General features: G+C 42.5%; 3 protein-coding genes and 1 long non-coding RNA gene across 4 annotated transcripts; 3 read left to right on the top strand and 1 right to left on the bottom strand.

Moving 5' to 3' along the window:
- Window positions 1–19,649: 19,649 nt before the first annotated feature.
- Window positions 19,650–51,981, bottom strand: LOC106583689 (serine/threonine-protein phosphatase 4 regulatory subunit 1). Its single transcript, XM_014168186.3, has 20 exons — window positions 51,746–51,981; window positions 45,632–45,676; window positions 43,245–43,374; window positions 42,501–42,607; window positions 42,100–42,242; window positions 41,666–41,812; window positions 39,422–39,526; window positions 38,893–38,958; window positions 37,985–38,143; window positions 36,016–36,140; window positions 33,737–34,179; window positions 32,797–33,104; window positions 30,653–30,733; window positions 29,616–29,801; window positions 28,919–29,080; window positions 27,798–27,898; window positions 26,975–27,095; window positions 24,897–25,031; window positions 24,469–24,610; window positions 19,650–21,544 (listed from the first exon to the last, which is right to left on the bottom strand). The coding sequence occupies exons 1-20, from the start codon at window positions 51,750–51,752 to the stop codon at window positions 21,399–21,401; spliced, it is 2,859 nt and encodes a 952-aa protein (XP_014023661.3). The 5' UTR covers window positions 51,753–51,981; the 3' UTR covers window positions 19,650–21,398.
- LOC145862646 (uncharacterized) lies at window positions 21,328–23,979 on the top strand. The gene is made up of 2 exons (XR_014382218.1): window positions 21,328–21,562; window positions 22,143–23,979. It is a non-coding gene; the product is annotated as an uncharacterized LOC145862646 (long non-coding RNA).
- Window positions 51,982–53,797: 1,816 nt separating the features above from the next.
- Window positions 53,798–65,397, top strand: rab22a (RAB22A, member RAS oncogene family). Its single transcript, NM_001140722.1, is given in 7 exon segments — window positions 53,798–54,088; window positions 54,595–54,674; window positions 56,999–57,080; window positions 61,596–61,667; window positions 62,264–62,370; window positions 64,579–64,688; window positions 64,926–65,397. Coding segments are annotated over 7 exon segments (588 nt in total). The 5' UTR covers window positions 53,798–54,052; the 3' UTR covers window positions 65,027–65,397.
- An 8,054-nt stretch (window positions 65,398–73,451) lies between these two features.
- LOC106583688 (vesicle-associated membrane protein-associated protein B) lies at window positions 73,452–125,891 on the top strand. The gene is made up of 6 exons (XM_014168183.3): window positions 73,452–73,745; window positions 86,168–86,320; window positions 102,018–102,121; window positions 112,153–112,233; window positions 117,976–118,161; window positions 122,664–125,891. The coding sequence occupies exons 1-6, from the start codon at window positions 73,688–73,690 to the stop codon at window positions 122,820–122,822; spliced, it is 741 nt and encodes a 246-aa protein (XP_014023658.1). The 5' UTR covers window positions 73,452–73,687; the 3' UTR covers window positions 122,823–125,891.
- Window positions 125,892–127,325: the final 1,434 nt, after the last annotated feature.

Genomic DNA, 127,325 nt, shown 5'->3' with positions numbered 1-127,325 from the left:
ATCAGTTGGCAAACAATGTAAAAAAAGTATAATATTGAGTTGATAAAGCCACATACAAACATGGCCTCTTTTTTGCTTTCTTGAGTAAGGCAGCTCCAAAATGCAGGTGTGTCAGCCTAGCTCAGTGCTTTCTGTGGTGGTGGGGCAGGCAGCGGAAAATACAGAATGTAGAGGTTGGTAATGTTCTCTAGTTGCTCTGTGATTGGCTCAGTGTTCTGTCACTCATGTGGACAATAGGTCACCACAAAATCTACAGGAAGAGGTAAAATGTTCAAGCCCCTTTGGGTGCTGCCATAGATTTACAGTAGAAGTGCCCGTACAAGAAGGCTGAAGGTCATTGGCCACAGATAAAATTACGTCAAATCATGTTTTTTCTACCGTAGCTTTGATTGGACGGATCATGTCAACATCGTACTTTCAAAATCTTAGCAAGCAAGCTAGACAAGCAGTCGTCATCATGAATCACGTTGACAATCTACTGGCAATAATTTTCCATCCTTATCATATGAAGAGAAATTAGAGATGAAACGTCTCGGTGCTCATTTGCCATAAACATTACACAACAAGTCGGAACTCACAAATTCAACTATGAGTGGTTTGGAAGGAAGCAGTGGCTAACTGCAAGCATCTCAAAGCAATCACTATTTGCTTCCCCTGCCTGCTATTCAGTGGAGAGGGTGTGTGGTCCACGTCTGGGTTTAAGGACTTAAAACATCTGTCTGAAAGGGTCTCAAAACATGTGAATTGTGCATCACATATAGATAACGCTGTTGAACTCAGACTACTGGGGAAATCAAACGTTTTCACTCAGCTAGACACCTTATATATACGAGCCATCGACCTTTACAACCAACAAACGAAAGAAAATAGGTACGTGTTTACCAGAATTATAGCTTGCATTAAATAGTGTGGCAATTGTGAGATACACTGCAGGGCCTGTTTGTACAACTGTTCTGCTTTGGTGGTCCACATATAGCCGATAGCCTGTTTTAGTGAAATGCCATCATCTAATATTGGAACAGCTGCTTACGTACCTCCATTGTAAGAGCTTTCATTGTCTGCTTACGTACCCCCATTGTAAGAGCTTTCATTGTCTGCTTATGTGCCACCGTTATTTATCCTACGGTTCTGACTTGGTGTACAGGGAAAATACTATAAGAATGGCCCATGCTCTGAATTATGTCGCTGTCCATTTCAAAAGAGCTGAACGAATAAGCGGCATATAGGCTACATCCGCCTCAGCTCACTCATGTCTTAATCGAAATGACGGCTTGCCTCTTAACCGCTTATCCATACATATGACATAGTTTGTACATTGGCATTGTTATTTTCCTTGTATAGGTGTATCTCATTAGTATGTTATTCATAATTTTAGGCAATGTTAGAATGATGCATTTAATTAGATTGCTTTCTTTGTGTGTTATAATTAGCTCAGGTGTTTTTCTCTACGAGAAGGGTGGTAAGTTACAGACCAAACAACATTATATTATAGTATCCCCTCCTCATAACCATGGTTGCCAGTGACAGTCTCTTCCCATTCAGATATTTGTGTTCAACAGAGAGTTCAGTAATAGAGCCATGTAATTCCAGTTCTTATTGCAAGAGTTATTTTGTTTGCTTAATGCGCTGTCAGTGGGAGTCCTCCCCCATTAACTCGAAAGCCAGCTGTACCAATGTGTCAGAGGAAACACCGTACAACTGGCGACTGTGTCAGCACGCATGCGCCCAGACTGCCACAGGAGTTACTAGAGCGCGATGGGACATGGACATCCCTGCCGGCCAAACCCTCCCCTAACCCGAATGACGCTGGGCCAAACCCTCCCCTAAGCCGAACAATGCTGGTCCAAATTCTCCCCTAACCCGAACGATGCTGGGCCAAACCCTCCCCCAACCCGAACGATGCTGGGCCAAACCCTCCCTCAGCCTGGACGACGCTGGGACAATTGTGCACCGCCTCATGGGTCTCCTGGTCACAGCCGGCTGCGACACAGCCTAGGATCGAACCTGGGTCTATAGTGATGCCTCAAGCACTGAGATGCAGTGCCTTAGTCCGCTGCACCACTCGGGAGGCCCATTTCCTGCATTTCTACCGAATCTAATATGACACCTTTAGGGTAAGTTTTGGGGTTACTTTGATTGTAAATAAGAATATAATCTGTTTCTAAACACTTCTACGTGAATGTGGATGCCACCATGATTATGGATAATCCTGAATGAATTGTGAATAATGATGAGTGAGAAAGTTATAGACGCACATGTTTTCAATACAGTGTACTTTTGTCGCACAGTATACTTTTAAATCTTGTAATACATCAAATCTAGTAATACATAACTTGAAATTTCTACAAAAATGTCATGTTCCCCCCATCCCCAGTGAAAGTTGCACCCCTGTATACATCAGTCACTGTCTCTACTACAACGGCCTCAATTCTTCAACACTAACAAACTTCTTCCACTATGCACCATCATATTTATCTCCCCAAATAATAGTCTAAAATGTTTGTTATTCCTTATGAGTAAAAGTGTAGTATTCTAAGTGTAGTTACTTGTGATGAAATATGTGATCTAAGTGCCCCACACACCAAAGTAATAATGGTGATATATATACTGAACACAAATATAAAACGCAACATGCAACAATTTAAAAGATTTTACTGAGTTACAGTTCATATAAGGGAATCAGTCAATTGAAATAAATTCATTAGGCCCTTTAAAATATATATATATATATATATCACCTTTATTTAACCAGGTAAGCCAGTTGAGAACAAGTTCTCATTTACAACTGCGACCTGGCCAAGATAAAGTTAAGCAGTGCGACACAAACAACAACACAGAGTTACACATGGAATAAACAAGCGTACAGTCAATAACACAATAGAAAAAAAAGAAAGTCTATATACAGTGTGTGCAAATGGCGTGAGGTGGTAAGGCAATAAATAGGCCATAGTAGCGAAGTAATTACAATTTAGCAGATTAACACTGGAGTGATTGGTTAGCAGATGATGATGTGCAAGTAGAGATACTGGTGTGCAAAAAGCATAAAAGTAAATAAAAACAATATGGGGATGAGGTAGGTAGATTGGGTGGGCTATTTACAGATGGACTATGTACAGCTGCAGCGATCGGTTAGCTGCTCAGATAGCTGATGTTTAAAGTTAGTGAGGGAAATATGTCTCCAGTTTCAGCGATTTTTTTTGCAATTCGTTTCTGTCACTGGCAGCAGAGATCTGGAAGGAAAGGCGGCCAAAGGAGGTGTTGGCTTTGGGGATGACCAGTGAGATATACCTGCTGGAGCACGTGCTACGGGTGGGTGTTGTTATCGTGACCAGTGAGCTGAGATAAGGCGGAGCTTTACCTAGCATAGACTTATTGATGACCTGGAGCCAGTGGGTCTGGCGACGAATATGTAGCAAGGGCCAGCCGACTAGAGCATACAGGTCGCAGTGGTGGGTGGTATAAGGGGCTTTGGTAACAAAACGGATGGCACTGTGATACTCTGCATCCAGTTTGTTGAGTAGAGTATTGGAAGCTATTTTGTAGATAACGTCACCGAAGTCGAGGATCGGTAGGATAGTCAGTTTTACTAGGGTAAGTTTGGTGGCGTGAGTGACGGAGGCTTTGTTGCGAAATAGAAAGCCGATTCTAGATTTGATTTTGGATTGGAGATGCTTTTTTAAATTTATTTTATTTAACCTTTATTTGTCCAGGAAGGGCTCATTGAGATTTAAAATCTCTTTTTCAAGAGCGTCCTGGCCAAGATAGGCAGTGCCAAGTCATTACAAAAATTACAGACAAACAACATGAAAAACTACAAGTAATCTAGTAAAAACCATAGAATTCACAAGAGTATAACAAAATCAAAAACAGCAAATTAAAAACATTGACATGTCAGGGAATCAGTCTCAAGATCATTCATCAGTGATTTAAAAATACCAATCGGGACAAGTTCTTCCAGTTTAAAAGTATTTTGTAAGGCGTTCCAAGACGATGGCGCAGAGTACATAAAAGCCCTTTTACCAAATTCAGTTCGGACATTTGGAACAGTTAGCAGGATAAAGTCCCGCGAACGAAGAGAGTACCCACCATATTTCTGAACAATAAAAATGCCCAAATAAAAAGGTAGTAAACCCAAAATGGCTTTGTAAATAAAAGTATACCAGTGACTTAAAATGAGTCTGGAAGGAGAGTTTACAGTCTAGCCAGAAATCTAGGTATTTGTAGTCCATATATTCTAGGTCAGAACCGTCCAGAGTAGTGATGCTAGTCGGGCGGGCGGGTGCAGGCAGCGAACGGTTGAAAAGCATGCATTTGGTTTTACTAGCGTTTAAGAGCAGTTGGAGGCCACGGAAGGAGTGTTGTATGGCATTGAAATCTATGGATTTCACATGACTGGGCAGGGGTGCAGCCATGGATGGGCCTGGGAGGCCACCCACTGGGGAGCCAAGCCCAGCCAATCAAAATGAGTTTTTCCACACAAAAAGGCTTTATTACAAAGATAAATACTCTTCACCCCCTCTGACGATCCTGCAGGTAAAGAAGCCGGATGTGGAGGACCTGGGTTGGCATGGTTACACGTGGTCTGCGGATGTGAGGCTGGTTGGACATACTGCCAAATTCTCAAAAATGACGGGTTATGGAGGCGGCTTTTGGTAGAGAAATTAACATTAAATGATCAGCTCTGGTGGACATTCCTGCATGCCAATTGCACGCTCCATCAAACCTTGAGACATCTGTGGCATTCTGTTGTGTGACAAAACTGAATTAATTATCTTGACAAAGGATAAAATGCTCACTAACAGGGATGTAAACAAATGTGCACAAAATATGAGAGAAATAAGCTTTTTGTGCGTATGAAACATTTCTGTAATCTTTTATTTCAGCTCATGAAACACGAGGTGAGCACTTTACATGTTGCGTTTATTTTTTTGTTCAGTGTAGTAGTCTGTCGATAGTAATCAGAACATAGATTTTACTGACTATATTTCACCGCTTCACTTTACATTTTAAACTTCAAGTATCACACAAATACTTTTAAAGAAGCAAGTAACAATTCTTCTTCATGGAAAATTACCTAGCTGAGTTTTATATTAATCAAAAATTTGTGTTGCAGGTGTTTTGAACCTTTGTGACAATGATATGACACTCATTTGCACAATTCATTTGTTGGTTATACAAGGTAGTTTTGATAGTCACTACCTTAAAACCTGTTGGGGCTCGGGGGCAGTATTGAGACATTTTGAAAAAAATATGTGCCCATTTTTAACTGCCTCCTACACCAACTCAGAAGCTAGGATATGCATATTATTAACACATTCGGATAGAAAACACTCTGAATTTTCTAAAACAGTTTGAATGGTGTCTGTAAGTATAACAAAACTCATATTGCAGGCAAAAACCTGTGAAAAATAGATCCAAAAAAATGTGAATTTTGTGACTGTACTATTTAGTGTCATTGTTTTATAGATACCATAGTGAGAAAGGATTCATTTCGCAACACCTACGGCTTCCACTAGATGTCAACGATCTTTATAAAGTTGTTTGAAGCGTCTATGATAAACAGAGAGCAAATTAGAATCCAAGGAAGTTGACATGTCATCACTTCATTTTTTTGCGCCTGCGCATAAATCTGAGAAACGTGAGTTTTGTCTTCATTGTTTATCTCGACATAGGATAGGTTGTGTGAAAATATTACTGATGTTTAACGTTAAAAATGGACCAAAAGATTAATGCTAAACAACATTTGACATGTTTGAATGAACATAAATAGATTATTTACTAGGTTTTTTTAGCTTTTCGGCGTGATTTAAAGTCCCCCCACCACGTTTTGTGGGAGCATAATGAACGCTAAGTACTTGGTGTTATTTGGACATAAATTATGAACTTTGTCAAAAGAAACCACATTTGTTCCGGACCTGGGATGCCTTCCGGACCTGGGATGCCTGTCTTCTGATGGAGATAATCAAAGGTAAGGGGATATTTACAATGTTATTATCGATTTTAGATGATGCTAACTGTATAGCATAGCCTGTTGTTGTTAGCATAGCACCCCGTTTATTGCAAAATGTGATTTCCCAGTAAAGTTATTTTGAGATCTGGCCATTCGGTAGCAATTACGAGATGATAATATATTATTCTTTGAATGACAATATTATAATTTACCAATGTTTTCGAATAGTAATTTTGTTATGTTCACCGGAAGCATTTCAGAGAAGAAAAAAATCTGAATTTCACGCTACTGTAAAATGCTGTTTTTGGATATAAATATGAACTTGATGGAACAAAAAATGCATGTATTGTATAACATAATGTCCTAGGAGTGTCATCTGATGGAGATTGACAAAAGTTAGTGCATAATTCAAGCTGGTTTCTGCTTTTGGTGACGCCTGACCTTGAATTGAAAATGGATGTTTGTACTTTTGTGGCTATGTACTGTCCTAACATAATCTAACTTTATGCTTTTGCCGTAAAGCCTCTTTGAAAATCGAACAATGTGGTTAGATTAAGGAGATGTTTATCATTTAAATTGTGTAAAATAGTTGATTGTTTGAGAAATTGAAATTATTAGATTTTTGATGTTTTGAATTTCCAGCCTTGTTAGCAATCCCGGCTCGGGGTTCATTGCTAACCTGTAGCCCCAACAGGTTAAACATATAAATTCTTCTAAGATATTCCAACTTGAAACTGTATGACATATGAAATGTACTATGTGAAATGTATTAGAATCATAAGACTATAAACTGATGATGTGTGTAGTTTAGTCAGAATTATAACCAGGACATTGGGTTCCTTTCCCGCTATGTAAGCAGGGTGTAGTTGCGACAACAAAGGATAAGAGGAGCTATCGACAGATAACTTGTGCAACTGTGAAACTAATAACAGAAGATTCTGTCCTCACCCAGGGTAGTGGAAAAGTACAGCCTGTCCGACTAGGGAGTAGCCCATGATAAGAACTTGTGTGTGTATAAAAAGACTAGCTCTGCACTAGAAGGGCAGAGCGCTCTCTGAATAAAGAACTGATCATTTGTATACTGGGACTCTATCTGTTTCTTAAAACTAGAGCCTTACAACCTCTAGGATACAGATGGAGTTATAAAATAGTTCAGTTAGAGCATTGAGATAGAAATTCTCGTGACAACTTGGTCTTTCGAGCCGGATCTCAATACCTGTTTCTGTCATTCCAGGGGGCACTGAAACCATCGACGGGCGGATTATGAATCTGTAAAACAAAGACCTGCCCTTCAGCAGTAGGAGTTCAATACAGGCCAGTGACGAACTGCGAATGACAGGAACAATGATGAGATCCAACCAACATTTAGTCCCAGCTGCAAGGATTAAGGTCAGTAATCTTTTTTCACTAGTCTGGTGTTAATTGTACTTGCAAAATGATTTGACTTAGTGGAGAAAGTTTAAACAGATGCATAGAATCTGTGGGGATAATGTAAAGAAACAACAGGCAGAAGGGTTAGATACAGCCAGGGTGTGGCTGTCTGAAGCCCGGAAAACAGTAGAAGGTAAAGATAATAAAAAAGGAAGTCTAAAAAAGGAAGAGGAAAGTGACGAAGGGAAAGAGACAGTTCCCATAGCCCCAATCGACAGTACACCTCGGGGTGGGAAAGGTTATACCCAGTCATAGCTGATCAGGCTATGAAGTGGTAGTAGTCAGACAGAGAAGGGCTCCCCCCCTATGCTGAGCCCGAAGGTGACCTTGATGGCTTAGTAGTAGTAGTAGTAGTAGTAGTAGTAGTAGTAGTAGTAGTAGTAGTAGTAGTAGTAGTAGAAGTAGAAGAAGAAGAAGAAGAAGAGACAGACAGACAGACACACACAAACAGAGACACACACACAGAGACAGAAAATGTTAGACTCCCCCATTCCTCTGAACCCAGAAAGTCTAGCAGTGGAAGGAATAGTCCATCCAAAAACGGGAGTAGAAGGGTTCAGGAGGGATATGGAAGGACTGACCGAAAGTTTCAAGCTAGACACAGGGATACTGGAGATGTTATGGTTAAAAGGAGTGGTAGATGTAGGATTTATTAAAGGAGTTTTACCTGTAACTGTTACTCCTAAATTATTTTATTGGCCTTATTGAAGGCAGTATTTATTGAAAGCAGAAATAATAGCAGGGATTATACCTATGTTTAATTAAATAATGGATAATGATGTTATTATTGGAGGAGAAGATGTTTTTTGTAACTTGTCCATGTTTTTAGTCCGAAAGCCTCTACCCTTAATGGGATGGAGAATGGTGCTGGACTTATAAGGAGTAAATAGAAGTATTATTTTAAGAGTTTCTTGCGTCCCTGATTCTAGTACTCTCCTAAATTTGGTAAAATTAGATAGTAGATATTTCTCTGTGATTGATTTGGTAAATTCGTTTTTCTTAATTTTAATTCACCCAGATAGTTAGGGGTGGTCTGGATGTATATTTTTTGGGGCGAAGGTGGGTTTATAAGAGAATGTTATAAGGTTATTTTGAAAGTCCCACTATTTTTGCTTAAATAATGTTTAGTAACCTAGTCAAGTTTTATTCTCCCTTAGGTAGTTAGCTATTGTTGTATGTAGATGATATTTTTGTGTGAAATTTAACACAACAACGCTGTAAAATTGATATTATAGTATTATTATATTTTTTGTAGTTGAGTAAGGTTATAAAGTTAGCAAGAATATGTTTTAATTATGGTAGACTTCTGTTAAGTATTTAGGACATATTTTAAGCCAACAGGGCAGGGAAATAGATAGAGATAGAAAAACAGTGATTTTATAAGCGTTAAAATGTATTATGAAAAGAAATATGTTGCCGTTCTTAGTGATGGAAAATTACTGTAGATAATGGATCCCACACTATGCAACATTTATTAAATTATTGATGGGACTGATTTATGATTAACCCATGTTATTGTTAAATAAAATACAGTGGACTCCCGAAGGAGAGATTTCATTAGTACAGATAAAACATACGCTATGTTTAGCATTCGATTTAGTTTTATTTAATTATTAGAATATTTTAATTTAAATAGTAGAACGTTGACAGGGACATATGGCATCTGTGGTGATCCAGGATCACGGGGGAAAAGCGAGACCGGTGGCCTATTACAGTGAGGGAAAAAAGTATTTGATCCCCTGCTGATTTTGTACGTTTGCCCACTGACAAAGAAATGATCAGTCTATAATTGTAATGGTAGGTTTATTTGAACAGCGAGAGACAGAATAACAACAACAAAAAAATCCAGAAAAACGCATGTCAAAAATGTTATAAATTGATTTGCATTTTAATGAGGGAAATAAGTAGTTGACCCCCTCTCAATCGGAAAGATTTCTGGCTCCCAGGTGTCTTTTATACAGGTAACACGCTGAGATTAGGAGCACACTCTTAAAGGGAGAGCTCCTAATCTCAGCTTGTTACCTGTATAAAAGACACCTGTCCGCAGAAGCAATCAATCAATAAGATTCCAAGCTCTCCACCATGGCCAAGACCAAAGAGCTCTCCAAGAATGTCAGGGACAAGATTGTAGACCTACACAAGGCTGGAATGGGCTACAAGACCATTGCCAAGCAGCTTGGTGAGAAGGTGACAACAGTTGGTGCGATTATTCTCAAATGGAAGAAACACAAAAGAACTGTCAATCTCCCTCGGCCTGGGGCTCCATGCAAGATCTCACCTCGTGGAGTTGCAATGATCATGAGAATGGTGAGGAATCAGCTCAGAACTACACGGGAGGATCTTGTCAATGATCTCAAGGCAGCTGGGACCATTGTCACCAAGAAAACAGTTGGTTACACACTACACCGTGAAGGACTGAAATCCTGCAGCGCCCGCAAGGTCCCTCTGCTCAAGAAAGCACATATACATGCCCGTCTGAAGTTTGCCAATGAACATCTGAATGATTCAGAGGACAACTGGGTGAAAGTGTTGTGGTCAGATGAGACCAAAATGGAGCTCTTTGGCATCAACTCAACTCGCCGTGTTTGGAGGAGGAGGAACGCTGCCTATGACCCCAAGAACACCATCCCAACCGTCAAACATGGAGGTGGAAACATTATGCTTTGGGGGTGTTTTTCTGCTAAGGGGACAGGACAACTTTACCGCATCAAAGGGACGATGGACGGGGCCATGTATCGTCAAATCTTGGGTGAGAACCTCCTTCCCTCAGCCAGGGCATTGAAAATGGGTCGTGGATGGGTATTCCAGCATGACAATGACCCAAAACACAGGGCCAAGATAACAAAGGAGTGGCTCAAGAAGAAGCACATTAAGGTCCTGGAGTGGCCTAGCCAGTCTCCAGACCTTAATCCCATAGAAAATCTGTGGAGGGAGCTGAAGGTTCGAGTTGCCAAACGTCAGCCTCGAAACCTTAACCTGTTAGGGCTAGGGGGCAGTATTGACACGGCTGGATAAAAAACGTACCCGATTTAATCTGGTTACTACTCCTGCCCAGTAACTAGAATATGCATATAATTATTGGCTTTGGATAGAAAACACTCCAAAGTTTCTAAAACTGTTTGAATGGTGTCTGTGAGTATAACAGAACTCAAATGGCAGTTCAAAACCTGAGAAGATTCTGTACAGGAAGTACCCTGTCTGACCATTTCTTGGCCTTCTTTGCCATCTCTATCCATTACAAGGGATCTCTGCTGTTACGTGACACTTCCTACGGCTGCCATGGGCTCTCAGAAGGCGGCAAAAAGCTGAATCGTGGCTTTGCAGGCTCTGGCTGAAAAAAAGTAGCGCGTTTGGGTAGTGGCTGGTTACAGTACTGTGAGACTCAGGCGCATGCCCGCGTCGACCGAATGCTTTGTTTTCTTTCCTCTGTTTACCTAAACGGAGATTCCCGGTCGGAATATTATCGCTTTTTTTACGAGAAAAATGGCATAAAAATGGATTTTAAACAGCGGTTGACTTGCTTCGAAGTACGGTAATGGAATATTTAGAATTTTTTGGTCACGAATTGCGCCATGCTCGTAACCCTGATTTACCATTTCGGAGAGTGTCTGGAACGCACGAACAAAACGCCGCTATTTGGATATAACGATGGATTATTTTGGACCAAACCAACATTTGTTATTGAAGTAGCAGTCCTGGGAGTGCATTCTGACGAAGACAACAAAGGTAATCAAACTTTTGTAATAGTAAATCGGAGTTTGGTCAGGGCTAAACTTGGTGGGTGTCTAAATGGCTAGCCGTGATGGCTGGGCTATCTACTGAGAATATTGCAAAATGTGCTTTCACCGAAAAGCTATTTTAAAATCGGACACCTCGATTGCACAAAGGAGTTCTGTATCTATAATTCTTAAAATAATTGTTATGCTTTTTGTGAACGTTTATCGTGAGTAATTTAGTAAATTGTTAGTAAATTCCCCGGGGGGTATGCTAGTTCTGAACGTCACATGCTAATGTAAAAAGCTGGTTTTTGATATAAATATGAACTTGATTGAACAAAACATGCATGTATTGTATAACATAATGTCCTAGGATTGTCATCTGATGAAGATCATCAAAGGTTAGTGCTGCATTTAGCTGTCTTCTGGGTTTTTGTGACATTATATGCTAGCTTGAAAAATGGGTGTCTTATTATTTCTGGCTGGGTACTTTGCTGACATAATCTAATGTTTTGCTTTCGTTGTAAAGCCTTTTTGAAATCGGACAGTGTGGTTAGATTAACCTGTTAGGGCTAGGGGGCAGCATTTGCACGTCTGGATAAAAAAAATGTACCCGATTTAATCTGGTTACTAATCCTACCCAGTAACTAGAATATGCATATACTTATTATATATGGATAGAAAACACTCTAAAGTTTCTAAAACTGTTTGAATGGTGTCTGTGAGTATAACAGAACTCATTTGGCAGGCAAAACCCTGAGACATTTTCTGACAGGAAGTGGATACCTGATGTGTTGTATTGACTTTAAACCTATCCCATTGAAAAACACAGGGGCTGAGGAATATTTTGGCACTTCCTATTGCTTCCACTAGATGTCACCAGCCTTTACAAAGTGTTTTGAGTCTTCTGGAGGGAGATCTGACCGAACAAGAGCCATGGAACGATGATGTCCCATTAGACACCTGGCGCGCGAGTTCATGTTGGGTACCCTCGTTCCAATACGTTATAAAAGAGTATGCATTCGTCCACCTTGAATATTATTCATGTTCTGGTTAAAAAAGGCCCTAATGATTTATGCTATACAACGTTTGACATGTTTGAACGAACGTAAATATATTTTTTCCCCTCGTTCATGACGAGAAGTCCGGCTGGCTTAGATCATGTGCTAACAAGACGGAGATTTTTGGACATAAATGATGAGCTTTTTTGAACAAAACTACATTCGTTATGGACCTGTGATACCTGGAAGTGACATCTGATGAAGAGAATCAAAGGTAATGGATTATTTACATAGTATTTTCGATTTTAGATCTCCCCAACATGACGTCTAGTCTGTATCGCAACGCGTATTTTTCTGGGCGCAGTGCTCAGATTATTGCAAAGTGTGATTTCCCAGTAAGGTTCTTTTTAAATCTGGCAAGTTGATTGCGTTCAAGAGATGTAAATCTATAATTCTTTAAATGACAATATAATATTTTACCAATGTTTTCTAATTTTAATTATTTAATTTGTGACGCTGACTTGACTGCCGGTTATTGGAGGGAAACGATTTCCTCAACATCAATGCCATAGTAAAACGCTGTTTTTGGATATAAATATGAACTTGATAGAACTAGAAATGCATGCATTGTCTAACATAATGTCCTAGGAGTGTCATCTGATGGAGATTGTAAAAGGTTAGTGCATCATTTTAGCTGGTTTTATGGTTTTGGTGACCCTGTCTTTGACTTGACAAAACATTACACACAACTCTTGTAAATGTACTGTCCTAACATACTCTAAATTTATGCTTTCGCCGTAAAACCTTTTTGAAATCGTAAAACGTGGTTAGATTAAGGAGATGTTTATCTTTCAAAGGGTGTAAAATAGTTGTATGTTTGAAAAATTTGAATTTTGACATTTATTTGGATTCAAATTTGCCGCTCTTGAAATGCACCTGCTGTTGATGGAGTGCACCACGGGTGGCACGCTAGCGTCCCACCTAGCCCATAGAGGTTAACAAGAGTCTTGTCTTTAAAATGCTGTAAAATAGTAATATGTTTGAGAAATTGAAGTAATAGCATTTCTAAGGTATTTGAAAATCGCGCCACGGGATTCAACTGGCTGTTGCGTAGGTGGGACGAATTCGTCCCGCCTAGCCCAGAGAGGTTAATGACTTGGATAAGATCTGCAAAGACGAGTGGGACAAAATCCCTCCTGAGATGTGTGCAAACCTGGTGGCCAACTACAAGAAACGTTTGACCTCTGTTAAAGAAAGGGGCAATCCTACGAGATAATGTCTGGCATAAGGATAATTTACCACTCTTACCAAGGTCACTGTTTTGATATATGGCAATATTGACACATGGGCAAAGCCATGTGTCAACAGGGGGGATGGTAAGGTAAAGTAGGTTAGGAATGGTATAATACTGAGTAGGTTAGGAAACACTTTGTGGCTATGATAAGGTTAGGAAACACTTTGTGGTTATGATAAGTAGGTTAGGTTAGGAAACACTTTGTGGCTATGGTATAATACGTTATGGTATAATACTTTAAAATAAATTGTTCACGTTGGTTTAACTTGTTGGGGCTACAGGTTAGCAATGAACCCCGAGTCGGGATTGCTAACAAGGCTGGAAATTCAAAACATCAAAAATCTAATAATTTCAATTTCTCAAACAATCAACTATTTTACACAATTTAAAAGATAAACATCTCCTTAATCTAACCACATTGTTCGATTTTCAAAGAGGCTTTACGGCAAAAGCAGAAACCAGCTAGAATTATGCACTAACCTTTGTCAATCTCCATCAGATGACACTCCTAGGACATTATGTTATACAATACATGCATTTTTTGTTCCATCAAGTTCATATTTATATCCAAAAACAGCATTTTACAGTAGCGTGAAATTCAGATTTTTTTCTTCTCTGAAATGCTTCCGGTGAACATAACAAAATTACTATTCGAAAACATTGGTAAATTCTAATATTGTCATTCAAAGAATAATATATTATCATCTCGTAATTGCTACCGAATGGCCAGATCTCAAAATAACTTCACTGGGAAATCACATTTTGCAATAAACGGGGTGCTATGCTAAGAACAATAAGCTATGCTATACAGTTAGCATCATCTAATATCGATAATAACATTGTAAATATCCCCTTACCTTTGATTATCTCCATCAGAAGGCACTGCCAGGATTTCCCAGGTCCGGAACAAATGTGGTTTCTTTTGACAAAGTTCATAATTTATGTCCAAATAACACCAAGTACTTAGCGTTCATTATGCTCCCACAAAACGTGGTGGGGGGGGTGTAAAATCACGCCGAAAAGCTAAAAAAACCTAGTAAATAATCTATTTACGTTCGTTCAAACATGTCAAATGTTGTTTAGCATTAATCTTTTGGTCCATTTTTAACGTTAAACATCAGTAATATTTTCACACAACCTATCCTATGTCTAGATAAACAATGATGACAAACTCGCGCTTCTCAGATTTATGCGCAGGCGCAAAAAATGAAGTGATGACATGTCAACTTCCCTGCATTCTAATTTGCTCTCTGTTTATCATAGACGCTTCAAACAACTTTATAAAGATCATTGACATCTAGTGGAAGCCGTAGGTGTTGCGAAATGAATCCTTTCTCACTATGGTATCTATAAAACAATGACACTAAATAGTACAGTCACAAAATTCACATTTTTTTGGATCTATTTTTCACAGGTTTTTGCCTGCAATATGAGTTTTGTTATACTTACAGACACCATTCAAACTGTTTTAGAAAATTCAGAGTGTTTTCTATCCGAATGTGTTAATAATATGCATATCCTAGCTTCTGAGTTGGTGTAGGAGGCAGTTAAAAATGGGCACATATTTTTTTCAAAATGTCTCAATACTGCCCCCGAGCCCCAACAGGTTAATTGAACGCATGAACGGCACCATTAAAGTAAGGCTGAGGAAAACACATACGAGCACAGGTAGAAATTGTGTACAATGTTTACCAATAGTACTAATGACTATTAGAATAACCCCGGATAGAAATGGATTGTCTCCATTCGAGAAAATGGACGGTAGGCCATATAGAATGCCCAAATTAGGAGGACCGGAGCAGGCCGACATCGAAGTAGAACATACCCTAGCAGAGCACATGAGAAGACTGTTTGTTAACCACACTCATATGTCAAAGCTTTTGTGTCCCACAGGTGAATTGCAGAAGAAGGTGATTCACTCTATCCAACCAGGAGACTGGGAGTGGATCCAATCCTTGAGGAGAAAAGACTGGAAGCAGCCCCGTTGGGAAGGCCCATACCAGGTTTTGTTGGTAACTGCCTTTGCTGTTAGAATAGCTGAGAGAGCCACTTGGGTCCACGTTACCCACTGCAAGAAGGTAGGAACACATAAACATCGGTGAACCTACGCAGAGTTAGGGAGCAGAACCGAGTGCTAATAGAGCCCGGGGGTTACCTCCCTAACGATGACTCCCTACCCCGACCTATCATCACTGTGTAAGCTCATAGAGGTGGGAGTATGAGGTGGTACCTAGCAGAACGTCTAAGGGCAGGAGAGGGTTGGCGGTTCCTAGGAATATTGGGAACTCTGAGCTGCATCATTGTCTTGATACATCCAGATCCACCATCTCACGGTAGTAATTATACTACGTCCCCGTCATTGCGAAGAACTAAAAGAGAAATGACCTAAAATACAGACCATCAAGGAAAAGTGTCCTATACCATAGGAATTTGAGAAGGGCAAAATGTAGGATTTAAAATAACGATTGAAAAATGATTGGGTAATTGGGGCAACACATGTCATAGATAAACTGCTGCCCATAGTGCCGCGTTGTATCTCTGTTCAGGACCCACGGCTGGTTGTTCCTGGGCTCAGGTGTTTAACCTGTTAGGGCTAGGGGGCAGTATTGACACGGCTGGATAAAAAACATACCCGATTTAATCTGGTTACCACTCCTACCCAGTAACTAGAATATGCATATACTTATTACATATGGATAGAAAACACCCTCAATTTTCTAAAACTGTTTGAATGGTGTCTGTGAGTATAACAGAACTCAAATGGCAGGTCAAAACCTGAGAGATTCCTTTACAGGAAGTGGCCTGTCTGACCATTTCTTTAACTTCTTTTCCATCTCTATCATTTACTAAGGATCTCTGCTCTAACGTGACACTTCCCACGTCGTCCATAGGCGCTCAGAGCCCGGGAAAAAACAGAATGTCGTCATTCCAGCCCCAGGCTGAAACACATTATCGCCTTTCTCAAGTGGCCGATCAAGGGACACTGGGCTTAGGCGCGTGACCCGACCGCCCCCGCCTTTGGGATTTTTTCCTCTGTTTGCCGAAAAGGAGATTCCCTGTCGGAATATTATCGCTTTTCTACGAGAAAAATGTCGTAAAAATTGATTTTAAACAGCGGTTGACATGCTTCGAAGTACGGTAATGGAATATTTAGAATTTTATTGTCACGAATTGCGCCATGCGCGCGACACTTCTTTACCATTTCGGATAGTGTCTGGAACGCACGAACAAAACGCCGCTATTCGGATATAACGATGGATTATTTTGGACCAAACCAACATTTGTTATTGAAGTAGCAGTCCTGGGTGTGCATTCTGACGAAGACAACAAAAGGTAATCAAACTTTTATAATAGTAAATATGATTATGGTGAGTGCTAAACTTGCCGGGTGTCTAAATAGCGAGCCCGTGATGCCTGGGCTATGTACTTAGAATATTGCAAAATGTGCTTTCACCGAAAAGCTATTTTAAAATCGGACATATCGAGTGCATAGAGGAGGTCTGTATCTATAATTCTTAAAATAATTGTTATGCTTTTTGTGAACGTTTATCGTGAGTAATTTAGTAAAATGTTAGCGAATTCCCCGGAAGTTTGCGGGGGGTATGCTAGTTCTGAACGTCACATGCTAATGTAAAAAGCTGGTTTTTGATATAAATATGAACTTGATTGAACAAAACATGCATGTATTGTATAACATAATGTCCTAGGGTTGTCATCTGATGAAGATCATCAAAGGTGAGTGCTGCATTTAGCTGTCTTCTGGGTTTTGGTGACATTATATGCTGGCTTGAAAAATGGGTGTCTGATTATTTCTGGCTTGGTACTCTGCTGACATAATCTAATGTTTTGCTTTCGTTGTAAAGCCTTTTTGAAATCGGACAGTGTGGTTAGATTAACGAGAGTCTTGTCTTTAAATGGCTGTAAAATAGTCATATGTTTGAGAAATTGAAGTAATAGGATTTTTAAGGTTTTGAAAATCGCGCCACAGGCTGCCAGTGGCTGTTACGCTTGCGTCCCACCTAGCCCATAGAGGTTAAACATACTTGGGGGATGGGATATGAGAACGGGCAGGAGGGATCATCTTGATGGGGATTAAAACGGAATCAGGATATTCAGAACTGTAAGGTAGACATGGTAGTAATGGTAGAAACAGTAACTAAAGAGGATATCAAACAAACTTATTGGGCTTGCGCCGATAACTACGGTTGGGATACCTGTCTACAATTCCAATTCACGGTAATCAATAATACAAAGTCCACAGGCCCTGCAGTTGACCCATTAATAGCCCTGGCCCAAAGGAACCAGGTAGGGGAAGAAAGAGTCAATTCGACCGCATATCCTGATATGAAGGACTTCCTCCTTAGAGAAATAAACCAAGGGGAAGTAGAGGGAATCCCTAATGAGAATCTCTGGTTGAAATGGATGAATTACACAGCCAGGGCATTGGGACAAACCAATTGTTATGCATGCTCAACTGGGCGACAAACTATGTTGACTGCTCCAATGCCACAGACCATGCTCTATTGTGTGTTAGACTTGGGATCTAATCAAAAACTGTTACCTGGATAGGGTTGGCCAGATTGAAAAACGCAGCCAATCCACCTAGACACAAGAATGGCACCAAGAACTTAGGTGATTTTAATGGCTGTAAGACGGTAGTTAATGTGACTGATTTAGGTTCAGAAGCCCAAGAAAAAATTCTCAACCTTACAGCTCCTATAACTGATGTGTGGTGTGCGTGTACTAGTAAAGGGCGCATACGGCAAACACTACCAAAAGGGTGGGGTAGGTACTTGCGCCCCGGTGTTATTGGTCAAACCAGTTAGAATTAGTCATCAGAGGCCAGTTATAGGAGGCCTGATTAAGAACAGGAGGGGTTTTGACCAGAATGAGAATAGCCCCATCTGGATGGATGCTATTGGCATCCCAAGGGGAGTCCCAGATGAATACAAAGCTATGAATCAAGTAGGGGAAGGCTTTACCACTACATTCTTTTGGTGGGTGACAATAAAAAAAATGTGGATTGCATCAATTATATATATTATAATCAACAGAGATTTGTGAATCAGACTAGGGATGCGGTGAAGGGGATCTCAGCTCAGTTATCTGCCACCTCCCTCATGACCTGGCAAAATAGGTTGGCTCGATATGTTATTGGCAGAAAAGGGCGGGGTCTGTAGAATGGTGGGCGGCCATTGCTGTACTTTTATCCCAAATAATACAGCACCGGATGGGACTGTTACTAAAGCTCTGGCAGGGTTGACCGCTCTAAGTGAAGACTGAGAACTCAGGGGTTAATACATCTGTGACAGGGTGGTTTGATGAAATGTTTGGTAAATGGAAAACCATAGTAGCCACCATCTTGGGGGCTGCTATCGCTTGTATGGGTATGCTCTTATTATGTGGTTGTTGACTTATTCCTTGTGTCCGAGGGCTGGTGAGTAAGGCGTTGAATGCTGTGACCCAGCAGATGGTGAGGTATGGACCAATTCCTAACTCAGACCAATGGAATGAAGAATACATGCCTCCAGGCCTGGTAGATACTGATGATCCCTTTGACACCGATAATCTGCAATTGGATAAAACTTCCCTTAGTTCTTAGTTCTGACGTGTGAAGGTTATAGTGAAAATCTTGAAAATGAAGCGCTATAACTGGAAGTAGTGATAGAACTAACCCCTGACATTGAGAAATCAGTATTGTAAATACATTTATCCTGCTTGTGTGTAATATTTAGTCAAAGGGTGGATTGATAGAAGAATTTATGTTTAAGGTAGTGACTAAGATATTCCAACCCGAAACTGTATGACATATGAAATGTACTAGAATCATAAGACTATAAACTGATGGTGTGTAGTTTAGTCAGAATTAGAACCAAGACATTGGGTTCCTTTCTCGCCATGTAAGCAGGGTGTAGTTGCGACAACAAAGGATAAGAGGCGCTATTGACAGATAACTTGTGCAACTGTGAAACCAATAACAGAAGATTCTGTCCTCACCCAGGGTAGTGGAAAAGTACAGCCTGTCCAACTAGGGAGTAGCCCATGATAAGAACTTGTGTGTGTATAAAAAGACTAGCTCTGCACTAGAAGGGCAGAGCGCTCTCTGAATAAAGAACTGATCATTTGTATGCTGGGACTCTGTCTATTTCTTAAAACAAGAGCCTTACAACCGCTAGGATACAGATGGAGTTATAAAAAGTTCAGTTAGAGCATTGAGATTCTCGTGACAGGTTTGGAGACTACACATTACAAATGTCTTGATTTTTCTGATTTATATTATAAATTTAATTACAGAATACTAAAAATAACATTACATAAAACATATTTTAAAGAAACCATTGTAATATTCAATGGTTGTGAATTGCAAAGTTCAGATATAAAATCTTTGAACAATGGTACATAATTGAAAAGAAAATTACATTTCATAAAATGCATATATATTAACAGTCAACCATAAAAAACAAGATGGGGAAAATTGCTGATAGATGAGATGCGTTAGGTAGTATACAGACTTGAGATGCACGCCACACCGCAATCAGTTTAGGATCTCAAGTCGTGTCTATGGTCAAAAATGGGTTGCCATGTGAACAGGTGAGAAAAAAATAGATTAAAAAAAGACTACAAAAGTGACTTGGTGACAGCTCCCATTATATCCACACTCATGTCTCTACAGAAAACCCTAAAACTGGCCTTGGATCTCCTCACTATACAGGTTAAGCTATACAATGCTTGCCAATGTTCGTACGTTTTTTATTCTCCAACATACTCATTTCACAACTAATGAGATATAATAGTCAGTGCATCTTGGAACATAAACCCAGGGCACACAACCATATTGTACAATTGATTGTGGTCAGTGCAGTGGTACAACTGACCGAAAAGACAAAATGGGATTGGAATCCACAATGTTGAAGTGGATTTACATTTTTATTAATTTAACCTTTATTTTACTAGGCAAGTCAGTTAAGAACAAATTCTTATTTACAATGACGGACTACACCGTGGATAAGGGGGAGTGCTTCACCACACTATCAATCTCTTTTTCTGCTTCTTCTTTCTACAGGTTTACAACAAACTGTCACTTTATCATAAGCCCTTGAGTCGTGAACACCCAAAATAACCCAAAAACACAATTGAAGGCCTGCATCCATATTCCCTATACAGTGCAATTTTTTGACCAAAGCCCTATGGCCCTGGTCAAAAGTAGTGCACTATAAAGGGAATAGGGTGCCATTTGGATGCAAAATTGACTGTCAGAGGTCCCACTGACACCAGAGGTCCTGCTGACACCCAAGGTTTATTCAGGGGAGAGCAGCGTTACAGAATGTACAGATGCATTGTATATAGAAGAATCACAATTCTAGTGTGTCTATCTATACATTACATTTCTATCAGTGACGTTCTTAAGCGCTGCACCTCATTCTATAAGCTTAACGCCCCTATGGCAAAACTGGCCTGAGTAATGTCCAAGCAGAGGTATTTCATTGGTCTCTGGTAGACTTGGATCACATTATTGACATGGTAAACACACAGAGGGAAGAAGCCATGAGTTCATTAACATATTTTGTTTCGTGCCGAGTGGTGCGGTTGTTCATTCTCCTAAGCAGTAGTGGTTGTCGTTGAAGACAAGATGAAAAGAGAGAGAGAGAGAGAAACCGTGATGAGACCAGAGGACCTGAGAGAACCAGCTGGATACGGATGGGTTGAGGTGACTCGACGACGGGACGCGAGCCGAACCGCAAGGTACGTTGTTTTCTACCTGGGATCGGACGCCAATTTGCGGTGGCTGGTTTAGCTTAGCTAGGTGCTGTTTTCAGATCAAGTGTGCGTGTATGAGTGTCTGTGTATGAGAGTGTGTGTGTGTATGAGTGTTTGAGAGAGAGAGAGAGCACATGACTGATTGTATGTTTATGTATCAGTGCCTTTATTTCTTGCAGGCGAGTGGTCTGGTCAGGTCTGATGCTGGTGGTAGTTATTGGCTGTGGGTCGGAGCAGGCTGGCTGGTTCTAGATTAAGGCAGAAGTGTCCATAAGCATCATGTTGGGGTCCAGGCTGGCAAAGAAGCGTACGTCTCTGTCCTTGTCCGCCTGCAGGGTCATCACCGTCTCCTCCAGCTCTTCTAAGTAGGCACTGCCCGGCTCTTTGAAGTACGCTGCAAGTACAAAGTCAAGTCAGTATTTATTTAAAGTGCATTTTACATGGGTCACAACTATAGAAATATAATTACTAGAATGGGTGTCCCAATTCAAGTCAATGAGGCCCTAATGGGTGGACCAGTGGGCAGTACTTAACAATTAAATATAAGAATGTAGGAAACTGGGGAAATATGGAGAACTATAGGAAACAATGAGGACTAGAGGGAAAAACCTTAACAAAATGAAGGGAGAAAATAGTCCACAGAAGAGAGAGGGAAAACAATATTCTAAGTGGTATGCTCGTTTGGATATTGGAACATACTGCGTAACACATTTTGGGAGGAGAAAAAAAACAACAACACGCAACGAGAGAGAAAATCTGTTGAAACTGGGAAAGACTCACTAACTGGATGTCGCTCTGGATAAATGACTAAAATGTAAATGTACCTGCAAGACCAGTCACCATTTATTATCATGTAGTGTGCTTGACTTGCCTATTGGTATTGCTCTATTCAATATAATTAGTAGTTATGCTCTTAGTAGTTATGCTCTTCTCTTGCTATTTATTAATTTCATGTGTATTGCATCATACGTGCATTTCTGTTTCTATTTAAGCAATAAGGCGGAGTGGGTTGAGTCACTGACGTGGTCTTCCTGTCTGGGTTGGCGCCCCCCCCCTTGGGTTGTGCCATGGCGGAGATCGTTGTGGGCTATACTCGGCCTTGTCTTAGGACGGTAAGTTGGTGGTTGGAGACATCCCTCTAGTGGTGTGGGGGCTGTGCTTTGGAAAGTGGGTGGGGTTATATCCTGCCTGTTTGGCCCTGTCCGGGGGTATCATCGGATGGGGCCACAGTGTCTTCTGATCCCTCCTGTCTCAGCCTCCAGTATTTATGCTGCAGTAGTTTATGTGTCGGGGGGCTAGGGTCAGTCTGTTACATCTGGAGTATTTCTCTTGTCTTATCCGGTGTCCTGTGTGAATTTAAATATGCTCTCTCTAATTCTCTCTTTCTGTCTTTCTCTCGGAGGACCTGAGCCCTAGGACCATGCCTCAGGACTACCTGGCATGATGACTCCTTGCTGTCCCCAGTCCACCTGGCCGTGCTGCTGCTCCAGTTTCAACTGTTCTGCCTGCGGCTATGGAACCCTGACCTGTTCACCGGACGTGCTTGTTGCACCCTCGACAACTACTATGATTATTATTATTTGACCATTCTGGTCATTTATGAACATTTTAACATCTTGACCATGTTCTGTTATAATATCCACCCTGCACAGCCAGAAGAGGACAGGCCACCCCTCATAGCCTGGTTCCTCTCTAGGTTTCTTCCTAGGTTTTTGGCCTTTCTAGGGAGTTTTTCCTAGGGAGTTTTTCCTAGCCAACGTGCTTCTTTCACATGCATTGCTTGCTGTTTGGGGTTTTAGGCTGGGTTTCTGTACAGCACTTTGAGATATCAGCTGATGTACGAAGGGCTATATAAATAGATTTGATTTGGTATATGGCCAATATACCACGGCTAAGGACTGTTCTTAAGCATGACGCAACACGGAGTGACTGGATATAGCCCTTAGCCGTGGTATATTGGCCATAACCCACAAACCCCAGAGGTGCCTTATTGCTATTATAAACTGGTTACCATTGTAATAAGAGCAGTAAAAATACATGTTTTGTCATACCTGTGGTATATGGTCTGATTACAGTACCACGGCTGTCAGCCAATCAGTATTCAGGGCTCGAACCATCCAGGTTAGAATCTGTTTAAGAATATTCCCATACACATTATGTCAATCAAGTCCTCTGTTTGAAACACTGGAGGTTGCCTTGCATCACTAAAAGGAGAGATATCTATCTATCTATCTATCTATCTATCTATCTGGTGTGAGCTATCTCACTTGTCACCCCCAAAGCCAATTCCTCCTTTGGCCGCCTCTCCTTCCAGTTCTCTGCTGCCAATGACTGGAACGAACTACAAAAATCTCTGAAACTGGAAACACTTATCTCCCTCACTAGCTTTAAGCACCAGCTGTCAGAGCAGCTCACAGATCACTGCACCTGTACATAGCCCATCTATAAATAGCCCAAACAACTACCTCTTCCCCTACTGTATTTATTTAGCTCCTTTGCACCCCAGTATTTCTACTTTGCACACTCATCTACTGTCAAATCTATCATTCCAGTGATTTAATTGCTATATTGTATTTACTTCGCCACCATGGCCTATTTATTGCCTTTACCTCCCTTATCTCACCTCATTTGCTCACGTTGTATATACACTTATTTTTCTACTGTATTATTGACTGTATGTTTGTTTTACTCCATGTGTAACTCTGTGTTGTTATATGTGTCGAACTGCTTTGCTTCATCTTGGCCAGGTCGCAGTTGTAAATGAGAACTTGTTCTCAACTTGCCTACCTGGTTAAATAAAGGTGAAATAAAATAAAAATGTTAACATGCTCCATGGCTCAGGACGAAAGGCTGTTTTGGCTCAGCTCATTTGCTAAGAGGAAGAACTTTGCAGCTGTTTCTGATTAATAATCAATGCCATGCTGGTGGGTGGTAACATTTAAATTAAACCCAGCCCTGAAAAGAAATGTAGTGTGAAAAGAATTTGCACGTTCTCTCATAGGAAAAGACATGGCATTGACACAGATTTCACAAATGTCCCACCTTGGATTTCCCACTTCAAGTCCAAATATATCACACTTTCACTAAAATGATGACCTACTGAAGTAAATCATTTATAACATCATGGGTAAGCTCTGGCTGGCCATCATCTTTCAACTCAAAAAAGTGGATTTTCTGGTGTGAGCTTTTAAAATGTGAGAGACATATTCCCTCTCAAAGACAAATTATGTTCTATTTCATTCTTGACTTTCTCAATAGCATAAAGCATCTACATGCATGAAACATATTATTGGGTAGATAAGAGGGCCCAGTCTTTACCTTTCTCCATGACACTCTGCCGCATTGCTTTAGCCACCAGCACGCGGACGTTGGCCACGGGGTCCAACGACAGGCTGAGGAGACTGGGGAGGAGGTGCTGGGCAAACTGGTCCATTGGCATACAGTCCTCCTCCACGATGGCCTGGGGAACACAGCGGAGAGTGAGTTAATAGAAAAACAGCAGGGTTGTGTTCATTAGGGAATGCAACAGAAAATGTTTTAAAAATCAGTTTGGTGCCTTCTGTTTGGTGCCTAATGAACATGACCAAGCAGTCAGGCATACAATTCTCACATCCACCTTCTTTCAGAATAGTGCTATGGCAAGCATGGCTGATGCAATTTCACACTAAAACATTTTTTGAAGGCAGCAGCTATTGGGATTAGTGTTTGTATGGATTTATTTTCATAAATACTATGTGTGTCCTGACCTGGCAAATGAAGGCAAAGGCCTGGCGGCCCACCCATTTTGGACAGTGGCAGAAGCGGACGATGAGCTCGTTGATGAAGTTCAGGCCAAGCTCGCGGGCTCCACACGCATACATCTTCTGTAAGATCTCCACCACCTGGGACAGACAAGATGATATTTGATGACATTTCCACAATAGGAGGTCAAAATAACAGTATGAAATTGTGTATGAACCATTTGAAGAAAATGCCTGGAATTTCAGCCTGTTCAGGAAGGATGGATCTTTTGGCCCACATCATGACGTGATCTGATTATAATAAACCAATGACTGTTCATCTGGGTAATGGGGTGGGCTGTAGACCATCCTATCAGGGCTGTGTATGTAAATACAAGATATGACCAAAAGTATGTGGACACCTTGTCGAACATCTCATTTCTTAATCATCAGCATTAATATGGAGTTGGTCCCCCCTTTGCTGTTATAACAGCCTCCACTCTTCTGGGAAGGCTTTCCACTAGATGTTGAAATATTGTTGCGGGTACTTCATTGTCATGCTGAAACAGGAGAAGGCCTTACCCAAACTTTTGTTACAAAATCTAGAAATTCATTGTATGCTGTAGCATTAAGATTTCCCTCAACTGGAACGAAAGGGCCAAGCCCAAACAATGAAAAACAGCCTCAGACCATTTTTTACAGTTGGTACTATGCATTCGGACAGGAAGCGTTCTCCTGGCATCCGTGAAACCCAGATGCATCCGTCAGACTGCCAGATGGTGAAGCGTGATTCATCACTCCACAGAACGCGTTTACACTGTTCCAGAGTCCAATGGCGGCCAGCTTTACACCATTTCATCCAACGCTTGGCATTACGCATGGTGATCTTAGGCTTGTGTGCAGCTGCTCGGCCATGGAAACCCATTTCACGATGCTCCCGAAGAACAGTTCTTGTGAGGACGTTGCTTCCAGAGGCAGTTTGGAACTCATTAGTGAATGTTGCGACCGAGGACAGATTTTTACACGCTACAACACTCGGCGGTCCCGTTCTGTGAGCTTGTGTGGCCTACCACTTCGTGGCTGAGCAGTTGTTGCAATTACAGTTGATCGGGACAAACTGACTTGTAGGAAATCCTATGACGATGCCACATTGAAAGTCACTGAGCCTTTCAGTAAGGCCATTCTACTTCCAGTGTTTGTCTATGGATATTGCATGGCGGTGTGCTCTATTTTACACCTGTCAGCAACAGGTGTCGCTGAAATAGCCGAATCCACTCATTTGAAGGGGTGTCCACATACTTTTGTATATATAGTGTATGTGGGATGCTGGGCTGAAGGGCGTTGTAGTTTTCATGAAGCAAATATTCAACCTAGTTCAGCGCATAAACGTGGTAATTAAATACAATGACCACAATCCATTGCGCCTGTTCTTCCTGGCTCGAACAGAGCCCGCACAACAGACTGCATGATAGGAATGTCCACAACACGACGAGAGGGATAGAGACAGTTCGTGAGGTAGCTCTACCCGATTGATAGTTGTAGGAGCTGGTAATAAGCAGTCTTGAAAGTATGCCACATCTTCTTTAAAGAACTAGTCAAATGATTTTGTCAGACAGCTCTGCAGCATACTTAGGCAGCTACCAGCTAGCCACTAGCCTAGCTAAATAGGATGACTAAAAGACAGTACAGTATGGGGAAGCACAGAAATACCGTTAGATGATTGGCTGGCTGCTACTGCCTGAGCAGAGATGAGATGATCAAATAAAAACGAAGTAATATACACAACTGAAATATTTTGTTATTTCAGTCATTTCCTATTGATGTCTACCTAATGTGGACCTGACACAGACAATGGAATATTTTCAGCCATTTGGGATGCAAACAATGTTTGGGTGCTTCCCATTCTTAAGAAAGGGAGGTCACTGCATGAAGATGAGATGACTGTCCACTTCCACAGACGTTGGTCACAATACAGACATGCGTACACAAGCACACCTCATCATTGAGGACAATATGAGTACTTCAGGCTGTTAAACAATCATTTCAAAAATCGTTGTTACATCATTCCACCCCCCAAAAGATTCAAGTCCAAATGTCATGCCTACCAGCTGGTAAGAGATCCACCGGACCTCTGACACTTTGTCTGAGCAGAGGGTCAGTGCTATTTGTCTGAGGTAGTTATACACATCATCGTGGCTGTACAACTCCATGATCAAGATCAGCTGCCTGTGGACACACACATGAAGACGTTCTGTTCAACACACACTGGCTCTTTAGGGGGGTCATCCTAAAAAAAATATATATTCTTTCTCTGATATCTTCACTCCATAAAGGAGTCCAACAATACTTCTATATGTATTGGGAGCTCAGACTAAATAAAACCAAGACTGCTTTTGTGACAACATGGAGCGCCACGTTAACCTAAGTGACAGTCTGTTTGTGCTATCATGCCAAGTCCTTGTCAGTCATTGTCATGTTTGGCTTGATGGAGTAGACAAGAGAACAAACAGATATGGGGCCAGGACCTGTGTCCACAAACTGTCTCAGAGTAGGAGTGCTGATCTAGGATCTGTCCATATAATCTTATTATGATCTAAAAGGCAAAACTGATTCTAGATCAGCACGCCTACTCCGAGACACTGAGGATACGGGCCCAATGTTAGTGATTTACTGTCATATGCCGTCCTGCTCAGGAGCATAATTCATTGGCTGATCCATCCTGCTGACCTGGATGAAACTCTGATCATTGGAAGGCCCATCCAAGTGGAACACTAAAATTGTGCATGACATCAGTCTGGTGGCAAGTGCGCCACCTATAGGGAGAAATCTGGAGGCCATGATCATAGATGAATGAGAAATATTGGCCCTGGTCTAAATGAATGGGAGACTCACCCGGCCAGCTGGTATCTAAATGAATGGGAGACTCACCCGGCCAGCTGGTATCTGAACCTCCAGTTGCGGCTGTTGTCTGTCACCATGAACTCCTGAAGCTGGTACAGGTACTCTCTCCTGTTCTCCGCATGGAGCAGCTGCCACAAGACAAGACAGAAGACAGAAAGCTTTAACACCACAGAAACAGATCCAAGTTATGGGCCGTTCCACGAAACAAGTGCCTTTTGTATAGCTTTGATATTTTCAGTAGAAATTGTGCACCGATATTGAATTTTAAAAGCCTGTTCAATTAAATGAAGTGCCCCTTAATATAGACCAAATAGAGAACTCAAGAAATCAAAATGTTTACATGAATAAAGACTGGCTAAAGTGCTAAAATTATGCATTTTTACATGTCGCTCTGTGCACCCTCTGTGACTTCTAGGAAGATTTGAATCCACATAAGCCCAAGTTTAAACCACCATTGTAAAGCCCTAGTTATTTTGTTGCTTTGACAAAGTCATTTGTGAAGGTTACTAAGATGAAATCGTCAACCCTGTTATGTACAACCCAGTTACTTTATTTGACACTTGAGATGGGAAAATGAGTTTATGACAGAATGCTTAAATTGGGTGAAACCAAAACTTTTATTATCAAGTTACGAATCTCAAAAGGCACCGAACTGGTGGAAACACCCTTATCATGTCTCCCCAAAGTTACCATTATTCATCATTACAAAACCCCTGCACAACAAATGATCATTTATTAGTGACGCAAGGCACAAGTATCAAAAGAACTGGAGACAAATGAAATAAGAGTAAAAGAGTCTACCTGTAAACTAAACATGTTGTTATTGTGAAAGAGAAATTGCTTCTATGAGAACCATATGAACCCAGTACACAGGTCAAGTCAGGCAGACATCCACATTTAAAATCCACTCTAGATTTACACGTAATATGGTAGCCTGAGTTCCAGTCTGTTTGTGCTCTCATCCCTTGTCAATGTTTGGCTCGACAATGAGCAATGGAGTTGGTAAGAAGAGCACAAACACATCTGGGACCAGGCTAGTAAAACAGCACAGCAGGTGGACCAAACGTTTTCATTTTAATATGTAGCGTATGTAGATAGCCGATTTACAATCGCTACACAGTTGCTCGTTACACGTATGGTGGTCTCACCTTGAGGAAATCATAGAGGTGTTTGAGCACGCCGATGCGCACCTCGTCCAGGTCCTTAAGGAAGCCGTTGAAGATGGGCACCAGGTCGGCCGCCGTCAGCTGGTCCCCCAGGATCAGGGCCAGATCGTGGATGGAGAACGCCAGCGTCCGGCGCACTTTCCACTGTAGGGGTAATGAGTACAACCAGGGGGTTAGCATGGCTCGTCACAAAACAAGACGTTTCCATGTTAGGGAGAATGAGGAGTATAGCCAAAATTACCTTTGTCAGGTCAGAGGTGGTAATTGGGAGTATAGCCACTGCTATTTCAGCACACTCTCTCCTCTCGACCGCTGTCCCATTTAATTTGCCCAGAAATAAGCAAACATTTGAGGTAACTGAAGTTCCTTACAGCCTTTAAGTCAAAATGACAAGCTGTACTGCTTTTGGTTGCAAACTAACAGGTCAATATTACGTCATGAGACCTGTGACCAAGCAGTCACTGGACTGGTCATTAGCATAGCAACGTGCATAGGATTTCTAACACAAATGTAACGGTTGTTTTCTGACGTTTCAATCTCCAGTGATGAGATCATGTCAATACATATTGTGTTGTTCACTTTTCGTTCCAAACCAAGCTCTTATCATTGAAGACCCTGAGTTTCCTCTGTCGTGTTCTTGGGCACGCAACGGAAAACTTTTGAATCCAAAAGCACCCACCTGTACGTCGGTGGCGAGGGTCTCGTACGTGTCCTTTAGGCAGTGCCAGTTCTGTCGGCCCAGGGTGAGGGCCACGCCAGGTAGGCTGAACGCACAATGCTTGGCGATCTCAGTGTCCACCGTCTGGGCCTGCGCCGGGTCCGTCATGGAAAGATACTGGTCCAGAAGCTGCTGGGGAATCACATTCTGGAGGAGGGAGTGGGGGGCAAAAGTGGTTTAAACTTGTTACTATCATAACCATGGCAGCAGCCCTCAGTAGAAGCGACAAAAGGGGCTGGGTTCCCAGACACGGACGAAAGCCCGATTCACATTCAACAGCTGAGACGTGAACGGACTGCTTTAAGTGTTGGTGATCTGAATGGTGTAGTTTTAGAACGTCTCATGTCGGATGCTGGGGTTTCTAAAATTCCACATGTCAAATCTTAGCTAAAGACAAGATGTGTCCGTTTAGCCAATAAGATGACATTCCGCCAGCCAAGCTTACAGCCAGCTTTCCATTTCTGTGGGGATAGCTGCAGTTAGCTAGCCTGGCTTGATAATATTTCATTGTCAAGTCACAATGTGAGCTGTTGAGCCAGCCAGTGACTGCATGTATTTCATGAAACTTGTTTGCTAAATACCTTGCTACAAGGAGCTATCAACTTTGTTACAAAGTTTCATCACTGTGCTCAACCTTTTGTATTTCAATACCCCAGTCAGCTGTTTTACAACATAGAATTCTAATTCTATTGTGTCTCGTTTTGTCTCGTCTTTCCTTTTGTTGGCTGCTGGATCTGTACCAGGCTTAAGCCCCGTCCTGGGCTCAAATGCACCATCAATGAAGATTTGCATTTTAGACCAGGACTAGGCTGAATCTGGTTCTGGAACACTGGCCCTACATCTTGTCAATCGCAATTCCTTGGACATTGGATCGTTTTACTATTCTCAGACAAAACAACTTAAAGGTAGGTGTACCCCAGACTTGACTGGATCATAAATGTCCCTCTATGTGTACAGTAACAAGGATTATTAGAAATTCAGTGTTTGACAGAACTGACCTGGGCCTTGGACTTCTCCTCACACACCTGGTTGAAAGCAGAGTCTTCTTTCCCCTCCACGCTCTCCATCAGCTCCGATTCCTGACCAACAACAGGAGTAGATACACAGACAAACATACCAGTCAGCTAGCACAGACACATTTACCAGTCAGCTAGCACAGACACATTTACCAGTCAGCTAGCACAGACACATTTACCAGTCAGCTAGCACAGACACATTTACCAGTCAGCTAGCACAGACACATTTACCAGTCAGCTAGCACAGACACATTTACCAGTCAGCTAGCACAGACACATTTACCAGTCAGCTAGCACAGATACACATTTACCAGTCAGCTAGCACAGACACATTTACCAGTCAGCTAGCACAGATACATTTACCAGTCAGCTAGCACAGACACATTTACCAGTCAGCTAGCACAGATACACATGAGGGAACTTCTGGACTGTATTTCTATCCATCAAGAGCAGCCCCAGTGTCAAAGTTCCATATAGTCTTTCTATTTAATTTATTTCACCTTTATTTAACCAGGTAGGCCAGTTGAGAACAAGTTCTCATTTACAACTGCGACCTGGCCAAGATAAAGCAAAGCAGTGCTACAAAAACAACAGAGTTACACATGGTAAAAACAGTCAATAACACAATAGAAAAATATGTATACAGTGTGTGCAAATGAAGTAAGGAGGTAAGGCAATAAATAGGCCAATAGTGGAGAAGTAATTACAATTCAGCAATTAACACATGTGCAGATGAGGATGTGCAAGAAGAAATACTAGTGTGCAAAAGAGAAGAAAAAAACAAATATGGGGATGAGGTAGGTAGTTGGTTGGATGGGCTATTTATAGACAGGCTGTGTACAGATAGCCTGTCTACAGTTGCAGTGATCGGTAAGCTGCTCTGACAGCCGATGCTTGAAGTTAGTGAGGGAGATAAGTCTCCAACTTCAGTGAGTTTTGCAATTCGTTCCAGAGAACTGGAAGGAAAGGCGGCCAAAGTAGGTGTTGGCTTTGGGGATGACAAGTGAAATATACCTGCTGGAGCGCGTGCTACAGGTGGGTGTTGCTATGGTGACCAGTGAGCTGAGTTAAGGCGGAGCTTTACCTAGCAAAGACTTATAGATGACGTAGAGCCAGTGGGTTTGGCAACGGATTTGTAGTGAGGACCAGCTAACGAGAGCATACAGGTCGCAATGGTGGGTAGTATATGGGGCTTTGGTGACAAAATGGATGGCACTGTGATAGCAAATTGGATGCAGTCTAAGTAGAGTGTTGGAGGCTATTTTGTAAATGACATCGCCGAAGTCAAGGATCGGCAGGATAGTCAGTTTTACGAGGGTATGTTTGTCATCATGAGTGAAGAAGGCTTTGTTGCGAAATAGGAAGCTGATTCTAGATTTAGTTTTGGATTGGAGATGCTTAATGTGAGTCTAGAAGGAGAGTTTACAGTCTAGCCAGACACCCAGGTATTTATAGTTGTCCACATAATCTAAGTCAGAACCGTCCAGAGTAGTGATGCTAGACCGGCGGGCGCGGGCAGCTATCGGTTGACGAGCATGCATTTACTTTTACTAGCATTTAAGAGCAGTTGGAGGCCACGGAAGGAGTGTTGTATGACATTGAAGCTCGTCTGGAGGTTTGTTAACACAGTGTCCAAAGAAGGGGCAGATGTATAGAGAATGACCCGCAGCAAGAGCGACATCATTGATATATACAGAGAAAAGAGTCGGCCCGAGAGTGGAACCCTGTGGCACCCCCATAGAGACTGCCAGAGGTCCGGACAACAGGCCCTCCGATTTGACACACTGAACTCTGAGAAGTAGTTGGTGAACCAGGCGAGGCAGTCATTTGAGAAACCAAGGCTGTTGAGTCTGCCGATAAGAATACGGTGATTGACAGAGTCAAAAGCCTTGGCCAGGTCGATGAAGACGGCTGCACAGTACTGTTTTTTTAATCGATGGTAGTTATGATATCGTTTAGCACCTTGAGTGTGGCTATGGTGCACTCGTGACCAGCTCGGAAACCGGATTGCATAGCGGAGAAGGTACGGTGGGATTCGAGATGGTCGATGATCTGTTTGTTCACTTGTCAAAGTTCAATATAGTCTCAGTGTCAAAAAGCAATTCATCAAAGTCATTTTGACTTACCACACTGCTGTGGTCCGAGTCATCCCGTACTAGGACAGGTGAGTTGGGGGGTGACTCATGAAGCTCTGGCTCCTTCTCAGTCTCAGCTTTTGCCTCTTTCTCTTTCTGTTCCTCTGTGGGTGCTGGGTCCCTGGCCTGCTGGGTTGGTGGCTCAGGTGTCTGTCTCCCCTCTGTGATCACTCTGTTCTGGGAGGACTCGTCATCTGGTTTTCCATCCTCAGGTGTCTGGCTCTCTGACTCGCCCTCCTCCTCAGACTGGCTCTCCAGCTGGGCAGCCTTTAGGGCGGCCGAGAGCACCTGTACTTGGGCTGGGAGACGCATGCGGAAAGACACACACAGTTGTGAATGTGACATTAAAAAAAAGGTACCGGAGCTCCAAGTCTAGGACCAAAAGGCTCCTCAACAGCTTCTACCCCAAAGCCATAAGACTGCTGAACAATTAATAAAAATGTTGTACACTGCTGATACTCTCTGTTTATTATCTCTGCATAGTCACTTCACCCCCACCTACATGTACAAATTACCTCAACTAACCTGTACCACTGCACACTAAATTGGTACCCGTGACCCCTGTATATAGCCTCATTGTTGTTATTCTTATTGTGTTGCTTTTTATTATTACTTTTTATTTTAGTCCACTTGGTAAATATTTTCTTAACTCTTCTTGAACTGCACTGTTGGTTAAGGGCTTTCGCGGTAAAGTCTACACTTGTTGTATACGGCGCATGTGACAAATAAAGTTTGATTAGAATACACAGGTCAAGCTCAAACTCCCAAATGTCCAGATTATTAAGTTCAGTGAGTGTTAAATAATGTTGTGAAGGTTGGATGATATCCAGCGCATTGTGTCACCATAAAACACAAGTTGTCCAAAATTATTGAACCAATTTCTTAACTTAATTAACAACCTTTGACGAGACATGTTTTCCTCAATCCTCACCTTGTACATCAGGGTCGTCCATGTGGGGCTGGAGGCAGTCCAATACCTTCTGGATCTGAGAGCAGGTGGCTGGCTCCAGACTGGACATCTTCCTGTCCTCTACCACCACCTCTTTCTTTTCTCCCTCTGTCCGAGTCCGAGGACCCTGGCCCTTCAACATCTCCAGCTCCTGGCTGATATCCGCTAACGGAGGCCTCCAGTAGAGGAAAGAGTTAAAATTCTGGTCTGTTTGTTCCGTCTCCTTGTTTTTATTATTTGTGGGAGGAAGGTTGTTGTTGCGCGCCTGGCCTTCTGGTTGGTTTTGGAGAGGAGTGTGTCTGGAGTCGCTGTCCCCCCTGGACATGGATTCTAGGGATGGGGTGGAGCGGCCATCTTGGTTAATGGGTGTGTGTGAGGGTCTCACTGTGGGGCCGTTGGAGGACTCTATGCAGAGGGGGGAATTGCTGCAACAGAGAGCCAACAAATATCAGAGAGCCCCTTTATCTCCCTCCAACTATATCAACATAATTTATTCCAAACGCATTTAAAAATAATTAAAAAAAATAATAAAATCACAACTTTAATTCAAACCCATTTAACACTAGAACTGCTAAATCAGTAATTTTGACTGCTCATGAATTGTATTAATTCATTATTACATTTTTTTTTCTCTCATGCCGTCCTCTGTCCTCGACTTTTCCAAAATAAGTCTATATAACACACTGTCGTTGTTAAAATCTTAAGTATCTCTGATAAGTATCTTATCGGGTACTGGAGTTACAACCAGTTGAATGAGGTAATGTCATTCATTGAATAGTTTCCCCCCCATTGCTCCTCCTTCTCCCAACAGTAGGGCCCGCTCCGCTCCTCCCAACAGTAGGGCCCGCTCCGCTCCTCCCAACAGTAGGGCCTGCTCTTTTCCTCCTTCTCCCAACAGTAGGGCCTGCTCTTTTCCTCCTTCTCCCAACAGTAGGGCCCGCTCTTTTCCTCCTTCTCCCAACAGTAGGGCCTGCTCTTTTCCTGCTTCTCCCAACAGTAGGGCCTGCTCTTTTCCTCCTTCTCCCAACAGTAGGGCCTGCTCTTTTCCTCCTTCTCCCAACAGTAGGGCCTGCTCTTTTCCTCCTTCTCCCAACAGTAGGGCCTGCTCTTTTCCTCCTTCTCCCAACAGTAGGGCCTGCTCTTTTCCTCCTTCTCCCAACAGTAGGGCCTGCTCCTTTCCTCCTTCTCCCAACAGTAGGGCCTGCTCCACTCCTCCTTCTCCCAACAGTAGGGCCTGCTCCACTCCTCCTTCTCCCAACAGTAGGGCCTGCTCCACTCCTCCTTCTCCAACAGTAGGGCCTGCTCCACTCCTCCTTCTCCCAACAGTAGGGCCTGCTCCACTCCTCCTTCTCCCAACAGTAGGGCCTGCTCTTTTCCTCCTTCTCCCAACAGTAGGGCCTGCTCCACTCCTTCTTCCAACAGTTGAAAGTGCAGTGCCCAGCTGATAATCACCCCGATAATGAAACTGAAACTAAACTAATTTCACAAATATATCAACAGATGAAATAAATGAAGTAAAGTATGTTGGGGAGAAAGGTGGAGAATGGGTGAGTTGATGAGCGGTCTTAGCAGTCTACTCTGGCCTACATGGAATAGACTAGACAGCGAGAGCGTGCGCAAATGTACATGCTGAACTGCTTTCAATATCTGGGAAGACATCCACATGAGGCAGCAGGTGGGAGAGTGAGGGAGAATGTGGTCATGAGGCTTATGGAACCTCATGCTGGCAAGGGGACAAATGTCACCATGGACAATTTCTTCACTTCACGGTCATTGGCAAATAAGTTGGCTTGTAAAGAAAACAAGTCTGGCCGCACCATGAACAAAGTGAAACAGGAGCTCTCTCCCTCTGCGCATAATGCAGCACCTACACAGCCATGGTGGAGTACAACAGTGCTGAAGAATGTCAAGAAGATGGGAACATAAACAGAACCGTAGACTATTACACACTACAACCAAACAAAGGTGTGCCAAAGTGTGTCAACTGTTAGGACCAGGAATAACAGCTAAATTAAATCCAACTGATGCCATCGCTTGAAGATGCACACAAGATGATATTAATTAACTGATGTCAAATCGACACTTACATTCATTATAATGAACAAAAATCACAACACACAAAACTCTAAATTCAAAGGTGAAAACAAGAAAAGACTATTGGTTAATTTTACTAGTATGGTACATTTCAAATAGTGTATTTGGACCCAGAGTGGTGCGGTGAGAACGTGTGTGTGTGTTTTGCTGTTGGTTTGTGTCCTAACCTGTCAAAGGGACACCTGGGGACCTCTAGTAGTGTGCCGTCCTCTTTGAAGTAGAGGCCCGTGGTGGAGGGGTTGGCAAAGGTGGAGATGAAGCGTCCCAAAGACTGGAAGGCAGCCTGGCGCACCTGGAGGGTGAAGAGAGCATGTCGACCACATCATTAAATACAACAACGTAGTAAAACACATAATAATATACAGTGAGGGAAAAAAGTATTTGATCCCCTGCTGATTTTGTACGTTTGCCCACTGACAAATGAATTATCAATCTATAATTTTAATGGTAGGTTTATTTGAACAGTGAGAGACAGAATAACAACAAAAGAATCCAGAAAAGCACATGTCAAAAATGTTATAAAATGATTTGCATTTTAATGAGGGAAATAAGTATTTGACCCCTCTGCAGAACATGACCAAGTACTTGGTGGCAAAACCCTTGTTGGCAATCACAGAGGTCAGACGTTTCTTGTAGTTGGCCACCAGGTTTGCACACATCTCAGGAGGGATTTTGTCCCACTCCTCTTTGCAGATCTTCTCCAAGTCATCAAGGTTTCGAGGCTGACGTTTGGCAACTCGAACCTTCAGCTCCCTCCACAGATTTTCTATGAGATCAAGGTCTGGAGACTGGCTAGGCCACTCCAGGACCTTAATGTGCTTCTTCTTGAGCCACTCCTTTGTTGCCTTGGCCGTGTGTTTTGGGTCATTGTCATGCTGGAATACCCATCCACGACCCATTTTCAATGCCCTGGCTGAGGGAAGGAGGTCCTCACCCAAGATTTGACGGTACATGGCACCGTCCATCGTCCCTTTGATGCGATGAAGTTGTCCTATCCCCTTAGCAGAAAAACACCCCCAAAGCATAATGTTTCCACCTCCATGTTTGACGGTGGGGATGGTATTCTTGGGGTCATAGGCGGCATTCCTCCTCCTCCAAACACGGCGAGTTGAGTTGATGCCAAAGAGCTCCATTTTGGTCTCATCTGACCACAACACTTTCACCCAGTTGTCCTCTGAATAAGATGTTCATTGGCAAACTTCAGACGGGCATGTATATGTGCTTTCTTGAGCAGGGGGACCTTGCGGGCGCTGCAGGATTTCAGTCCTTCAGGGCGTAGTGTGTTACCAATTGATTTCTTGGTGACTATGGTCCCAGCTGCCTTGAGATCATTGACAAGATCCTCTCATGTAGTTCTGGGCTTATTCCTCACCGTTCTCATGATCATTGCAACTCCACGAGGTGAGATCTTGCATGGAGCCCCAGGCCAAGGGAGATTGACAGTTCTTTGTGTTTCTTCCATTTGCGAATAATCGCACCAACTGTTGTCACCTTCTCACCAAGCTGCTTGGCGATGGTCTTGGAGCCCATTCCAGCCTTGTGTAGGTCTACAATCTTGTCCCTGACATCCTTGGAGAGCTCTTTGGTCTTGGCCATGGTGGAGAGTTTGGAATCTGATTGATTGATTGCTTCTGTGGACAGGTGTCTTTTATAAAGGTAACAAGCTGAGATTAGGAGCTCTCCCTTTAAGAGTGTGCTCCTAATCTCAGTTTGTTACCTGTATAAAAAGACACCTGGGAGCTAGAAATCTTTCTGATTGAGAAGGGGTCAAATACTTATTTCCCTCATTAAAATGCAAATAATTTCATAACATTTTTGACATGTGTTTTTCTGGATTCCTTTGTTGTTATTCTGTCTCTCACTGTTCAAATGAACCTACCATTAAAATTATAGACTGATCATTTCTTTGTCAGTGGGCAAACGTACAAAATCAGCAGGGGATCAAATACTTATTTCCCCTCACTGTATGTATCTCTATGATGTTCCAAATCTATCATCACTGTTAGTATTGTAAATCGTGGTCATTCATGCGAAAAACATCTCATACAAACACCACCAGAATAGAATGGTGTTTATACTGTGTGTGTGTGTGTGTGTGTGTGTGTGTGCACACGCGCATCTGGCGCAGTCTCTTACCCAGCGAGACTGGTCACTGATGAGGCTACTGAAAAGGGGGGACAGTTTAGTGCGTCGCACCTCGGGGGAGGTGGAGTTGGAGACGATCATGAAGCAGTCGGCGCACGCCTTCCGGATGCCCCACAGGCTATCAGAGCACAGGTCAAAGAACTTGGACATCTGGGCAGTGACAGAAAACAATCATTACAAGGGATGTATTCATTAGTGGAGATCGTTGCAAACTGTAGCAAAACATTTTCCAATGAAAAACGAGAATTTCTTATCAGACAAAGGTTGGTTGCGCTTAAGGAAATCACAAATATCATGGATATATGGAGGCTTAAATATCCTGACCTAGTGAGATATACATGGTGGAGGCTCTATTAGGCTAGTTACCTTGACTACTTTCTTATGTCATTCTCGCTGGCACCAAAAGTTTGAAAAGTGTTGATAGGGGACAGAATGCAGTAGGACCATAAAATAATTGCCATATACATTACTCTTACATAATGCCCACGTGGGCGAGGATATTGGAAACTTGTGACAGAGTGCGCAAAGGTGTCAAGGCAAAGGGTGGTTACTTAGAAGAATCTCAAATATATTTTGATTTGTTTAACACTTTTTTGGTTACTACATGATTCCATGTGTGTTATTTCATAGTTTTGATGTCTTCACTATTATTCTACAATGTAGAAAATAGTAAAAATTAAGAAAAACCCTTGAATGAGTAGGTGTGTCCAAACTTTTGACTGGTACTGTGCTTCTACACCTGCATTGCTTGCTGTTTGGGGTTTTAAGCTGGGTTTCTGTACAGCACTTTGTGACATCAGCTGATGTGAGAAGGGTTTTATAAATACATTTGATTGATACTGTATACCACCGTATCTTTGAGTGTGAGGACGAAATAAAGCAACATCCTGGTGACTCACCAGTAGTTTCTCTGTGGCATCCCGGCCCACAATGGAACAGAACTCTCCGAAATTGGCTGCACACACCTGAAGGAAAAGATTGTCAAAAACCTGTTAAAAATGGTTTGTTCAAGCAGCTTTTGCTCACTAGTATGACTGGAGAAAAAATAAAAAAATATTCTAAAAAGTATTTACCCATGTCGGCCTTATAGACTTAATACTGTTGGTGCTGAATAATAAAGGGCAACATTGGGATACACCGAGGCACATTACAGTCATTACAAGCTCAGGAAAATCTCCAAAATAAATACCCCTTCCCCAACTGGCACTAAGTTCCCAAGGTCATTACAATTCCAAACAGATAGTTTAGGCCTTCATACTGAATCACAAAACACACTCCTTCAGCAACTGCATTCATTCAGTTTGTGAACATTTCGGAAGATTCAAGATGGGAAACACAATCCTTGAGCGACTACCATAAACAGTGTGTAATGTTTATTGTCAAAACTGTGCTCCAGCTGGATCCGGAGAACTGTGTGTTTGAGTTTACCTTGCGGACTTGGAAGAGCCTGGCGTCGCTGCACAGCTCACAGAAACGCTGCAACAGCTGCTCCACTGTCTCTTTGCTCAGCATGGTTACCAGCTTACACATGATCTACGGAGCAGGGAGAGAGGATCACAATCAATGTAATTGTAATGGAATCCACAGGGGCTCCAGAGTACAGATATGGGATCAGCTTCCCCTCCCCCAATCTTAAAAAATGTTTGCGGGGGAAAATGCTAAACTGACCCAGGATCTGCGTCTAGGGGCACCCTTACACCTCCATGTGGATCTGAGCACAAAGGAAGCACAGTGCTTGATTCTCAAACAGCACTATTGGACTTGGTGGAGGATTCAGCTGGGCATTCCACACAGCCTTACCATTCCACAGCTAACCGTATTAGAGAAAGCATCGTCAAGGTTACAAAAATAAACCCCCTTTATAAACACAGTACTGGTAGTGACCATGGATTTATGCTGACTTGCAAATTCCTCTGAAGCTGCATCTCATATTGACTTCAATATTGTGGCTAGGGTCCACTAGCAACTATCCTCATTATTCCCATCCAGGGATCAGTCTGAGCCGATATCCTCATTATTCCCATCCAGGGATCAGTCTGAGCCGATATCCTCATTATTCCCATCCAGGGATCAGTCTGAGCCGATACGTGTTTTTGGTATAATGCCTCAGAACCACTACTCTTGCATTTATGTCCTGTATGTCTTTATGTCCTATACAGTGCTTTTGGAAAGTATTCAGACCCCCTGACTTTTTTCCCACATATTGTTACGTTACAGCCTTATTCAAAAAAAATGTTTTCCCCCTTTATAAATGAACACGCAATAGACCATGATGACAAAGCATTTTTTCCAGTTTTTTTGCATATTTATTCAAAATAAAACCCATAAATATCACATTTACATAAGTATTCAGATCATTTACTCAGTACTTTGTTGAAGCACCTTTCGGAGTGATTTCAGCCTCGAGTCTTCTGGGGTATGACGCTACAAGCTTGGCATACCTGTATGTGAGTTTCTCCCATTCTTCTCTGCAGATCCTCTCAAGCTGTCAGGTTGGATGGGGAGCGTCGCTGCACAACTATTTTCAGGTCTCTCCAGAGATGTTCGATCGGGTTCAAATCAGAGATCTGGCTGGGCCACTCAAGGACATTCAGAGACTTGTCCCAAAGCCACTCCTGCATTGTCTTGGCTGTGTGCTTAGGGTCGTTGTCCTGTTGGAAGGTGAACCTTCACCCCAGTCTGAGGTCCTGAGTGCTCTGGAGCAGGTTTTCATCAAGGATCTCTGTACTTTGTTCCGTTCATCTTTCCTTCGATCCTGACTCGTCTCCCAGTCCCTACCACTGAAAAACATCCCCACAGCATGATGCTCCCACCACAGTGCTTCACCGTAGAGATGGTGCCAGGTTTCCTACAGACATGCCGCTTGGAATTCAGGCCAAAGAGTTCAATCTTGGTTTCATTAGACCAGAGAATCTTGTTTCTCATGGTCTGAGGGTCCTTTAGGCAAATTCCAAGCGGGCTGTCATGTGCCTTTTACTGAGGAGTGGCTTCGGTCTGGCCACTCTACCATAAAGGCCTGATTGGTGGTGCTTCTGGAAGTTTCTCCCATCGTCACAGAGAAACTCTGGAGCTCTGTCAGAGTGACCATCGGGTTCTTGGTCACCTCCCTGACCAAGGCCCTTCTCCCCCAATTGCTCAGTTTGGCCGGGTGGCCAGCACTAGGAAGAGTCTTGGTGGTTCCAAACTTTTTCCATTTAAGAATGATGGAGGCTATTTTGTTCTCGGGGACCTTCAATGCTGCAGGTATTTTTTGGTACCCTTCCTCAGATCTGTGCCTCGACACAATCCTGTCTTGGAGCTCTACGGACAATTCCTTTGACCTCACGGCTTGGTTTTTGATCTGACATGCACTGTCACCTGTGGGACCTTATATAGTCAGGTGTGTGCCTTTCCAAATCATGTTCAATCAATTGAATTTACCACAGGTGGACTCTAATCAAGTTGTAGAAACACCTCAGGGATGGTTAATGGAAACAGGATGCACCTGAGCTCAATTAGTTTTTTATCTTTAATACATTTGCAAAAATGTATAAAAATCTGTTTTCGCTTTGTCATTATAGGGTATTGTGTGTAGATTGATGAGGAATATTTTTTTTTAAATGCATTTTAGAATAAGGCTGAAACGTAACTTAATGTGAGCTTGAATCATCAATAAACCCAAAGCCATATTACCGCGACGGCCTCTATCTTGTAGTCATCGTCGCTGCTGGACTCGGTGAGGTCCAGTAGAACAGGACACACTTTGGTCTCCATGTCGCCTTTGCAGATGAGGCCCTGCTCTAACAGCACCAGCAGGGCTGCCTGACTGGTCTTCCTCACCTGGGGAAAAATACCATCTGTCAGTACTGACCGCTTTACTTCAAAATATACTATACAATATATAGTGTTTACTTAGCCTGGAAATGCACGTGTTCTGTTCAGTTCACTATGGTAGCCTTTCTTCCTAGAATTTGTTTAATGTATTACGAGCTTGTTGAATTTCCAATAACAATTAACATTTACAATTCATAGGCACAAATGACAGGCAAGGGGTGTCAGTAATCACAATTGCTTAAGATAATGTCACGGTTTTGTTGTGGTCCATTGGGAGTCCTATGTGTTCCTACCTGGTTATTGGGGTCTGTGAGATAATGAACCACGATTGGCACCAGATATCTGGAGAAGGCTGCTGGGAAGTTGGGCTGGCTCTCGTGTAGGAACATGGCAATGTTGGGCACCTGCTCCATCAGCTCAGCGCGCACTGTGGGCTCTGAGGACACACACACACACACACGGAGATGTTCACAAACATGCGTACAAAACAAAAGTTCTAACAAAACAATACATTTTTATTTGGGGTTAATTGCATGTAAAAGTTAGTCAATTCATTTATTAAATTTTACTCCAGTGGATCGCTAACCTTCCATGTCCAATTCAAGTGACAGCAATTAAAATGGAATTGACCCCAACCTCACAAACAATTGACAGAATTGTCAAATAATATGAGACAGATAAAAACAACATCTACCTCCATCTTCAGACATTCGGGCAACTGTCTCCATGACACTGATGAAGTCATTCTCATTGTCACTGAACTCTCGAAGCACATCAAGCAACCCGCGTGCCACGATCTGCCTAGAAAGCAACACAAGCACCAAGTGAGTGCCTGTGCCAACATCTAGCCCAAGTAGCACAACACAGCGCTACCGGCCCGTAGCTGACGAGAAAATTACACACATGCACTTGGAAATCACCCCAAAGAGGACTTGAACTCAACAAGCAGAGAATGAAAAATTCATTCCCATGAGTGGAGTTCAACTGGGGGTAATGGAGGTGTTTGGAGAGGTGATGTGCATGCTAACGTCTTGAAAACCACTGAGGGCATCAGGCAGGCTTTTATCTTTGATTGGGCAGAAAGCAAGAAGTGACCAAATCAGAAACACCTAGGTCAAACCATGCCCGTCATAACAAGCGTGGCGCCTCGTGAGTTCATGTCTTGAAGCACAGGGTGAAAAGACCTGGTAGTATGGAATGCCCAGCCTACACTCAGCCCATTCACTGATGCCTGACATCATTTGTTATATTCCAGCCATGCCATGGCATAAGCCCAGGTTTGGTGAATTCAAACCAGAACTTTTAAATCAACAATGTGTATTGTGGTCCTACATTACAAAAACAAATGGCAGTCATCATGAGCATCACATTATCTCTAAACTTTTGCCATTGCTTCCCTGTGCCGTGTTTGCAAATGCATCATCATTTTCGTTCCTACCTGTTGAAGACATTTTCGCTGAAGGCGTATTTCTCTAGTCTCCCCAGGGGGGTGAGATTGTCTTGCCCTGCATCCAGAAAAGCTGTGATCCGAATCCCGTCGCACTCTGATCCGTAGTCATCAAACCCAACTATCCAGAGAGAAAAAAAATAATAAAAAAATCACAACTTAACAAACATGTTTGTTCACGCTGAAGTGAGTGAGTGTGGAGACTAGGTACGGTGCAGTCGGAAAGTGAGTTTTCCCACATTTTGTTACGTTACAGCCTTATTATAAAATTGATTAAATAAAAAGTTCTCAGCAATCTACACACAATACCCCATAATGACAAAGCAAAAGCAGGTTTCAGAATTATTTGCAAATGTATTAAATCTTATTTGCATAAGTATTCCGACCCTTTGCTATGAGACTCGAAATTAAGCTCAGGTGCATCCTGTTTCCATTGATCATCATTGAGATGATTCTACAACTTGATTGGAGTCCACCTGTGGTAAATTCAATTGATTGGACATGATTTGGAAAGGCACACACCTATCTATATAAAAAGGTCCCACAGTTGACAGCGCATGTAAGAGCAAAAAACAAGCCATGAGGTCGAATTGTCCGTAGAGCTCTGAGACAGGATTGTGTCGAGGCACAGAGCTGGGGAAGGATACCAAAAAGGATCCCCAAGAACACAGTGGCCTCCATCATTCTTAAATGGAAGAGGTTTGGAACCACCAAGACTCTTCCTAGAGCTGGCCACCCGGCCAAACTGAGCAATCGGGGGAGAAGGGCCTTGGTCAGGAAGGTGACCAAGAACCCGATGGTCACTCTGACAGAGCTCCAGAGTTTCTCTGTGACGATGGGAGAACCTTCCAGAAGCACCACCAATCAGGCCTTTATGGTAGAGTGGCCAGACCGAAGCCACTCCTCAGTAAAAGGCACATGATACGCCTGGAGTTTGCCAAAAGGCACCTAAAGGACTCTCAGCCCATGAGATACAAGATTCTTTGGTCTGATGAAACCAAGATTGAACTCGTTAGACTGAATGCCAAGCGTCACATCTGGAGAAAACCTGGCACCATCCCTACGGGGAAGCACTGTGGTGGCAGCATTATGCTGTGGGGATGTTTTTCAGCGGCAGGTACTGGGAGACTAGTTAGGATCGAGGGAAATATGAACAGAACTAAGTACAGAGGGACCCTTGATGAAAACCTGCTTCAGAGCGCTCGGGACCTCAGACTGTGGCGAAGGTTCAACTTCCAACAGGACAACGACCCTAAGCACACAGCCAAGACAATGCAGGAGTGGCTTCGGGACAAGTCTTTGAATGTCTTTTGAGTGGCCCAGACAGAGCCCGGACTTGAACCCCATCAAACATCTCTAGAGAGACCTGAAAATAGTTGTGCAGCGACACTCCCCATCCAACCTGACAGAGCATGAGAGGATCTGCAGAGAAAAATGGGAGAAACTACCCAAATACAGGTGTGCCAAGCTGTAGTGTCATACCCAAGAAGAATCAAGGCTGTAATCGCTGTCAAAGGTGCTTTAACAAAGAACTGAGTAAAGGGTCTGAATACTTATGTAAATGTGATATTAACAGGTTATTTTTTTATACATTTGTAAAAATGTATAAAAACCTGTTTTTGCTTCATCATTATGGGGTATTGTGTGTAGATTGATGACATAAAAAAAACCATTTAATTCCTTTTAGAATAAGGCTTTAATGTAACATGTGGAAAAAGTCAAGGGGTGTGAATACTTTCCAAATGCACTGCAAGTAAGCACTTTCATCTGGAAAAGGAACCACTCCCTGTCAGATTAGAATTATAATGTTGATATAAGTGCGCTTTGGGTTGACCCTTGCGCAAGTAATACGACACCACATTTAACCTCAATATACATAGTAAGCAAAGTGAAAAAGTGACAGCTATTGCACTGCCTGTTTCAGTTACAAAATGAGTAGCCTATGACAAGACGGAAAGATGGATATTGGTAATAATAGCTTGCCTGAACCCAGAGGGAGGAATCTGACACAAAGTTAGGTGTTAGCCTAGCGGTAAAGAGCATTGGGCCAGAAACCGAAAGGTCGCTGGTTCAAATCCCCGAGCCGACTAAGTGAAGAAAACAATATTGATGTGCCCTTGAGCAAGGCACTTAACAGTAATTGCTCCTGTGTCTGTGGATAATAGCATCTGCTAAATGAAATGTCAATCTAAAATGTAACAGCCTTACATTTCATTGGGACAAAGACGGTCAATCAGAAACTACAGGCTTCCCTCACCACACTTTGGAAGGTGTCAGTAAAATCCTGCATTGAATGTGCCTCAGTAAATCTTTCTACATGAACTTCACAAGAATTCAACATGGCATTTGAAACATATTGGTGAGGGGGAAATACTCACAGTCATCCAAATCATCATGGCCATCTTCAAAATATAAAGACAGACCTGCAAAATGATGAGGACAGATTTTACAAACATGAAATCATTAATACCTTCAGTCAAATGGTACCTGGTGATCAGCAAATACATCAACTGTTACTATGAGAAAGAGAGAAAAGGGGCAAGCTAGCAAAACAAATTGCAGTCATTCAATCTTGTCTGTAACAGTTGACATAATGGGACAATTCGGAGTACAACGCATTTCTCATCCCTGGATTGAGGTATGTTTTCCTAGCCATATCGTGCACCAGCTCTGCAGTGTCTTAATCCTTAAGAGTCTAAGCCGGAATAAATACAAACCCCACCCCCCCCCCCCCAAAAAAACATTAAAACAACAACCGTTGGTAAGTCATTTGTGACGTCACACGGAATATGTTTTGAGATGATGGCCATACCAAGGATAATTTTGCTATTTGATTTAGAATTTTAGGATCCCTTAAGGCATAAAAAAACATACAGTACCAGTCAAAAGTTTGGACACACCTATTCATTCAAGGGTTTTCCTTTATTTAAAAAAAATAAAATTCTACATTGTAGAATAATAGTGAAGACGTCACAATTCTGAAATATGTTTTTCAACAGGACAAAGACCCAACACACCCCCAGGCTGTGTAAGGGCTACATGACCAAGAAGGAGAGTGATGGAGTGCTGCATCAGATGACCTGGCCTCCACAATCACCCACCCTCAAACCAACAGATGGTTTGGGATGAGTTAGACCACAGAGTGAAGGAAAAACAGCCAACAAGTACTCAGCATGTGTGAGAACTCCTTCAAGACCGTTGGAAAAGCATTCCAGGTGAAGCTGGTTGAGGGATTGCCTTGATGACAGCTTTACACACTCTTGGCAAAGGGTGGTTACTTGGAAAAATCTAAAGTATATTTCTTTAACAATTTTTTTGTTACTACATGATTCCATATGTGTTATTTCATAGTTTTGATGTCTTCACTATTATTCTACAATGTAGAAAATAGTTAACATAAAAACTCTGGAATGAGCAGGTATGTCCAAACTTGACTGGCACCGTATATATTCAGTGGCTTCGGAAAGTATTCAGACCCCTTTACTTTTTCCACATTGTTACGTTACAGCCTTATTCTAAAATGGATTAAATAAATACAAATTCTCAGCAATCTACAAGCAATACCCCAAAATGACAAAGCGGAAACAGGTTTAAGAATTTTTTGCAAATGTATTAAAAAGAAAAAACTTAAATACTTAATTTACAGAAGTATTCAGCTCCTTTCCTCCAAGACTCGTAATTGAGCTCAGGTGCATCCTGTTTCCATTAATAATCCTTGAGATGTTTCTACAACTTGATTGGAGTCCACCTGTGGTAAATTCAATTGATTGGGCTTCATTTGAAAAAGGCACACCTGTCTATATAAGGTCCCACAGTTGAAAGTGCATGTCAGAGCAAAAAGCAAGGCATGAATTCGAAGGAAGTGTCCATAGACCCCCGAGACAGGATTGTGTCGAGGCACAGATCTGGGGAAGGGTACCAAAACATTTATGGAGCATTGAAGGTCCCCAAGAACACTGTGGCCTCCATCATTCTTAAATGGAAGAAGTTTGGAACCACCAAGACTCTTCCTAGAGCTTGTCGCCTGGCCAAAATGAGCAATCGGGGGAGAAGGGCCTTGGTCAGGGAGGTGACCAAGAATCCGATGGTCACTAATAGAGCTCCAGAGTTCCTCTGTGGAGATTGGAGAACGTTCCAGAAGGACAACCATCGCTGCAGTCCTCCACCAATCAGGCCTTTGTGGAAGAGTGGCCAGATGGAAGCCACTCCTCAGTAAAAGGCACATGATAGCCCGCTTTGCCAAAAGGCACCTAAAGGACTCTCAGCTCATGAGAAACAAGATTCTCTGGTCTAATGAAACCAAGATTGAACTCTTTACATCTGGGGGAAACCTGGCACCATCCCTACGGTGAAGCATGGTGGTGGCAGCATCATGCTGTGGGGATGTTTTTCAGTGGCAGGGACTGAGGGACTAGTCAGGATCGAGGGAAAGATGAACGGATTAAAGTACAGAGAGATCCTTGATGAAAACCTGCTCCAGAGTGCTCAGGACCTCAGACTGGGGTGAAGGTTTACCTTCAAAAAGGACAACGACCCTAAGCACACAGCCAAGACAATGCAGGAGTGGCTTTGGGACAAGTCTCTGAATGTCCTTGAGTGGGCCAGCCAGAGCCCGGACTTGAACATTATCTAACATCTCTGAAGAGACCTGAAAATATCTGTGCAACGACACTCCCCATTCAACCTGGCAGAGCTTGAAAGGATCTGCAGAGAAGAATGGGAGAAACAGGTGTGCCATGCATGTAGCATCACACCCAAGAAGACTTGAGGCTGTAATCACTCCCAAAGCTGCTTCAGCAAAGTACTCGGTAAAGGGTCTGAATACTTATGTACAGTCGTACCCAAAAGTTTTGAGAATGACACAAATATTAATTTTCACAAAGTCTGCTGCCTCAGTTTGTATGATGGTAATTTGCATATACTCCAGAATGTTATGAAGAGTGATCAGATGAATTGCAATTAATTGCAAAGTCCCTCTTTGCCATGCAAATGAACTGAATCCCCCAAAAACATTTCCACTGCATTTCAGCCCTGCAACAAAAGGACCAGCTGACATCATGTCAGTGATTCTCTAGTTAACACAGGTGTGAGTGTTGACGAGGACAAGGCTGGAGATCACTCTGTCATGCTGATTGAGTTCGAATAACAGACTGGAAGCTTCAAAAGGAGGGTGGTGCTTGGAATCATTGTTCTTCCTCTGTCAATCATGCTTACCTGCAAGTAAACACGTGCCGTCATCATTGCTTTGCACAAAAAGGGCTTCACAGGCAAGGATATTGCTGCCAGTAAGATTGCACCTAAATCAACCATTTATCGGATCATCAACAACTTCAAGGAGTGCGGTTCAATTGTTGTGAAGAAGGCTTCAGGGTGCCCAAGAAAGTCCAGCAAGTGCCAGGACCATCTCCTAAAGTTGATTCAGCTGCGGGATCAGGGCACCACTAGTAGAGCTTACTCAGGAATGGCAGCAGGCAGGTGTGAGTGCATCTGAACGCACAGTGAGGTGAAGACTTTTGGAGGATGGCGTGGTGTCAAGAAGGGCAGCAAAGAAGCCACTTCTCTCCAGGAAATACATCAGGGACAGACTGATATTCTGCAAAAGGTATAGGGATTGAACTGCTGAGGACTGGGGTAAAGTCATTTTCTCTGATGAATCCCCTTTCCGATTGTTTGGGGCATCCGGAAAAAAGCTTGTCCAGAGAAGACAAGGTGAGCGCTACCATCAGTCCTGTGTCATGCCAACAGTAAAGCATCCTGAGACCATTCATGTGTGGGTTTGCTTCTCAGCTAAGAGAGTGGGCTGACTCACAATTTTGCCTAAGAACACAGCCATGAATAAAGAACGGTACCAACACATCCTCTGAGTGCAACTTCTCCCAACCATCCAGGAACAGTTTAGTGACTAACAATGCATTTCCAGCATGATAGAGCACCTTGCCATAAGGCAAAAATGATAACTAAGTAGCTCTGGGAACAAAACATTGATATTTTGTGTCTATGGCCAGGAAACTCCCCAGACCTTATACCCATTGAGAACTTGTGGTCAATCCTCAAGTGGCGGGTGGACAGATTATGCAATAATGGGCTGCCATCAGTGAAGATGTGGCCCAGAAGTTAATTGACAGCATGCCAGGGCGGATTGCAGAGGTCTTGAAAAAGGGTCAACACTGCAAATATTGACTCCTTGCATCAACTTCATGTAATCGTCAATAAAAGCCTTTGACACTTGTGAAATGCTTGTAATTATACTTCAGTAGTCCATAGTAACATGTGACAAAAATATCTAAAAGACACTGAAGCAGCAAACTTTGTGGAAATTAATATTTGTCATTCTGAAAACTTTTGGCCACGACTGTACATGTCTTTTTTTTAATACATTTGCAAACATTTCTAAAAACCTGTTTTTGCTTTGTCATAGGTTATTGTGTGTAGATTAATGAGGAAAAAATACAATTTAATCCATTTTTAGAATAAGGCTGTAATGTAAGAAAATGGGGGGGAAGTCAAGGGGTCTGAATACTTTCCGAATGCACTTATATACATTTTTTTTTACTGGTACCCAGCTACATTCAGACTGGTCTTGAGTGTCCTGGAGCTAAACAACCAATATGTACACTACCTTTCAAAAGTTTGGGATCACTTAGAAATGTACTTGTTTTAAAATAACATCAAATTGATCAGAATTACAGTGTAGACATTGTTAATGTTGAAAATGACTATTGTAGCTGGAAACGGCAACAACAACAAAATCACGGAATATCTACATAGGCGTACAGAGGACCATTATCAGCAACCATCCCTCCTGTGTTCCAATGGCACATTGTGTTAGCTAATCCAAGTTTATAATTTTACAAGACTAATTTAATCATTAGAAAACCATTTTGCAATTATGTTAGCACAGCTGAAAACTGTTGTTCTGATTAAATAAGCAATGAAACTGGCCTTCTTTAGACTAGTTGAGTATCTGGAGCATCATTTGTGGGTTTGATTACAGGCTCTAAATGGCAAGAAACCTTTCATCTGAAACTCGTCAGTCTAATCTTGTTCTGGCCTGTGTGACGTAGGATGTCAAATCTGAAACCACTTGAACCCTACGTCACAGCCACTGAGATCCCTGCAATCCTTACATCGTAACTCAGCAGAAGAGACTGGTTTCATCACTGTAGCACCTTCAGAGCTCGATTTATAGCCATGTGTCTAAAATTATTCCGATTTTAAACATGATTAATATGAGATTAAAGGCGAGTTCCTAATGAGTTCAGGAAGCCAAACTAGAGCTCTGAGATGTTCACAGTGATGGGGTCAGATGTTTTGAACAAGAGACCTTCAGAAAATATGCGCATTTTCTAACACTAAACATACAAATATGTATTTTACAGTTAGAAGGTAAAATCTTATAGTTAGTCATTTAAAATTTGATTAAACAATATTTACAAAGCATATAAGTAATGTCAAGCCTTATTCATACAGTTTTGTTGAATTGGAAATACAAAATATTTCATGGTTTCATAATTATTATATTTGTACTGTGTACCTGAGCTTGTATCCTCAAGTGACTACACCTCAGCAATGTATAACTATTATTTTTTACACAGATTACATTTAACTGTTTTTAATACTACGTCACATTTGTTTTGAGCCAACTTCGCTTTCGGACAGAGCGGGGCACCTGGATCACAGCTGGGAGGCAGCCAGGTTCCAAATCATATGCAAGGGCGAGATTGTTCGGGCCCCCTCAATACACACAGGAATGCTGTCTGACCCTAGTACAGCTGTAAGCAAGCGGTTCGGGTCTGCTGGCTAGTGGGGCATTTAGCCTAATCCAGTGGTAACAAGTAAGACCAAGAGTGCAGTAGCCAGCCAATCAATGTTAATTAAACACAGAACTAGGAAATGTTCCTCCAACTCAAAAACAAACCTTTACCATAACAATTTAGTGTATACTGTTTCAGCCAATGAAAATAACGAACTAACATGAGCTACGTACCTAATTTGCGCTAGTACTGGGAAGTTATATACGGTTACCAAATCACATGGTAGCTTGCTTGCTGCACGTCATTGTTTTGAGATGGATTTCGAATGCCAAGATATCGGTGTCGAGGCTACCAAGCTAGCTAGCAAGATACAGTAGTTTAGGCATGAAAGCAAGTCGACCTGACATATTTAGCTAACATTACATTTTAAATTGACTTAACACACAATACATTATAGCTACAACCCATACCTAGAAACATGTGCAGTGTTAGTGTTGTCAACAAGCAGATATAAATACTAGAATTTGCTAGCTAAGTTATCCCTTTCGCTTGAAAACACAGCTTGCTGCCCATGTAACGTTAGCTAGCTATCCTTATTGCTTGAAAACAACACACAATAAATCTAGAAATTATGTGTCAATGTAGGCGACTTTTCACAAGACACCCTAAACGGTATTTTGACAAACACGAGTTCGTTAAAGTTTCGAATAAACGGTATAATCATAGCTAGCCACATACCTGCCATCTTGATTATATGCTCGGTGATCTATTGTTTGGGCTGTCACCATAGAGAATGATAGAGGTATCGTGTGGCCAGTGAGGGCTTACACCATTTTAACAAAGACAGTACAGTATAACTGCAGTCCAAACAACAATTTTTATCCCCTCGGCCCTCACACTAGCCACTTTGATTGCCATCTTAAGTGGAGGTCCATTTTACTAACGTTGCCCCTTACCCTCATTTTAGCTCAAGGGAGCGAGTGAAGAACATTGATCATTTGTGGGGTTGATATGACCCACAATTCAATGCAAATTGTAGTCACGAGTCATACTCCGGAGTCCGCAAAGTGTCAAATTGATTCAACACGGCTGCATTTTCGGCATGTCAGACAAAATTATGACACTAGCTTGCTAAAAAAAATGTAGATGACATAGATTTTTTGCATTGGCTTAGTCTGGTAGTGGGAAGCCTATAAAACGTAGCTAGCTTCATAAACATATTTTGGGGAATTCTGAAATGTATTGGAATTAATGACCAAACTATAAAACTAGCTATGTGTAACTGTAGCTAGCTACCTGACATAGCTTTAGGTTGGTTGTTTTTAAGCTCAATTTCAAGATTTCCACCAAGGATGTTGCCTCTCCGATCATCACTCTCCCTCGCTTGGGCAAGGGACATTTAAGGTACTTTTTTTTTAAATGTAACCTTCATTTAACTAGGCAAGTCACTTAAGAACAAATTCTTACAGTCAGTGTTGCCAACTAATTTTCAGGGTAAGTTGCTAGGGTTGATTTGTTGCGAAATGATGTTGTGATGTCATTGCGTGATAACGTAACTGCGTCATTACGTAGAATACACAATAACGTCACTCAAATTGACTGGTCATCTCGCCCAAAAATATGATTTGACATTTGTTCAGGTACAGACTCCCACTCTTTGCTGTACTTCTGGCTGTACAATTTTGATTGAGACATGTTCATTGATGTTGTAAGTTCTGTTCAAGATCAAACATTTGTGACCAACTATATTCATTGGGTTTGGCTCGTCAAACCCGTACTACTACTGCTGAGTGTGTGACAGAGAAAATCGTTTGTGTCATTTAGAGGGAAAATTCATGCATTTTAGCGTTTGATTCACTTTTCAAAAGTTTCTAAAAGTTCCAAATACATTTTTAAAAGTAGCAAAAAAAATTTGCCTGGTGTTTGAAAAAAAAGTTGCCAGGGTAGTCTGAAAAGTTGCTAAATCTAGCAACAAAATTGCTAAATTGCCATCACTGGGAACAGTGGGTTAACTGCCTTGCTCAGGGGCAGAACAACATTTTTTTTACCTTGTCAGCTCTGGGATTTGATCGAGCAACCTTTCAATTACTGGCCCAACGCTCTAACCCGGATGTGACGATGTAAAACGTTATTTAAGGAGTGAGGGTTTAGGGCCGAGGACTGTCAACTTTGAATTTGGACTGCAGCCTTTGTAGATGGGCTAAAACTACTTCTCCAATAGAAATCCCCAATAACACTTGTAGGCAATGTCATGGCAATATTGGCTTGCTAACAGTGCGCATGTGCAGGCTGTCAAATCAAAGTCACTCCTTCGATACAAAGTAATTTCACAAGGTTGGAGTAATAAGCCGTTCAAATACTTAAGACATTTGGCCAAATCTAGGTTTTGCCAATAGATTTCGAGAAAATGAACAACTAAGGTATCAGTTTTCACTTCTCAAACCCCAGCCTGGTCTGTTTGGCAAGCGTTTCTGGAAATCTCGCGATGTTGCGCCTCTGGGTTTTGAAACTCCACAGCTGGCCTATTTGTCACAGATACAAAGACGAGTCACCTATCAATCTCTATGGCTTACAATCAACGTAGCCAAAACGACTTCCTGAAAGTACTTCCTGATGTTGTTTTTCAAGTAAAAAAAATTATTTAAACAATAATGTAGTTAAATATGTAGGAGATATACGTTGGGATTATTGCAAAGAACATAAAGAAAGCGCGTTGGCTTCATACATTTCTAAACTAAAAATAACCATGGAGTGTCACGTGACACGACATTGGACCGTAGTTCAAGATGGAGTCTGCGCCTTATTTTGTAGCTTTCCACCTACAGTAATCATAATATGGCAAATTATAGCATTGATTTTTAAAGTTCTGAGTTGGAGGAGTTCATTTTTCTTTGCTTCTCGTCAATCTGTACGGGATTTGAATATAGGTCTTTGATGAAAAGAGAGGTTATTTGCTAATAATCTGTCAACTGAAACATCTAGCTAGGTAGCAATCGGTTAAGTGGTTGGAATGTTCATAAACGTTCTATTAATTCGGAGATCGATATGACGCTGAGAGAGTTAAAGGTTTGCCTTCTTGGGGTAAGACAATCTGATTTGTATTCGTCTAACTATCTGTTAATTCAGATTGGAGTATGTCAAGTGACAGAAGCCACAGCAATGCTGCTAAAAGTTTTGTGCACCGTACTACCTAATATGTAGCTGACTAAACTCCCCTCCATGGCGAAGCAAGTTTCTGATGAATTCCACCAACGGAGTGGGGCAGATACCAGTTCGTCAGAAACTCCCTTGACCGTGGAGTTTAGTCCGTTAGATAATATTTAAATGACATGACTCTCTTTTACTCATCAGTAGTAGATTAGTAGTCCAGGCTAACGTTGATAAACATTACATGTGTATGTATTGCACAAGTGTTGCGAAATATTTGCATCATAGTAGTAGGAATATTTCTTCTTGAACCAATGGGGTATTCTCTTCAGATAATGATGTCATCCTGACTATGAGTAATGGTCTGTGTAGTCTTGGCAGTAACCGAGTATGGATGAATTGTAACATTCACTGAACTCCTTTTCCTTGTGATACTTCAGGACACTGGGGTTGGAAAGTCAAGCATTGTTTGGAGGTTTGTGGAGGACAACTTTGACCCCAACATTAATCCAACTATTGGGTAAGTTTTATATAGTCCTTCACCCACTGTAAATATTCTGGAAAGATGATTGCCTATCCTACAAGGTCCAACTGAAATTTGACTTACACTTTTAAACCCAACTGCTCCCAACCGCTCTGGAACAAATACCTGTACATACAGGTTTTGGAGAGGTGGGGGGGGGGGGGCACACTGGGTGCCCAGTGAGCTGTTGTGGGAAGTTAAGTGCCTTGCTTAAGGGTGCAATGGCAGGTAGGATTTGATTCCAGCAACCCTCTGGTTGCCAGCTCACTTCCCACCAGATTTTCCCCGTCGGATCCGGGATTTGAACTGGCAACCCTCCGGTTGCTGGCTTGCCTCTCTAACCTGCTGCCCCTTACTGTACTGCCTGCTAATGCATTGAGTAATACATTTAGAAAAATGCATGCACAGATTGGGATTTATTGGGAGTTGGTGTATGTGGAGGAGTAGGTGTTCTGTTCATGCTACATTCTCAGTGTTGTCATCCCAGTCTAATTAATTTATAGCCTGGCCCCAGATCTGTTTCTGCTATCATGTCAACTCATGATAGTGAGAGGCAAGGAGTTGACATGATCGCACAGATCTGGGACCAGGCTAATCAATGTATCACTTCTGTACTTTTTTTATAATGTGGTAAAAGGGTGAGCCTTATTGTACACTCAACAAAAATATAAACGCAACATGCAACAATTTCAACGATTTTACTGATTTACAGTAAGGAATAAGGAAATCAGTCAATTTAAATAAATAAATGAGGCCCTAATCTATGGATTACACATGACTGGGAATACTCATATACATCTGTTGGTCACAGATACCTTTAAAAAAAAGATGGGGGCTGGATCAGAAAACCAGTCAGTATCTGGTGTGATCATCGTTTACCTCATGCAGCATGACACATCTCCTTTGCATAGAGTTGATCAGGCTGTTGATTGTGGCCTGTGGAATGTTGTCCCACTCCTCTTCAATGGCTGTGAGAAGTTTCTGGATATTGGCAGGAACTAGAACGCGCTGTCATACACTTCGATCCAGAGTATCCCAAACATGTTCAATGGGTGACCTGTCTGGTGAGTATGCAGGCCATGAAAGAAATGGGACATTTTCAGCTTCCAGAAATTGTGTACAGATCCTTGCCACATGGGGCTGTGTATTATCATGCTGAAACATGAGGTGATGACGGCGGATGAATGGCATGACAATGGGGCTCAGGATCTCATCACGGTATCTCTGTGTATTCAAATTGCCATCGATAAAATGCAATTGTGTTCGTTGCTCATAGCTTATTCCTGCCCATACCATAACCCCACCGCCAACCATACCTCTTGCCCACACAACGCTATCTGCCATCTGCCCGGTACAGTTGAAACCAGGATTCATCCATGAAGAGCACACTTCTCCAGCGTGCCAGTGACCCTTCGAAGGTGATCATTTGCCCACTGAAGTCGGTTACGACGCTGAACTGCAGTCAGGTCAAGACCCTGGTGAGGATGATGAGCACGCAGATGAGCTTCCCTGAGACGCTTTCTGACAGTTTGTGCAGAAATTCTTACATTGTGCAAACCCACCGTTTCATCAGCTGTCAGGGTGACTGGTCTCAGATGATCCTGCAGGTGAAGAAGCTGGATGTGGAGGTCCTGGGCTGGCGTGGTTACACGTGGTCTGCGGTTATGAGGCTGGTAGGACGTACTGCCAAATTCTCCAAAATTACGTTGGAGGAGGCTTATGGTAGAGAAATTAACATTACATTCTCTGGCAACATCTCTGGTGGACATTCCTGCAGTCAGCATGCCAATTGCACACTCCCTCAACTTGAGACATCTGTGGCATTGTGTTGGATGGTGCACTTGTGTAATTATCATGCTGTTTAATCAGCTTCTTGATATACCACACCTGTCAGGTGGATGGATTATCTTGACAAAGGAGAAATGCTTCCTAACAGGGATGTAAACAAATGTGTGCACAACATTTGAGAGAAATAAGGTTTTTGTGCGTATGTACAATTTTATTTCAGCTCATGAATCATGGCATCAGCACTTTACATGTTGCATTTTATATTTTTGTTCAGTGTAATAAACTAGTGGTTCCCAACTCTGGTCCCCGAGTACCCCCAACAGTACAAATGTTGTATGTAGCCCCGGACAAGAACTCCTGATTCAACTTATCATCAGGCCCTCTTGAGTTGAATCAGGTACTGTATATTTGTCTGGGGTTGCGTCTGGAGTTGGGGGTAGTCAAGGACTGGAGTTGGGAAACACTGTATTAAACCATGTTAACATTATTTTGAAATGTGACTCGCATTGTATGGTTGTGTTTTTGTTTTCCAGGGCATCCTTCATGACAAAGACGGTGCAGTATCAAAACGAGCTTCACAAATTTCTCATCTGGGACACTGCAGGGCAAGAGAGAGTTAGTAATCTTCTATCTTTTACAATATATTTTTCTCCAGATTAAGTGGTCCCTGTTAGACATAGGCCTCGTTTGAATAAAAATGCATCCTTCATTCCTCACTTTACTGATCTCACAGGACGGGTAAAATCAACATATTGGAAGTATTGCTCTCACTGACCTATCCATTCAGATAAGAGATTACATCAAGAAAGGAAGGAAAGAAGAACACATTTCTAAGGAATTTGAACAGGGCCATAGAGGTCTATGTTAGGGCTCCCGAGTGGCGCATCGGTCTATGGCACTGCATCTCAGTGCAATAGGCGACACTACAGTCCCTGATTCGAATCCAGGCTGAATCACATCCGGCTGTGATTGGGAATCCCATAAGGCGGTGCACAATTGGCCTAGCGTCGTCCGGGTTTGGCCGGGGTAGGACGTCATTGTAAATAAGAATTTGTTCTTAACTGACTTGCCTAGTTAAATAAAAATAAATCAACATATTTTTTTAAGGCACACACTCGCAAGTGCAGTATGACATTGTACCTGATAGGGGGCGATATTTAGCTTACATTTAGCTGCCCCCACCAAAACATCCCCAGCTCTCTCATGCCTGCAGTCATTTCACAAGGCCCTTTCCTGTAGTTGAGTGGTAGGTTATGCTCTCATGATTTGTGCATTCTCAAGATCACTGCTGTCTGATTAATCTAGTAGATTTATATAGATATGTTCTAGCAACTTCTCTTTCCTCTCACTCTACCACAGCAAAGTTTCACTTTTCAGCTTTTAGTTACATCGATACTGTTTCATATTTCAATATTATTTTTGGAGGCTATTATATAGATATTTTAACTTCATGTATCGATTTGTAAAGTCGCGTTTTGTAAACTAGCGCTAGTCGGCTGTACCTGTGCCAAAAACGTTGGTATTTTTCATCCTCGAGCTTGTTCTCCATCTTCTTTTTAAATAGTGAGCCACTAGCATATTTTTCAGTACTTTTATTTTCATGACTGATCAAAACTCATTTTCTCATGGCTCTCTTGTCCCTCTGCAGCAGACATATAGTGAGCAATATGTTTAAAACATCAAATCGCAATATCGAACTGCAATACATATCATATTGACACCGAAGTATCAAGATAATACCGGATCGTGAGGTCCCTGGTAATTCCCAGCTCTATCATCTATGTGTACTGTGTCATTGGAGAGCACTCCACATTATGCTAAATCATGCCTTCCATGTGCATCGTCCTTTGAACAGTCAAGACGAGTGGCTCGTCAGCAGTCATAACGTGAGAGGCGAAAGTCTAGGGGCCACTCGCAACATGATCTGCTGGGATGTTAAATCTGGAATGCCTTGTAGCCCACACAGACAGACGACTGAAATAGATTATCTTTCAAAAGATGCACCACATGAGTAATATAAGACGGTGTAGAAACATATCATACAAGTATACTAATATACAAGAACTCTTCTGGAATACAGATCTGGAACCAGGTTAATATACAACAACTATTCTGGCTCCGGATGGGTTTGTGCCATATAGCCAACTTTCTATGGTCGTTATCGTAACAAACATGACGTTTGGCATGCTGTTTACGGTGGTGAGATAATGGTCTGTTCCTCTGTGTTGTGTTCTAGAGAGGGGTGGTGAGATAACAGGGTTTTGTCTTCTGTTCTTTGAGCTTGTCCAAGGGTGTGGCCTTATACAACGCTTAAATTAGATTTTCCCTTAAGATAAGACAGACTGTCTCTGCCTGCTCCCTGGTTCCAACTGATCCACAGCCACTCTCCCTGCCAGCTCTCCTGCTCTCTCTCTCTCTCTCTCTCTCTCTCTCTCTCTCTCTCTCTCTCTCGCTCTCTCTCTCTCTGGATAGGTATATTCAGGGTAGTGGTGAAACCCACACCATATTGCTGAGGCGTTCAGATCTACTCAGAGGGTAGAGCCAAAAGGAAGGGGTAGGGAACGATTTGGGACTCTCTCGCACACACACTCACTCCGTCTCTCCCAGTCTACCTAGTGTTCCACAGCTGTGAGTGAGAAGATGGGAACATTTATGGCCTGCTTGACTGTTGTTTTCCTTCATTGTGAGCTGCAGCTGCCTTGATTCGAAGCTGATCGCCTCTGGAGAAGTTGTGGTCGTCAGAACCAGTTTGTGTAAATAACAGTATTGGAGTTTGGTTGAGAGATTTAGTAGAAGCCGGTGGAGTGAGAGAGAGCTGTGATTAGGCTTCTACACAACCTCTGATGGCCTGGAGGGTGCATCATCTTAGCTGTGCTTGTCAACACCCCTGTCCAGAGACCTCCCATCTCACCATGCTGCTGCACAGAGAAGAAGCTGGGTTTCCCCTTTGCTCTCTGCATTCACTGGCATGGACGGGCACCTTTCATTGGGTGCCAGGCTCATAATTTCAGTAATTAATCTGCACACGTTTAGCAAAATAAGGGGTGCTTTTTTCTTCTTTTTTTTACAACTCCGGTGTGGCCGGATGTCTGGGCCCGTATCCACAAAGCCTCTCGAAGTAGGAGTACTGATTCAGGGCAGTTTCACCTTTTTTATCATAATGAAATAACATTATATGGACAGGTTGGGACCTGATCCTAGATCAGCACTTCTACTTTGAGACGCTTCGTGGATTCTAGCCCTCACTGCGAGAATGCTCTCTGGGCACACTTTGGAAGAGGACCACACAAGACTGGCTGTACTACGTCTAGCTACACATCGCTAGCCAGTCAGACAGGCAGCATCCCTTTCCGCCATCTGCCAAGTATCCCAAGTTGGACTCCCTCCGGTAGTCTCGGGGCCAGTAACAACTATAATTGCAAGGAATGTGTGCTTTTCCTGAGGTAACCGTGTCATTCCAAGCTGGGATAGTTTATTCCTTTTTATCATAAAGGAAAATGAGAATTGGCCCAGGTCGTGCCAAGTCAATGTTTGACTGGGATCACTCCTGTTTGTTTTAAAGCTAATCTCTTTATTTCATTAGCTAATAGATTACATGCCTATTATTCCTTTCATGTTTAAATATGCTAATTATGTTAGAAGATTTGTGTGGAAGATTATCCTAAGATGTAGGAGGACCTAGCTTAAATGGTAGCCTAACTTATGACGGGTGTGTTACCTTCCACTAGTCTGTTGCATCTTTTTTTGTTGTTGCTTCAAACAGTAGATGGTCTGAATACCATTCATTGTTACTTCTCAGTATATGTGATAACAATCATACCAAATTAAACATATGCTGCATTCCTTTTCAACAATATCAAAATACTTGTGTTCACCTAATTTGAAAGTGTGAGTCTGAAATTGATTGTGAATGAAGTTACTTTTATGCAGGTAATTTAGGCTATAGCCTGCACATTTTAGAGATATATATATGGGACTTGGTTTTGGTATTTGGACAAGAATGCTTAGGTTCGCATTTGGTGACAGCAGCCAGGTAAATTAAACCAAAGTATGGATCGCTGTTTCTCCTTGTCCAATAGTTGGGTGACCTATCCTTTTTAAGCTTGACAACAGGTTAAAAACAGTCATCGCCGAGATCTTTTGTATTTACCCATCCAGTGTAAGGAAAGGTCTGAAATATCCATTTGATTTAGAGTTCTATGAACACAGGCATATGCTAATTACGTTGGCATTTTCATGCCAGAACTCATAAGCTTTTGGAAAATATTATACCAGAAGAAATGGAGAACTGGCAAACATCAGGCAACTCCCCCCCCCCAACAATGGAATGGGAAATGCTGTAAGCTCAGCTTGTTTTTATTATGCAGGGTTTTGTGATCTACTGGGTGAAGACCAAATGTATAGTTCTCCATTAATATTAAATGGCTAACTGCTTTTGACACATTGTGCTCCTCTTTATCCTGATGCTTACCACATGTGAGTCCTCGGTGGAAAGGCTTGCCATACTTCCATGTAACAAAAGCCACTTGGCATATAGGCTTGGAACAGAATTCCTTTTGGGGTTTCAAAAAGGTCCATCGTTTCTCTTTGCTTAGTTTTACCCCTCCATTTTGAGTTGGATGTTTTATCTAATAAACCATTCAGGTAAAATGAAAAGTGAAGTAAGTTATGTAACGGTGATGAAATGTAACAGTATACGGCTTATTGAAGCTTGGGTAGTTTGTGACTGTAATGTTTTGGAAATGGGCGGTAGAATGGATTGCAATGCTATTTTGGTAGCCTTTGATTTTTCTCATGGATGTCCTATATAAACAATTACAAGCGATCTAGATACACAATCCTTGAAGATGAGCCAAAAAAATGGCCTTGACTTTTTCTTTAAAGCATAGCATCTCTTAGGATAAGTCATGTACTCTTACTTGAATTATGATCTACAGTACCACAAATGCATACATGGCCCCTTGACCTCACTATAACAGTGCAACCGGTTTGGCTGTAGATAAATCCCTGTTGAAAGCTTTAGAAAACCAACTATCTTCTCTGTCCAGAGGGACAGCCTCTTTATCTGAAGAATGGTTGCAGTCCATTACTCACCGTGCTCTTTCTCCACATCTCCCTGCTTTCCCATAGTTCCGTGCGTTGGCGCCAATGTACTACAGAGGCTCTGCGGCAGCCATCATTGTTTATGACATCACTAAAGAGGTAAAGTATTCCCTCGTTTCCCTCTGGTAACATGCTGTGATATGACATTTGTTTAGTTATTTCCTTTTTCTCAAATGTTTAAAAGGACACTGCACCACTCTTTTCCATATCATTCCTGTGATGTCATTTGCAAAATAATTAAGTGATTTTCAAAAGCTACGAGTTTTGGCTCTCTGCATCACAGATTTTTTTTCCCAAGATGACTCCCGACATTTTCTTATATTTTTTACCACAGAAAAAAAATCTCTAAATAGATTGACCTTTTGCAAAACACAGGTATCCATGCACAGAATGCTGCTGTCAACTGTAGGCAACTATGGGGGCCCACTGGTCACTGAGTCAAATGTAGGCATGTTCAGTAAACCTCTGATACTGGCCACTCTCACATTCCATGTGGAGAGAGGCACATCCATTTGTCTGCATGTCATGTTTACTTCTCTTATGTTTCATAAATGTTTAAACCACACACTCCCACACAGTCATGCGTTGCATAACATTTTCTCAAACTCAGACATCTTACAATACAAGATGTTTACTAGGCCTATATACTGTATACTATAAAGTTAGTAAGAATGGCTTGAACCGTTGTTTCTCAGGACTCGTTCCAGACGTTGAAGAACTGGGTGAAGGAGCTTCGTCAGCACGGCCCGCCCAACATCGTGGTAGCCATCGCTGGCAACAAGTGTGACCTGTCCGATGCCAGGTAAATAAATCCCTCATGTCCCCCAGGAAGACATGGGTTGCGTCCCAAATGGCACCGTATTCCATATATAGTGCACTACTTTGGTCCAAGTCAAAAGTAGTGCACTATATAGGGAACAGGGTATCATTTGGGACACAGACATTGGTTTATTGTTACAAATCAGCAGCATGGCTTCCATACTCTCATTTTACCAGACGACTCGCTGAATTGTTGACACGAGATTTGCTTGTGCTACATTTTCTAATGAAAGTTAAAAGACTCGTCCACGCTTTGTTTGGCAAGGGACGTCATCGGCTGAGCCAAGCGTATATCTTAACTTTCGGCTCCAACAATTTGAACTTACTGAGGAACGGTAACAAGCGGCCGATACAGCTCTCTGCTGGAGATACACTTCTTCCAGTTTACCTAATGTCACTCAAACATGCTGGCTTTAGATGAGAGGACTCTTTAACTACTAGAGTAGCTTCATTTGCATTGAAGCAATGGAGAGAACTGATGCTTGAAAATCGATGACATTTTTTCCCGTCTACCATCCATTAATATTACCGTAATTTCCGGGCTATAAGCCGCAACTTTTTTCCCAGCTTTGAACCTCGCGGCTTAAAACAATGACGTGGCTAATATATGGATTTTTCCCGCTTTCAAATTTTTTCTCTCCAAAAAAACACATTCTGTGACGTGCTCAGTTTTTTGGTGGCATGAAGCTTTCATTAGACCAATGAAATTGCCGAACGGGTTAAGGTCAAACAACTTTTTTGTTTACTGTTTAGATTAAATCGAGCGCTCTCAAACTTCCCATCATTCTGATTACGGTAGTCATTTTGTCACCCTCATCATGGCAAAGACACAGAGAAATGCATATGATGCAGCTTTCAAGTTGAAGGCGATTGATCTGGCTGTTGGAAGAGGAAATAGATCTGCTGCACGGGAGCTTGGTCTTAATGAGTCGATGATAAGACGTTGGAAACAGCAGCGTTAGGAATTGACTCAGTGCAAAAAGACAACTAAAGCTTACTGCTAATTATTTTGTTTTTGTTACAAGCCTTGTTTCGTTAAAGACTGTGTAAAGTTAATTTGTTTCAATGTACCGGTAGGCACCTGCGGCTTATAGACATGTGCGGCTTATTTATGTTCAAAATAATATATATATTTTTTAATTCAGTGGGTGCGGCTTATATTCAGGTGCGCTCAATAGTCCGGAAATTACGGTAGTCGTAATTGACAATCTAAGCAGTTGTTAGAAATGACTGTACATGGAAATGTTATACAGCACAGGTCTGGTTCAAAAAGAGAAACATGGATATGCTATTGTTTGCAGTTGGGAGTGGACTCCTGTGGAAACAGAGCTTACGATGCTTGTTCTCCTCCATGTAGTCCATTGTACTAAGATGAGCATTAGCTGGATTGAATGACAGAACAGTAGCACTGGGGGAAGCCTCATGCGACACAAGAAGTCTAGCAGAGATGAGCACTGTGATACTGGTGGGGTGGTGCCACCTTGGGTCCCATTCTCTGTTTATGTCCCTGTTGGGTTCATCTCATGTTTGAATGGGTGTGTCCTCGTGCCTCTTTCTCATCTGCACTGATGTGAAACAACTAGACAGGCTGATGTGAATTCTTGGCTCACGTCCACCATATTGCTCTGGCCTATCCTGCACCTCTCTTTACTATTGAGATGCACCCATATAAATCCCCATTAAAAAGCTGTCTGTTTAAGCTAGAGATATTTGTTTTTGCATTGGATGTGTCTCAAGAGTGTGCAAAGCTGTCATCAAGGCAATGGATGGCTACTTTGAAGAATCTCAAATATACAATATATTTTGATTTAACACTTTTTTGGTTACTACATGACTCCATATTTGTTATTTCATAGTTTTGATGTCTTCACTACTATTCTACAATAGAGAAAATAGGGGGTTAAAAACATGTAATTAAAAAAAAAAAAATGTTTCCTGATCTTGCTTATATCTCTGATAAAGGACAGACACTTCAGAACAAAACTTCCATTAGATTTTTTTGGGGGGGACTATCTTTTGTTCCATGTAGTGAATCTGTTATTCAATGCGTTCGTATGGGCTAATAACAGCAAGACACAAAATATATATATATATATTTTTTTTTGATACTTCGAGTGGTCTTAAAATTCTAAATCAAATAGCTGTTAGTCTGTTACTGGTTAAGACTTGAACACACCCGTGTCTTTTATAGGGAGGTCTCGGAGAAGGATGCCAAGGACTATGCTGACTCCATCCACGCCATCTTTGTCGAGACCAGCGCCAAGAACGCCATTAACATCAATGAGGTCTTTATAGAGATAAGTAAGTGTGTTTTGTTTTCACTAGCTTTTGGGGGCATCCAATCTTTTAGGCCAAATTTATGCTTTATGGCATACCACGTTTATTACTAGTGGTGTACAATGGCTGAAATTGTCCTTGTTTATTTAAGTGTACCAAGCAATATTGTGTGAGCTTCTGTTGATGTTCCTATTTTAACCAATGGTTTATGGGTGTAATGTTGTTTTTTGTCCCCCTTGCACATTTTGTTCCCGCCTGCAGGTCAACGAATCCCTGTCCTAGATGCAGGGGGAGGGGCTGCAGGGAATGGCTTCAAACTGCGCCGGCGGCCCTCAGAGACCCGCACCCGGACCTGCTGCTGATGCTGCCAGTGAACCCTGACCTTAGTCCCACATTGACCCTTGACCCCTGACCCTTCTTTGCTTGCAGCCTCCATAATCCCCCCTAACCACAGACCTGTGTCATAGAGGCCTGGGAGCTGCAAATGCCACTCCTCCATTGGGAAACGCTGATTACTACCGCCATTGCATCCTGCATCTAATGCTACACTGTAAAGAGAGAGCAGCCGAGCAAATTACAATTCACTGGGATATATGACCATATCTCATCTTTCTATGCGGCTAACTTTGGCTTAGTTATTGTGAAGCTGTAATCTTGTGTTTTTAATGCCTATCCGGAGCTCAAAAGGTTAAAATGAAGTCAACAGCCTTTTAAAGGCGCTGTATTTGTCTACATTTGTTGTACATTTGTCGTACATCTGCATTTGTCATGCAGCATTTACAGTGACATGACCTCTGCAGAAGTCAGGGCATTTATTATTCTTGCTGTTAACCGAGCAGCACAGAGCTGTTGTGAAGGAAGTTGTCAAGGCAGTGATTTTGTGTTTATGCAGGACCACCCGCCCTCACCTACCATCAACCAATCATGTCACTGCGGAGTTATACGGAGCCCTCCGTATTGTTACAAAATTTGAGATGCGCACGGCGATGTGGTATGGAGCTGAATTGCGTCACACTATCCATATGGTGCATCCGACTACATTTTTGGATCAAGCATAAGTTGGATCTCAGTATTTAGCCTTTCGGTTCGCCAAGTAGGTCTATGGAAGCTATCCTTTAGGTTCGCCAAGTAGGTCTATGGAAGCTATCCTTTAGGTTCGCCAAGTAGGTCTATGGAAGCTTTCCTTTAGGTTCGCCAAGTAGGTCTATGGCAGCTACCCTTTAGGATCACCAAGTAGGTCTATGGCAGCTATCCTTTAGGATCGCCAAGTAGGTCTATGGCAGCTATCCTTTAGGATCGCCAAGTAGGTCTATGGCAGCTATCCTTTAGGATCGCCAAGTAGGTCTATGGCAGCTATCCTTTAGGATCGCCAAGTAGGTCTATGGAAGCTATCCTTTAGGATCGCCAAGTAGGTCTATGGAAGCTATCCTTTAGGTTCGCCAAGTAGGTCTATGGCAGCTACCCTTTAGGATCACCAAGTAGGTCTATGGCAGCTACCCTTTAGGATCACCAAGTAGGTCTATGGCAGCTATCCTTTAGGATCGCCAAGTAGGTCTATGGCAGCTATCCTTTAGGATCGCCAAGTAGGTCTATGGCAGCTATCCTTTAGGATCGCCAAGTAGGTCTATGGCAGCTATCCTTTAGGATCGCCAAGTAGGTCTATGGCAGCTATCCTTTAGGATCGCCAAGTAGGTCTATGGCAGCTATCCTTTAGGATCGCCAAGTAGGTCTATGGCAGTCTCACCCCCCTCCTTGCTTTGTTCACTTCATCCTCCCATTTTCCAGATCTGTGGCTTGTCCAAGCCTATGGCACCAGATTCCTATATGGCTCTGGTCAAAAGTAGTGCACCTTATACACTGAGTGTACGAAACATTAAGAACACCTTCCTAATATTGAGTTGTCAGCCTCATTTCGTCGGGGCATGGACTCTACAAGGTGTCAAGCGTTTCACAGGGATGCTGGCCCATGTTGACTTCAATGCTTCCCACAGTTGTGTCAAGTTGGCTGGATGTCCTTTGGTTGGTGGACCATTCTTGATACACACCGGAAACTGTTAAGCGTGAAAAACCCAGCAGCGTTGCAGTTCTTGACACAAACCGGTGCACCTGGTACCTACTACCATACCCTGTTCAAAGGCACTTCAATCTTTTCTCTTGCCCATTCACCCTCTGAATGGCACACCACAGGAGGTTGGTGGCATCTTAATTGGGAGGACAGGCTCGTGGTAATGACTGGAGCGCTATCAGTGGAATGGTATCAAATACATTAAACACATGGTCTCCAGGTCTTTGATGCCATTCCATTTGCTCCATTCCGACCGTTATTATGAGCCGTTCTCCCCTCAGCAGCCACCACTGTGGCACACATGGACAATCCATGTCTCAAGGCTTAAAAATCCTTCTTTAACCTGTCTCCTCCCCTTCATCTACACTGATTGAAGTGGATTTAACAGATGACATCAATAAGGGATCATAGCTTTCACCTGGTCATTCTCTGTCATGGAAAGAGCAGGTGTTCCTAATGATTTGTCCACTCAGTATAGGGAAATGGGGTACCATCTGAGAGGAATCCTACATCTGTCCTGTCCTTGAAGCTTTTTTTGCGTGAATTGTCCTCGAGTGGTCCAAATCCACAGCAGTTGCTATGGTTTTCCCAAGTTGTAAGCGCTCCCCTCCCTGCCTTTTTTATGTCTTGTAATACTTCTGAAAAGTTAACACAGATTTTATTTCCATTCTTATCTTGTAAACCTCTACACGGGTCATGCCATCATTGGGTCTGCAGAATGCAGTGCTTTTTCTCTTGCAACAACCACATGATCTATTTTCCAACAGGAGACTAAATGAATGTTCTATTTGAAGAGTTAAATTGTGCTAATGTAAAAGAAGTCATTGTTCGATTTTATTTTTCTTCCCAAATTTAAGAAGAAACGTCCCCAACTCTAACTCTTGTGAACCAGGTAGATGAGTCAGAGGTGCGTGATGGGAAGTGTAGTTGTGTAGTCTGTTACTTTTTAATGACCCTCACACAGTGCTTTGCAGCACAGGGCCAAGGCAGGTGTTTGCCAAACCGTTTGAGAAACGGTAATGAAAATCCCTAATAGGAGTAATGTGGTCTTTTTTTATCATGTTGTTTCTCCATTACAATTTCAGTGCTCGTCAATATCGTTGTCTCTCAGTGACTGCTTTAGCCTTGACACTTTGGATGGAAAATGGGTTTGATAAAGGGGATGGTAACTTGGCTGGTTGATGGTTACCACCGAAAAGGAGTCATTTTAAGGCCTCGTCTCTTTGAGGGCCAGGCTGTTTGAGTGCTGACAAGACTAGCAGTCACCAAGTGTGCGGTTATGATAACTGCTCACATTTTCCACTTTAATAGTTGCTAAAATGAGCCAATCGCTGAAATTCTGTAAATTAATTTATTTCCCCGGAGTGCTTGGAGTATACTGCCAGCCCTTTTACAGTGTTCATTGCATTTCAATGTTTTTGAAATTGCATTTTAACTGTTTGTGTTAGTTGGCAACCCCGTCCGTCTGCGATCCCTCACAGTTTTTTTTTTTTGTTTTGTTATGACCGTTTTACAGGAGAGTGATTTTGTGAGGTCCTGCCAATTCTTTAATTGTCCCTTTAAAAAAAAAATGTTTCATCGTTCTTTTTCTCATTCCTTTACAGAATAAGCACTGGCTCGCACGTCCAACATAGTTTTACTACCTGGCCAGAGATAAAAAAAGGACCATATCTGGAAACTGGACTTGTTCTAAGAAGAACAAGTCGACACTCTTTAGATCTTTCTAAAGAAAAGGTTTCCCGCAGAGAACCAGGCACAGCTTTCCATTGACATGCTGACCCGCTGATGAACCGTGCTCTCTTTTCAATTCCAAATGATGGGCTCTACTCCGGGGATCTGTTCCATTCGTTCCCCTTGCTCCTTCTTTCTGCTGCTGGCTGCCTTCACTACGCTGTGAAGCAAGCAATTAAGGAAAGCTTGAATATGGTGTGGATCTGGAACACCTTGTCCAAAAATACAAAGAGAAGCGATGAAGGAACACTGAGCAACGTGTTCACGCTGTTGTCTTAAATTGCTCCTCTGTGTAGTACAGTAATGTAAAGTCTCACATTTTAGTTCTTGACCTATTGCCATTTGACAGGCAATTTAGGGATAATGCCTAGCACAGAGCGGTCCATGTAATTGTTCCCCTTTCCTTTTGATTTCCTCCTAGTGTCTTTCCCTCTTGCCGAAAACACGTGAATGGGCCACATTTAACACCAGTTGAAGACTGCCCCCCCCCCCCCCACCTCTAGCTGTAGTCTGGCCAGCCTGCCTCTAGCTGTAGTCTGGCCAGCCTGCCTCTAGCTGTAGACTGGCCAGCCTGCCTCGAGCTGTAGACTGGCCAGCCTGCCTCGAGCTGTAGACTGGCCAGCCTGCCTCGAGCTGTAGACTGGCCAGCCTGCCTCGAGCTGTAGACTGGCCAGCCTGCCTCGAGCTGTAGACTGGCCAGCCTGCCTCGAGCTGTAGACTGGCCAGCCTGCCTCGAGCTGTAGACTGGCCAGCCTGCCTCTGAATTGTCTGTCCTTTCTCGTAATGTGTGCATTTGTCCACTTCCTTTCATGGATTTAAAGGAAATTACTGGTTTAAGAAATATGATGGAAAGACTCTCTCTGTATACAGTGGACACCAATCTAACCCAACGCTTTTAAATGAGCGGGGAGGAGTACACAATTGCACACTTTTTAAGGGATAGGAGGGATAATTGTGTTTCAGAGTGGGTCTCTTGAGGTGAAGTTGTCTTAAAGGGGCTTTTGTCTTTTCCATTATAATCAGTGCTGATGGGGAGGTGTGTTAATAGCAGGGTTGACTGTAATGTTCTTCAGGATATTTTTTTTAACAACCATGTCAGTGCAATAATTGTCTTTATGGCAAGGGTTACTAAAATGTGACAAGAATTTTTAGGGATCAAGAAGATCTAGTTTAAAGTTTTGTCACATGCACAAGTACAGTGAAAAGCTTGACTTGCACGCTCTACCCAACAGTGCAGTAATCAATATCAAAATAGTATAACTCATTTTTTTATATGTGTGTGTGTGTGTGTGTGTGTGTGTGTGTATATACTGAACAAAAAATATAAACGCAACGATTTTACTGAGTTACAGTTATAAGGAAATCAGTCAATTGAAATAAATTCATTAGGCCATAATCTATGGATTTCACATGACTGGTTAGGGACACAGCCATGGGTGAGCCTGGGAGGGCATAGGCCCACCCACTTGGGAACCAGGTCCAGCCAGTCGGAAGAAGTTTTTTTTCTTTTTCCCCACCGAAGTGCTTTATTGCAGACAGAAATACTCCTCAGCAAGCCCCCCCCCCCCCCCCGTCAATCCCGCAGGTGAAGAAGCTGGATGTGGAGGTCCTGGGCTGGCGTGGTTACAGGTGGTCTGTGGTTGTGAGGCTGGTTGGACGTACTGCCAAATTCTCTAAAATGAAGGAGGCGGCATATGGTAGTGAAATTAACATTAAATTCTCTGGCAACAGTTCTGGTAGATATCCCCGCAGTCAGCATGCCAATTGCAAGCTCCCTCAATTTGAGACATCTGTGGCATTGTGTTGTGACAAAACTGCACATTTAAGTGGCCTTTTGTCCCCAGAACAAGTTGCACTTGTGTAATGATAATGCTGTTTAATCAGCTTCTTGATATGCCACACCTGTCAGGTGTATGGATTATCTTGGCAAATGAGAAATGCTCACTAACAGGAATGTAGACAAATTTCTGCACAAAATTTGAGATATAAACTTCTCGTGCATATGGAAAATCTGCGATCTTTTATTTCAGCTCATGAAACATGGGACCAACACTTTACATGTTGCGTTTATATTTTTGTTCAGTGTAATAAAGAAAACACATGGCCAGGGGTTAGAAGCTGATGATGTCTGTTTGTCTGAGCCTTGATGGACCAGTATCATCTTCTCAGTCACCGCCTGGCATGTACGTCCTGGATGGCTGGGAGCTCACCCGCAATGATGAGCTGGAACGGTCCGTACCACCCTCTGTAGGGCCTTCCGGTCGAGGGCGGTGTAGTTGCTATATCAGACGCTTATACAACCAGTCAGGATGTTCTCGATGGTGCAGCTGTAAAAGTTCCTAAGGATCTGATGGGCTATGCCAAATCATTTCAGCCTCCAGAGGGAGAAGAGGCACTGCGGTGCCTTCTTTACGACTATGCTGTTGTAGGAGGACAATGATAAGTCTTCAGTGATGTAGACACAGGAACTTGAAGCTCTTGACCCTCTTCACTGCAGTCCCGTTGATGGGGCCCCTCTTTCCTGAATTCCAAGATCAGCTCATTGGTCTTGCTGACATTTAGGGCGAGGTTGTTGTGCTGACCTCTTCCCTGTAGGGTTTCCCAAATGCGGTCCTTGGGACCACAAGGGGTGCAAGTTTTGGTTTTTGCCCTAGCACTGCACAGCTGATTAGTTGATTATTTTGATAATCAAGTTTTGATCATTTAAATCAGCTGTGTAGTGTTAGGGCAAAAACCAGAATGTGCACCCCTTGGGGTCCCAAGGACCGAGTTTGGGAAGCGCTGCTGTAGGCTGTCTCATCGTCATTGGTGATCAGGCAGACCACAGTCGTGTCGTTAGCAAACTTGATGATGGAGTTGGAGGCGAGCAATGAGTACAGGAGGGGGCTAAGCACACACAGTTGGGGGGGGGGGGCCCTGTGTTGAGGGTCAGCTTGTTGGGTGTGTTGTTGCCTAACCTCACCACCTGATGTCAGTCTGTCAAGAAGTCCAGGATTCAGTTGCATAGGGAGGTGTTCAGTCCCAGGGTCCTGAGCTTGGTGACGAGCTATAATATGCTTACATGTTACTTTTAGTGATTGATTACGTTTTGAGCTTCTGATCATCAATTATTCAAAAGGCCTTTAAAAAATACAATGTTTATGGTTGTGGCTTTTAAGTGTTCCTCAATGATTTCCACTTGAAATGATATCGTAGTTAGCCAGGACAGTGCATTTATTAAAAAGGGAAATGTATTTCTAGTACTTTACAACTGCACTTTCAGATGAAATATTTGTGTACCTTAACTTTTAGGTATATTATTGCTGATTATTTTGCCGCCATTGTAATTACCTTTTTTCTGCAGCAAACCTATCTGAAAAAATATTAACCAGACAAGTCCCAATACGTCTTGTACTGTTTGTTTGAGTAAATCAACTTCTTTCATAGCCTTTGTAATGGCATTGCATCATATGCCTTTGTATTCCAGCAATCATTATTTTACAGTATGACTTTTTATTTTGCTCTCTCTCTTTGTAGAAGATGAGGCAGCTTCTTCTCTGTGACATTTAAAATGTAATTTCAATAACACACATCACAATTCCATTGCTCACATTTGTTCTAATGCTTAACAGTTGGAAATGTAGATATTTGTAACATAAATAACAACAGTGTAATGTCTAAGTGTTACTGATTTATGTCTGGTGTGTGATAAGATAAAGTTACTGAATTTGACATATATGCAGCATTAGAGTGCTAAGGGCCTATCATAGAAAGACAACCAGTTGCAGTAATCATTTTTGGGAAAAATACCAACAGTCTTAGGCTGGTCCTGAGAGATTTTGCAGCAACACATTATGTGAATTGTCTTATTCGATGTAGATGCCACCAAACATGCACACAAATCAATGACTATTTAGCCTGTAAGGTTGAATATAATGTATGTTACATTGTCTGAGATGCTAGACCAGGCATAGATCTACACATGTATAGTAACTCCACCACCTCTTTGTCATATTTAGCTTTCATACTTGTCATATTGACTGTAAACAATAACAAAACAAGAGTCTGAAATGTGTTAGCAGTGTTTGTTGAATGTCTAAAAGGGAATTGTCAAGCAGTTTACTAATAAATAAATAAAAATATTGAAGGAAGGTGTGTGTGTGAGTGGGATACTGTCTGCTGGGCTGGGCTGTGAATATCTCTGGTCCAGGGTGTTGGTGCACATTCCCCTTCTAAGTTAAGAGGTACAGGTACTAACGACTTGGACCAGAGGTACCTTGGAGGCTGTGTGCTTATGTGTCAGGGAGATAAAATGACAGTGGTGTTATGTAATTGGTCCTCTTGCACCAGTGACAGTTAGCCTTCTGGTTATTTATTTATATATATATATATATATATATATATATATATATATATATATATGGTGTGTGTGTGTGTGTGTGTGTGTGTGTGTGTGTAATACATGACACTTCAGGCATGTGTATCACTGGGATAGGATTCCATGCTGCACTTTGAATAGTGCTGAGGATGCAGAACGTTCACCTGACAACCTCAACACTCCAGCACTGGGGTCAATCATGTTAGTTATTTCAAGTAAACCTGTGTGTCACATGCATGTTATAAAGTGACAGGGTGATACATGAATAGGTGCACAACAGGGCTGTGTATTGGGACTGGGACTTTTCCCACTTTTGCAGATATGGTCTACAGAAACAAATGTATATCCTTTTATTGGGTCAATACTTTATCAAAGTGATTTTTTTGTTATTGTTGTCAATTTGCACTTGCCTGAAACTGTACAGGATTAACAGGAATTACATTATAGGTCGTTAGAAATGCATGATGTATGGCAGTAATTATAAGAGGCCATAACACTGTGATAACATGATACATAAGAAGGTCCTGAGAAAGATTGATGACCATGAGACACCTGTCCCTCCCTCCCAGGCTTAGGTGTCCCAACTCCCAAGCTTTGCCCGGACTCCGTCTCGCATCACCTCTTCACTCCTCGTTGAGTGGCTATGCAGGGGCTGTGACGTTGCACAAAGCCTCTCTCTCACTCCTTTCTTGCTGCATCACAACCGCCGCTAGTAGCTCCCTGGCTATTTGCACTGACCGGGGGACAGGATAATCGCATAGCTAATTAGCATAATAATAACTCTAAAGATAACACTAGCTAACATCACCACAACAGGAGTAATCTACGGAAACGATTTACATTGAGCTATCCCCTTGGAACCGCTGGGACATGGCCAGGCAAGATCAGGTCCTGCTCTTGGAGCCACAGCACGAACTGAAATTCCGAGGTAAGAGACTACTGAGGAGGGGAGGGCCCAGCTCTGAAGGGAGGGGGGAGCCATTTTTGTGAGTGGGGTAGTTAGTAACAGGCCCATTTAATAAGGAGGGGGCCATATGCCCATTCATTTGTAAAATAACAGTGAGCTAGGGAGGAGAATAATTTCAAACGACTGGTTGGCATATTTTCTGGCAGCGTACACAGCCTTTCCTGAACATTAACCTGTGCTTGCTAGCTAGCTAGCTAGCTAGCTATTCCTGCAGCTCCCTGACAAGTCTTTACTGCTAATAATGTCGAGTTGACCTTCTAGTAACGTAAGGTAACTAGTTAGCTGGTAGCTAGCCTAGTAATGTTAGTGCGTTATGTTTTACGTGCATTGTGCAATATCGTTCCAGTAATTTAGGCGAGTCAGTCTGTTTATTATTGTGCTAGCTATGTTTCAAGCACAATGTCAAAATACAATTACTGGTTGAATGCAGCTATTATCGTTCATGCCCGACGACAATCATGTCTGTGTAATTATGAGCTAACAATGAATAGCAACTGATTGCCCCCCAACATGCATGTTGCAAGCATCATGATAGGTAGCTAACGTAAACTAATTTGTCTAGTTTGCTAGCTAGCTAGTTACTGTAATTAGCTAGCTAGCGGTTAGTCTAACCGTTTGCAAGATGGAACTGGGCATTAAATACTAGCTAACGTTAGCTATATAGCTATCTGGCGGTTCTTCTCATCAGTTGGCAAGTGTTGTTCATGACCAGGTGTGGAAAGCAGCAATATGGGTCAGGATACCATATGGACACTTTGTACTGGGCATCCTAAGAATTACAATGTGTCAAGTTAGTTAAATATTCATTTATTGACCCAACTCAATAGGCTACGTTCCCTGAAGCATTATCACAATGTAACATTAGGCCATTTTTGAGATAGAAAATAATAAATAGCCTTTCATCTGTGTTTGTTGAATTATATATAGGGTCTTTCCAAAGTAATTTGAGATGCCCTATTGCCTTGTCAAGCCAATATAATCCATTGCTTAAAGGTGCAATATGCAGAAATTGCTCTGTCATTTCCTGGTTGCTAAAATTCTAGTACTTCACCTAATTTCAGTTTATGTGACAAAACAAGCAACGTGTAGAGAATCATTGTACCATCTAAACTGCTGTGAAATATATTTTCAATAACCACAAATATTGTATTTTCAGCTGTTTTTAAAGCTGGTTTACAAAAATGAAAGTAAGCGATGCAAAAACTAAACTTAAGAAAGGGAAACATAAATAGAGCACAAAGAACAGATCTACCACTTCTTAGACTTGCGTTCAATGAGAGACAGATCTATAACTCACATTTCTATGTGAATTTGGTTGGGTCCCAGGGAAAGTTAAAGCAGCTTTAAACTGCACTGCTTGTTGTGAAGGTAGCCCTTTTATTTGTCTTGGCTCATTGCAAACAAACTGAGCCCACTAATTGATAACTACGAGAAATAGGTTTACCTCAAGGAAATCCCAAGCCACACAGGCCAGTACAGGGGTTCCCAAACTGGGGTTCATAGGCCCCAGGAGGTCTGCAAGGGGCTTTCAGGGTATTCAGCAAAGTGACAGAAATAACTAAAATGTCAAGACTTCTGTTAGGTAAAATCACAATCATAGGTATTCTCTCATATAAGCCTGATATTGTAGTTTTTGTTATTTACGGGGCCTCAACATTAACAAGTTGGGGAACCCAGTGCTAGCAGGCCTACAAAATCATTGTCAATATAGAGCAGGAATGTGCAACTAGTGCCCCTTTTGTAGGTTCGTGGATCAATTTCCCCCAAAATGTATATTATTTGTATTTTTCAGGGGAAGGTATTCTACTAGAATAGGTGCAATTCTAAGATTTGGTTCTGCATCAGCAGCTTTCTCTCATTATCTTATCTTATGAGATGAGTAATGCAAGATATGGAAACATTTATTCAAGTGCATTATTAAAGTGACTAGTGATCCATTTATTAAAGTGGCCAATGATTTCAAGTCTATGTGGGCAGCAGACTCTCTGTGTTAGTGATGGCTGTTTAACAGTCTGAAGGCCTTGTGATAAGCTGTTTTTCAGTCTCTCGGTCCCCACGTTGATGCACCTGTTCTGACCTCGCCTTCTGGATGGTAGCGGGGTGAACAGGCAGTGTCTCGGGTGGTTGTTGTCCTTGATGATCTTTTTGGCTTTCCTGTGACATCGGGTGCTGTAGGTGTCCTGGAGGGCAGGTAGTTTGCCCCCGGTGATGCGTTGTGCAGGAGGGTCTTGCGGTTGTGGGCGGTGCAGTTGCATCAACAAAGCAGAGTGGGTGGACACCCTACAATATGTTACCATGAAATTATGGCCATGTTTCGAGAACATTGCAACACATCTGAGCTAAACTTTTAATTGAAGCAGTTTTGAATTCCTACTAGTAGTGATATTGTACTTATAGCCAAGTGGGGAGTAGTCTGAGGTTTGTAAACCAGTCATTTTCCATTGTTTGGTAACACCTAAATTACTAATTAAAGTCTTTGACTGGACAGATAATCAAATCACCTAGTCTCTTAGACTAAAATTGCCCATTGAAAGGCAGGCCTGTGTTGACAACAAATCCAGCTGTGTTCCTTTCGGGTTCTTTATAAATCTCCTTATTCTTTATTAGTATCAATTTGGAACCGCACACTCAAGGTACACAGTCTTGCTCTTTCTCAAAAACAAACCTTTCAGATGACACAACAGCATTAAATATGCCCTTCAGAACTCTCTTTTTGTGCCTGTATTTTTTTCTGCCAGTTGGAAAGCATCCCAAGGCTGTTGTAGATAAGGTATAGGCTACAGTAGTTAGCTGCATGAGTCGTTTCATTGAATGATGTTCCACCAGTTGTGAGGGTTTAAAATGCGCCTCTTGGCTCAGTGTGCGAAGGGATGTGTCAGTTGCTATGGACATATGCGGGCTGAAACCTTATCTTAGTCTATGTGCTAATTCACACTACGAGGCAGCTCACTTCCACATTTCCATCCACAGTGCACCTTTGTTTCCCTCAAACGCAAGGGCTTCCTCTATACCAGCTAGTAGGGCCTCCCTGTGGCTCAGTTGGTAGAGCATGGTGTGTGCAACGCCAGGGCTGTGGGTTCGATTCCCACGGGGGGCCAGTACAACAACAAAAAAAATGCATGAAATGTATGCATTCACTACTGTAAGTCACTCTGGATAAGAGCGTCTGCTAAATGACTTAAATGTAATTGCCAGGGACCTCACAATACGATATTATCGCAATACTTAAGTGCCAATATGATATGTATTGTGATTCTCACGATTCTATATGTATTGCAATTCAATACTGCGATTTTATTGCGAATTGATATTCCAAACATATTTGCTCACCATATATCTGCTGCAGAGGGTCAATAGAGAGCCATGAGAACACACATTTTGATCAGTCATGGAAATAAAAGTGCTGAAAACAAATTGTCTTACTATTTACTTATTTCTGGGATGGAGAACTGAAGGAAAATAGTTTTGGTTCAGGCACAGCTGACTAGCTCGGTTTCTTGATAGTGATGGAACCTAGGCTTATGGGTGTTTTAACAATGCATCGTTCCTACAGCGGCCGAAGATGTAGGCCGTTTCCCAAAACACCACGGCATGCAGAGAACGTTGGCTAAGTGTGTCAGCAAGACGAAGGAGCTGAATGTGGATTACTGGAAACGGAGGGCCATGCACGCCCCCATTCACATCGACGGGCTGTAGTGAGGGTCGAGAGCTTCAAGTTTCTCGGTGTCCACATCACTAAGGATCTATCATGGTCCACACACACTAACACATTTGTGAAGAGGGCACCACAATGTTCATTTCCCCCTCAGGAGGCTGAAAAGATTTGGCATGGGCCCTCAGATCCTCAAAAAGTTATACAAGTGCACTATTGATAGCGTCTTGACTAGCTGCATCATTGCTTGGTATGGAAACTGCTTGGCATCCTGACCGCAAGGCACTACAGAGGGTAGTGCGTATGGCCCAGTACATAACTGTGGCCAAGCTCCCTACCATCCAGGACCTCTGTACCAGGCGGTGTCAGAGGAAGGCCCTAAAAAGTGTTGAAGACTTCAGCCACCCAAGTCATAGAGGGTGGTACCGATGCACCAAGTGCGGAACTAACAGGACCCTGAACAGCTTCTACCCCCAAGCCATAAGACTGCTAAATTGTTAGTCCGGGTAGCTGTTTGGTTAACTTTTTAACCACCTACATTGACCATTTTTGTACTAACTTTTTTAACTTGTCACAAATGTTGCTGCTACTGTTTATTACCTATCCTGTTGCCTAGTCATTTCATTCCTAGTTGCATGTACATACAGTGCCTTTAGAAATTATTCATAACCCTTCCACATTTTGTTGTGTTAGAGCCTGAATTCAAAATGTAGGGTGTTAACCCATACAATTATTTAATTCAATGTTTATAAAAAATAAAATAAAAATCCAAACCCTATGTCTTTACCATATATGGTTCAAGATACTAGCAATGGTCACAACAAACTAACGTTCTTACTTAATCAACGCTGTTAAGTACAAGCATATTAAGGTTATACTGTTGTAGAGAATCTAATGATTAGTTCACTCTGATTCATAATGGCATAGGGCATATAACTACATTTAGACACAATACTGACAGTATGGAAACTGTTTGGCATCATTTAGTAGCATCCTCTTGAATTGACCCTTTTTTTTTCACTACATTCTAGAGCGGTGAGTGAATGCCCTTCAAAATAGACCCCCCCCCCCCCCCCCCCCTTTTTCTCAGCCATAGCCATCTACACACAATACCCCTTAATTACATTTTTGCACATTTATTGAAAAATGAAATACAGAAATATCTCATTTACATAAGTATTTACACCTGAGTCAATACTTTGTAGAAGCACCTTTTGGAGGCGATTACAGCTTTGAGTCACCTTGGGTATGTCTGTATCAGCTTTGCACATCTGGATTTGGGCATTTTTTTCTTCCCATTCTTCCTTGCAGATTGTTTCAAGCTCTGTTAAGTTAGATGGGAGCGGCAGTGAATAGCAATCTTCAAGTCTTTCACAGATTGCCAATGGGATTTAAGTCCGGGCTTTGGCTTGGCCTCGTACCCATGCACATCGACTCAGTACTGGTACCCAGGGTATATACCAAAGTCATTGTTACTCATTGTGTATTTATTATTACTTTTAATAATACATGTTGTTACATTTCTATTATTTCTCTATTTTCTCTCTCTGCATTATTGGGAAGGTAAGTAAGCATTTCACTGTTAGTCTACACCTGTTGTTTATGAAGCATGAGACCAATAATACAGTGCTCAAAAAAATAAAGGGAACACTAAAATAACACATCCTAGATCTGAATGAATGAATGAAATAATCTTATTAAATACTTTTTTCTTTACATAGTTGAATGTGCTGACAACAAAATCACACAAAAATAATCAATGGAAATCCAATTTATCAACCCATGGAGGTCTGGATTTGGAGTCACACTCAAAATTAAAGTGGAAAACCACACTACAGGCTGATCCAACTTTGATGTAATGTTCTTAAAACAAGTCAAAATGATGCTCAGTAGTGTGTGTGGTCTCCACGTGCCTGTATGACCTCCCTACAACGCCTGGGCATGCTCCTGATGAGGTGGCGGCTGGTCTCCTGAGGGATCTCCTCCCAGACCTGGACTAAAGCATCCGCCAACTCCTGGACAGTCTGTGGTGCAACGTGGCGTTGGTGGATGGAGCGAGACATGATGTCCCAGATGTGCTCAATTGGATTCAGGTCTGGGGAACGGGCGGGCCAGTCCATAGCATCAATGCCTTCCTCTGGCAGGAACTGTTGACACACTCCAGCCAGGTCTCACAAGGGGTCTGAGGATCTCATCTCGGTACCTAATGGCAGTCAGGTTCTTGGTCACCTCTCTGACCAAGGCCCTTCTCCCCCGTTTGTTCAGTTTAGCCAGGCAGCCAGCTCTAGGAAGAGTCTTGGTGGTTCCAAACTTCTTTCATTTAAGAATGATGGAGGCCACTGTGTTCTTCGGGACCTTCAATGCTGCAGAAATGTTTTGGTACCCTTCCTCAGATCTCAGTTTTATTATGAAGCATATGTTTATCCTTCGCGTATTTGTAACAATTGCAAAGACTTTGGCAATTATCTGAAGTTATCAGCGGTCACAGAGACGATAAGATCTTCATTTTAAGTTTAGCTGAGATCTTTTGTGAATAAAGTGATGCGGAAGGGCAAACAAGCATCTAACAACGCACTTAGCTGTTCTATGAGTGGTCTGAGGCAGTTGGTAAATAACGAGCGTTTTCAAGTGCAATTTCAGTAACAATGGTTTTTGGGAAACCGCTTGGATATTTAACGATGGTTCTAATTAGAGGTCGACCGATTAATCGGAATGGCCGATTTAATTAGGGTATTTTTGGACGCCAATTTGGCCTAAATTTTATTTTTGTACCTTTTTTTAACCTTTATTAACTAGGCAAGTCAGTTAAGAACACATTCTTATTTTCAATGATGGCCTAGGAACGGTGGGTTAAGTGCCTTGTTCAGGGGCAGAACGACAGATTTTTACCTTGTCAGCTCAGGGATTCAATCTTGCAACCTTACGGTTAACTAGTCCAACGCTCTAACCACCTGCTTTACATTGCACTCCACGAGGTTATGCGAATGCAGTAAGAAGCTAAGGTAAGTTGCTAGCTAGCATTAAACTAATCTTATAAAAAACAATCGATCATCACTAGTTAACTACACATGGTTGATGATATTACTAGTTTATCTAGCCTGTCCTGCGTTGCATATAATCGCTTAGGTACACGTTGCTCCAACCATAAACATCAATGCCTTTCTTAAAATCAATACACAAGTATATATTTTTAAACCTGCATATTTAGTTAATATTGCCTGCTAACATGAATTTCTTTTAACTAGGGAAAGTGTGTCACTTCTCTTGCAAACAGAGTCAAGGTATATGCAGCAGTTTGGGCTGCCTGGCTCGTTGCGAACTGTGAAGACTATTTCTTCCTATCAAAGACAGCCGACTTCGCCAACGGATGATTTAACAAAAGCGCATTTGCGAAAAAAGCACAATCGTTGCACGAATGTACCTAACCATAAACATCAATGCCTTTCTTAAAATCAATACACAGAAGTATATATTTTTAAACCTGCATATTTAGCTAAAAGAAATCCAGGTTAGCAGGCAATATTAACCAGGTGAAATTGTGTCATTTTGCGTTCATTGCACGCAGAGTCAGTGTATATGCAACAGTTTGGGCTGCCTGGCTCGTTGTGAACTAATTTGCCAGAATTTTACGTAATTATGACATAACATTGAAGATTGTGCAATGTAACAGGAATAACGTTTTGTTTTCGAGATGATAGTTTCCGGATTCGACCATATTAATGACCTTTCGTATTTCTGTGTGTTATATGTTATAATTAAGTCTATGATTTGATAGAGCAGTCTGACTGAGCGTTGGTAGGCAGCAGCAGGCTCGTAAGCATTCATTCAAACAGCCCTTCGCAATGCATTGCGCTGTTTATGACTTCAAGCCTGTCAACTCCCGAGATTAGGCTGGTGTAACCGATGTGAAATGGCTAGCTAGTTAGCCGGGTGCGCGCGTCATTGTTCCTCATTGTCTCAAACGTCACTCGCTCTGAGACTTGGAGTAGTTGTTTCCCCTTCCTCTACGTGGGTAACGCTGCTTCGAGGGTGGCTGTTGTCGATGTGTTCCTGGTTCAAGCCCAGGTAGGAGCGAGGAGAGGGACGGAAGCTATACTGTTACACTGGCAAGACTAAAGTGCCTATAAGAACATCCAATAGTCAAAGGTATATGAAATACAAATCGTATAGAGAGAAATAGTCCTATAATTCCTATAATAACTACAACCTAAACATCCTACCTGGGAATATTGAAGACCCATGTTAAAAGGAACCACCAGCTTTCATATGTTCTGAGCAAGGAACTTAAACGTTAGCTTTTTTACATGGCACATATTGCACTTTTACTTTCTTCTCCAACACTTTGTTTTTGCATTATTTAAACCAAATTGAACATGTTTCATTATTTATTTTAGGCTAAATTTATTTTATTAATGTATTATATTAAGTTAAAATAAGTGTTCATTCAGTATTGTTGTAATTGTCATTATTACAAATAAATAAACACAAAAAAATCGGCCGATTAATCGGCATCGGAATTTTTTGGTCCTCCAATAATCGGTATCGGCTTTGATAAATCATAATTGGTCGACCTCTAGTTCTAATGATGAACTTAGTCTTAAGATGCTTTTGGGAAACCAGGCCATGGTTGGTTGCAGTGACTTGAGGCTAGTAGTGTTCCTTCCAGTCCCCTGGTGCCTCATGTCTTCTTGTTCTTCAAGGACAGCCATTAGCCTACCTTGACTAGGCTATTTAGAGATTTTGACAATTAGAGATTATTAGAAGCAGATTGAAGGTAATTGGAGCCCTCAGTGATTCAAGGTATTCCACACAGTTTTGACCAAATGAAATAAAGCTGTAAAAATATAGGCCTACGGCCCTCCCGAGTGGCACAGCGGTCTAAGCACGCATCGCAGTGCTTGAGGCGTCACTACAGACCCGGGTTCGATCCTAGGCTGTGTCACAGCCGGCCGTGACCGGGAGATCCATGAGGTGGTGCACAATTGGCCCAGCGTCGTCCGGGTTAGGGGAGGGTTTGGCCGGCCAGGATGTCCCATCGTGCTCAAGCGACTCCTTGTGGTGGGTCTGGGCGTCTGCAAGCTGATTTCGGTCGCCAGCTGGACACTGTTTCCTCTGACACATTGGTGCGGCTGGCTTCCGGGTTATGCGAGCAGTGTGTCAAGAAGCAGTGCGGCTAGGCAGGGTCCTGTTTCAGAGGACTCATGGCTCTCGACCTTCGCCTCACCCGAGTCCGTACGGGAGTTGCAGCAATGGGACAAGACTGTAACTACCAATTTGGATATCATGAAATTGGGGAGAAAAAGGGTTAAAAGTTAAAAAAATATATATATATAAATTACAAAAAATTTTACAAATGTATTTGCACCACACCTGGTTGGTTGACCCTCACAGCCAGCTACGTCCTTCCCCGACCAGTAGGTTCCTATTTCCTCCAAACCCTGCTTTCCTTTAGATAGGTCTACTAGGCCCTGGCTGTTGTATACGTTTAGGCTTCTTTTCTTATTGATAGGCCTAATAGGTTAAAAATACCAAATTATTGTCCCTGTGGGACTGAAGTCATTTATTTCCAGATCCTCTAGAACAGGGTTTCCCAAACTTGGTGCATGTTTTGGTTTTTTCTCTAGTACTACACAGCAGATTCAAACAATAAACGAATCATCAAGCTTTGATCATTTGAATTAGCTGTGTAGTGTTAGGGCAAAAACCAAAAGGTTCACCCCTTGGGGTCACCGAGGACCAAGTTTGGGAAACGCTGCTCTAGAAGGTCTATGCCTTCTCCTCTTAGATGTTTTGTGAGCTGAACCTAGTAGGCTTAACTATATATTTAATCTAGGCTGTCAGTTTAATGGCCACTTTTTTATAGTTCTGTAGAACGAGAGCCATTAGTGACAGTAATACTGGTAGCCAATCCTTTCTTGGAAGTTAAATAAAACCTGCCCTCATACTAAGCCCACTCTTGTGTTTTGTTTGTGTGTTTTTTTTTACAAAGACTTGATTCACTACAACCAAGCAATTAATGGAACTGCAACTGGACATAGGGCCCAATGATATATGCTTTCATCTCATCTTCTAAATGGCATGTTATTTTATTATTATTATTATTATTATTATATTTCTAAATTAGCCATGGCCTTAATTGCATCAGCTGCTCTACTTATACAAAATGAGTAATAACAGCTCGTTTTCAGTTTTCCCCTGACCACTCCCAAATTGCTATTTGCTGAGAAGCTATTTGTTTTTTGTTTTTTACCATTTTAATTAAAAACAATCACAGTAAGGTACTCAATTGTTACCCAGAAATTATTTGATATTGAGATAGCAATGGACCTTTTTAATTAATAAAACAATTTTTTCTTTTGCTTTAAAAAATAAAATTGAACTCACAAAAATGGTAATCTTCATATGTCTTGTAGCGTAGACCCTATTTTACATAATCTGCGGTGTTTGTGTTGTGCACACCATCGGTTGAGACACAGCATACTCTTGAATACAGGGTGGGTGTCATGTGAGTCAAATATTTTTTTAAACTTTCAAGTGGTACCACAAAGATGGTTGGAGGTTCACACATCAGAGAATATTGACTTAAGTGTGAATATCCATTGTTATAAATTAAACTGTTAATCCTCCATAGGAAACCTATTGAAATAATAAATATAGATAATAGAATAGATATTCCCATTCAATTTGACATTCGACGGCGGATGGACCGACGGCCATGTTTCTGGTAGAAATTGTAAGTTAAAGTTTCAATTGAATTTATATTTCAATGGTGTACCAGCTAAATTGCAGTGGTCTGGAAGGATAGGTCCATTCTATGAATTATATATGATTGACATGACAGCCACCCTGTATTCAAGAGAATGCTGTGTCTCAACCGATGGCTGGCACAACACAAACACCTAAGATGATATGAAAGAGTCTAAGCTACAGTACAACATTTGTGACAATGGGAAAAATCTGAATTTACATGTTTTTAGATAATTAAGGTTAAAAAATGTCATTTTGTTATTAAACTTTTTTTCAAGAAATCAAAGAATAGTTTGACAACCCTGTTTGTAAGCCGTTAAAAATATATCAAATTCAACCGTTTGTCTTTTTCAGTGATAAAGACATGGCGTGGGCCAACTTTGAGAACCTCCTGAGTGTTTTGGCATTCATGTCCAAAAAGTCCCTTTCTGACCACTTCTACCATGGGCAAAACATGTATGGAAGGTTTCGTTCAAATCAAAAAGGGTGCAGTCGAAGTGATTTAAATCAGATGGAACGACCCTAGAGTGAGGTTAGTAGAGGCAACTCTATTATGGTTCAGGCTATAACCAAAGTCTGGGGTTCTATTTTGGTGTTGGCATCTGACCTAATGTGTCAACGTCCATACACCTCAAACGCATGTTGATGAAGCTTTGCTCCAGATAATAATTTGATGGTATCAATTAGGCCTACTGCCCTTTCAGTGACTAGGCCTACACGTCTGGATGTGGGTCATTAGCTAATACAGTTCATAGATGTCCCCACTCAAAAGCATAGGCCCCCTATAGCCCAAAAGTAGGCCTCCTCAACCTTGGATTAGTATTCAGACTTGTTGTCCTTAGGATGTGTTCCTCTATGTTACGTAATGTGCATCGCCTTAAGCCTGATTTTTGCATTGTAACTTCCCTCTCTTTCTTCAAACCTTTTCCTCATTCTGAAATGGCGATCCGGCACGTGACGGACCTCCGCTTTTATGCCTTTTGATGTTCTGATTCAGTAACATTCATTTGATTAGCTCACCATGTTTTCTCTACGGTTTGCACAGCTTTCACATGCATTAGTCTGTCTGCTGATAGCCTTGTGATTGGGACCACAGGGGGTATGGAATGTGATAACCTTGTGATTGGAACCACAGGGGGTATGGAATGTGATAGCCTTGTGATTGGGACCACAGGGGGTATGGAATGTGATAACCTTGTGATTGGGACCACAGGGGGTATGGAATGTGATAACCTTGTGATTGGGACCACAGGGGGTATGGAATGTGATAACCTTGTGATTGGAACCACAGGGGGTATGGAATGTGATAACCTTGTGATTGGAACCACAGGGGGTATGGAATGTGATAGCCTTGTGATTGGAACCCCAGGTGATATAGAATGTGATAGCCTTGTGATTGGAACCCCAGGTGTCTGTAACCTGCCTGGCTGTCTTCAGCATAGTCTACTTTTAAAACCTAACTGATTTGTCGCTGAGCCCGTCATTGTCCCTCATTGTCTCAAAGCAAGGAGTTGTGACGCATGCCCCCTTTGGGAAAATCCAGATTTGTATTGTGTTGTTGTTAATTTCTTTAATCAGGAAGTTGCTCAACTGTGTAGAATGATGTCATTATTGAATCTACCTTTTTAAAGGGCCAATCGGCAATTGAAGCAATAACAAAGTTCATCCCTTCCACTGGTAAACAGCTTATATTTTGGGTTCCTGATGCAGTTGATCTATGCTCATGAGGCATTAATAATTAATGTTATTTTCTTCAAGAATCAATGGGTACATCATTAATTTAAGTCCAAACATTTATGTAGCAACTGCAGATTGTCCCTTTTAGGCCCACCTCTGTAAAGCCTGTTGTCTGTGAAGTCGCCTATTGTCGGTCTAAATCCCAGTATATATTTAGGTTTGATTAAAAAACGAATAATAATAAAAAGATGGAGGCTCCAGCTTCTCTAACCCTTTTCCTTTTTGGGACCTTGTTCTCCCTCCACAGGTCCCTTCTCGGATGTGGTCAACACCACCCTAAAACTCGCCAACCCTACAGACAGGAATGTGTGCTTCAAAGTCAAGACGACGGCCCCGCGCCGTTACTGTGTCCGGCCGAACAGCGGCGTCCTCGACGCCGGCACCTCAATCAACGTCTCAGGTAGGCCTACGTATTATATTGTGGATCTCGTCGCAAAATTCCAGAAACTTTCCCAATGTTCCCAGGTTTTTCAGAAATCCTTGTTGGAGGAATTGTGCAACCCTAACAGGCCAGGGAAAACTAAGTGTGGATTGCAGTCTCTCCTTGTCCGTAGACTGTTTTCAATGTAAGGAAACATATGCACCTTAGAGACTGCTGCCCCTTTAATCATGTTTACAGTGTATTCAGAAACTATTCATACCCCTTTTCCCACATTTTGTTACGTTACAGCTTTATTCTAAAATCTATTAAATAAAACATTTTCCTCAATCTACACACCATACCCCATAATGACAAAGCGAAAACAGGTTTTGCAAATGTATAAAAAATTTAAACTGACACCTTATTTAAATAAGTATTCAGACCCTTTGCTATGAGACTTGAAATGTAGCTGTTTCCATTGATCATCCTTGAGATGTTTCTACAACTTGATTGGAGTCCACCTGTGGTAAATTCAATTGATTGGACATGATTTGGAAAGGCACACACCTGTCTATATAAAAGGTCCCACAGTTGAAAGTGCATGTCAGAGCAAAAACCATGAGGTCGAAGGAATTGTCCGTAGAGCTCCAAGACAGGATTGTGTCGAGGCACAGATCTGGGTAAGGGTAACAAAATATTTCAGCAGCATTCAAGGTCCCGATGAACACAGTGGCCTCCATCATTCTTAAATGGAAGAAGTTTAGAACCACCAAGACTCTTCCTAAAGCTGCCCGCCCAGTAAAACTGAGCAATTGGGGGAGAAGGGCCTTGACCAAGAACCCGATGGTCATTCTGACAGAGCTCCAGCGTTCCTCTGTGGAGATGGGAGAACCTTCCAGAAGGACAACCACCTCTGCAGCACTCCACCAATCAGGCCTTAATGGTAGAGTGGCCAGACGGAAGCCACTGCTCAGTAAAACGCACATGACAGCCCGCTTGGAGTTTGTCAAAAGGCACCTAAAGGACTGGCCATGAGAAACAAGATTATTTGGTCTGATGAAACCAAGATTGAATTCTTTGGCATGAATGCCAAGCGTCATGTCTGGAAGAAACCTGGCACCGTCCCTACAGTGAAGCAGGGTGGTAGCAGCATCATGCTGTGGGGATGTTTTTCAGTGGCAGGGACTGGGAGACTAGTCTGGATCAAGGGAAAGATGAACGGAGCAAAGTACAGAGAGATCCTTGTTGAAAACCTGCTCCAGAGCGCTCAAGACATCAGACTGGGGCGAAGGTTCACCTTCCAACAGGACAATGACCCTAAGCACACAGTCAAGACAATGCAGGAGTGGCTTCGGGACAAGTCTCTGAATGTCCTTGAGTGGCCCAGCCAGAGCCCGGACTTGAACCCGATCAAACATCTCTGGAGAGACCTGAAAATAGCTATGCAGCAACGCTCCCCATCCAACCTGACCGAGCTTGAGAAGATCTGCAGAGGAGAATGGGAGAAACTCCCCAAATACAGGTGTGCCAAAGTTGTAGCGTCATACCCAAGAAGACTCGAGGGTGTAATCGCTGCTTCAACAAAGTACTGAGTAACATGCTGACCGGACGCATCGCAAAATAAATTTAGAAATCCATGTTATTCAATTATTGCACCCACACTGCATCGCGCGCGCCAACGAGCGTCTGTGTTGCCAAGGGCTAAAATAGAACTCCTTTCTATTTCTGATGCAGATCGCGCTGCAAGTCCTGCCTCTCCCATCTCCTCATTAGTTTATAGAAGCAGGTACCCACATCCCATCTCCTCATTGGTGGGTATAAAGACCCACGTGGGTATAAAGACAATGTTTTGCCGGTTGTCGTAGTAATACTATGAAAGTGTAGATGCCAATCACCATATAAGTTCAAAGATGAAAAAGCCTGGAAGGAGGAGAGATGACTAGAAACGATTCGGTTGGCCGTTTTATGTGTGGATTAATTGTCGGTGTAGAGGACCTTGTGCATTTCAGGTAAAATAACAACTCAATGTTTATATCCCAGGACAAATTAGCTAGCTAAATTGGACAAATGAGCTAGCAAGTGCAAGCTAACTAGCTAAATTGCCATACATGTTTAACTTCTCTAGGGCCGGCGGGACGAAATCGTCCCACCTACGTAACAGCCAGTGGAACCCTGTGGCGCGTTATTCAAATACCTTAGAAATGCTATTACTTCAATTTCTCAAACATATGACTATTTTACACCATTTTAAAGACAAGACTCTCATTAATCTAACCACACTGTCCGATTTCAAAAAGGCTTTACAACGAAAGCAAAACATTAGATTATGTCAGCAGAGTACCCAGCCAGAAATAATCAGACACCCATTTTTCAAGCTAGCATATAATGTCACAAAAACCCAGAAGACAGCTAAATGCAGCACTAACCTTTGATGATCTTCATCAGATGACACACCTAGGACATTATGTTATACAATACATGCATGTTTTGTTCAATGAAGTTCATATTTATATCAAAAACCAGCTTTTTACATTAGCATGTGACGTTCAGAACTAGCATACCCCCCGCAAACTTCCGGTGAATTTACTAAATTACTCACGATAAACGTTCACAAAAAGCATAACAATTATTTTAAGAATTATAGATACAGAACTCCTCTATGCACTCGATATGTCCGATTTTAAAATAGCTTTTCGGTGAAAGCACATTTTGCAATATTCTAAGTAGATAGCCCGGCATCACAGGGCTAGCTATTTAGACACCCAGCAAGTTTAGCACTCACCAAAGTCAGATATACTATAAGAAAAATGTTATTACCTTTGGTGTTCTTCATCAGAATGCACTCCCAGGACTTCTACTTCAATAACAAATGTTGGTTTGGTCCCAAATAATCCATCGTTATATCCAAATAGCAGCGTTTTGTTTGTGCGTTCAAGACACTATCCAAAAGGGTAAATAAGGGTGACGAGCATGGCGCATTTCGTGACAAGAAATTTCTAAATATTCCATTACCGTACTTCGAAGCATGTCAACCACTTTTGCCATTTTTCTCGTAAAAAAGCGATAATATTCCGATCGGGAATCTGCATTTAGGTAAACAGACGAAAGAAAATAAAGCATGGGGTCGACTCGGGCACGCGCCTAAGCCCATAGTACTCTGATCGGCCACTTGCCAAAAGCGATAATGTGTTTCAGCCAGAGGCTGCCTCGATATCATTCAGCTTTTTCCCGGGCTCTGAGAGCCTATGGGAGCCGTAGGAAGTGTCACGTTATAGCAAAGATCCTCAGTCTTAACTAAAAAGAGCCAAGATGAACAACAACTTGTCAGACAGGCCACTTCCCATATAGAATCCTCTAAGGTTTTGGCCTGCCAAATGAGTTCTGTTATACTCACAGACACCATTCAAACAGTTTTAGAAACTTTAGGGTATTTTCTATCCAAATCAAACAATTATATGCATATTCTAGTTACTGGGCAGGAGTAGTAACCAGATTAAATCGGGTACATTTTTTTTCCGGACGTGCAAATACTGCCCCCTATCCCCAACAGGTTAATGCTTTTCGACCTGTCCCCAAATTAATGTAATTGGTTCAGAGTTTGTTTTGATATTTTAACCTGCGTGTCATGATCGCGTTTGGTGTAGGGGGACAAAATAAATGTATGCACAATAGCGCACGATGGCGCACGCTCGCAGCCGGTTTGGGTTCTGTGTAAAGGGTCTGAATACTTACCTAAATGTGATATTTCACCTTTTTTTTGGGGGGGTGGGGGGGGGCAAAACATTTTTAAAAATCTCTTTTTGCTTTGTCATTATGGGGTACTTTGTGTAGATTGATGAGGGGAAGAAACTTTTTAGTCCATTTTAGAATAAGGCTGTAATGTACCAAAATGTGGAAAAGGTCCAGGGGTCTGAATACTTTCCGAATTAACTGTTCATACCGTTCCCACACTTCATATGTATATACTGTACAGTCGTGGCCCAAACTTTGGACGAACGTTTAGCCAGTGAGTTTTGTTAGCAAAATCAGAACCAAAACCATTGTAGTGCCATTGTACCTGATGCACAATGCTCATCTAAATATGTGCTCAGACATTCAATTATCTGGAGAGCTTCACCAACTGTGGGAAAGTCTGGATTCTGAAGTGGGGTCTCCGAAAAGTGTCATACTTCCTCCAGGAAAAGAATGCTCTGTAAAATAAGTAGAAATAAGGCAAGCCAAACATGCTGAGAAAGGTTTCCTTTCAGCGTAACAGGGTTTCCAAACCTCAGACATTTCGGTGGGTTTGTCTTACTAATGCCCTGTGAGAGAACACTTGATCCAGTCTTTAGAATGTACAGTCGTGGCCAAAAGTTTTGAGAATGACACAAATATTAATTTTCACAGTCTGCTGCCTCAGTTTGTATGATGGCAATTTGCATATACTCCAGAATATTATGAAGAGGGATCAGATGAATTGCAATTAATTGCAAAGTCCCTCTTTGCCATGCGAATGAACTGAATCCCCCAAAAACATTTCCACTGCATTTCAGCCCTGCCACAAAAGGATCAGCTGACATCATGTCAGTGATTCTCTCGTTAACACAGGTGTGAGTGTTGACGAGGACAAGGCTGGAGATCACTCTGTCATGCTGATTGAGTTCAAATAACAGACTGGAAGCTTCAAAAGAAAGGTGGTGCTTGGAATCATTGTTCTTCCTCTTTCCATCATGGTTACCTGCAAGGAAACACGTGCCGTCATCATTGCTTTGCACAAAAAGGGCTTCACAGGCAAGGATATTACTGCCAGTAAGATTGCACCTAAATCAACCATTTATCGGATCATCAAGAACTTCAAGGAGAGCGGTTCAATTGTTGTGAAGAAGGCTTCAGGGTGCCCAAGAAAGTCCAGCAAGTGCCAGGACCGTCTCTTAAAGTTGATTAAGCTGCAGGATCGGGGCATCACCAGTACAGAGCTTGCTCAGGAATAGCAGCAGGCAGGTGTGAGTGCATCCGCACTCACAGTGAGGTGAAGACTTTTGGAGGATGGCCGGGTGTCAAGAAGGACAGCAAAGAAGCCACTTCTCTCCAGGAAAAACATCAGGGACAGACTGATATTCTGCAAAAGGTACAGGGATTGGACTGCTGAGGACTGGGGTAAAGTCGTTTTCTCTGATGAATCCCCTTTCCGATTGTTTGGGGCATCCGGAAAAAAGCTTGTCCGGAGAAGACATGGTGAGCGCTACCATCAGTCCTGTGTCATGCCAACAGTAAAGCATCCTGAGACCATTCATGTGTGGGGTTGCTTCTCAGCCAAGGGAGTGGGCTCCCTCACAATTTTGCCTAAGAACACAGCCATGAATAAAGAGTTGTACCAACACATCCTCCAAAAGCAACTTCTCCCAACCATCCAGGAACAGTTTGGTGACGAACAATGCCTTTACCAGCATGATGGAGCACCTTGCCATAAGGCAAAAGTGATAACTAAGTGGCTCGGGGAACAAAACATTGATATTTTGGGTCCATGGCCAGGAAACTCCCCAGACCTTAATCCCATTGAGAATTTGTGGTCAATCCTCAAGAGGCGGGTGGACAAACAAAAACCCACAAATTATGACACACCCCAAGCATTAATTATGCAAGAATGGGCTGCCATTAGTCAGGATGTGGCCCAGAAGTTAATTGACAGCATGCCAGGGTGGTTTGCAGAGGTCCTGAAAAAGAAGGGTTAACACTGCAAATATTGACTCTTTGCATCAATTCATGCAATTGTCAATAAAATCCTTTGACACTTATGAAATGCTTGTAATTATACTTCAGTATTCCATAGTAACATCTGACAAAAGTATCTAAAGACACTGAGGCAGCACACTGTGAAAATTAATATTTGTCATTCTCAAAACTTTTGGCCACGCATAATCCTATATATCTACTGCTGTCCAAATCTTTTCTATTCATATATTGTCTATACTCACCATCATATACACTGAACAAAAAAAGAAACGCAACCTGTAAAGTGTTTGTCCCATTTTCATGAGCTGAAATAAATTATCCCAGAAATGTTCCATACACACGCCTATTTCTCTCAGATTTTGTGCACAAATTTGATTACATCCTGGTTAGTGAGCAGTTCTCCTTTGCCAAGATAATCCATCCACCTGACAGGTGTGGCATATCAATAAGCTGATTAAACAGCATGATCATTACAGAGGTGCACCTTGTGCTGGGACAATAAATGGCCACTCTAAAATATACAGTATTGTCACACAACACAATACCACATACGTCTCAAGTTTTGAGGAAGTGTGCAATTGGCATTCTGACTGCAAGAATGTCCACCAGAGCTGTTGCCAGATAATGTCATTTTAGAGAATTTGGTAGTACGTCCAACCGGCCTCACAACCGCAGACCACATGTGGGCGAGCGGTTTGCTGATGTCAACGTTGTGAACATGGTGGAGTTATGGTATGGGCAGGCATAAGCTACAGATAATGAGCACAATTGCATTTTATCTATGGCAATTTGTGTGCACAAAGATTCCTTGCCGAGATCTTGAGGCCCATTGTCGTTACATTCATTATATTTTTGTTCAGTATGCTGTACAAGTCAACAGTTTTAAAACACCTACTCATTCAAGAGTTGTTATTTATTGATACTATTTTCTACATTGTAGTCTAATAGTGAAGACATCAAAACTATGAAATAACACATATGGAATCATGTAGTAACCAAAAAAGTGTTAAACAAATCAAAATTGATTATACATTTTTCAAAGTAGCCACCCTTGAGCTGATGACATCTTTGAACTCTCTTGGCATTCTCTATACCAGCTTCACCTGGAAGGATTTTCCAACAGTCTCGATGGAGTAGTTCCCACATATGCTGAGCACTTGTTGGCTGCTTTTCCTTCACTCTGCGGTCCAACTCATCCCAAACCATCTCAATTGGGTTGAGGTCGGGTGATTGTGGAGGCCAGGTCATCTGATGCAGCACTTCTTCACTCTCCTTCTTGGTCAAATAGCCATTACACAGCCTGGAGATGTGTTGGGTTATTGTCCTGTTGAAAAACAAATGATAGTCCCACTAAGCACATACCAGATGGGATGGCGTATCGCTGCAGAATGCTGTGGTAGCCATGTTGGTTATGTGTGCCTTGAATTCTAAATAAATCACAGACAGTTTCACCAGCAAAGCACCATCACACCTCCTCCATGCTTCACGGTGGGAACAACACATGCAGGGATCATCCGTTCACCTACTCTGCGTCTCACAAAGACACAGCGGTTGGAACCAAAAATCTCAAATTTGGACTCATCAGACCAAAGGACAGATTTCCACCGGTCTAATGTACATTGCTCGTGTTTCTTGGCCCAAGAAATCTCTTTTCTATTTTAATTGTAATTTTATTTTTTCACCTTTATTTAACCAGGTAAGCCAGTTGAGAACAAGTTCTCATTTACCTCATTTACCTGGCCAAGATAAAGCAAAGCAGTGGGACACAAACAACACAGTTACACATGGGATAAACAAACATACAGTCAATAACACAATAGAAGAATCTATATACAGTGTGTGCAAATGTAGTAAGATCAGGGAGGTAAGGCAATAAATAAGCCATAGTGTCAAAATATTTACAGTTTAGCAATTAAACACTGGAGTGATAGATGTGTAAAAGATGAATATGCAAGTAGAGATACTGGGGTGCAAAGGAGCAAAGAAATAAATAACAATATGGGGATGAGGTAGTTGGGTGGGCTATTTACAGATGGGCTGTGTACAGGTGCAATGATCGGTAAGCTGCTCTGACAGCTGATGCTAAAAGTTAGTGAGGGAGATATAAGACTCCAGCTTTAGTGATTTTTGCAATTCGTTCCAGTCATCGGCAGCAGAGAACTGGAAGGAAAGGCAGCCAAATGAGGAGTTGGCTTTGCGGATGACCAGTGAAATATACCTGCTGGAGCGCGTGCTACGGGTGGGTGCTGCTATGGTGACCAGTGAGCTGAGATAAGGCGACGCTTTACCTAGCAAAGGTTTATAGATGACCTGGAGCCAGTGGGTTTGGCGACGAACATGAAGTGAGGGCCAGCCAACGAGAGCATACAGGTCGCAGTGGTGGGTAGTATATGGGGCATTGGTGACAAAACAGATGGCGCTGTGATAGACTACATCCAATTTGCTGAGTAGAGTGTTGGAGGCGATTTTGTAAATGACATCGCCGAAGTCAAGGATTGGTAGGATAATTAGTTTTACGAGGGTATGTTTGACAGCATGAGTGAAGGATGCTTTGTTGCGAAATAGGAAGCCGATTCTAGATTTAATTTTGGATTGGAGATGCTTACCTCTAGACGTTCCGCTAGCGGAACACCTGCTCCAATATCCAATGATAGGCGTGGCGCGAATTACAAATTCCTCAAAAATACAAAAACTTCAATTTTTCAAACATATGTCTATTTTACAGCATTTTAAAGACAAGACTCTCCTTTATCTAACCACACTGTCCGATTTCAAAAAGGCTTTACAGCGAAAGCAAAACATTAGATTATGTCAGCAGAGTACCCAGCCAGAAATAATCAGACACCCATTTTTCAAGCTAGCATATAATGTCACAAAAAACAAAACCACAGCTAAATGCAGCACTAACCTTTGATGATCTTCATCAGATGACAACCCTAGGACATTATGTTATACAATACATGCATGTTTTGTTCAATCAAGTTCATATTTATATCAAAAACCAGCTTTTTACATTAGCATGTGACGTTCAGAACTAGCATTCCCACCGAACACTTCCGGTGAATTTACTAAATTACTCACGATAAACGTTCACAAAAAACATAATTATTTTAAGAATTATAGATACAGAACTCCTTTGTGCAATCGAGGTGTCCGATTTTAAAATAGCTTTTCGGTGAAAGCACATTTTGCAATATTCTGAGTACATAGCCCGGCATCATGGGCTAGCTATTTAGACACCCAGCAAGTTTAGCCTTCACCAAACTCCGATTTACTATTAGAAAAGTTTGATTACCTTTGGTGTTCTTCGTCAGAATGCACTCCCAGGACTGCTACTTCAATAACAAATGTTGGTTTGGTTCAAAATAATCCATTGTTATATCCAAATAGCGGCGTTTTGTTCGTGCGTTCAAGACACTATCCGAAGTGTAAATAAGGGTCACGCGCATGATGCATTTCGTGACAAAAAAATTCTAAATATTCCATTACCGTACTTCGAAGCATGTCAACCGCTGTTTAAAATCAATTTTTATGCCATTTCTCGTAAAAAAGCGATAATATTCCGACCGGGAGTGGTGGTTTTCGTTCAAAGATAAAACATGGAGTCCACTCGTGCACGAGCCTGAGTCTCACAGTACTGTGACCAGCCACTATCCAAACGCGCTACTGTTTTTCAGCCAGAGCCTGCAAAGCCACGATTCAGCTTTTTGCCGACTTCTGAGAGCCCATGGTAGCCGTAGGAAGTGTCACGTAACAGCAGAGATCCCCTGTAATGGATAGAGATAATCAAGAAGGCCAAGAAATTGTCAGACAGGGCACTTCCTGCATGGAATCTTCTCAGGTTTTGGCCTGCCAAACGAGTTCTGTTATACTCACAGACACCATTCAAACAGTTTTAGAAACTTTGGAGTGTTTTCTATCCACAGCTAATAATTATATGCATATTCTAGTTTCTGGGCAGGAGTAATAATCAGATTAAATCAGGTACGTTTTTTATCCGGCTGTGAAAATACTGCCCCCTAGCCATAACAGGTTAATGTGAGTCTGGAAGGAGAGTTTACAGTCTAACCAGACACCTAGGTATTTGTAGTTGCCCACAAATTCTAAGTAAGAACCGTCCAGAGTAGTGAAGCTAGGCGGGCGGGTGCGGGCAGCGATCGGTTGAGAGCATGCATTTAGTTTTACTTGCTTTTAAGAGCAGTTGGAGGCCACAGAAGGAGTGTTATGGCATTGAAGCTCGTTTGGAGGTTATTTAACACAGTGTCCAAAGAAGGGCCAGATGTATACAGAATGGTGTCGTCTGCGTAGAGGTGGATCAGAGAATCACCAGCAGCAAAAGCGACATCATTGATGTATACAGAGAAAGGAGTCGGCCCGAGAATTGAACCCTGTGGCACACCCATAGAGACTGCCAGAGGTCCGGACAACAGGCCCTCCAATTTGACACACTGAACTCTATCTGAGAAGTAGTTGGTGAACCAGGCGAGGCAGTCATTTGAGATACCAAGGCTGTTGAGTCTGCCGATAAGAATGTGGTGATTGACAGAGTCGAAAGCCTTGGCCAGGTCGATGAAGACGACTGCACAGTATTGTCTTTTATCGATGGCGGTTATGATGTCGTTTAGGACCTTGAGCGTGGCTGACCAGCTCGGAAACCAGATTGCATAGCGGAGAAGGTACGGTGGGATTCAAAATGGTCGAGGATCTGTTTAACTTAGCTTTCGAAGACTTTAGAAAGGCAGGGTAGGATAGATATAGGTCTGTAACAGTTTGGGTCTAGAGGTTCTCCCCCATTGATGAGAGGGATGACCGCGGCAGCTTTCCAATCTTTAGGGATCTCAGACGATACGAAAGAGAGTTTGAACAGGATAGTAATAGGGGTGAAACAATTACGGCAGATAATTTTAGAATGACAGGGTCCAGATTGTCTAGCCCAGCTGATTTGTAGAGGTCCATATTTTGCAGCTCTTTCAGAACATCAGCTATCTGGATTTGGGTGAAGGAGAAATAGGGGAGGCTTGGGCAAGTTGCTGTGGGGGGTGCAGAGCTGTTGACTGGGGTAGCCAGGTGGAAAGCATGGCCATCCGTAGAAAAATGCTTTTTAAATTCTCGATTATCGTAGATTTATCGGTGGTGACAGTGTTTCCTAGCCTCAGAGCAGTGGGCAGCTGGGAGGAGGTGCTCTTATTCTCCATGGACTTTAGTGTCCCAGAACTTTTTGGAGTTCGTGCTACAGGATGGTGTCCTTTAGCAAGGGTTTGGGAAAGGGTGATACTTAGTAGTGGTTTCTTTGTGGCAATTCGACCATGAAGGCCTGATTTCATGCAGTCTCCTGAACAGTTGATGTTGAGATGTGTCTGTTACTTGAACTCTTTGAAGCATTTATGTGGGCTGCAATTTCTGATGCTGGTATCTCTAATGAACTTATCCTCTTCAGCAGAGGTAACTCTGGGTCTTCCTTTCCTGTGGCGGACCTCATGAGAACCAGTTTCATCATAGCGCTTGATGGTTTTTGCGACTGCACTTGAAGAAACCTTCAAAGTTCTTGACATTTTTCAGACTGACTGACCTTCATGTCTTAAGAGTAAGCTGTCATCAAGGCAAAGGGTGGCTACTTTAAATAATCTCAAATATAAATATATTTTGATTTTATTTGTTTAACAATTTTTTGGTTACTACATGATTCAATATGTGTTATTTCATAGTTTTGATGTCTTGACTATTATTCTACAATGTAGAAAATAGTAAAAATAAAGAAAAACCCTTGAATGAGTAGGTGTGTCCAAACTTTTGACTGGTACTGTATAACTTTAACCCTTTTCAACAGAAGTCTGTCTAAGTAATGGAACTTCCTTACAGAATTAGCATGCAAGTTATTTAAAACATGGGTTTGAATGTTGTTATAAGTGTGCTGGCGCATTCAAACAATGATAAAATGAAAGGTACTTGCCATTTTAACCATTGTCCATGTAACAGACCATTTACACTTTTGGGGCAAGTGACCACGACCTTTGGGCAAGTAAAACATTAACTGTACTTGCCCGATGGGCAAGTGCCTTTGAGAGCTTAATGGTAACCCCTGCGGTAATATACATTCTCTTCACCACATCAAGCCCACTAATAAACAGCTAGACAGCAGGAGAGCATAGAAAAATGACGGATAGAGAAATGCTTTTGGGCAGATTGTGACAGGGAGGCAATATAACCCATTTTCAGTGTGGCCCTCCGGACCACCTCGGTGAAGACCAAAATTGTGACATCCCTGCACCTCTTAGAATCAAATCATTGGAGCAATAATGTGTACAGGATGTATTTATGTAAAGTATTTTGTCAAATCAGTTGAGAAGTCCAGGCAGTTCTGCAGAATAGTATGCTTTCTGTTGGCTAGAGATAGAGTTCTCTCTGCCCCCCTTGGACCAACAGCTGTGTTCTCACCCCGGGACTGCTCTTTGAGGGAGACAGGACCTGGCTAGAGTTTCCTGGGTCCACTAACATGGCTATTTGCTGCCACCGGCTCCATTTTCACTGGCTGGATTCGGTGCCAGGCCACACTTCGAGTCACCAAGGGAGTCTGTAGTGGGCGACATAGAACCCCGGGTTCAGACAGCCACAGCCCTTCTCCAACAGAGGCTTTTCTCTCTAATTGTAAACAGAGCAGCACAAAAGGCAATGTGGAAATTCACTTTGCCTAGACCGAAAGGGAAAACTTTGCCTAGACCGAAAGGGAACACTTTGCCAAAGGATATCTAAAATCCCTAATGTGTCATTTGCAGGCTTAGTTGGAGACACACACTGTGCTTTTGAAGCTTAGGTTAACCCCCGCAAAACGTTATATGTTAAACGCACACCACAGAGATGCTCAACTTGATTGGTATTGTGCTGCTGTTCTATGGGAAAATATTAGTGATGGGGGGGATCGATACAGTTACATATTGCGACATGTTTTCAGCACTTTTTATTTCCAACTAATTTTCTGTTTTCTCTTTCTTTTCATGCTCTCTCTTGTCCCTCTGCAACAGCCATATAGTGAGCAATATGTTTGTAACATCAAATCGCAATACAATCGCAGTATCGAATCGCAATACATATAGAATCGTGAGAATTGCAATACGTATCGTATCAGCACCTAAGTATCGTGCTAATATCGTATCGTGAGGTCCCTGGCAATTCCCACCCCCAGAAACTATGGAGCTCTCGAAAGCACCGAGAGGGGCCTTATGTCAACAAATTGAAGGAGTTTTAAGCCCTCAAGACATTTCAACATTCTATAGAAAAAGCTTAGGCAATTCCTTTCCTTACGGCTCGCCAATGTTTTGCCAACTTTTTCCTCAGGACACATTATTGTTCCACATTATTGTTATGAGAGATCCAATCTCCTGATCAAGGAGGAGATCAGTATCTAGAGTGATGAAGTTGCTTAATGAATCATCTCACTCCATTTGGATGGGACATTACTTGGAAGGAAGAAATATCCACAACTCTAATGCTCACCAGCGGTTTATTGAGATGGTGTGTTTCAAGAAACCACTAAGGAACATTACAGAGTTTGGGATATTTCTTCTTGAACTCCATATGAATTATTGCTATACAGTACAAATGGAAATTCAATCAATTTCTTAACTCTTGAAACCACACAATCCTTAGTTAAGCTAACAATATAATTTCTGCGCAATACTTCTTCCACTTAGGGGACCCCTTTTTAGTTTAAGGGCACTTTCAGAGGCAAAAGTTCTATATATACTAATCTCTACTGGAATGCTGGAAGTAGCCTATAGGCCTACGATACGATCCTATCACTATAGCTTTGAGTGCTTGGGGCCCTTGTTCTCTCAGTCTATCACTATAGCGTTCAGAGTGCTTGGGGCCCTTGTTCTCTCAGTCATAGCTTGTGCTATTTAGCAGTAGTCATGGCCTCCCTCGGTCTTTCCTTTGTGAATGGATCCACTAGCAGACTGAGGTTGATATGGATAATAATTCCATAGTTTAGCCCCCAGGGACCCAAATATTTAAGCACTCCCAACTCTCCTTCTTCTAATAGCTCTATTTAATCACAACCAGTAAGGAAAAACTAGCAAATTATTGTCTAATGTTTTACTACAATTAACTTCTCTGAATATTAGGAACGTTATCGCCCATATGAAGGTGTCCATAATATATCACACAGGATAAAAAGGAGCTCTGTCAGGACCGGTTTAGTTATGTCATTCAAAGCGTGTGAGTTTAAAGAAATATTTTTTGACAAATTTGGGACTTATTTTAGGTTATTTAATGACCCTCAAAGAACGTACATGCTTTCCTTCCCTTTGGACCCACGGTGGATGGCTGAGCAAATTGGGTCTGACTGCAACAGGATGTCAATCTGTTTCAGCCGTCTGTTTCTGGTTTGCAATATTGAACTTGCTTGATTGCCGTAATGGCGTACAAGAACACTTGTGAAGTTTTTTTGTACTCCGGAGAGAATTGGCATGTGCCATATACGAGAGCCGTCCTAGTTCGCCACATCTGAGAGCGCTAGCACTGGCTTTGAAATGAAGAGGTCATTTGTTTTGAATGAAAGTTAGCCATAGCTCCCCCGAAAGCACTCCCACAGTCGGCATTGATGTTAAATGCGCAGCCCTTTGAGTCCAAACGTGCTCCTCTTAAAACAGTAATGAATATGAGGAAAAAGATTACCCATCAATACCCATTTTATTCCCTGCCAGAGCAGTTGAGACGCCGACATAAGAAAGTGATCATTGTAAATCATTTGAACAGCTTGAAAATACCTTTTGGTCATTGGAATGACATCAAATAACACTTGATTGGATGATGTGACGAGACGATGGGTAAAATAATATTCAGACACACCTGTTTTTTATTAGGGCAATTTGTAATGTTAAAGTGAAAAACATTGAAGCTGTTAGAAAAAAATGACACTGGTGGGGAGTTATGTAGATCCGTCAATGTTTTGCAGTCATGGTAACATGAATATGTTACATTCCAAATGGCACCCTATTCCCTTTATAGTGCACTACTTTTGGTCAGGGCCCTTTATGCGCTATAAAAGGAATAGGGTACCACATTGTTTATCGTTTTGAATACTTGTTAAATCTCCTTCAAATCCGAGTACTTCAACTGAAACACAGAATTAGGAGAATGTGCTGACAAAAGCACGCATTTTATTGAAGTTGAAGGTAGTTCCGCGAGTGATTGCTAACTAGCGTTAGCGCAATGAATGGGAGTCTGTGGAAGTCTGATCCCATAGACTACCAGTCATTGCGCTAACGCTAGTTAGCAACTTCCAACAAACTGCACGCAGAGACATCTAATTGCCAAAATCTCGCACTATCCCTGTAACGCTCATTGACTTTGAACATGCACATTTTCAACAGTCATATTCTTTTCACCCACCAATGAAGTTGTATGCCTGCCCTGATTCTGAATAGAATCATTGATTTACAGTGGGGGGGGAAAGTATTTAGTCAGCCACCAATTGTGCAAGTTCTCCCACTTAAAAAGATGAGAGAGGCCTGTAATTTTCATCATAGGTACACGTCAACTATGACAGACAAAATGAGAAAAAAAAACAGAAAATCACATTGTAGGATTTTTTATGAATTTATTTGCAAATTATGGTGGAAAATAAGTATTTAAGTGGAAGAACTTGCACAATTGGTGGCTGACTAAATACCTTTTTGCCCCACTGTATGAGTCAACAAAAATAGCTGTAATCTTAACTATAGGATAATGACAGCTAGAGACGACCAAGTGACAGACAACTTTGCTATTGTCTGGAAAGGGATCATATATATATATATATATATATATAAGCACTACTCCGCTATAGAGGCGCTCTGCTGTCCCAAAGCTCATAGACCTAGGGCAAACCATAGCAAAACATTTAGAAATGCAAAACGAAAGTCAGGGTTTCTTAATTGACAGGTCGAAACAGTCCTCTCCTCTTTCAGGTTTCTTCAGTTTGGTGCCTAAGGAACACAATTCTGTATGTATATTTATGGTTCTTTCTGCTGTGCCCTTCTCCCAGTGATGCTGCAGCCTTTCGACTACGACCCCAACGAGAAAAGCAAACACAAGTTCATGGTGCAGTCCATGCTGGCTCCCCCCGAAATGACAGACATGGAGGGAGTGGTGAGTGTGTCCCGTCACCATCCTCTCACTCTCACACTCACTCTCACACACACGCATACTATAGAAGAAATTGCACCAATATGAAAATCTGGGCCATTAATTATAGCATAGATATTTTTACCTGAACACATCTGCTGATATGACTAATATATTGTGCATACCTGACAATTATCTGCCAATACCAACATGACGAATATATTGTGCATTTCTAACAATTATCTGACAATACCAATATGACTATCCCCACGTCTCAAGTTGACCACCATCATTCCTGTTCCCAAGAACTCTTAAGGCTTCATGCCAACATGACTACCACCCTGCAGCACTCACATCTGTAATCATGAAGTGCTTTGAAAGGCCGGTCATGGCACACATCAACTACATTATCCCAGATACGCTAGACCCACTCCAATTTGCATACCGCCCCAACAGATCCATAGACGATACAATCTCAATTGCTCTCCACACTGCCCTCTCCCACCTGGACAAGAGGAATACCTGTGAGATTGCTGTTCCTCGACTACAGCTCAGCGTTTAGCACCATAGTGCCCTTCAAGCTCGTCACCAAGCTCGGGACCCTGGGACTGAATACGTCCCTCTGCAACTGTATCCTGGACAACCTGACGGGCCGGTAGGCAACAACACAACCGTCACGCTGACCCTTGACCCGGGGGCCCCCCAGGGGTGGGTGCTTAGCCCCCTCCTGTATTTCCTGTTTACCCACGACTGCGTGGCTAAGCACGACTCCAACACCATCATCAAGTTTGCTGACGACACGACGGTGGTAGACCTGATCACCAACAGCAATGAGACAGCCTACAGGGAGGAGGTCAGAGAACTGGCAGCATGGTGCCAGGACAACAACCTCTCACTCAACGTCAATACGACAAAGGCACAGACGTCAATTCAACGTCTATTCCACGTTGGTTCAACGTATTTTCATTGAAATGACGTGGAAAAAACATTGATTCAACCAGTGTGTGCCCAGTGGGGAGCTGATCGTGAACTTCAGGAAATAGGGGCGGGTGCACACCCCCATCCACATCAACTGGGCCACAGTGAAGAGGGTCAAGAGCTTCAAGTTCTTCTGTGTCCACATCACTGAGGACTTATCATGGTTCTCTCACACCAGTACAGTCGTAAAGAAGGCACGTCAACCCCATTTTTCTCCCTCAGGAGGCTGAAATGATTTGGCACGGCCCCTCAGATCCTGCTGCGCCATCGAGAGCATCCTGACTGGTTGTATCACTGTCTGGTATGGCAACTGCACCGCCCTCAACCAGAGGGCCCTATACAGGGTGGTGCGGACGGCCCAGCGCATCACTGGGGGTGAGCCGCCAGCCATCCAGGACATACATGCCAGGCGGTAACTGAGAAAGGCACGAAAAATGGCCAAAGTCTCCAGCCCCCCAAGACATGGACTGTTCTCCATGCTCCCGTCCGGCAGGCGCAACCAGTGCATCAAGGCTCAGACAAATAGACACCAACATTAGACTCCTAAACAGACTCCTAAACAGCTTCAATCCCCCGACCATACGAGTGTTAAATGGCTAACAACTACTGTTCCCTCTCCACCCTGACTCTCCCACAGACTATCCACATATCTCTACCCACTCAGACACAACCTACACTGCTGCTAAAATGATTATTGATTAGATGTATTACTCCATTACGCTGCTGTCCATTGATTATTGATTGCCATTACCAATTCCCATTACCAATAGTATTGATCTATTTATTCTGCTACTGGTCACTAGTACTCCTGTTTACATGTATACACTACCGGTCAAAAGTTTTAAAACACCTACTCATTCAAGGGTTTTTATTTTATTTTTACTATTTTCTACATTGTATAATAATAGTGAAGACATCAAAACTATGAAATAGCACATATGGAATCATGTAGTAACCAAAGAAGTGTTAAACAAATCAGAATATATTTTATATTTGAGATTCTTCAAATAGCCGCCCGTTGCCTTGATGACAGCTTTGCACACTCTTGGCATTCTCTCAACCAGCTTCACCTGGAATGCTTTTCCAACAGTCTTGAAGGAGTTCCCAGATATGCTGAGCACTTGTTGGCAGCTTTTCCTTCACTCTGTGTCCGACTCATCCCAAATCTCAATTGGGTTAAGGTGGAGGATTGTAGAGGCCAGGTCATCTGAAGCAGCACTTACACCGCCTGGAGGTGTGTTGGGTCATTGTCCTGTTGAAAACAAATTATAGTCCCACTAAGCGCAAACCAGATAGAATGGCGTATCGCTGCAGAATGCTGTGGTAGCCATGCTGGTTAACCTCTTGGGGCTAGGTGGGACGCTAGCGTGCCACCTGTGGTGCACTCCATCAACAGCAGGTGCATTTCAAGAGCGGCAAATTTGAATCCAAATAAATGTCAAAATTCAAATTTTTCAAAAATACAACTATGTTACACCATTTGAAAGATAAACATCTCCTTAATCTAACCACGTTTTACGATTTCAAAAAGGTTTTACGGCGAAAGCATAAATTTAGAGTATGTTAGGACAGTACATTTACAAGAGTTGTGTGTAATGTTTTGTCAAGTCAAAGACAGGGTCACCAAAACCATAAAACCAGCTAAAATGATACACTAACCTTTTACAATCTCCATCAGATGACACTCCTAGGACATTATGTTAGACAATGCATGCATTTTTAGTTCTATCAAGTTCATATTTATATACAAAAACAGCGTTTTACTATGGCATTGATGTTGAGGAAATCGTTTCCCTCCAATAACCGGCAGTCAAGTCAGCGTCACAAATTAAATAATTAAAATTAGAAAACATTGGTAAAATATTATATTGTCATTTAAAGAATTATAGATTTACATCTTTTGAACGCAATCAACTTGCCAGATTTAAAAATAACCTTACTGGGAAATCACACTTTGCAATAATCTGAGCACTGTGCCCAGAAAAATACGCGTTGCGATACAGACTAGACGTCATGTTGGGGAGATCTAAAATCGAAAATACTATGTAAATAATCCATTACCTTTGATTCTCTTCATCAGATGTCACTTCCAGGTATCACAGGTCCATAACGAATGTAGTTTTGTTCAAAAAAGCTCATCATTTATGTCCAAAAATCTCCGTCTTGTTAGCACATGATGTAAGCCAGCCGGACTTCTCGTCATGAACGAGGGGAAAAAATATATTTCCGTTCGTTCAAACATGTCAAACGTTGTATAGCATAAATCATTAGGGCCTTTTTTAACCAGAACATGAATAATATTCAAGGTGGACGAATGCATAGCCTTTTATAACGTATTGGAACGAGGGTACCCAACATGAAGTAGCGCGCCAGGTGTCTAATGGGACATCACCGTTCCATGGCTCTTGTTCGGTCAGATCTCCCTCCAGAAGACTCAAAACACTTTGTAAAGGCTGGTGACATCTAGTGGAAGCAATAGGAAGTGCCAAAATATTCCTAAACCCCTGTGTTTTTCAATGGGATAGGTTTAAAATCAATACAACACATCAGGTATCCACTTCCTGTCAGAAAATGTCTCAGGGTTTTGCCTGCCAAATGAGTTCTGTTATACTCACAGACACCATTCAAACAGTTTTGGAAACTTTAGAGTGTTTTCTATCCATATATAATAAGTATATGCATATTCTAGTTACTGGGTAGGATTAGTAACCAGATTAAATCGGGTACATTTTTTTTATCCAGACGTGCAAATGCTGCCCCCTAGACCCAACAGGTTAAGTGTGCCTTGAATTCTAAATAGATAACAGACAGTGTAACCAGCAAAGCACCATCACACCTCCTCCTCCATGCTTCACGGAGATTATCCGTTCACCCACACCGTGTCTCACAAAGACACGGCGGAACCAAAAATCTCCAATTTGGACTCCAGACCAAAGGAAACATTTCCACCGGTCTAATGTCCATTGCTTGTGTTTCTTGGCCCAAGTATTTTTTTCGTACTGATGTTCTTTTAGTAGTGGTTTCTTTGCAGCAATCCAGCCATGAAGGCCTGATTCACACAGTCTCCTCTGAACAGTTGATGTGTCTGTTACTTGAACTTTGTGAAGCATTCATTAGGGATGACATTTCTGAGGCTGTTAACTCTAATGAACTTATCCTCTGCAGCAGAGGCAACTCTGGGTCTTCCATTCCTGTGGCGGTCCTCATGAGAGCCAGTTTTATCATAGCGCTTGATGGTTTTTGCAAGTGCACTTGAAGAAACTTTCGAAGTTCTTGACATTTTTCAGATTGACCAACCTTCATGTCTTAAAGTAATGATGGACTGTCATTTCTCTTTGCTTATTTGAGCAGTTCTTGCCATAATATGGACTTGGTCTTTTACCAAATAGTTTTTTTTTCTGTATACCACCCCTACCTTGTCACAACACAACCGATTGGCTCAAACACATTAAGAAGGAAACAAATTCCACAAATTCACTTTTAATTGAAATGCATTCCAAGTGACTACCTCATGAAGCTGGTTGAGAGAATGCCAAGAGTGTGCAAAGCTGTCATCAAGGCAAAGGGTGGCTACTTTGAAGAATCTCAAATATAAAATATATTTTGATTTGTTTAACACTTTTTTGGATATTACATGATTCCATATATGTTATTTTATAGTTTTGATGTCTTCACTATTATTCTACAATGTAGAAAATAGTAAAAATAAAGAAAAACCCATCAGTAGGTGTTCTAAAACTTCTGACTGCTTGTGTATATTACCACTAGTATATTACCATACATATTTATATATTCCTTCTACCAGTCACTTTTCAGCCCTGTTGACATGTATATCCTACTACCAGTCACTTTTTATGTATAAACACACGTCAACCACTCCAGTACCCATACACATTGAATAAGGTACTGACCTGTATATACAACCACTCCAGTATCCCTGCACATTGAATAAGGTTCTGACCTGTATATACAACCACTCCAGTACCCATACACATTGAATAAGGTACTGACCTGTATATACAACCACTCCAGTACCCATGCACATTGAATAAAGTACTGACCTGTATATACAACCACTCCAGTATCCCTGCACATTGAATAAGGTACTGACACTGACCTGTATATACAACCACTCCAGTACCCATGCACATTGAATAAGGTACTGACCTGTATATACAACCACTCCAGTACCCATGCACACTGAATAAGGTACTGACCTGTATATACAACCACTCCAGTATCCCTGCACATTGAATAAGGTACTGGTACTGACCTGTATATACAACCACTCCAGTACCCATGCACATTGAATAAGGTTCTGACCTGTATATACAACCACTCCAGTACCCCTGCACATTGAATAAGGTACTGGTACTGACCTGTATATACAACCACTCCAGTACCCATGCACATTGAATAAGGTACTGGTACTGACCTGTATATACAACCACTCCAGTACCCATACACATTGAATAAGGTACTGACCTGTATATACAACCACTCCAGTATCCCTGCACATTGAATAAGGTACTGACACTGACCTGTATATACAACCACTCCAGTACCCATGCACTCTGAATAAGGTACTGACCAGTATATACAACCACTCCAGTACCCATGCACATTGAATAAGGTACTGACCTGTATATACAACCTCTCCAGTACCCATGCACATTGAATAAGGTTCTGACCTGTATATACAACCACTCCAGTACCCCTGCACATTGAATAAGGTACTGACACTGACCTGTATATACAACCACTCCAGTACCCCTGCACATTGAATAAGGTACTGGTACTGACCTGTATATACAACCACTCCAGTACCCATACACATTGAATAAGGTACTGACCTGTATATACAACCACTCCAGTATCCCTGCACATTGAATAAGGTTCTGACCTGTATATACAACCACTCCAGTATCCCTGCACATTGAATAAGGTACTGGTACTGACCTGTATATACAACCACTCCAGTACCCATGCACATTGAATAAGGTACTGACACTGACCTGTATATACAACCACTCCAGTATCCCTGCACATTGAATAAGGTACTGGTACTGACCAGTATATACAACCACTCCAGTACCCATGCACATTGAATAAGGTACTGACCTGTATATACAACCACTCCAGTACCCATACACATTGAATAAGGTACTGACCTGTATATACAACCACTCCAGTATCCCTGCACATTGATTAAGGTACTGACCTGTATATACAACCAGTCCAGTATCCCTGCACATTGAATAAGGTACTGACACTGACCTGTATATACAACCACTCCAGTATCCCTGCACATTGAATAAGGTACTGACACTGACCTGTATATACAACCACTCCAGTACCCATGCACTCTGAATAAGGTACTGACCAGTATATACAACCACTCCAGTACCCATGCACATTGAATAAGGTACTGACCTGTATATACAACCACTCCAGTACCCATGCACATTGAATAAGGTTCTGACCTGTATATACAACCACTCCAGTACCCCTGCACATTGAATAAGGTACTGACACTGACCTGTATATACAACCACTCCAGTATCCCTGCACATTGAATAAGGTTCTGACCTGTATATACAACCACTCCAGTATCCCTGCACATTGAATAAGGTACTGGTACTGACCTGTATATACAACCACTCCAGTACCTATGCACATTGAATAAGGTACTGACACTGACCTGTATATACAACCACTCCAGTATCCCTGCACATTGAATAAGGTACTGGTACTGACCAGTATATACAACCACTCCAGTACCCATGCACATTGAATAAGGTACTGACCTGTATATACAACCACTCCAGTACCCATACACATTGAATAAGGTACTGACCTGTATATACAACCACTCCAGTATCCCTGCACATTGATTAAGGTACTGACCTGTATATACAACCACTCCAGTATCCCTGCACATTGAATAAGGTACTGACACTGACCTGTATATACAACCACTCCAGTATCCCTGCACATTGAATAAGGTACTGGTACTGACCTGTATATACAACCACTCCAGTATCCCTGCACATTGATTAAGGTACTGACCTGTATATACAACCACTCCAGTATCCCTGCACATTGATTAAGGTACTGACCTGTATATACAACCACTCCAGTATCCCTGCACATTGATTAAGGTACTGACCTGTATATACAACCACTCCAGTATCCCTGCACATTGATTAAGGTACTGACCTGTATATACAACCACTCCAGTATCCCTGCACATTGAATAAGGTACTGACACTGACCTGTATATACAACCACTCCAGTATCCCTGCACATTGAATAAGGTACTGGTACTGACCTGTATATACAACCACTCCAGTATCCCTGCACATTGATTAAGGTACTGACCTGTATATACAACCACTCCAGTATCCCTGCACATTGATTAAGGTACTGACCTGTATATACAACCACTCCAGTATCCCTGCACATTGATTAAGGTACTGACCTGTATATACTTGCATTCGCGTGTTTCTTTACCTCACATTGTTGTTTTAAAAATATTTTACATTTTTATTATTATTATTATCATCATCACTGCATTGTTGGAAAGAGGTCTCAAGGTAAGAATGTCACAGTACTGTTTTCACCTGTTCTATCCTGTGCACGTGGCAAATAAACTTTGGAGCTTAAAACATACCTGACATTTATCTGCCGATACAGATATGACTAATATATCATGCATACCTGAAAATCACCCCTAGCACACACACACACACATGCTTTGCAGCCTTCCCTGTAGCTCAGTTGGTAGAGCATGGTGTTTGCAACGCCAGGGTTGTGGGTTCGATTCCCACGGGGGGCCAGCACAGGAAAAAAAAAACAATGTATGAAATGTATGCATTCACTACTGTAAGTCGCTCTGGATAAGAGCGTCTGCTAAATGACCAAAAATGTTTAAAAAAAAATGTAAAAATGTTGCATACCACAAAATCCATAAATCAGTCTAGGCCAAGGGTCACACACCCTGAGGACGATGACGAGGACAAATAACCCAGGCTAGGCCCACAGCTTGATTGAGGACCAACAAGCCTTAAACATTAGTTCTACTGTCACTGCTTTGTCTGTTTCTCTCTTTCTGTTTCTCTGTTTCTGTTTCTCTCTTTCTGTTTCTCTCTTTCTGTTTCTCTCTTTCTGTTTCTCTCTTTCTGTTTCTCTCTTTCTGCTTCTCTTTCTGTTTCTCTCTTTCTGTTTCTCTCTCTTTCTGTTTCTCTCTCTTTCTGTTTCTCTCTTTCTGTTTCTCTCTTTCTGTTTCTCTCTTTCTGTTTCTCTCTTTCTGCTTCTCTTTCTGTTTCTCTCTTTCTGTTTCTCTCTTTCTGTTTCTCTCTTTCTGTTTCTCTCTTTCTGTTTCTCTCTTTCTGCTTCTCTTTCTGTTTCTCTCTTTCTGTTTCTCTCTCTTTCTGCTTCTCTTTCTGTTTCTCTCTTTCTGTTTCTCTCTTTCTGTTTCTCTCTTTCTGTTTCTCTCTCTTTCTGCTTCTCTTTCTGTTTCTCTCTTTCTGTTTCTCTCTTTCTGTTTCTCTCTCTTTCTGTTTCTCTTTCTGTTTCTCTTTCTGCTTCTCTCTCTCTGTTTCTCTCTCTTTCTGTTTCTCTCTTTCTGTTTCTCTCTTTCTGTTTCTCTCTTTCTGTTTCTCTCTTTCTGTTTCTCTCTTTCTGTTTCTCTTTCTGCTTCTCTTTCTGTTTCTCTCTTTCTGTTTCTCTCTTTCTGTTTCTCTCTTTCTGCTTCTCTTTCTGTTTCTCTCTTTCTGTTTCTCTCTCTCTGTTTCTCTCTTTCTGTTTCTCTCTTTCTGTTTCTCTCTCTTTCTGTTTCTCTCTCTTTCTGCTTCTCTTTCTGTTTCTCTCTTTCTGTTTCTCTCTCTTTCTGTTTCTCTCTTTCTGCTTCTCTTTCTGTTTCTCTCTCTTTCTGTTTCTCTCTTTCTGCTTCTCTTTCTGTTTCTCTCTCTTTCTGTTTCTCTCTCTCTTTCTGCTTCTCTTTTTGTTTCTCTCTCTTTCTGCTTCTCTCGGTCTCGTTTGCTTGCGGAAGTAGGCCTAAGTGATCTCTTGTGTGCTTTCCCTGCAGTGACATGACTCTTGAGAATTTGGTTTGCTATTACGATTGAGACACACACACAGGAACACACACTTGGGATAGGTGAGAAATAGGTTTGGGCGGTATACCGTATTCTTGGGGATTTTAAAATACCCACGGGATGATTTTCAATACCTTTAAAACTATTTTCAGTTTTTTATTAAATTGTCATATTTATTTAGATTTTTTAAGTAAATATCTGCAGTTAACTTGGGCACTTGGTTATGAAATAAAGCAGATCGCGTTCTTCAATTTATGTATTCGGTTATTTTTCATTATGAAGCTTACCAGTAGTTCCCTGAAACAGCTGAGCCATCATGTTGTTTGTTTACAAGTGCACAACGACGAGAGACCCGAGCTTCGTGAGCAGGGTTGGGGATCAATTCCATTTCAGTTCCTGTCAATTCAGGAAGTAAACCAAATTCCAATTCAGATTTTCCTCATTGAAAGGCATTGGAATTAAAGTTTGGAATTCATTGTATTTCCTGAATTGACTGGAATTTAAATGGACTTGACCCCACCCTGTTCGTGAGCCACTCTCACTGTTGTGCAGCATGCAATGATCTGGTAACACTTCACAACAACTAAATATTTTCCAGACAGATATCTTAACTATTAAGTTAACTGTGTCTAAAACGCAGTTGTGCATTTGGTTTGCTAACTTAGTAGCTAGTTATCCAAGTGGTAAGCTTTGTGCAAAATCAAGCTTTTCTTGATAACAGCAGAGAATTCTAACCTGGATCAAGATCCTTTCTGTGTAAGATTAGTTTTGTGCAGAAAACTGTGAATAGCATTTTTTTGTTACTTGTATAAGTTTATGAGCTCGGATGTCTGTCCTGTATAAAATGTTTGCATGTGCTTATTAGCAATTCGCTAACAATCCCCAGTGTAATTCTTATATGTACACGTTAGCCACTGTCCAGTTTGCTTTCCCCGGTCTTGGGCTGACAATTGTTGGCTGTGGTCTCTCTCTCTGCAGTGGAAGGAGGCAAAGCCAGAGGAGCTGATGGACTCCAAACTGAGGTGTGTCTTTGAGCTGCCGGCGGAGAACGAGAAAACGGTGGGTTCATAGTCTCTCTCTTATTACTTCTCTCTTGCAATATTTATATAGTTGCCTCCCACAAAAATTGAGAGCCTACTATAAAATACATAATTCAAATACTGAGCCATATTGTATGCTCAAATAAATGGGGCATTAATATTATTTTATACTAATACAATTTGTCAGAGAAATCGATTTTGTTTAACAAGTCATATTTCTTTCTCTCAAAAAGGTAGGGGTCAAAATTATTGACACCCCCTGTTTTCAATACCTCAACCTTTGCGAGGATAACAGCACTGAGCCTTTTTCTGAAATGTTTTATTAGTTGGAGAACACATTTGGAGGGATCTTGACCATTCCAGATCCTCTGTGCTTATGGACTGCCCTCTCTAATACATAACTACAGGGGGAGTTTGTGACCAACTTTTTATTTCGTTTTCAGAAGAGGGGTTATTGGTACAGGTGTAACATTCAAAGTCATAATCATTCAGATATGTTCATAATTCAGTCACACACAGAAAAAACACTCAGAGAAATGCATACAAAGATAACCCTAACACACTCCCCCTCAGGCCCCTTCCACCCTCCCCACCCGGAAACCATGTTTCCCACCCCGCCTAGCCGACCTCTCCGACCCAAAGAAAGCATGCCTCCCACCCATCCATCTCCTGAGCCTCCCCCCATAACATCCAGAGATTCTAATAGTAACTGTATCCACTGGTTAAATGGGAGAGAGTGAGGTGGTGGCCATCTTAGAACCAATATTTTGTCAGTCATAATTTAGAAATTAATTTTGTAACTTTGTCCCAGAATCATTTAACTGCATGGCACTCCCACATCATATGAAGGAATAGCGATCACTGCCTCAGTGCTTGCATCCGTAATGGGTCTGCGACCAAACCACCACCCCTCATCACTGTCAAACGCTCCCTAAAACACTTCTGCGAGCAAGCCTTTCTAATCGACCTGACCGGGGTATCCTGGAATGACATTGACCTCATCCCGTCTGTAGATGATGCCTGGCTATTCTTTAAAAGTGCCTTCCTCACCATCTTAAATAAGCATGCCCCACTCAAAAAATATAGAACTAGGAATAGATATAGTCCTTGGTTAACTCCAGACCTGTCTGCCCTTGACCAGCACAAAAACATCCTGTGGTGTTCTGCATTAGCATCAAATAGCCCCTGTGATATGTAACTTTTCAGGGAAGTTAGGAACAAATATACACAGGCAGTTAGAAAAGCTAAGGCCAGCTTTTTCAAACAGAAATTTGCATCCTGTTGTACTAACCCCAAAAAGTTCTGGGACACTGTAAAGTCCATGGAGAATAAGAGCACCTCCTCCCAGCTGCCCACTGCTCTGAGGCTAGGAAACACTGTTACCACCGATAAATCCACTATAATTGAGAATTTCAATAAGCATTTCTCTACGGCTGGCCATGCTTTCCACCGGGCTACCCCTACCCAGGTCAACTGCCCGGCACCCTCCACAGAAACCTGCCAAAGCCCCCACCATTTCTCCTTCACCCAAATCCAGATAGCTGATGTTCTGAAAGAGCTGCAAAATCTGGACCCCTACAAATCAGCTGGGCTAGACAATCTGGACCCTCTCTTTCTAAAATTATCTGCCGAAATTGTTGCAACCCCTATTACTAGCCTGTTCAACCTCTCTTTCGTATCGTCTGAGATTCCCAAAGATTGGAAATCTGCCGTAGTCATCCCCCTCTTCAAAGGGGGTGACACTCTAGACCCAAACTGCTACAGACCTATATCTATCCTACCCTGTCTTTGTAATGTCTTCAAAAGCCAAGTTAACAAACAGATTACCGACCATTTCGAATCTCACCGTACCTTCTCCGCTATGCAATCTGGTTTCAGAGCTGGTCATGGGTGCACCTCAGCCACGCTCAAGGTCCTAAACGACATAGTAACCGCCATCGATAAGAGACATTACTGTGCAGCCGTATTCATCGACCTGGCTAAGGCTTTCGACTGTGTCAATCACCACATTCTTATTGGCATACTCGACAGCCTTGATTTCTCAAATGATTGCCTCACCTGGTTTACCAACTACTTCTCTGATAGAGTTCAGTGTGTCAACTCGGAGGGCCTGTTGTCCGGACCTCTGGCAGTCTCTATGGGTGTGCCACAGGGTTCAATTCTCGAGCCGACTCTCTTCTCTGTATACATCAATGATGTTGCTCTTGCTGCTGGTGATTCTCTGATCCACCTCTACGCAGACGACACCATTCTGTATACTTCTGGCCCCTCTTTGGACACTATGTTAACTAACCTCCAGACGAGCTTCAATGCCATACAACTCTCCTTCCGTGGCCTCCGACTGCTCTTAAACGCAAGTAAAACTAAATGCATGCTATTCAATCGATCACTGCCCGCACCTGCTTGCCCGTCCAGCATCGCTACTCTGGACGGCTCTGACTTAGAATACGTGAACAACCATAAATACCTGGGTGTCTGGTTAGACTGTAAACTCTCCTTCCAGACTCACATTAAGCATCTCCAATCCAAAATTAAATCTAGAATCGCAACAAAGCATCCTTCACTCATGCTGCCAAACACACCCTCGTAAAACTGACCATCCTACCGATCCTCGACTTCGGTGATGTCATCTGTAAAATAACCTCCAACACTCTACTCAACAAACTGGATGCAGTCTATCACAGTGCCATCCGTTTTGTCACCAAAGCCCCATACACTACCCACCATTGCATCCTGTACGCTCTCGTTGGTTGGCCCTCGCTTCATACTCGTCGCCAAACCCACTGGCTACAGGTTATCTACAAGTCTCTGCTAGGTAAAGCCCCGCCTTATCTCAGCTCACTGGTCACCATAGCAGCACCCACTCGTAGCACACGCTCCAGCAGGTATATCTCACTGGTCACCCCCAAAGCCAATTCCTCCTTTGGTCGTCTTTCCTTCCAGTTCTCTGCTGCCAATGGCTGGAACCAACTGCAAAAATCTCTGAAGCTGGAGACTCATATCTCCCTCACTCGGTTTAAGCACCATCTGTCAGAGCAGTTCACAGATCACTGCACCTGTACGTAGATGGGCTGTTTACAGATGGGCTATCTACCTACCTCATCCCCATACTGTATTTATTTGTCTTGTTCCTTTGCACCCCAGTATCTCTACTTGCATATTCATCTTCTGCACATCTACCATTCCAGTGTTTAATTGGTATATTGTAATTACTTTGCCACCATGGCCTATTTATTGCCTTAACTTACCTCATTTGCACTCACTGTATATAGACTTTTTGTTTTCTTCTGTTCTACTGTATTATTGACTGTATGTTTTGTTTATTCCATGTGTAACTCTGTGTTGTTGTATGTGTCGAATTGCTAAATAAAGGTGAATTTAATTAATTATATTTAGGGGACATAGTGAACAGTCGGGAGTTGGGGCTAATTTCAGCGTAAAATATTTAATTGCCGTTAAATACAGTCTGTGAACAAACTTAAAATGTAAAGTACCAGTCAAAAGTTTGGACTATGTTGTAGAATAATAGTGAAGACATCAAAACTATGAAATAACACAAATGGAATCATGTAGTAACCTAAAAAGTGTTAAATAAATCAAAATATATTTTAGAAGTAGCCACCCTTTGCCTTGATGACAGCATTGCACACTCTTGCCATTCTCTCAACCAGCTTTTTTTCAACTGCATATTTACCATCTTCTGTCATCCTCCCTCTTCCTTGTTTTTTTCACACACACGTATTTTTCTTTCCCTGTCGCTCCGCCTCATCCGTTACACGTCTCTGAAACTCAAGTGATTTAGTAGAGAAAATCCCTGTCATCAGGAGTAGAGGCAGAGCTTGTCTTGCCATAGCCACAGCCCCAGCCCCAGCCATAGCCCCAGCCATAGCCCCAGACATAGCCCCAGCCATAGCCCCAGCCATAGCCCCAGCCACAGCCCCAGCCTTAGCCACAGCCCCAGACATAGCCACAGCCCCAGCCATAACCCCAGCCTTAGCCATAGCCCCAGCCATAGCCCCAGACATAGCCACAGCCCCAGCCTTATCCATAGCCCCAGACATAGCCACAGCCCCAGCCTTAGCCATAGCCCCAGACATAGCCCCAGACATAACCCCAGCCATAACCCCAGCCATAACCCCAGCCATAACCCCAGCCTTAGCCATAACCCCAGCCATAACCCCAGCTTTAGCCAAAACCCCAGCATTAGCCATAGCCCCAGCCATAACCATAACCCCCAGCATAACCATAACCCCAGCCATAACCCCAGCCATAACCATAGCCCCAGCCATAACCATAGCCCCAGCCATAGCCCAAGCCATAGCCCCAGCCATAGCCCCAGCCATAACCCTAGCCATAACCCCAGAAATAGCCATAGCCCCAGCCATAGCCATAACCCCAGCCATAACCATAGCCATAACCCCAGAAATAGCCATAACCCCAGCCATAACATAACCCCAGCCATAACATAACCCCAGCCATAACATAACCCCAGCCATAACATAACCCCAGCCATAACCATAACCCCAGCCATAACCATAACCCCAGCCATAACCATAACCCCATAACCTTAACCCCAGGCATAACCTTAACCCCAGCCATAACCATAACCCCAGCCATAACATAACCCCAGCCATAACCATAACCCCAGCCATAACCATAACCCCAGCCATAACATAACCCCAGCCATAACATAACCCCATAACCTTAACCCCAGGCATAACCATAGCCCCATAACCTTAACCCCAGGCATAACATAACCCCAGCCATAACCATAACCCCATAACCTTAACCCCAGGCATAACCTTAACCCCAGCCATAACCATAACCCCAGCCATAACCATAACCCCAGCCATAACATAACCCCAGCCATAACATAACCCCAGCCATAACCATAACCCCATAACATAACCCCAGCCATAACCATAACCCCATAACCTTAACCCCAGGCATAACCTTAACCCCAGCCATAACCATAACCCCAGCCATAACCTTAACCCCAGCCATAACCATAACCCCAGCCATAACATAACCCCAGCCATAACCATAACCCCAGCCATAACATAACCCCAGCCATAACCATAACCCCATAACCATAACCCCAGGCATAACCATAACCATAACCCCAGCCATAACCATAACCCCATAACCTTAACCCCAGGCATAACCATAACCATAACCCCAGCCATAACCATAGTTCCCTGGGCCACACACTCACTTTTCACACATTTTATTATTGTTGTGATTACTCTGCAAAGCACACACAGATGGTAGAAGATCACTTCCCCCGGGATGAGCAGAAAATATGAGCCCCGTAAACAAAGCCACAGGGAAAATGGGCCGTTGTTGTTTTTGTTAATTATGATCAGCGAGATACATGGCTGGAAGCAACAGCATCGTCGTGCCACGTAGTTGGGAGTGAAAATTGAAACCAGCTTTTGTGTCTCTTTTTGGAAATATTGGGATTGTGTGTGTGTGTGTGTGTGTGTGTGTGTGTGTGTGTGTGTGTGTGTGTGTGTGTGTGTGTGTGTGTGTGTGTGTGTGTGTGTGTGTGTGTGTGTGTGTGTGTGTGTGTGTGTGCACGCGCCTGCCTCTCTCTTAGTGTACGACATGACTGCAATCACTACCAGCCAGGCCTGCAGCAGAACAAGTTACCAACATTCACTTTCTCCCTATTGATTCCCTATTGTATGTTTCTGCATATGTACCAAGAAGTTGAATAAACCTAAGCCCTCTCTCCTTCTATCCGCTCCTCCACCCACAGCACCAGGACCCGGATGCCAACAAGATGATGTCGTCCAACCTGCTCAAGTCAGAGTCCTCCACACTGTCCATGAAGTCCATGAGCTCCACCCTGGACGACGGCGGCGAGGTCAAGAAGGTCATGGAGGAGTGTAAGAGGTTGCAGACGGAGGCACAGCGACTACGGGAAGAAAACAAGCAGATCAGGGTGAGAACCAAGGAGACGTCTGGGATTCAATCAAGGACTCAATCAATGGCTATTCACTGAGTGGACAAAACATTAAGAACATCTGCTCTTTCAATGGCATAGCCTGACCAGGTGAAAGCTATGATCCCTTGTTGATGTCACTTGTTAAATCCACTTTAATCAGTGTAGATGAAAGGGAGGAGACAGGTTAAATAAGGATTTTTAAGCCTTCAGGCAATTGAGACTTGGATTGTGTATGTGCACCATTCAGAGGGAGAATGGGCAAGACAAAAGATTGAAGTGCGTTTGAACGGGGTATGGTAGTACAGTAGGGGCCAGGCGTACCGGTTTGTGTCAAGAACTGCAACGCTGCTGGGTTTTTCACGCTCAACAGTTTGTGTATCAAGAATGGTTCAGCAACCAAAGGATATTCATTATCCAGCCAACTTCACACAACTGTGGGAAGCATTGGAGTCAACATGGGCCAACATCCCTGTGGAACGCTTTAGACACCTTGTAGTGTCCATATCCTGACGATTTGAGGCTGTTCTGAAGGCAAACAGGAGTGCAACTGAAGGTGTTCCTAATGTTTTGTACACTCAGTGAAAATCATTAATTTTAAATTAAAAAAATGTATGTAGCAGCCCCAGATTTCCCCTTTTAAAGGTGAAAGACGATGAGTCAGACTCAGGAGCAGCACGCCACACGCTGGCCTGCCACCTCCCCTTTAAGTAGTGCCAGGGGCGGAATTGCTTTTGGCCACTCCTGTCCCGGGGTCCCGATTACCCCCCCCCCCCCCCCACCCGCTGTTGGGAAATGAAGTGTGTTAAAAGCTGGCGTCTGGTGGAGTCCTGAGGGGGTTTAGATGATTTGCACATCCCCTTTGAATGAATGAAGGACATTACCTATCTTTGACTGAATGAATGACATTACTTATCTTTGAATGAATGACATTACCTATCTTTGAATGAATGAATGACATTACCTATCTTTGAATGAATGAAGGACATTACCTATCTTTGACTGAATGAATGACATTACTTATCTTTGAATGAATGAATGACATTACCTATCTTTGAATGAATGAATGACATTACCTATCTTTGAATGAATGAATGACATTACCTATCTTTGACTGAATGAATGACATTACTTATCTTTGACTGAATGAATGACATTACCTATCTTTGACTGAATGAAGGACATTACCTATCTTTGATTGAATGAATGACATTACTTATCTTTGACTGAATGAATGACATTACTTATCTTTGACTGAGGGATGTGGATAATACTGATGGTAATTTTCCCCACTCTTTCTCTCTATTTCACCATATCTATCCCTCTCCCCCCTCCTCCTCTTTCTCCTTCCCTCTCTCTCATATCTATCACTCTCTTTCTCCTCTCTCTCCATATCTATCCCTCTCCCCCCTCCTCCTCTTTCTCCTTCCCTCTCTCTCATATCTATCCCTCTCCCCCCTCTATCCCTCTCTTTCTCCTTCCCTCTCTCTCATATCTATCCCTCTCTTTCTCCTCTCTCTCCATATCTATCCCTCTCCCCCCTCCTCCTCTTTCTCCTTCCCTCTCTCTCATATCTATCCCTCTCCCCCTCTATCACTCTCTTTCTCCTTCCCTCTCTCTCATATCTATCCCTCTCCCCCCTCCTCCTCTTTCTCCTTCCCTCTCTCTCATATCTATCCCTCTCCCCCCTCCTCCTCTTTCTCCTTCCCTCTCTCTCATATCTATCCCTCTCCCCCCTCCTCCTCTTTCTCCTTCCCTCTCTCTCATATCTATCCCTCTCCCCCCTCCTCCTCTTTCTCCTTCCCTCTCTCTCATATCTATCCCTCTCCCCCTCCTCCTCTTTCTCCTTCCCTCTCTCTCATATCTATCCCTCTCCCCCCTCCTCCTCTTTCTCCTTCCCTCTCTCTCATATCTATCCCTCTCCCGCCTCCTCCTCTTTCTCCTTCCCTCTCTCTCATATCTATCCCTCTCTTTCTCCTCTCTCTCCATATCTATCCCTCTCCCCCCTCCTCCTCTTTCTCCTTCCCTCTCTCTCATATCTATCCCTCTCCCCCCTCTATCCCTCTCTTTCTCCTTCCCTCTCTCTCATATCTATCCCTCTCTTTCTCCTCTCTCTCCATATCTATCCCTCTCCCCCCTCCTCCTCTTTCTCCTTCCCTCTCTCTCATATCTATCCCTCTCCCCCCTCCTCCTCTTTCTCCTTCCCTCTCTCTCATATCTATCCCTCTCTTTCTCCTCTCTCCATATCTATCCCTCTCCCCCCTCCTCCTCTTTCTCCTTCCCTCTCTCTCATATCTATCCCTCTCTTTATCCTCTCTCTCTATATCTATCCCTCTCCCCCCTCCTCCTCTTTCTCCTTCCCTCTCTCATATCTATCCCTCTCCCCCCTCCTCCTCTTTCTCCTTCCCTCTCTCTCATATCTATCCCTCTCTTTCTCCTCTCTCTCCATATCTATCCCTCTCCCCCCTCCTCCTCTTTCTCCTTCCCTCTCTCTCATATCTATCCCTCTCCCCCCTCTATCCCTCTCTTTCTCCTTCCCTCTCTCTCATATCTATCCCTCTCTTTCTCCTCTCTCTCCATATCTATCCCTCTCCCCCCTCCTCCTCTTTCTCCTTCCCTCTCTCTCATATCTATCCCTCTCTTTCTCCTCTCTCTCCATATCTATCCCTCTCCCCCCTCCTCCTCTTTCTCCTTCCCTCTCTCTCATATCTATCCCTCTCCCCCCTCCTCCTCTTTCTCCTTCCCTCTCTCTCATATCTATCCCTCTCTTTCTCCTCTCTCTCCATATCTATCCCTCTCCCCCCTCCTCCTCTTTCTCCTTCCCTCTCTCTCATATCTATCCCTCTCCCCCCTCCTCCTCTTTCTCCTTCCCTCTCTCTCATATCTATCCCTCTCCCCCCTCTATCCCTCTCTTTCTCCTTCCCTCTCTCTCATATCTATCCCTCTCTTTCTCCTCTCTCTCCATATCTATCCCTCTCCCCCCTCCTCCTCTTTCTCCTTCCCTCTCTCTCATATCTATCCCTCTCCCCCCTCTATCACTCTCTTTCTCCTTCCCTCTCTCTCATATCTATCCCTCTCTTTCTCCTCTCTCTCCATATCTATCCCTCTCCCCCCTCCTCCTCTTTCTCCTTCCCTCTCTCTCATATCTATCCCTCTCCCCCCTCCTCCTCTTTCTCCTTCCCTCTCTCTCATATCTATCCCTCTCCCCCCTCCTCCTCTTTCTCCTTCCCTCTCTCTCATATCTATCCCTCTCTTTCTCCTCTCTCTCCATATCTATCCCTCTCCCCCCTCCTCCTCTTTCTCCTTCCCTCTCTCTCATATCTATCCCTCTCCCCCCTCTATCCCTCTCTTTCTCCTTCCCTCTCTCTCATATCTATCCCTCTCTTTCTCCTCTCTCTCCATATCTATCCCTCTCCCCCCTCCTCCTCTTTCTCCTTCCCTCTCTCTCATATCTATCCCTCTCCCCCCTCTATCCCTCTCTTTCTCCTTCCCTCTCTCTCATATCTATCCCTCTCTTTCTCCTCTCTCTCCATATCTATCCCTCTCCCCCCTCCTCCTCTTTCTCCTTCCCTCTCTCTCATATCTATCCCTCTCCCCCTCCTCCTCTTTCTCCTTCCCTCTCTCTCATATCTATCCCTCTCTTTCTCCTCTCTCTCCATATCTATCCCTCTCCCCCCTCCTCTTTCTCCTTCCCTCTCTCTCATATCTATCCCTCTCCCCCCTCCTCCTCTTTCTCCTTCCCTCTCTCTCATATCTATCCCTCTCCCCCCTCCTCCTCTTTCTCCTTCCCTCTCTCTCATATCTATCCCTCTCTTTCTCCTCTCTCTCCATATCTATCCCTCTCCCCCCTCCTCCTCTTTCTCCTTCCCTCTCTCTCATATCTATCCCTCTCCCCCCTCCTCCTCTTTCTCCTTCCCTCTCTCTCATATCTATCCCTCTCTTTCTCCTCTCTCTCCATATCTATCCCTCTCCCCCCTCCTCCTCTTTCTCCTTCCCTCTCTCTCATATCTATCCCTCTCCCCCCTCTATCCCTCTCTTTCTCCTTCCCTCTCTCTCATATCTATCCCTCTCTTTCTCCTCTCTCTCCATATCTATCCCTCTCCCCCCTCCTCCTCTTTCTCCTTCCCTCTCTCTCATATCTATCCCTCTCCCCCCTCCTCCTCTTTCTCCTTCCCTCTCTCTCATATCTATCCCTCTCTTTCTCCTCTCTCTCCATATCTATCCCTCTCCCCCTCCTCCTCTTTCTCCTTCCCTCTCTCTCATATCTATCCCTCTCCCCCCTCCTCCTCTTTCTCCTTCCCTCTCTCTCATATCTATCCCTCTCTTTCTCCTCTCTCTCCATATCTATCCCTCTCCCCCCCCCTCTCCCCCCTCTCTCTCTATCCCTCTCCCCCTCTTTTTCTCTCTCTATATTTCTCCATATCTATCTCTCCACCCTCTCTCTGTTCCTATTTCATCTTTCTCCTTCTCTCCCTCTCTTTTGGTTTCACCACCCCCTCCAGGAAGACGATGGCCTGCGGATGAGGAAGAGCAACGTGTTGTCCTCCTCCCAGCACTCCTCCCACTCCACGGTGAAGGAGGAGGGGCTGAGCCTGCGCACGGTGGCCCTCATCGTGCTCTTCTTCGTGGTCGGAGTCATCATCGGCAAGTTGGTCTTGTAAGAGCAAGCAGCGAGCGAGAGACGGCCAACCGCATGCTTTCGGGGATTGAAACAAACGGATTTGGGATTTTTTTTAATTCAGAAATGCCATATCAATGGGGTAGTTTTGAATCGTTCAGTTATGTACAAATAAAAAAAGATACAAATGAAAATTCCATGTTATGAACAAACCAACGAGAGAAAAAAACAACAACAACTTGTTACAAGATCTCTTTAATCATAACATAATCATTCTGGCCTACGCCACAGATACAATATGAGCAGTAGGAGGGAGAAAAATGCAGATCATTGATAGTCATTGAAGGGAAGGATTTTCTAAACACTGTGGGGGGGGGGGGGGGGCTTGCGATTGAGTCAGTTTGCCTTGTGTGAATGTTGTTTTCACGGATTGTCATTTCTTTTCACAAGTGGCCTGAGGCCGTGGGCATACTCTGTGTAAAGAATCCATAGTAACCCTGGAGTAAAGTAATGCCAGGTGGGCAGCACTCTGTGTAAAGAATCCATAGTAACCCTGGAGTAAAGTAATGCCAGGTGGGCAGCACTCTGTGTAAAGAATCCATAGTAACCCTGGAGTAAAGTAATGCCAGGTGGGCAGCACTCTGTGTAAAGAATCCATAGTAACCCTGGAGTAAAGTAATGCCAGGTGGGCAGCACTCTGTGTAAAGAATCCATAGTAACCCTGGAGTAAAGTAATGCCAGGTGGGCAGCACTCTGTGTAAAGAATCCATAGTAACCCTGGAGTAAAGTAATGCCAGGTGGGCAGCACTCTGTGTAAAGAATCCATAGTAACCCTGGAGTAAAGTAATGCCAGGTGGGCAGCACTCTTTTTGGCTCACCTCCTTTACAACATGATTGACACAGGCTTCAGGAAGTAGATGGGGTTATGCACAGGGCTACTGTCAACCAAACTGACTCTTCCAATCAGAGGCTTTGTATAGACCGTCTCCTCTGTGATTGGGGAACATCCTTAATCGACACAACAACAACAACCCCCCCCCCCCCCCCCCCCCTCTGTCTCCTCATTCTCTGTTTTTCCAAGCTAGAACATTTCCCCCTCAGCTTTTGATCATAAATACCTGAGTTGGCAGTATATTCTTGATTGCATGCGTCCACTAAAGAGCATTGCATTTTTTGGGACATTTTAAATTTAATTGAATTGCTTTCATCATTGTGATGTTTCTTTTCAGCCTTAGGTTTTCTCAACTCAATCTTCAGTTTTTTTTTTCCCCCCTTTCATTTTTTTTCCTTCATTTTTGTGATTAAGTTTTTTTGATTTTTAGGGTTTGAGGTATTATTAAAAAATGTATGCAGCTAAATGAACTCCGGATGGGTTGGGACTGAGTCACTGAATAAACTACTTACCTTGTGACTGTTATTATCAAGTTATTCTGGAAGGAAAGAGGGGAGAGAGGGAATGAGGAAAGGAACATGTAGAAGTGAGTTTTGCTGAGGTTTACCTCAACAATAATACTGCTGTCGGTTTTGTCTGTTTTCTTTTTTCTTCTCCAAGCCGTACATTTGTTGATCTGTCAGGCAGAACTGTCATTTAAATGGTTTATGCTGTCCGTTCACCATGCTGTGACTGTCCACGTAACTCTTAAAGAACATTTCTCCAACTGTATGGTCATGGTCATTGGCTTCATTCACCCCACTACGGTCAGCATCGATAGGTTTGGATCTTTGTCTGTTTGTTTCACCGTTATAGCCATCACTGCACTCATGTTCATTTTAATGCACTATATTCTCAAGAATGTTTTTTCCCAGTATCTATCAATGTAACTGTTTTGTTAGTTGACGTGTCTGCATTTAACTCACGAGAAAACATACTAAACTATATCCTGAAGGGACCATTCTGCCTTTTGTGTTTGTCCCTACTGTTTTTGAGTGCTTTGTCCTTAATGGGATTCATGTCAAAAATGCAATACACTCAATTTCTTTCATCTCACTGTCACAGATTATGGATAACAAAAAATAACTTGCCGATGGAAGTATGGATTTGAGGAAAGAGCGAGGGAGAGCGTAACCTAATGCATCTACGTGTGACTGAGAGTAACCTACTGTATCTACGTGTGACTGAGAGTAACCTACTGTATCTACGTGTGACTGAGAGTAACCTACTGTATCTACGTGTGACTGAGAGTAACCTACTGCATCTACGTGTGACTGAGAGTAACCTACTGTATCTACGTGTGACTGAGAGTAACCTACTGTATCTACGTGTGACTGAGAGTAACCTACTGTATCTACGTGTGACTGAGAGTAACCTACTGCATCTACGTGTGACTGAGAGTAACCTACTGTATCTACGTGTGACTGAGAGTAACCTACTGTATCTACGTGTGACTGAGAGTAACCTACTGTATCTACGTGTGACTGAGAGTAACCTACTGTATCTACGTGTGACTGAGAGTAACCTACTGCATCTACGTGTGACTGAGAGTAACCTACTGCATCTACGTGTGACTGAGAGTAACCTACTGTATCTACGTGTGACTGAGAGTAACCTACTGTATCTACGTGTGACTGAGAGTAACCTACTGTATCTACGTGTGACTGAGCGTAACCTACTGTATCTACGTGTGACTGAGCGTAACCTACTGTATCTACGTGTGACTGAGATTAACCTACTGTATCTACGTGTGACTGAGAGTAACCTACTGTATCTACGTGTGACTGAGAGTAACCTGCTGTATCTACGTGTGACTGAGAGTAACCTACTGTATCTACGTGTGACTGAGAGTAACCTACTGTATCTACGTGTGACTGAGTGTAACCTACTGTATCTACGTGTGACTGAGAGTAACCTACTGTATCTACGTGTGCGTGAAGCATGACTCTGCTTAGAGGGAGGGCAGAACAGGTCTGAGCTGAGCTACGCTGTCCCAATGGTTGTGAAAACACTAAAATTGACCTGTCTACCATCGTGATCCATGTAAGCAGTCGGCAACTGTTTTGTATGTATATAAGTAAGAAAAATTCCTATTCCTAGTCAAGTAGTCAGTCTATGGTGTTAAACCTTGATGGACTATGTAGCATCTTAATAAATTAAGTGAATAAAGACCCTACCTAATTCTGTGTGAAGTAATTTCCTCTTTGTTCAACGAACCGGTCCGGAAAACAATTACATTTTTCATCCTCTGGCTGAAGAAGCCGACAGCCTTGTTGACCGGTTTCATCTGCTTTACAAAGTGTCAAGCTGTAAAAAGCTTGTGTCCGAGGGAAGCTCATCACCGTGTCTGAGGGAAGAGGGACTTAGTTGGATGTCGCTACTTTCACATGTCTAGATTAAATATTGGAGAGGGAAATGTCAGCATCTGAAATTAGCATTCCCCTCACAGCCAATACATCTCCACTGACATCTGCTGCTACGTTAGCTATAGATGGTTTGCTTTATTTGGCTGTGGTTCTTGCAATGTTTTTGTTTTACGTTGAAAACGATGTTTCCTTGTGGTAATTGGCTTTCATTGTGTGGTGATGTTAAATGAGAAGTTGTTTTATTAATGTTATTGTATCTTTAACACCCTGTAAACGTTCTGTCAGCACTTCAGGTTTTGGTGTAACCTCCTGAGGTGCACCTGAAGTCAGTAGGACCTGTGGTGTTTAAGTTGGTGGGGCCTAGATACTTTACATCTAGAGGCACTGTTGTGGAAATGACCCCATATTCATTTACATTTTTTTATTCAGCTTGGGAATTGTCATTTCCAAGTAAAATAGCAATGGAATGTTCTCAAAACTGTGATAATGATAATCGACCCTATTCGACGCACCTGAAAACGGGTCAACTCAGAAATACCCTATGCATTGACACCGTGTGTTGACGTGTGCCAATTTTCCATCGAGAATGTTTATATACACTTAAGGAAGGAGGAATTTACACCAGAAGACTTGTCATAGAGATTTATGAGGAAATGGATGGTTTCCAATAATTCTCTTCACAGACTTTACAGACCTATAGTCTGGTGGATGAAACAATACAGATGTTTTTTACTCCACAGTGACCACAGGAAACCACATTAGATGTTACGTGTTTGAGTTTTGGCCCTTGACTGGATTGGTTCCAATGGTGCCTGTAGTGTACATACAAGGCCTTCAGAAAGTATTCATACCCCTTGACTTATTCTACATTTTGTTGTGTTACAGACTAAATTCAAAATAGAGTCAATATATATTTTATCTCTCACCCATCTACACACAATACCCCTTATTGACAAAGTCAAAACATGTTTTGGGAATTTTTAGCAAATGTATTGAAAATGGACAAATATCTAATTTACATAAGTATTTACACCCCTTTGCTATGATACTCCAAATTGAGCTCAGGTGTTTCCAATTTCCTTTGATCATCCTTGATGTTGCTACAATGTGATTGGAGTCCACCTGTGGCTAATTCAATTATTTGGACATGATTTAGAAAGAAACACACCTGTCTATATAAGGTCCCACAGTTGGTGTGCACGTTAGAGCAGAAACTATACCATGAAGTCCAATAAACTGTCTGTAGATT

This window comes from Salmo salar, chromosome 22 (assembly GCF_965601325.2).
Source record: "Salmo salar chromosome 22, fSalSal1, whole genome shotgun sequence".
Taxonomy (NCBI): Eukaryota; Metazoa; Chordata; class Actinopteri; order Salmoniformes; family Salmonidae; genus Salmo; species Salmo salar.
Note: the sequence above shows the minus strand (reverse complement) of the source record. Positions and strands in the feature narration are given on the sequence as shown.

Excerpts from the sequence above, each read along its gene's own strand:
- LOC106583689 (XM_014168186.3), bottom strand. Across the intron at positions 34,180-36,015 it reads CCCAGGTGTCCCTTTGACAG|CAATTCCCCCCTCTGCATAG; the intron begins GTTAGGACACAA and ends TCTCTGTTGCAG. Across the intron at positions 29,802-30,652 it reads AGGAGAAGTCCAAGGCCCAG|AATGTGATTCCCCAGCAGCT; the intron begins GTCAGTTCTGTC and ends TCCCTCCTCCAG.
- LOC106583688 (XM_014168183.3), top strand. The coding sequence starts at position 73,688 with ATGGCCAGGCAAGATCAGGTCCTGCTCTTGGAGCCACAGCACGAACTG. Across the intron at positions 73,746-86,167 it reads GCACGAACTGAAATTCCGAG|GTCCCTTCTCGGATGTGGTC; the intron begins GTAAGAGACTAC and ends CTCCCTCCACAG. Across the intron at positions 118,162-122,663 it reads AAGAAAACAAGCAGATCAGG|GAAGACGATGGCCTGCGGAT; the intron begins GTGAGAACCAAG and ends CACCCCCTCCAG.